The 133,459-nt window shown below is 39.3% G+C and overlaps 11 protein-coding genes across 22 annotated transcripts; 3 read left to right on the top strand and 8 right to left on the bottom strand.

Annotated features, from left to right (window-relative positions):
* Nucleotides 1–10,575: 10,575 nt before the first annotated feature.
* Nucleotides 10,576–23,021, top strand: LOC103698538 (serine/threonine-protein phosphatase 2A activator). Its single transcript, XM_039134236.1, has 2 exons — nt 10,576–12,185; nt 22,578–23,021. Exons 1-2 carry the CDS (start codon nt 10,993–10,995, stop codon nt 22,582–22,584), a joined length of 1,200 nt encoding a protein of 399 aa, XP_038990164.1. The 5' UTR covers nt 10,576–10,992; the 3' UTR covers nt 22,585–23,021.
* A 6,072-nt stretch (nt 23,022–29,093) lies between these two features.
* Nucleotides 29,094–32,498, top strand: LOC103707947 (F-box protein FBW2-like). Of its 4 annotated transcripts, none has more exons than XM_008792676.4 (3): nt 29,094–29,228; nt 30,175–30,519; nt 31,503–32,498. In XM_008792676.4, the coding sequence occupies exons 2-3, from the start codon at nt 30,212–30,214 to the stop codon at nt 32,161–32,163; spliced, it is 969 nt and encodes a 322-aa protein (XP_008790898.2). In that variant the 5' UTR covers nt 29,094–29,228; nt 30,175–30,211; the 3' UTR covers nt 32,164–32,498. The 4 variants fall into 4 exon arrangements, with proteins under 4 accessions (XP_008790898.2, XP_008790900.2, XP_008790897.2 ...); XM_008792678.4 differs by having other exon boundaries at nt 29,105–29,223; nt 31,503–32,470; XM_008792675.4 differs by having other exon boundaries at nt 29,114–29,413; nt 31,503–32,470.
* Nucleotides 32,499–36,803: 4,305 nt separating this feature from the next.
* Nucleotides 36,804–50,208, bottom strand: LOC103707949. Of its 4 annotated transcripts, none has more exons than XM_039134232.1 (14): nt 50,020–50,208; nt 47,616–47,681; nt 47,473–47,524; nt 46,527–46,666; nt 44,677–44,778; nt 44,487–44,582; nt 44,262–44,365; nt 44,073–44,163; nt 42,252–42,344; nt 38,264–38,328; nt 37,717–37,729; nt 37,527–37,607; nt 37,198–37,306; nt 36,804–37,095 (listed from the first exon to the last, which is right to left on the bottom strand). In XM_039134232.1, exons 1-14 carry the CDS (start codon nt 50,137–50,139, stop codon nt 36,980–36,982), a joined length of 1,248 nt encoding a protein of 415 aa, XP_038990160.1. In that variant the 5' UTR covers nt 50,140–50,208; the 3' UTR covers nt 36,804–36,979. The 4 variants fall into 4 exon arrangements, with proteins under 4 accessions (XP_038990160.1, XP_038990162.1, XP_038990161.1 ...); XM_039134234.1 differs by having other exon boundaries at nt 44,082–44,163; nt 50,020–50,207; XM_039134233.1 differs by having other exon boundaries at nt 47,473–47,521; nt 50,020–50,207.
* Nucleotides 50,209–50,930: 722 nt separating this feature from the next.
* On the bottom strand, nt 50,931–56,645 carry LOC103707950. The gene is made up of 4 exons (XM_008792688.4): nt 55,956–56,645; nt 55,448–55,878; nt 52,903–53,013; nt 50,931–51,327 (listed from the first exon to the last, which is right to left on the bottom strand). Exons 1-4 carry the CDS (start codon nt 56,230–56,232, stop codon nt 51,139–51,141), a joined length of 1,008 nt encoding a protein of 335 aa, XP_008790910.1. The 5' UTR covers nt 56,233–56,645; the 3' UTR covers nt 50,931–51,138.
* A 3,779-nt stretch (nt 56,646–60,424) lies between these two features.
* Nucleotides 60,425–70,165, bottom strand: LOC103699939 (trihelix transcription factor ASIL1-like). 3 transcript variants are annotated; one of them, XM_039134231.1, is made up of 2 exons: nt 69,137–70,165; nt 60,425–60,616 (listed from the first exon to the last, which is right to left on the bottom strand). In XM_039134231.1, the coding sequence occupies exon 1, from the start codon at nt 70,001–70,003 to the stop codon at nt 69,146–69,148; it is 858 nt and encodes a 285-aa protein (XP_038990159.1). In that variant the 5' UTR covers nt 70,004–70,165; the 3' UTR covers nt 60,425–60,616; nt 69,137–69,145. The 3 variants fall into 3 exon arrangements, with proteins under 3 accessions (XP_038990159.1, XP_038990158.1, XP_038990157.1); XM_039134230.1 differs by lacking the exon at nt 60,425–60,616 and adding an exon at nt 60,895–61,273; XM_039134229.1 differs by lacking the exon at nt 60,425–60,616 and adding an exon at nt 63,887–68,570 and having other exon boundaries at nt 69,137–70,164.
* A 5,944-nt stretch (nt 70,166–76,109) lies between these two features.
* LOC103707951 (phospho-2-dehydro-3-deoxyheptonate aldolase 1, chloroplastic-like) lies at nt 76,110–79,759 on the top strand. Its single transcript, XM_008792689.4, has 5 exons — nt 76,110–76,731; nt 76,814–77,091; nt 77,836–78,112; nt 78,215–78,460; nt 79,139–79,759. Exons 1-5 carry the CDS (start codon nt 76,201–76,203, stop codon nt 79,430–79,432), a joined length of 1,626 nt encoding a protein of 541 aa, XP_008790911.1. The 5' UTR covers nt 76,110–76,200; the 3' UTR covers nt 79,433–79,759.
* A 3,590-nt stretch (nt 79,760–83,349) lies between these two features.
* Nucleotides 83,350–85,970, bottom strand: LOC103707979 (polyadenylate-binding protein 2). Its single transcript, XM_008792717.1, is given in 5 exon segments — nt 83,350–83,398; nt 83,486–83,524; nt 84,131–84,219; nt 84,317–84,508; nt 85,854–85,970. Coding segments are annotated over 5 exon segments (486 nt in total).
* A 665-nt stretch (nt 85,971–86,635) lies between these two features.
* Nucleotides 86,636–91,208, bottom strand: LOC103707953 (ABC transporter G family member 1-like). Its single transcript, XM_008792690.4, has 8 exons — nt 90,680–91,208; nt 90,505–90,584; nt 89,952–90,416; nt 88,946–89,032; nt 88,718–88,846; nt 88,389–88,580; nt 88,212–88,298; nt 86,636–87,490 (listed from the first exon to the last, which is right to left on the bottom strand). Exons 1-8 carry the CDS (start codon nt 91,161–91,163, stop codon nt 86,801–86,803), a joined length of 2,214 nt encoding a protein of 737 aa, XP_008790912.3. The 5' UTR covers nt 91,164–91,208; the 3' UTR covers nt 86,636–86,800.
* A 7,962-nt stretch (nt 91,209–99,170) lies between these two features.
* LOC103707955 (RNA cytosine-C(5)-methyltransferase NSUN2-like) lies at nt 99,171–117,673 on the bottom strand. 4 transcript variants are annotated; one of them, XM_039134225.1, is made up of 16 exons: nt 117,336–117,673; nt 114,584–114,672; nt 114,144–114,210; nt 113,928–114,043; nt 113,669–113,735; nt 113,491–113,539; nt 108,974–109,059; nt 108,580–108,842; nt 108,438–108,493; nt 105,427–105,512; nt 103,921–104,013; nt 102,945–103,410; nt 102,279–102,811; nt 100,036–100,267; nt 99,596–99,943; nt 99,171–99,506 (listed from the first exon to the last, which is right to left on the bottom strand). In XM_039134225.1, the coding sequence occupies exons 1-15, from the start codon at nt 117,510–117,512 to the stop codon at nt 99,666–99,668; spliced, it is 2,658 nt and encodes an 885-aa protein (XP_038990153.1). In that variant the 5' UTR covers nt 117,513–117,673; the 3' UTR covers nt 99,171–99,506; nt 99,596–99,665. The 4 variants fall into 4 exon arrangements, with proteins under 4 accessions (XP_038990153.1, XP_038990155.1, XP_038990154.1 ...); XM_039134227.1 differs by having other exon boundaries at nt 99,596–99,925; XM_039134226.1 differs by having other exon boundaries at nt 102,954–103,410.
* A 3,650-nt stretch (nt 117,674–121,323) lies between these two features.
* On the bottom strand, nt 121,324–126,236 carry LOC103707954 (40S ribosomal protein S6). Its single transcript, XM_008792691.1, has 6 exons — nt 126,054–126,236; nt 125,836–125,900; nt 123,758–123,815; nt 123,533–123,641; nt 123,062–123,334; nt 121,324–121,758 (listed from the first exon to the last, which is right to left on the bottom strand). The coding sequence occupies exons 1-6, from the start codon at nt 126,057–126,059 to the stop codon at nt 121,520–121,522; spliced, it is 750 nt and encodes a 249-aa protein (XP_008790913.1). The 5' UTR covers nt 126,060–126,236; the 3' UTR covers nt 121,324–121,519.
* A 2,947-nt stretch (nt 126,237–129,183) lies between these two features.
* Nucleotides 129,184–132,870, bottom strand: LOC103707956 (plant cysteine oxidase 4-like). The gene is made up of 5 exons (XM_008792694.4): nt 132,645–132,870; nt 132,382–132,536; nt 131,777–131,921; nt 129,589–129,795; nt 129,184–129,494 (listed from the first exon to the last, which is right to left on the bottom strand). The coding sequence occupies exons 1-5, from the start codon at nt 132,853–132,855 to the stop codon at nt 129,397–129,399; spliced, it is 816 nt and encodes a 271-aa protein (XP_008790916.2). The 5' UTR covers nt 132,856–132,870; the 3' UTR covers nt 129,184–129,396.
* Between the last annotated feature and the right edge of the window lie 589 nt (nt 132,871–133,459).

Raw genomic sequence — 133,459 nt, 5'->3', positions numbered from 1 at the left:
AGAGGCTCGCCGAATCAAGCGCCTCGTCACCCGGTACATACTACACGAGGAAAAACTCTATCAGAGATCCTTCACCTCTCCCCTCCTCAGATGCCTTCGCCCAACGGAAGCTAATTATGCCCTGCGCGAAGTCCATGAAGGGATTTGTGGAAACCATCTGGGAGGGCGAGCATTGGCCCATAAAATTTTGCGCCAAGGATATTATTGGCCGATACTCCAGAAGGATGCTATGGATTTCGTTCAAAGATGCGACCGGTGCCAAAGGAACGCCAATGTTCAGCGCCGGCCCTCGGCTCCTTTGACTTCTATCAGCTCCCCTTGGCCTTTTGCCCAGTGGGGAATTGACATTCTCGGGCCATTTCCACTGGCCACCGGGCAAAGAAAGTTCCTGATCGTCTCCATCAACTATTTCACAAAGTGGGTAGAAGCTGAGCCCCTCGCCCGGATCACCGAGCAGAAGATGCAGGATTTCGTCTGGAAGTCCATTATCTACAGATTCGGGCTTCCCCGCATCCTTATCTCTGACAACGGTCGCCAGTTCGACAACATCCACTTCAGGGAGTTCTGCTCCGAGCTTGGCATTGACCATCGCTTTACCTCGGTCGCGCACTCTCAGACGAACGGAGAAACCGAGGTAACAAACCGTACTATTTTGCAGGGTCTCAAAGCCAGGCTCGACAAATCCAAAGGACAATGGGTCGAAGACCTATACAATGTCCTGTGGGCTTACCGGACCACGTTCCGCGTCCCCACCGGCGAGACTCCCTTCAACCTGACATACAGGACGGAGGCTGTCATCCCACTGGAGATTGGGATTCCCTCTCCAAGAGTCGAGCACCATGATGCCAGCTCCAACTCTTCGCAGCTCAGAGGCAACCTCGACCTGATCGAGGAAACAAGGGAGGCCGCCCGAGTGCGTATGGCAAGGTACCAGCAAAAGACAGCTCAGTACTACAACGCCAGGGTCAAAGTCAAATCTTTCAGACTAGGGGACCTTGTCCTCAGAAGAGCTGAAGCCTCCCGACCAACTGAGCAAGGAAAGCTGGCCCCGAATTGGGAAGGACCATACCGAGTCACGCGCATCCGCCGACCCGGGACTTATAAGCTAGAGTCCCTAGACGGAACTCCCATCCCGCGGAGTTGGAGCTCTGAAAATCTCCGTGTGTACCACCAGTAGAACCCTAAGGGGTTCCCCATTATTCAACTATTGAATTTCATTCTATGAATTTCATTTCACAATAAACTGATGGTTTGCGAACTTATTCCGAGCTCATCAATTCTCCTGATTATCTTATGGCATCAGGTTTATTCTTCTTCCCTGACCACGGTTGGGATGCCCCGGTGCCTTGGGATGATGAAGTACCTACGCGGGCTCCCTGAAGATGTTCGTGAGTTCGCGGCGCGCTCTCCACCGGCAACGAGCTCGACTCGTTCTCCTACCCTGACCACGGTCTGGATGCCCCGCCACAACGGGATGCCCCGATTCGTCGGGATGGCCCGAGACGTCGGGGTGCGGTCTTAAGTGACCGGACGAGCTCGGCTCGTGCTCCATCGACTATTGAGTAGCGGTCCTCTCTGACCGGACGAGCTCGGCTCGTGCTCCATCGACTACTGAGTAGCGGTCCTCTCTGACCGGACGAGCTCGGCTCGTGCTCCATCGACTACTGAGGAGCGGTCCTCTGACCGGACGAGCTCGGCTCGTGCTCCATCGACTATGAGTAGCGGTCCTCTGACCGGACGAGCTCGGCTCGTGCTCCTACCCCGACCTCGGCCGGGATGCCTCGAGACGTCGAGATGCCCCGGTTTATCGGGATTTCCCGATGCGTTGGGATGCGGTCTTCATTGACCAAGACGAGCTCGGCTCGCTGTCCGCCGGCTTCAGCCGACGAGCTCGGCTCGTTCTCCATCGCCGGATTTCTCTGCCGACGTCCCCAAAGAACGGAGTCCGAGCAGAGAAGCGTCTTCAGTCGCCTCGGCGCAAGGACGCATACGGTACAAGGTACCCATTTATTTAATATTTTTTCATTATCTTATCCATTCTTGGATCTCTGCCGACGTCCCCAAAGAACGGAGTCCGAGCAGAGAAGCGTCTTCAGTCGCCTCGGCGCAAGGACGCATACGGTACAAGAACGGAGTCCGAGCAGAGGAGCGTCTTTAGTCGCCTCGGCGCAAGGATGCATACGGTACCAGAACGGAGTCCGAGCAGAGAAGCGTCTTCAGTTGCCTCGGCGCAAGGACGCACACGGTACAAGGTACCCATTTATTTAATATTTTTACATTATCTATTCTGCTTTTGGATTTCTCTGCCGACGTCCCCAAAGAACGGAGTCCAAGCAGAGAAGCGTCTTCAGTCGCCTCGGCGCAAGGACGCATACGGTACAAGGTACCCGTTTATTTAATGTCTTTACGTTATTCTATTCTTGGACTTTTCTCTGCCGATGTCCTCGAAGAACGGACCCCGAGCAGAGGAGCGTCTTTTGTCGCCTCGGCACAGGGACGCTCACGGTACAAGGTACCCATTTATGCTTCTACATTAACGTTTCTACATTATCTATTGTCCTCGGATCTCTGCCAACGTCCTTAAAGAATGGACTCCGAGCAGAAGAGCATTTTCAATCGCCTCGGCGAAAGAATGCTCACGACACCAAACTATTATACTATGGTGAATCTCCGTCACGAGCTGACGAGTATTCAACCCATTTGTTGGAAAAGAATCTGGTCCGCCCCGATAACTCAAGGCTCGGACCCAGAGTTCACTAACTTCGCTAAAATTTAAGTCCTAGAGACCGCCTTAAGGCTCGGTCGAATTCTGGACTAAGCTCGGAAAGACTCTCCGAGCCCAAATCCCTTTGGCATAAGCGTTGTTATGCCGCTGATCAAAAAACTGAGCAATGAAGCTCGGCGAGTTGAACCTAAACCCAAACCCTGTGGCGGGCGAAATTAGATGCCATAGAGCCCATGTCCTTGGAGCCTAAAATAGATCCGAGCAGAAAAACTTGGGACTATAACAGAATAGTTTCCAAAAATATGTATTCATTTCAAAAAGCCCGTAGGCTGAGTACAAAAATTCGGGTTCGGCCCTTACAAGTATGGGGGGCCATCCCGACTTTACAAAATAACAAAAATTACATTAAGGCTCGAGCTCGACTACTTCGGCTCCAGCAGCACCAGGAGTAGCTGGCTCACCAGTCGGGGCCTCTTCGGCGGCCTCGGCAGCAGCAGGAGCGACCTCGGAGGCGACCTTGGTGACCTCGGGGATCGCCTCGGCCGCATCACCCCTCTCGACCCCTGCTCCCGGTTGAAGCAGGTTCACGTTAAAATCCGGGAGGAGCCGCCGCAATTGGTTGCGGAAATCCCGGAAGCCTTGGATTAGCCCATTCACGCCCTCCTCTGCTAGGAGGTCGCGGAACTCCTCCGACTCGCGAAAGAGCGCCACCGCGCTCTGGGCTTGCTCCCGAGCCTCGAGCTCCCGAGCCTCATGATAGGTGGCCTTCCGCTCGAGGTCCTTTAGCTCCCGCTCGAGCTCTAAGTGGCGAACGCAGGCATTCCCCACCTCCTGCTCACGGGAGGCCAGCGCTTCCTCGGCTTGGGCCAACCGAGCCTCTGCGGCGCGCAGCTCGGACCTCGCCAGTGCATGCGCGCCCTTCTTCTCGTCGAGCTCTGCGGTAAGAGCTCGAACCCCCTCCTCGGATGCTCCAACTTTTTCCTGGAGCACCTGACGTTCGGCCTCGGCGGCTTGGTACTTCGCCTCGGCGGCTAGGTACCTCGCCTGGGCCTCGTCATAACCGCGCTGGCACCTCCGGGCCTTCTCCCGGTATTCTTGGACTAGGTGCATCAGCATCCCCGTCTCGTGCAAATGCTGTAAAAGAGACGAAAAGAAAAACATAAGGCGCCACTAGTAGAAAACTTATACAGATTACACAGGTGGAGAATTTTACTTACCCGGACGGCGTTGCAGCGGGTAATGTCCATGAAAGCATTGTAGCTCATGGACTGCATCGCGGCCCGGTCGGCTGGGAGCAGCGCGACCCGGAATATCTCACGCGCTACTCGAGGGTTTTCGAGGGCTGAATCACCCTCGAATACCGACCAGGTGGGTGCGAGGGGCACCCGTTCCCCCGAGCCTGATGGGCCCGGAAGGTCAACATCAGCTGACCTGGATGGAGCCGACCCCGAGGCTCCCTGACTGCTCTCCAGCTCGGAGCTAGGGGGTTGGGGTCGAACGAGCGGCTGATTTGACCGCCGCACAACTATAGCGGGGCGTGCAAGCACGGGACCCGCGGAACTCCTCCCCTGGTCGGCAACTGAAGCGTCCTGCCGACCAGGAATCTGCGCTAAAGGCGCTGGGCATGGGGGCGCCACCGAGGCTCCTCTGGAGCCCGAGCCCCCGGAATCTGCGCCTTCCCTCCGACCAGCTTCGGGGCGCGCGGGCTGAGAAGGGCCCGCCTCGGAGTGAGCGGGGCGAGAAGGACCCGCCTCGGCCACCGCTGCCGCCGGGGGCGCCGGGGGCGCTGGGGTCGCCGAGACCTTCTGTTTCTTCCTCGGCTCGGTGGGCTCGCCCGAGAGCTCGGCTGCCCTCTTCTGGAAGCGGGCGTAGAGGACTTCGCTTTTCGTCACCATCTTTGCGATATCTGCAAGGCAAAAAGAATTAGAACATTAGAACAGCAAGGAAATAAAAAGACATCTTGTAATTACTTACCGTGGGGACGCGCCGAGCTCAAGCCCACGTTCAGCAAAGCGTCCTCACATATGAGGCCGTTCAGTAAGATGCCGTCCCCGAGACTGCGGATGGCGTCGAGGATCCCCTGCTCACGTGGAGAAAGTCTGGGGGGTTTGTTGATGGACTTGAGCTGAGCCGGTCCCCACCTGGGGTCAAACCCCCAGGACTGTGCAGAACCAAGGAAGAAAAATTTCTCCTTCCAACCATGAATGGATGAGGGGGCACCATGAAAAAGTGGCCGACTCGCCCGAAGGGCGATATACAGCCACTCTCCGTCTCCCGGATTCGACTTAAAGATAAAAAGTCGCCGGAAAACGTTGACAGAGGTCGGAATCCCCTGCAGTAAGCACAGCGATAGGAAACCGACCACTGTCCTCCAGGCATTCGGAGTGAGTTGCGTCGGAACCAACTGGCACACCGTCAGCAACTCATTCACGAAGCCGTGAAGAGGAAATCGGAGGCCGGCCCAGAGTGATTCCAGATGTACTCCAATCCGGCCTACCGGAGGATCGGTTATCCGATCCCTTCGCCTGGCGGGCTCCAAACGGAACCCCTGAAGAGGGAAAAACCACTCTTCGGTCATTTCGACCTCCAGGATGCTCATGGTGGACTCAACCTCACTGGGAAGAGAACCCATTGCAAAAAGAAATTAAAAAAGAAGGACGACCTGGGGAAAACGCCGGAGAATAGAACTTCGGACTGAGAGAGGCTGAGAGGAAGAAAGCTAGAAGCCGAAGGCAATAGAAAGAGGACAGAGGGCCAGGGGAGAGTTTAAATAGACCTCCCCAACGGCCCGGATCAGTGAGAAAAATGCTGTATCCTGTTTAGATGGCGACGCGTGTCGGTCCAAAAGACAGAACGACGCATTTAATTAGGGCTAGCGCTTCGGACGCCGAAGCGCCCCATCGGATCGTGCGGCCCCATCATGAGCCCACGACGCGAGGACGCTTCGCAAAAAGTGTCCCAATAATGAGACTTTTCGGAAAAGAAGAGACGCCGCCTATTAAAGGCACCTCAAAGCGCTCGATAATTCAAAATACGCAATAAATTAGGATTTTCGGAATCCGTAATGACCCAACTGAAGCTACTTCCCACGCTCCAGCTGTTAGCCAACTGGAACTCGGAAGTCGGGGGTAGTGTTGGGGGAAAAACCCCAAGTCATACCGCCACGGGGGCGCTCGGCTAGAGAACGCCGACCGGAAAGGCGCTCGACTAAAGGACGCCGACCAGAGAGAGCGCCAAGAGGCGCCCAACCAAAATAACCAAGTAGGGATGCTCGGCTAGAAAGAGCCGACCAGAAGACGCCGACCAGAGAAGCGCTCGAACTAGGAAGCGCCAACCAGAGACAAAGCGCTAAATAGAGGCGCTCGGCTAGAAGGTGCTCGCCCAAAGGGCGTCGACCAGAAGTACTAGAAGCAACCCCGCCACAGGACGCCCCTCTGGGCGACCAGCTCGGCTCGGCACCCTTGCCGAGCCGATGCCTTAACTAATACTCCTCCCCGCCAAGCTTTCTCGAAAGGTCCGGCGGCTATACACGCGACTCTACTACAACCTGCCACTATCTCCAAGCCATCAAGGTATAAGATCTCCGCAGGTATTCGGCACGACCTGCCATTAATGCATGAGACTCCCTCAAGTCTCCAATGCACTCAGTCATTTAATGAACACGGCTCAAGACGATCTCCGGATCGCTGAACCATCAAAGCGTATGGCTCTCCCTGACCGTCGGTTCATTCGGTAATAAATGCACTTACCATCCACAGACCCCGGGCCCACCACAGCCGGCGGTTCAACCACTCCAACAGGTCCGATCGACCATGACAACTCTCTGGTTCCGGTCTGATTCGGTCCCGTTCTCCACTACGCCATTAATTGGCCAAATCATGCCCAATTATGACGAAAAGAGACAAATTCCCCTGCCACCTCCCAGATAACGTAATCCCCTTCTATAAAAGAAAACCTGGGAGAAGGAAAGGGGGGGCCCCCGGACAGAACCCTCCTGGACCGGGTGAAAAGAAGCAAACAACACAGACACAATGGAGGATATCATCCTCTTCATCTTCTTCATCTTATCCAAATATTCCTGCTGTCTTCTCCATATACTCTCCTGCCTGCTCTCTCCACATATTCTCCCTCTGACTTAAGCATCGGAGGGCCGGCGCCGGGGAGCTCGGCCACCGACTTTTTTGCAGGACGGGACAGGACTGGACGCACCACCCCTCTTTGCTCTCTTCCACTCCCCAGCGGAGGACGCGGCCGGCCGGCGCCCCGCCGTCCGCCCTCTCAGGCGGCGGAGCTCCTCCTTCCCCGGCTTCGCGGCGGCCCCCGGGTCCAATTTCCAGCAACAGATCCTACCGATCAGAATGGATGAGCCATCAAGATCTCCAGCTTTGCAGCTTGCTGGGCGTCGGGATCAGGAGGCCGGATTTCAGCGGTGACGGATTACATTCTCTCCTTCCCGTTCTTTAGCTTTGAACTCACATCACTGAATTTTAGCTCTAATTCCCAAGTTTCTCCTGCCCATGTGGGTGAACGAAAGCCTCGTAATGCACGTGAAACGACATCTGGTGGCTGGGACGTGAAACGTTTCACCTAACCATGGGGAAACGGGCCCCAGCCTAGTCGGCGAGCATTGGCCTTGGGCTCAGAAGACAACGGCCGGCCGACACGGAAGCTAGAGCGGTATAGGCGCCTAGCCACGCATTTGGGAAGTATACGGCCTCTTGGACGGGATGCAGAAAGAGGGCAAATAGCAACAAGGTGTCCATTTGATGCAGGGTTTCGACACACATTTTACGCTGTGGACCATAATAGATTCAATCATTGATCCCACTCGTACGCTTGCTGGTACACGTGTTCTTGGTGAGGACCAGAATAGTTTGGCTTTGCCAGTTGATGGTCTAGCCTAGAGTAAATTTGTTCGCCTTATTTTTCATCAATGACTTAACATCAAATGATAACGTACATCATTCATAATATTTTTTTTTATCAGCGTGATTTTGTGTCAATCTATATTAGTTTTCTATTGTTAGTGAGATCCTATATCAGATTATATTATTTTTTACGTATGAAGTTTGTGCGCAAGTATAAATAACTCTTCAGATGTGCCGAATATGAGATGAAACAGAGAAATAAAATCATTTTTTTTTTGTTTTTCTCTTTTTCTCCAAATATTTTATCACCACCAACAGCTTAACATTGAATGATGCTTTTTGATGTCCTGGACCAATATGATACTTTTCAACACCAAGAAACAAGTATTTCTGGAGTACTTCAAAGTGATTGAACATATTTCTCCCTTAATGTCATCTAATTTAGCCAGCACTGTCATCACAGTATACAATCTTGCTTGGTGCCATGATGTGTGAAGAATGAGAAGGGGGAGCAGGGTAAGAATCTGTTTCAGAAATGATGTTGTAGGTATATCATCTTTGAAAGACATTATATAATATTTTAGCCGATCAAGGAAGGATGCAATAGCTGCAATTCAAGTTATCGCTTGGCCTGGGAACACGCATCCTTCTTTGATTTGCAGCTGCGGATGAAGAAACTATATACATTTGTTTGATTCACAGAAAGACACATGCTTGTTGGATGGCTAAGGGAGGATGAAAGAAGGAGCATGTAGGGCTAAAAAAGAGCTTACGTTATTGAGGTGGGGTTTGGCCTATTTGTCTTTAATTGACTAGGCTCCTACCCCAGCTCACAGAGGCTGCATGACTGAGACCCAATTGTGTACGAATAAGAGACATTGGTGCAAGCTATTGCTGCCCGAAATCTGGCCTGATCGAGTTGTTTTGGAGTTGGCGCATACGGTGGTTGGTCGGCTTGGATGGAGTTAGCCTGCAGAGCATCGGATCCGACCTACGAGCAAAGAAAGCCATCAAGAGTTGCCGAAATATGTCCGGCGAGAATCTTTCGATGCTTAAATCAGGCAAAATTTTGTTGGAACAAATAAAATATAAGAGTATGAGCTACGAGCTAAGAGCAAGATCAAAGTTCTCTCCCACCCGAAGGTCCCCTGACTTGGTTTATATAGAGAGGAGGGCGAAAGTCCATGACGATATGGTCGTGAGATATTCGGACGAGCGGTTACACCATTTCTCATCTGCCCTACTAAAATTGCATCGGGCGTAGAATCTGAACCATATCATAGGTCAGAACTGTTGAGCAAAATAAGGAATTCATATGAGCCCACAAAATATGATATTTATTAGCAGTAGATCATTATGACTATCATTTTAATGAGAAGCCGGCCAGCCGATACATTTGAAAACAAAAAATAGTAGCGGAAAGGTGGTTTGATAACATGGCATCCTGGATGTATCAATACCTAGGGTAACTATGAATCAACAAGGAAACCTAAATAAGGCTAATCCTAATGCTTCATAATTTCTTCACCTTGTGTTCATTAATTTTCTCTCCGGAGAAGAAGCATCTAGTCTCCTAGACTCCCTCCTGCCAACCACCGTATTCTAAAAGCTGTAGTACCGTGGGAATCCACTATGTAGACAGCTTGAAGAGTTTCAAATGGATGTCCCCACCACAGTAAGTTTATGTCACGAGAATAGAGGGCAATTCTTGGGATCCATTTAGAAAGCTTTAAATAATATACTATATGAGGAAGAGGTTGGATTAGGCTAGACTTGTTTAGAATTAAATCAAGCTTGCATCTTTCGCATGAAAGAGGGATTTGTATTCTTACGTGTGAATATACTGTTGGATCACCCACAATGCAGATCTCAAAACATTTTGAATTTTGTCATTCATCCACCTACATATATCTTAAACCAACTAGTGAATGATCTAAAGGTGGATTTGCATGAAGGAACTTTCGTGCAAGATACATTTAATGGTCTCAATTTGGCTTGGAGTTGCCCAAAATCAAACTTGGGCTAGCAAAGAGTGGAGATTAGTCTAGGCAAGAGCCATGAGTCTAATCAAAACATTCCAGCAATAAATAAATTTTAAAAGGTACGAGAGAAGAACTTAGGAGTAGAAATGATATTGTATTGTAGCCTTTAAATGAGTAAGGATGCAACTTTGGTGGATCAAGTTTTTTGAGAGAAGGGAGGAGTTATGGACACTCCACTTGCTTTATTAAGTTAAATGGCTAGAAGCTAGCAGGATATAAGAGGTGGGTTAATGTCCAATCTAGGCCTAACCTGACAAACAAAAGATGCAATTTGAGCCAGTCCGCATTGACTCCATAGATTTTATTCCAAACAAAATTTAGGTTGGGTCAGTTTGTGTACCTCTAAAGAATAGAGAAAATCCGCAAGGATCTTTAAGAGTGCAACTAAACCTAGAATTAGTCTGTCAAAAAAGTGCCTGTCTCACTGGTAATCCCAAGTTCAAGCTGGAAGCTTTGCTTGTACGGTGCAGTCTAGTTCAATATATCGAAGGATTGGCCAATTTGCATTCCATATACTTAATTTGGTACATAATTTTTGAGAATAATCTACTTTGTTATATATTAAGGTTTTCATAATTGAAACACTGAGGCAAGAAGGGAGGAAAAAAAAAGTTATGAGATGGTATATAGGAAGAATATGGGCATGGAATGCATGTATAATAAAATCCTATGCAGAGAATTCCTCAGAACATGTCTATGTCAATTACGACTATTTGTTTGACCTATGTTACATATGAAATGCTAATTTAGAGAGAAAAGTATTTAGAAAGATGTTAAATATGTTATGCACAAGATGATTACTTACAGCTAAACATTATGCATTAAATAAAAAAAATTGGGATACATAATAAGATCACCAAATCAAGACATTCTTTTTTGCCTTTTTGAGATGTTTGAGTGCAACTTACATGCCAATTCGTAAATTTGACTGAATTGCAAAAACAAGACTAGACTTTAAGATGTCAAAGTGCAAAACGATACTTTGAGACAAGTAAAAAGCAAAATATGGGCCAGCCCAGCAACTATGATAACAAATTACAAGCATCTCTTAGTATTTGGGGATGAGGTGTTTTGTAAAGTGCGAAGGCCCATTCGTACTTGACTTGGGAGCCCACGTAAAATCCTGGGTTGGCCACCGCCTACATTGGGCTCATGGTCAACGATCAACGGTCCTGATCAGTGTTGCAAGAAACCGGTTCTTCCTCTCCCTCCGCCCGCACCCATCCCGCCTCCTCTCTCTCTCTCTCTCGCCCTCTCTCGTTTCTTCTTCGCCCCGATTCTTCTCCCTTCCCCCCTCCCGCCGCCTCGATTCCTCTTCATCCTCTCCCTCCGAACCCCGCATCGCCTCCCATAAAAAATGACCGACGCCGAGCCCTCCTCCCCCTCCTCCGCCGCCTCCGCCGACTCTTCATGCGCCGCCGTCTGCTCCACCTCCGCCACCGCGGCCGAGGCGAGCCCGCCGCCGTCGTCGGTGTGCTCCGCCTGTGGCGGCCCCACCGCCTCCATCTCCTCTCCGCCGCCCTGGACCGACGCCTATAACCTGCCGGCATACCGCCCTATCCGCGCGCCGGCGATCAACGCCCCCACCCAGACCAACGCCATCATCCTCGCCCCCGTCCCCCAGCCCCTCCCCGTCCCCCCCACTACCCCTCCCTATCACTTCGAAACCCCCACCAAGCGCATCTCCTCTCCCGACGACATCCGCCGCTTCCACTCCTCTGCCGCCGGCCGCCACTTCCTTGGCTTCGTCGCCGCCCTCTCCCACTCTGTCCGCGGCCGCAAGATCTCCGACCCCGTTCCCCCCCTCCCCCAAACCGTCACCTCCCTCCTCTCCCTCCTCCAAGCCCTAACCTCTTGGATCGATGAGATTCCCCCACTCCCCCACTCCGCCCGCTACGGCAACCCCGCCTACCGCTCCTGGCACGCCCGCCTCTCCGCCGAGGCCCCCGCCCTCGTTCTCCCCCTTATTACCTCCGAGGAGCTCCTCCCCGCCGCTGACGAGCTTCTCCCCTACCTCCTCGACTCCTTCGGCAACGCCTCCCGCATCGACTACGGCACCGGCCACGAGACCAACTTCGCCGCCTTCCTCTATTGCCTCGCCCGCCTCGGCCTCATCAGGGAGGAGGACTACCCGGCCCTCGTCACCCGGGTCTTCGTCGCCTACCTCGAACTCATGCGCAGGCTCCAGATCACCTACTGTCTCGAGCCCGCTGGGTCTCACGGTGTCTGGGGCCTCGACGACTACCACTTTCTCCCCTTTATCTTTGGCTCAGCTCAGCTTATTGATCACAAGTATATGAAGCCCAAGTCGATTCACAACCAGGACATTCTTGATAACTTCTCCCACGAGTATATGTACTTGGCCTGTGTGGCTTTTGTCAAGAAGGTGAAGAAGGGGGTGTTTGCTGAGCACTCCCCAATGCTTGATGATATCAGTGCGGTCCCGACATGGAGCAAGGTGAACAGTGGAATGCTGAAGATGTATAAGGCTGAGGTGCTTGAGAAGGTGCCCATCATGCAGCATTTTCTCTTTGGTTCGCTCATCAAATGGTACCATTTCCATCTTTCCGTTGGCATTTGATTGAGTGGAAACTTTATCTTCTTTCACATGTGAAATTGCTTCTACGCGCATGATAAAATTAGTTATTCTTTGCGATTATGATATAATGTAGATTTGGGCTCATTAATATTCATTATGGCATTTATTTTGATTGTTTTTGTGTTCCTACCATTTCCATCTTTCCCTTGGCATTTGATTAAGTGGAAACTTTATGTTCTTTCACATGTGAAATTGCTTCTACCCGCATGATAAAATTGGTTATTCTTTGTGATTATGATATAACGTAGATTTGGGCTCATTAATATTCATTATGGCATTTGTTTTGATTGTTTTTGTGTTCCTACCGTTTCGATCTTTCCTTTGGCATTTGATTTTGTGGAAACTTTATGCTCTTTCACATGTGAAATTGCTTCTACCCGCATGATAAAATTAGTTATTCTTTGTGATTATGATATAACGTAGATTTGGGCTCATTAATATTCATTATGGCATTTGTTTTGATTGTTTTTGTGTTCCCCTACATCAGTCTATGAGCTCAGAATCATGTTAAGATCTCATAATGAGTAAAGATTTGTTTTGGATGATCTTGCATAAGTTGCCAGCAATGATGAGTTCTTGAGCTTGCAAAAAGAACTAAGTTGTTAAAATAGGATGTGGGCTAGATAATCTTTGTTCTGGTTTGTAAAAAATAATAACATAATATTCAGAGCAGAAGGAGATGTAGAAGGCAAGAAAGTGCTCCTTAGATGTGTCAAATGAACGTTGGACCTTACTAAGAATGGCTGATGTACCAAATGCTAGACACTTTTTTGGAAATCCTTAGTCAACTTAAGGTTGTCATAGAAATATTCTGCCACGATAACATAATTATCATAAAAAGGATCATTCGGAAATGTAGAAACAAAGCATGAGGGCGGCTTTCAGAAAAGGTGGTTATGATGCTTTGTTTGAAGAAGACTTGAGATGATGCTTAAGAGTGCATGACCATAGATGAGTTCAAAAGTGCTTTTGATGCCCGAAGGCAATTAGTCAGATGAAGCTATGCTTACATGATGCCACTGACAGGATGTTTGTTGATTAGCAAATATTCCATATGGATAAATTACTCAACAAAAGATTGTAATCATACGAGTGCTAAAGAAAACTAGCAAGCAATAACATTGGAATATAGATCATGGGGCTTTGAATTAGTTAATCATGAAATAATGACATTGATAACGCAAAATCACAAGTTGGGAAAAGGTTGGAACTAGTATACTTTTGCAGACAAAATTAATGTGCATCATGAGGTTGACTTGCAAAGTCCTTCATCTATGTTAAAAAGAGGTAGAAGGAGGTTACAATTAGACAATCCTAGAATTTTTATACGATCATTGTTGATGAGAGATGTTTGATTATAAAAGCCACTCATATAGGAAATGCTAGCCGAATATTGTGATAAGGGTCTTGAGAAAATAAAACAAATGGAAAGAAAAAAGAGGAATGTGAGGTTGATTCTCATGTAAAAGAAATGATTTGTTGTAAAGTTGTTTGAATATTCGGGCAAAGAAGATTAAATTCATCAAAGTAGGGTCTAATATATGGTGTAGGATAAATTAATAAATGCTTGTGCAAGTATCTTGGTGTTTGCTTGGTGTGCAAGGAAAGCTACTTAAACATAGGTAACCAACTATGGAGATTGGGAGAACTTGTAACATGATTAGAAGCAATCAACTTGCAAAACTGGAACAAGAATGAGACTGTGATAATGAATTGTTTGTTAAGAGGAAGACTGCTCCTATCAAGGATGCTAGATAGTTTAAGATATTAAACACATAATGAAGTTATAGTTGTGCATCAGCTTGGCCAAGTTGTACCAAAACTCAATTTTGGGTCCCAACCCTTTGGCATGAGGCTTGACAACCTTTCTTATCTAAGCCCAGGTTTAGCCAAGGCAAACCTAGATCAACCCTAGAAAACCCATCTAGAGAAAAAGAAGGAGGGGGAGGTAGGGAGGGAGAAGGGTGAGAAGGGGGAGTTTTGCTGGTCGTATATGGGAGAGATGTAAAGAGGGTTGTAGTGGATAATGTTTGTAGATGATGGTGGTGAGGGTGGTGTGACGTAGGGGTTGTACCAATCTTGGTGTGGCAAGGCAGGGACTAGGTATTTACAGGTATGGGGGACTAGAAAGGAGATCGGATGCAAAGAAAAAGGGGGCTGGGAGGGGGATCAGATGGAGACAGGCAATGGGTGGATGGTGGTTGGGGAAGAGAGAGGAGGGGGGGGGGGGGAGGCAATCTCTTCTATTTTCTCAAAACTTCCAAAAAAGTGCTTAAAATTATCAAATATTATTGTGTAATTAAGCAAGGGTGGTGTAAAGTTGGGTTGTGTGTATTTCAGGAAGCAAGGGCTGTTGGGCAAACCAGGCTAGGTGGGTGGGGCCCAAAATGCAAATGTTTAAGTAAAATCCATCATTTGAGTATGGTGACCTATAACTCAGGTATTGAAGGTAAGCCAATGCAAGTTAAGAGGTAACTCAGCAACTTGATAAATGATAGGAGGGCACGTAGACTAAGTTGGGGAAATTGCAAGTAGTGGTTTTTTTAAAATTTGGGACAGATAATAAATGTACAGAATGTATTGTAGATGCAAACCAGAGGTACAAGATTTATACGTCAACTTTGAGATGGCATAAAGCAGTGCAATCCTGAAAATTTAGATATTTTATGATTTTATAATGTGGACATTTTGGACATGTTGATGCAGCCCAACATAGATCGTGGCTGATCTGAATGGGTCTAGGATTGACTTGTTGTCAGATCTGATTTAGTATTTTTGAGATTGAACATCTTTTGTAAATATTTTCTTTCTCCATATGTTGCCAAAGATGTCTTAAAATAACAAAAAATAATGGAAAGAAAATCTACTGAGCCCTCTCTACAAGTGGCTGAACTTAGGTTTTAGAAGAGAGAGAGAGGGAAATAGAGGTGGCTGTAAGGATGCCTTGTAGGATGTGGTGCCTGTTTGTCTCTTGCCTAGGAGGGTGGAATAGTTTGCCAGTTCCTCTCTCTTTTAATTAGGGGCCAGCTCAACCTAAAACGAAGTTAATGTGGCATTAGAACTTAAATTACCATATTTTACTTTAATCTAAAACTAGTTCTAAAAAATAAAATAAAAGCCAAAAAACTTTAACTAGAACAAATTTAGTGAGCAAAATTCATCTTACTTAAGTTTAGTTATGGCGTTTAAACAATATTTTGAAAACTGGACTTGAAGACAACTCAGTCCTCTAGCTGGTTCACCGGCCGGGCTACCGGTGATGTCATCATGATATATTTTTATTTTAAAAATAGTGCAAATACAAAAAGAAAAAAATCAGAAAAATAAAGAAAAAAATCGGAAAAATAGAGAAAAATAATCCAAAAAATATGTAATTTTTTTACCTCATTTTTTAATAAACTTACACCAAATAAAGCTCAAGCCATATAAATCAAGTTGGTAACAACTACAAATATGTACTATATATATACCTTAAAGCTTCATAATAATAATAGATATGCAGCATTTGTTCCAAGTAATCAACTATAAAATCCTAACAAAATAGGCAGTCGTCTAAGGATCAAATGATCTATAAAAGTTAGACCATTCCAAGTACAATCATAAGGCATCACTTTAAAATCCAAATTATAAAGTCACTCCAAAATATAAACTTCAAACACATCCAAACTCTAAAGTACATTACTATTAAGTCCATAACATGTCTAATAGATTCCAAACACAACATAAACCATCCAAACTTCAAAAGTACAATCAGAAACTATCCAAGGTTTCAAAGTACAACAATAAAACATCATTTTACAAACCAAAATTACAAAGTCATGTAAGTATAAAATATCCAAATATCAAGCCAACATCTTCTGACGGAACCAAATCACTTCTCAAATTCGGGGGATGGGGCTAGCCAATCATTGTCGTCATCATCATCATCGTTGCCATCACCACCATTTCCACTTCCACCGCCACCAAAAAATAACAAATCAACTCCTTGAATCGGAATTGCATCATCATAATCATGCTCATTTACGCATTCCACATTTCAACAAGCAACCAAAAATGAATATAATGCTTGCACGAAAATTTTATTTATTTAATCCCAAAATATCAAATAAAATACTCAATGCACTAACCTCTCGGTGTATTGGAACTCTCTCCCTCATTTGTTTTTTCTTGTTCTTTATCAAGCATATCTTCTAGTTCTTCATAATCAAGCTCCGGCTTGGGCTTTTCTTCAACTACTCAAAAGTCCACCTTATCTATGCATTCATAGTGAATGGGTCATGTTCTCTCTTCCTTCAATCCTACAAAATACAAGTAACATTTAACAGTATTGTTACATAAAATATGTAACAATAAACATGAAGCAACAAGTAAGAAAAGTGTGAACAAATCATGTATATCTTCAGCCACATTTGCCATTTAACCTTACAAGGTAGGGAATTTCAAAAGCGTGACATCATTAAAAGATGGTGCAAGTAATCACTTTTCTGGTAAAAAGCATATAGCTGAAATTTTCCCACAAACTAATGAACACATCTAACATTTTCAGATCATCAAAACTATCACTTTTCAAGTAAAGGCATATAGCTCAAATTTTCAGGTGATCCTATTCCTTCTGAATTGGCCTTGCTGTTGGAAGCTGATGCCTTGGGTGTTGGATTTCCCAGGGAATAATACTCTTTCAGATGGGATGCAGTCATTGATGATCACCAAGGCTCATTATGTCTAGTATACATGATGCTTGGTTCAACAGTGTGATGTAATCTAACTTTCATGTGCAGGGACTTACCGGGTTGTCTTGTAGAAGTTCTGTAAATGTCTCTTTTTTTTTGGCATTTGCTCTTCCTTATGCCCCCCCCCCCCCAAAAAAAAAAAGAAAAAAAAAACTCAGATGTAATTATCCAATATGAGTTGCACTATTCAAATCTCTTCGTACAATTTGTTTGGTGATTCAAGTTGAATCACAAAACTACATTAAGGCATATATAAAATGGTTGTTTGCTCAAACAAAGATTAAATACATGGATTCAGTTTAACTAAACTAGAACTAAATGAAGGTTCTGGCCAATCCTACCAAAAGCCATGAAACTGCCATTTTTCTATTTAACATGCTGGAAACTTGGAAAGTGGAAACCTCAAATCATGCAAGAGAAGATCTATACAAATCTAAGGAATGGTGCCCGATCTGGATTCTAGAAAGTGGAAATCCGTATTTTCTTCACCTTCGTTGCCGGCCGCCTCTTCATCATCGGGAGCTTAGCATGCATAGAGAAGAACTAAAGAATTGAAAGAGAGAGAGAGAGAGAGAGAGAGAGAGAGAGAGAGAGGAGCTGAAGAGGGGGAATCCAAGAGTGCGAGGGGGGAGACTGGAAGAGCCGAAGAAATTTTCTTTTCTTCCTCGGCTCTGCCTGGCTCGAGTAGTCGAGTCGAGTGTTGGGGCCATCCGTAACTACCCTAAATCTCTAATTGACCACTTTAAAAAAGAGAGACCAACTTGAACTGGACTAGCCTGTTCTTACCGGATTTTTCCTAATTCCGAGCCACTAAAAAATCGAACCAGAGACTTGTCCGGTTCCCGGTCGAACCAGTCGAACCAGCCTGTCCTGTCCAAGTTTTAGAACATTGTATTTAAATGGATGGAATGTGGAGTTTATACAAAATTTGTAGAGAGAACATTTTCTTAAAGTTGGTTTTAGTTTCTGTGGAGTTGGTGATGCATTGCATGTTTTAATAGCTTATGATTATTGTGTAGATCTTGCATCCTTTTCATTTCTTTTAGGTTAGGTGGTTGTCTGGAGGATTCTTATTGCACAGGATATTGGGGAATTGATTCTTATCCCTGGTGTTGAATTGTCAAGCTTGGTGCAAGGAAAGCAAATAAAAAGGGGCAAAGGGGATGGGACACAAAAGAAGCAAAATTTTCAATAATTTTATGAACAATTTTTTGTCTTGGAAATAGCTGTACCACTACGTATATAAGCCATGATGACTTCAATCCAATTAATGAAAAAGTTAAATTTTAAATATATTTTTAATATAACTAATCCTAGACCTTGACCAAATGGTAAAGAAAACAATAATATGATGATGATGCCTCTAACTGATGAATAAGGCCCTGTTTGGGGGAGCTGTTGGCAGTAGAGCTGTTGGAAGTAGAGCTGTCTGAAGTAGAGCTGTTATAAAAAGCTGTTTGCTGTTTGGTAACTACATTCGTAAAGTGCTGTGGTACTTTGTTTTGTGTTTGGTAAACAAACTGAGAAAGTACTTTTGTATGACAAAATTACTATAAAGGACATTGCATAGTATTATACAACAAAACGTAATAAAACATAACATATATTAATACATAAATATACAATATAATATAATATTTTTGTAATATAAAATAATATTATTATAATATAGCATAATAGTAATATAATTATTAGAGTAAATTAATATTTGGTAATATAACATAATATTAAATTATTTAACATAACATATTAATGTATTATGATATAATGTAATATATATTATATTTATAGTATAATACAATAATAAAGGTATAAAATATTATAATTATTAGTATAAATTAATTTCTCATAATATAACATAATATTAAATTATTTAAAATAACATAATAATGTATTATAATGTAATGTAATATAATATAATATTTATAGTATAATACAATAATAAAGGTATAAAATATTATAATTATTAGTGTAAATAATTAATAATATTGAAATATATTTATTTATTATCTTATTTATTCATTCATTCATTCATTTATATAAATATTTATTTATTTATTTATTCATTTTTTATTTTTAAAATTATCTTTTCTTCTCTTTTTTCCTTTCCCTTTCTTCTTTTTTTTCTTTTTCCTTTTCTTTTCTTTTTTTCTTCTCTTCTTCTCCTTCCTTCCTCTCCCCCGTTCTCCTTTCTTCTCCTCCTGCGCAGCCGGCGGCGCTGGAAGAGGGCCAGGCTGCCGCGGCCGCGGGAGGGGGCCGGGCCGGGGCCGCCGGCGGCCATGGGACGGGGCCGGGCCGTGGCTGGCAGTGCCCGCGGCAGTCTCGGCGGCCGCGGCTGGCCACCTGGGAAATGCTCTCCTCCCGCGAGGCCGACAGCGCCGGGCCGTGGCGGACGCGGGAGGGGGGCGGGTTGTGACCGCCGGCGGCCGCAGGAAGGGGGAGGGCGCCCCCTTCTTCTTCCTGTTCTTCGGCCCCTCCCCATCGTGGGAAGGAGGAGGGCGCCGGGCCTTTCCGTGACAGGGGCATCATCGCCGGCGGCGGCCGCGGGAAGGGGAAGACCACTCGTCTTCCTCTTCTTCGGCACCTCCCCACCATGGGGGCGGGGGAGAGGGAGGGGGTGCGACGCGGGGCAGTGGAAGAGGGTACGGCGGCGGGGGAGAGGGAGTGGGGTTGGTTGGGAGAGGAAGAGACGGTGAGAGAGGTTTTTGGGAGAAATTTTTTTTTTTAAATGGGGGTATTTTGGTCAAAAATACAGCTTTGCGAAAAAGCTGAAAACAGCGTTTTCGCAAAGCTCCAAGGAGCTTCCCTCCAAAAGCTGTTTTCAGCTTCCCGCAAAAGCTGAAACAGCTTTTTGGAAAATTTATCAAACACCATTTTTTAGCTAAAAGTACTTTTGGAGGGCCAGAAAGTGCTTTTTGGCCCTCCAAAAGCTCCCCCCAACAGGGCCTAAGTCACTACAGGTTCGTGGTAGGTTTTTTTTTTTTGATTTTGTGCTCATTGATAATTAATCAATGCCTAAAGCTTCAATTGCTATATCTTTCTCTTAGAATCATAAATATCTTATGATGCATTTTTTGATGTGATCAATTGAGCATCATTACGGTGTGCTGGCTACTTATGACATTGATGCCACTTGTCGTACTGTTTTTGCCATGCCTTGTTGGACATGCATTGCCACATCGAAGAAATGATATGGATGATCACATTGCAATTTTATATGATATGACATCAGATGCAGAATTTATATTTGGATTTTGCATAAAGAAATTGTGGTGTGATGGGTTTGTAATGGGTATAATAAATCCTTATTTAAGGTGAATTTTTGAGCTTTGCCAAGGGAAAGAGGACAAAAGAACAGGATTTTTTTACTGAACTTGAAGAAGTTACAACACCATTGATTTTTACTGAACTAATCCTAGCTCTTGAACCGATCATATGACATAGAATATAAATATTATGACCTTTATACCCCCATGCCCCTCGCTACACCATTAGTTTGATATAATTTGTTTTAAATGAGTCTCCTTGTCGCAACCAATATATTCTAACGATGCATCTTGTAGAGCTTCTCAAAATCATATATAATGTCGTGAAAATGGGATCCTTAATCCCAGGTCATGGCTCTATAATGTTTTGGTTTAAACCTAAAAAGGGAAACTCCAAAATTAAACTCTAAACAACTATGGAGTTTTACGTATCATCAGTATTTCTAAGTGTTCATATCGTCATTTGTAAGAATTTTGATAGTGTAGTCTATGAGTTGAAAACTTGAGTATCCTTTAACACCAGAGCCAATCAGGATCGTTGTCATCAATTTTTTGTAGACCGTGGAGCAATTACTTCTACTCTCCTTGAATCTCCTTTTCTTTTGCATTCCAATTCCCTCAAGAATGGTTAAATTATTGAGAGTGTTAGCTGAAAAATTAAAATCATAGGGTTCTTCAATATAGGTCTTCAAAATGTTTTCAAAAGAAAGAATATCAATTAATCAGGATTCTTAAAGATGTGCAAGTTATGTCATAGCATGAACAATTTCAAACAATTACATGAAACAATAATGATTTCTTTTATTCAATCAAAATTGAATTGTTAATTGAAACAAAGTAAATGAATAATATCTAAAAACTAATGCCTACCATTGAGTGCAAAGCTAAAAAGAATGAGAAAAAGCAAGTTACTTCTAAGAGGAATGTTAGATCTACATGCATGTTGGTGGAAAAAAATAATGTGTAAGGTGGGTATACTGCATGGCCTCTAAATTCAATGGTCGCTGATTCAAAAGGTTTCTCTCCGCTTTTTTCTTCTCTCTGCATTAACTTTATCCTACTTTCCCTTACCTCCCACCCTGCTAATGCTGCCATCTGCATGACAATGACCTATGTCACTGATTGGTATCGAAAAACATGGGAGAAGAGATGAGGGAGGAGAGTAGCAAAAGAAGGCAGTGATGATGGTGGTCACTTGAGGAGTGATGGAAGCTGTCGTAAAGATGCATCTAGGTGAATCTAGAATTGTTAGATTCACATGATGTCCCCTGTCAAATGCAGGAGGAGAAATAGACAGGATAGATTTCCGTTGGAAGAATCCAGAGGTGTTTGTGTTCTAATTTCTTGAAGTGGGAATCTTGTAAGCGCTCTTTTGTTTGTGTGGCCCCTTTGGTCTTTATAGATTTTGACCTAAATCAGAACTAGGATAACCTCTCCATTGGAATATGGTGATACCTTTCCTTTTCTTTTTTTGTTCTTGGATAATTGTATAACTTGGTGAGCATAAAGGGAAGTAGAGATTCGATGCCCTTCTCAGAACTAGATGGCGCTTCTCTTTCTTTTTTCTTTCTAGGGAAGAGAGATTGGAATGATTTGGGGGGTGATCATCAATTCCTTTGTAAGACACAAGAGAGGGAGAGAAAGATGATATGGCCCCTGAGGACCAATGCTTTCTCCATGAGGTATGCCGGTTTAATGCTAGATTGAGAAGGTGCTCTGTATAAAGTTTGCATGCATGTTGATGGTTGTCTGTCACTTGATGTCAATCCTCCAATAAATTATGCCAACATCTCTTCTAGTGCTTTAAATAACAGCCTTTTATGCAATTTTTTTGTAAAGCATGATCACAGAAAGCTTAATTTCATAACCAGTGTGTATTTTGAGAATTTTCTTAGTTTGACATCCACATGATAATTTGGTTATGGACCATCAAAATATTTAAAATTTGTTTTGTTGGTATGCTTGTACTATGACTAGTGTTCAACAGTTTAGATTTTGAATTGAATAATCCATCATTGATTTTGAATTGATAACTCCTTTTCAAGGACTTAACATTAAAATGTATAGCCAACTTTTATGTGCTGCGCGCGCGCACGTATCTATGGATGCGTGCATGCATGCTTGTAGAAGTCTTGGATTTTGTTTTTGGCGGTATGAGATATTGATTTATTGATGACGGAGGCCTTATGGATGCACGGGAACAGCCAAATGCTTTTTTTTTTGTGGTTTCTTTGGGACCTGTCTACCTGTGTTGTACCTCCTGTATTGCGTATAAATTTGATTTGTTGTGTAGCTTTATATTATTAACTTCCCCCTAATACATTATATTTCTGTGCCTGCATTACAGGGAGTGAGGTCATCTTCATTTGTGATGTTATGTGAAGGCAGGTTCTGAACGCTCTCCAGGTTTTCCAGGTGTTTCCTGGACGTACAACAAAATTGATTTGTATAGTAGTACCATGCTTTCATGTGACTGGGTGGCTGTGAAGCATCAGAATTGGGCATGAATACTATCCTTTTGAATTCGCGTCTCCCCCCCTCCCTCCCCTTTCCTCCTTTAAAATGGGTTACATGTGCAATGGATGCATGCATGCCTGCACCTCTCCTCTCATAACAGATGAAAGAATCTTGGTTACTGAAGCTTTGGTCTTTTCTTTATATCCTTTACTGCTTTATTTGGATACAAACTTATTCTCTGGTAATGTTCGATTGAGATGGGAACATTGATATACACTGCTGCATGTATGAGTACCAACTATTAGCAAACTAAATGCAGTTTTTTGGCCCTCTTCGTCCATGGTTCCGATGGTTTGTGCAAAAAGCACCGATGGCATTGCGCAAAGTATACGATGATGCGCGACAAACAAAATTAGGCTCTGCATGTGATGAACGACAACACAAAAACATGTCTTGTCTTTTTTCAGAAAGTGATGAATGGACTTAATCGGACATATATGTATATGTATTCCAAGAAATATGCCAGTACCTTGGTGGGCCTGGAATGATATAACCATCACGCATCTGAGACGTTTGTGAGTTGATTACTGAAGCCATTCAAATGAATCTGAACTTGGAATGTTTTGGTGATCTTTGTCTCTATTGAAGCTTTTGAAATTAGATCTTTATTGTGTTTCATATAGGTAGGGATGGCAGATGTTCGGATATGGGTCCGAGGGTTCATTATCTTCTGTACTTGCTTTGGGATGGGTTGGGTAGGAGGGGGTAGAGCTGTTAACGGGTTTCGTTTTTAATAGGATTTCGAGTTGGTTCTATTTAAAATTTGATATTTTTTGCATTCAAGTTTAGCTTATGATCAACTTGGATGAGATAAAATTATAAAAATTAATTATTATTATATATATATATATGTGTATATATATATATATATTAACATTGAGAAGGGGATATGCAGGGGTTTGTTTGGTTTGCAGGAAGTATTTTTTCTTATAGAAACATGATTCCTGAAAAGAAGATTTCTAGTAAGAGAATGACTGGAAATGTACTTTTGGCATGTTTGGTTAAACATGAAAAAGTGACATATTTTTATCGTACTTATATTTGGTTGACCATCCACTTTCTTGAAAAGTTATGTGTAATTCCTATTTTATCTTTAATAAGAATTAGGTATTTAATGTTTCTTTAATACTGAAAGACCTTTTTGGAAAAAAGTAAAGGAGTGATTTCCATCTCATGGGAAAGTAATTTTCCTATGTTTTTAATGAGAAAGACTTTCTCATGAAATGTGGAAATCATATTTCTATGGGAATACTACTTTCTCATCTCTCTCTTTAGAAAACTCTAACCAAAGAAGAGGCATGTTGATCATACTTTTTTTTTTTTTTTTTTTTGGACCAAACGAGCCCTAAATAGTTATATGAGGAGGAGAATTGTGAATAATTATATATATATATTTGGAACGGATTGCGGATGAGTTTTACCGTAACTTATTTCTAATCCGTTAAAAGAGTTACATATAAATTGGCACTCCTGTGTACGGGGATTGTAAGCGAAGCGGCAGCACTCCTGACGAGATGACCTTACAATGTGGCGTGTTGCTTGGCAGGCAGGGCAGCACATTTATTCTCCCTTCGGGTATCGCAAGCATCCCATTCATCTCACCTGCCAACGCTGGGAAGGTGAAAAGATGATAAATAAGAGCAGCGGGGCCCCATTCAATGAGTAACGTGTACTGGGTGACACTTTCACATTCATCTCAACGGCGACGCAAGGCAGCACCATCAGCCTGAGGGGATCACTACTCTGCTTTTGGCTCCTTGATTGCTGTGTTTCAGTCACTTTTTTTTTTTCTTCTTTTTTCTTTTTCCGTGGCAGTGTTTCAGTAGCTTAAATGCTTGGGTTTTTGCGAATGATGCCCTCAGCGGCAGCCTGAAGCCATCTTTTTCTTCAAGCTGTTAGCTAGACTTCAATCAGCGTTGGATGCTATTATCCCTCTGATTTTACTTTTTAGGAACTAAAGGTGTGCACTAGAATTTATGCACGTAGGGACGCAGGCACCTAACATGAATCATATCTCGCAGTTGGCCGAAGAAAAGGTCCTTCCGTATTCATCTCCGACATTGACAAAGCTGAACTTACTTGGATGACTGTTCTCCATTGTTTGGGAATGGTTCCAACGTTTCGTGGTTTTCATCGGGTTGGTCCAGCGCAAACTGCTATCGTCTTCTAATATGACCATAATGTATTCTTTATTATTGCCAACTGCTAACTGCCCATCTTAATAATGAGATCTCCAAAGGCTAAACTTCGTTGAGGTTTATTATTCCATGTCTGTGTAACAGTTTCAGAGGTTATAGATTTTATGCATCTCCTCAAGAAATGAAGATGAGCCACTGCATGCTGCAGCTTAAAAGGGTAATCCTTCTCCATCTGAATCATTGATGTGCATTTGAATCACTCTTTTTTTTTTCTTTCTTTCTTTAACGAGTTCTTCATACAATACGTGTACGAATACACTTAAGAAAATCACTTGAATCATTCTTTGGTGGCCAGCTATTTGGCATGCAGCTCTACCGATGACAAAATTCATAACAACCACTCATTTGGTGAAGATGAAATGTTTTACACTTTCCTAGACCTGTTTGGGGGAGGTAATCTAGTATGAAAAAATAGATTTTATATCAAATTATTATATTTGAAAAGATAAAAAAATAATCGAGATAGTAAAATAAATGGTGGATTCCAGCTAATTTTCTGAGAGATGAAGTAAAATAAATCCCATCATGAGGGTGGTATCTATTTTTCCATACTGGCTTTCTGAGCAATGATAATTTGAAAATATTATTTTTTGATGAACATATCCTCATTTATTATACCAATATTTAATTATATTATATAATTAATATTAATTATATTAAAAAATTTATTAATGAATATTAATTATCAATAAATAATTAGTAAAAATATATTAATTATAAATAAATCTCACATAGGATTTATTCATAATTAATATATTTATTTATATACTTAAACATACTAAATTTTATTTACAATAAGAAATATATTTTCTAATATATGTATAATTAATTTAAAAATATTTAAATTAAATATTATTTATGTAACTATGTGCATAACTCATGTAAATGTATTCCAATATTCGAAATAGTCAATATTGACCGCGTGTATGTAAGTGGGCCATAAATCTGAAAATATTTCTGTATAAGATTACCGCTAACAAAACATATTAATCTTTTTTTGATGCTATTTTTCAAAGTAATTTTTTTACCAACCAAATATGGTAAAAAAAATTTTCTGCGATTATTTTTTTAGATAAATGATTTTTAAGAATCATTAGATTATCTTGTAATCCAATATACCCCAACCAAACGAACCCTAAAAGGAAAATATTAAATGTTATCTAATAAAATCTTCTCGATGGACAAATTAATATAATTGAAAATGTTGAACAACTGAAAAAAAGAACAATTTGGCTAAAGAGAAAACTTTTTTTTTTGGGTAAAAATGACAATTCATATAGCTCTAACGTGAGTACATCCTGCCAAGTCAGAAGAAAGTAAAAAGTATAATGGGGGCGATGTGTGTCTCCCGAAATACATGTACTGCCTGGTACTCTTCCAGCTCCATAACCAGCCTGCGAGTCTCACGAATAAGTGGATGATCATCTCCATACCTGTCCACACCCCATATCTAGTCAATCACTATAGAGGAGTCCCCCTCGATGTACATCTGCTCGGCATCGAGCACCCGTCTCGCTTATGATATACCTTTCCAGGCCGCCCGAAGCTCAGCTCCGACCACCGTGAGTTCTAGCGTGCGGCGATCCCCTGCCACAACTAGTCTACCGCAGTGGTCTCTTATCACAAATCCGACACCTCTGGACCTTTCGACCACCGCCACGCTGCCGTCAAAGTTCACCTTGAGATGACCAGGGGGTGGAGGTACCCAAGAAACAAGGGCGAATCTGGGCCTTGTAACAGCGGAATGAGTACCCCAAGTATCTTTAGCCATCTCAAGAGAGAACATAGCAGCACATGAGGTGACCTCCCCGGCCTGAAGCACTGCTTTGTCCACCACCATCCTCAGAGAAGATCTCCTGCCCTCCAACAAGCCTACATTCTTAAAAAATGAACTTATACATTTGAAAATACTAACTACCTTAAAATTAGAAAAACAAAAAAAAAGATTGTTATAATATTTTTATATTCTGCTTAAAATGAAAATTGGAATCACAAAAACAGATTGCAACAAATACCATCATCAGGAAATACAAAGTCAACCAATCAAAGAAAGAGAGAAATGAGAAAAAAATGAGAAGATAGGATCAATAATTCGGAATCCATGAAAGTATCTCAACAAGTCATAAGTAATTTGTGCATGAGATGGGAAATCCATGCAATACTAAAAAGGTTCTCGATTTATTTTATTATGTGAGGACATTTCAATTAATCACCTGGCTAGGGAAAAGGCATTCACAATAATTTAAGAATTTCAGCTCATTTAAAGAACATTGTTATTACGGTCAGTATATCATACTGAAGATTTTTACAGATATCTATTTAAAGATACATGGTATGCCCATTATTGAAAGGGCTCAACCCCACACCCTTTAAGTGGCCTGGGTAGGGCTGCAAGTGGGATTAATGCGCCTGTAATTTATCTAGTCCAATGTAAACCGACATCATTTGAGTTAGATTTTGATTAAAGAAAAAACTTTTCAGATATGGATTAGGTTTTGAATTGCTAAGTGATGTGATCCGAACTTGAACCGACCGGAAACTAATACATTGCTTCATGGTTGTTATTAAAATTTTAAAAATAATTTGTTTTTGTTAATAACCTTTTATATAGTTCATCAATTTATGTTGTCGATAATAATTTATATGTGCTTCTTAATCAAGCTCGTGCAAAATGCGTTTTGACATTTTTATTTTTTGTTTATTTATTTTTTAGTATATTTTTTATTACTGATTGTTAAGTAGAGGAATGTGATGATTGAAACAAGCCTCTATTTACATGTTTAAGATATGATTAGATAATTAATTTATATTTTTTAATGGGTCATTTCTTGGTTATTCTTTGGACCTTAAAATCTCGATGGGTTAATAAAATAATTTGTAAGTCAGACTTGATCCAATTTAAATCATAATGGATTGGATTAGCTTTAGTCCAAACATCTTATTATGAATTAAATTTGGGATCTTCCACTCTGAAATCCAAGTTCACCTCCTTGCTTAAAAATATATATAAAGGTTTTACAAATTAACATATTTTCTTGAGTACTTGATCAAACTAGATATGCCATCCAATATAGAGCATTCAATTGAATGAATTGAATTGAATGTGAAGGTGGTCTATACTCATCCCTCCCTATAAAACTTACAGCCATATATATATATCTTCTCTCTTAACCAACCAAAGCTTCCAGATGACTTATTTAAGGTTAAATACCTCCTCTTAAGAATGAACAATTTGATTTTTTTTTCTTCAATATTTTTTAACTAAATTCTCGAAGGCAGATAGCATACCAACCAAATTAAGGCTCGTTTGATTCGTGAAAAGAATTTTTGTTCACTGAAATATTTTTTTTTAAGAAGCTGATTTCCGAGAATATATGCCTGAGAAAATAGTTGTGGCATGTTTGGTTGATCACGAAAAAATGATGTATTTTAGAATGGCTTATATTTGGTTGGGCATCTATTTTTTTGGAAAACTTGTGTGAAATATCTATTAAAAACTTTATCTATAGATTTTGATGATTTAAGGATAGTTTTGGAAAAAAAAATTTAATTCCTAATTAGTAACAAAGTAGTTCTTTCATGTCTTTCATAGATTTTTTTTTCTAATAAAACATGAAATCTTATTTCCCAAAAAATACTACTTTTTCAATTTTTTTAAAAATATCAACTAAATATTTTTTTTTTATTAACCACATTTTTTTCATTCTATTTTCGCAAACTAGAATCCTTAGCATGGCCATGAACTATGTCAAATTCTGGTAACTAAGCTTAGGAGGGGCAAAAATTGACCTGATTCGAAAACCCCACCGGATCTTATGGATATAACAGCCAATGGACAGTATACCAAATAATCAGATGGTCCAACAAGAAAGCTTCATTTCTCATTTTTTAAACTAATATCTATATTTATTTTTTTCTGATGTGAGAAATGCTTCAATATTTCAGCAATTTTACTTTGGAAAAAAAAAAGGAACAGCAACAGCAGCATAATATTAACAATTTGTTTGCATGCAAGTAGTTTTTTCCCCTCCCGTCTTTATTATTATATTATTTAGTAAAGCCGCTACAAGATTCGCGCCCACGAGCAACTGCTCCCACACAATCTCATCAAAATAAAAGAGAAAAAAACAAGCATTTTCTCTCGTTTTCTTATATAAGTCTGGTTTCTCCTCCTCCTCCTCCTTCCTCTCTCTTTCTCTCTCCCCCTCGCCTCCCCTCCCTTTACTGTTTGTTGCAGATCAAACGAAGGGGCCGAGTTGGAGCTCTTGTATTTCTCTTGTTGGGTATCTCTTCATATATGGTTTCTTTTGTCCGTTAAATAGAACAAAAAAAAGGGGCTAAAGAGCACTTCTTTTTCTCATTTGCCCTTTTTTTTCCGATTTCTTTGTCGTTTGGGTCATGGGCAGTGGCCCAAAGAGGATTTGACAGTGTTTTCCGCACTTTCTCTGGACAGAATTGATGCTTTTTGGTGAGTAGGATTTAAGGGAGGCTTCTTCTCTTGTGCTGGAAGTAATGCTCCCCTGTGGGTCTTTGATTTCTTGATATTTCGCTTTTTGTCTCCTTTTTTTACTTTTCTTCCGCTGAATCGGTGGCAGTTTGACGGAAAAAAATGCATTTTTTTTTTTTTTGGCCCTTCTTCCGTAATTCGAGCACCACTTTTTCTTTGCCCGTTTCGGCGTCTGGGTTTCGATCTCTTCGCCCCTTTCTCTTATGAGTAGCCTACTATCGAGCACTCAAAGATTTCTTTTTTTCCTCCCATCCATTTTATCCTATTTATGCTTGATTTCTTGCTTCTTTTTTTTCTGCATGATAATTCTTTTCTTTTCAATCTTTTTTATTTGCCAAAACGATGGGAGCTTAAAAGAGCCAGTTTTGGGAGATTGTTCATGACTTTCTCACCGAAGATGAATTCTTTTCTTATTTCTAATTCAAATGGAACCAATTTGCCTCCTAGATCTTGCCTGTCATCAATTCTTGCTTCTTGGTTTCGATTTCTTCGGCTCTTCTTGTTGATCTGGGTGGCGATCCATTGAACGAAGAGAGGTTACCATTTCCCCCGTTTTTCTCCGTCTTCTTGAAATCTCTTTGACTCATTTCTCTTCTTTGGCTCTCTGGATTCTAATATCGTCTTAGTCCGGTAGATTGGAATCGGAATTAGCTGCATTTTGAATCATTTCTTTATTCTAGATCTTGACTCTATTTCTCTTATCGATCTCGGTCGTTGGGCAGGTCTGCAGGGTGGTGCTTCTCGTCCTCTGTGAAAAACATGGGGGAGTGCAGTGAATTCAGGGGATGGGACGAGCTGATTCCTGATGCTCTGGGCTTGATCTTTCGAAACCTTTCGCTTCAGGAGATCCTCACCGTGGTCCCCAGGGTCTGCAAGGCTTGGCACCGGGCGGCCTCCGGGCCTTACTGCTGGCAAGAGATCGACATCTTGGAATGGAGCCAGCGCTGCAAGCCGGAGCATTTGGAACGAATGCTTCAGATGCTCATTGCCCGGAGCTGTGACTCCTTCCGCCGGCTCAGTGTCTCTGGACTCCCCAGTGATTCCCTCTTTTCCTTCATTGCAGACCAGTAAGTAGAACTCCTCTGAGTAAAAATTATCCTGTTCTCTTGTTTCTACAACTTGACGTTAGTGGCTGAACAAATCATCTGAATTACTTAACCTCAAGGATCACATTATGGCAAGTCAAGCAACCCCATCTTATCAAAATTTTATCTTTTCTTGTTGCTCTAGATTGCTGGCTCTCTAATGATGTATCAGTGCTAATCTTAACTTTGGCAGAATTTTTCTTTTTGTTTGTAGGCTCTCATATTTTTCTGATTTGGCTAGCAACTCAGAAAAGTTAGTAGGAGATAGTTCCAGGTTCACATTGTGGAGATGTTAGACAAATCTGTCCCTAGGTTCACAGCAGTTGAGTATAAATTTTTTTTTTTTTTTTGGTGCTTTTGGATTTCACATTTCATGGTAAGGTTAATGAAATAAACATTTACAGGAATATGAGATACAGCTGTGGTTCTTAATAAAAAGATCTGCATGGACAGGTTCCCTAAATAGTTCAAAATTGAGAATGTGGATGACTTTTTAAGATGTAAATAGGCTATATCCCTTTCATCAAATGTATTTGTTGTTTTAGCATCGCTTTTTTGTCCGATCTATCTATTTCAGTTGTCCAAGTGTCTTCTATTCTGATCGCTTGGAGCACTAGGCTGTCATCAGATCCCCCTTTCATAGTTATAGGAAGCTCAATTCATGATCATGGGAACAACCTCTATGGGAAGAGCAAATATTTGGGATCATCTCTTGGCGCTTTTCAGTCAAAGTTGTAGCTTTCAACGATGCATATAGGTTTTGCATCTAATTCCTCTGATATGCTCTGCAATTCATGGTTTGCATCATAGCTTAATGCTGAAGAGAGCCACACTTTAAACCAGCTTTAAAATTTAAATAAGGGATTAGGTCAACATCTTGCGAAGGCCTGATACTGAGAATTGTTTTGATGGTCATTTGTTATGAATATCTTTCATCACTTTCTATTTCTTTTTGGTTTTGCAAGTGCTGGTTCCCTTCAGACCTTAGAGCTGCCAAGGAGTGAAATAAGTGACTCCATTGTTGAACATGTTGCACCAAGACTGTCGAACGTCACTTTCTTGGATGTGAGCTACTGTAAAAAGATTGGTGCTTGTACCCTTGAGGCATTTGGCAAGCACTGCAAGGCCCTTGTGGGCCTCCGCAGGAGGATGCACCCACTGGAGGCGGCGGACAAGGCCTGCCAAGATGATGAGGCCCATGCCATAGCTTGTACCATGCCTAAGCTTCGCCATCTCGAGATGGCCTACCACCTCCTTACAACCCGCGGGGTCCTCGAGATCCTCTCGCAGTGCAGGGATCTCGAGTACCTCGATGTGAGGGGCTGTTGGGATGTGAAGCTTGATGACAAGTTCCTGAAGGAGAGGCATTCTAGTTTGAAGGTGTTGGGACCTCATATTGTGGACTGCTACGAGAGGACCTTCTGGGATGATGAGTGCTCAGATTACTCGGATTCCTCCGTGTACTCGTGGGATTTCATGGAGGACGGGGTTGATGTCTACGAAGGGGAGAGCGATCACGATAACTTTTGGGATGATGAGCAAGATCTGGCAGGGTTGGTAGTTAGGTTCTATGGTGGTGGACTAAATTTTGCCTTTGCTGGATTTGATTGGCCTCCATCTCCATGAGTATCCTTTGCTTGCTTTTAAAGGACTGCCTCCTCCTCCTTTTCCTCCTCCTGCTGCTGCTGCTGCTATCCAGCTGGTGCTTTTTAGAACCGCTAAGATCTACTATAAATCCTATTGTATCTTTGCTTTGAAATGTTTAATGGGATGCCTTTGAGTGTAAACTTGAGTGCTTACATGAAGCAAATTGAAGCAAATTAATGTGCTTGGACCTCTTTGTTCCTTGCTAAGGATACCTCTAGTGGATAATTATTTGTATTTGTTCAGTGAGTAATGTGAAATCACTTGTATATGAGAAGTTATTCCTGACATACTAGGGTGAGGCAGGCTGGGAGTCATTTGTTGAAACAGTTTGCTTGTCATCCAGAGATGAATCAATACAACCAAGTTATCAGTACTCGCCATGTGCTTCATATTCTTGCTCAGAATGCACTGACTTGCGCACTATAGCTTGATCTTTTGGGGATGGAGGTGTGTCAAAACCGGATAAACACCAATTTCAGTGATGAAAAAGTGCTTTCTGAGGTATCTGAATCTTTAATTTTTTTAATCTCTACAGGGGAGAGGACTGAATCAAAGCAATTTGAATAGAGTTCTATAGCCACTTTCTTTCACTCCACTGTTCCAGTGGATCCCGTTGAGAGGGTGCTGTTTGTATGAATTGTTATTTTCTGTGGCAGGGTTTGGGTCATTGTATGTGGGGTCATGGCCACGAGGAGATCTACCGAAATGGCAGGGAAGAGTGCCAGTTGTGGTACCCTTGGGGCCTTGTCCTTTGGGTCTCAGGACTGAGAGGGCTAAGCTGTTTTTCTGAGAGAGACAAAAATGCTAGCTGGTTCTGAGTATGTCTCTCTCACAACTCCAAATGAGAGCAGTATCTTCCACTGGTAGGTAATGGAATTGGTGCCGTGCAAGAAAAGAGAGAGAACTATGCAACTATATGTCAAGAACTTTACTTACGCCCCATAATTGCTTAATTTAAAGATATGGATTTGGTTGGCTCCATTATTGTTCAGGAACTGGGTATATTTTCTCTCTCTTTTTTTTTGGGTAATGCATGGACTTAATTTTAGAATGAAATTTTGGAAGCTTATTTAACTTTTCAGGTTATGCATGGGAAAGTTTTATAATTAGCCTATGTTTGTACGCTCTGTATCATCTTAGACCTGTGAAATTGGAATATATATATATATATATATATATATATATATATATATATATATATATAGGCTAATTATAATGTAATGTATGAATTAAAGATCTATATTCAATAAATCTGTTTTTGATTGGATGACATCTGTGTCCATTTTCATTATCAGGTATATATATATATATATATATATATATATATATATATATATAGGCTAATTATAATGTAATGTATGAATTAAAGATCTATATTCAATAAATCTGTTTTTGATTGGATGACATCTGTGTCCATTCTCATTACCATAATCCTGAGTGGTTTTCCCCTACTTCTCTTGGATAAGTGGTCGAGGAATAACTACTAATAAGATACCCACTGCACTAAACTTTATTTTCTACATCTAGCATGTAATAAATCTTTGTTTGTAATTGAGTATACTATTTGTCTTTTATGGTCGCTTTGATATTTATTGTTTTTCCTTTTTTTTTTGCTAGATCTCATTTTTTTCTCTATTATTGCTTTCTTTTAAAAGTGATGCCCTTGTGATGCCATTTAGACGCATAAAAAGCCAGCATTGAAATGACTGGTGGGCTTACATGAATTGGTGCGTTTCAAGGCTTGTCAATTGAATCATAGCAGTTTCCTTCTTTGTAATCATTCTCTTACATTTTTTTTCCTGCCATATTAGTAATTTCGTGGCTTATGACACATTACTTGTGGCATTCAAACCAAAGTAACACCAAAATCCTCGACGTATGTTGGATCTCAATAAAAAAAAATTTACGCAAAAAAGATAATTGTCTTAGCATAACCAAACAAGTGGTTCAGTGCAGAATCCAAATCAAATACATATTTTATACCTCGTTTGCTGAGAGGTTGTAACTATGTTTCTAATCCAAAATCTTGAGATGATATTAAAGCAATCTTATTGTAGGCTTATCCTCTTGCTCAAGCAGAGCAACTAAGAAAAATCCTTCAACTTTATTTTCTTTGAGGCTTTGAGCATGAGGTGAACTGGTAAAATACTATAAGATTGTGGTTGCAAAGGGTTTGAAGGGTCAATCTCCAAGTTGCTCTGGCTAGAAATTCAGTGCCAGTTTATATAAGATTGAAGTAAATACATGAATGAATCGTTGCACGTGGATCTGGGCGTGGGTCAGGTCAAGACTAAGGGTGACGACGTGCCGCCACGGGATGTCAATAAAGAAGAAAAAAGAGAGATATAATTAAGGCACTAGATAGATCCACTTCTAACATCGATACGGACGACTCTCTCTCTCTCTCTCTCTCAAAAAAAAAAAAAAGAAAAAAAAAAAGGGGAGGGAAAGAGAACAGAGGCTAGATGAGGTGGAGCCCTGTTTCAGTGAAAGGGTGGGAGGGGATTTTGAGGCAGTGAACGTAACCAAGGGCCATGCCAATCAACAAGTTTAGACAAGCTTTAGGAAGTCACATTCATTTATCCTGAAATTTTTACCTCTACTAGGGCTCACCATCGAGGCACATGGTTGTTCATCCCTTATGCAATTACCTTAGAATTATACTATTTTAGAGAATACATGCATTTTATTTTAATTCAGTACTGTTTGTAAGGGAAGATCTGATGGAAGATTTTCAGAAGATATATACATATTTATAAGTTCTTTTTAATTCAGTGCTTGATGACGAGTGTTCAAGATTATCATATTTTTCTGCTGTATGACTTAAGCTGAGCTTGAACTTCCACTTTATTTTCGTTTTATGCTCCAGTAATCTGAGAGGTTGAATTTTAAATGAAGTTTGAGATTGACTCCGGAGCCGTTCATGAACAGCTTGATTCGTTCATGAGACAAATCTATCTTCCCGAAGGCATCACGGATAAACGAGGACGAGTCTGGGCTGCAGCTCTGTGTGGGCCCCGCAAGGGTGCGGGAGAATCTTAGCTGCAAGAACGAGAGGGTAACCTTGTCGGAGACCCACGTGGTCCTACCAATTCTCTCTCCCCTCCGGGACCGTGCGTGGGTGCGACGGCATTACCCACCTAATGTGGGCCCATCCATTGGCGGTGCACCCAGCAATGCCACGTCGCATTCAGCAAGCCATTTTGGCTCAAAATAAATGGTGCTGGCAATGGGAAGATCAGATCCCAATCTGGTCATTGGATCAAAAATTTGTAAGGACCGTGACCTCATTCAAAATAATTATACGGAAGATATTTTTTTAAATTTTTTAGTTTTATATAAGTATTCAAAATCTTTTCGACGAATAATCGATGTGGAACTAAAGACATACTCACATGAATTTTTACATGCTTTCTTTATTCAAGTGTTGGCGTCCTCATCAGGTTAAGAATTCAAATCCATTCAAATCTAATCACAAGTACTACGATCGGTCCGTAGTCAGTCTCTATGAACTCATGCTATAGTATTTTCTAGTCCACATAAACTATAAACCGAGTTCGCTCTGATACTATTTGTAACACCCTAGGACTCCACTCAAAATGGCTTGCTGGAAGGTATTTTTTGGGGTCTCTTAGTTCTGTATAAGTACTCAAGATTATTTCGGCGAAACCGATATGAGACTAAATACACGTTCGCACGGATTCTCACAAAATCTACCAACCTATATTTGATTTATTTATTAAATAGATCAAAAATTCAAAGCCGAATCTATCAGTTTTATCGGACGTGCAATGTGACCCGATTTCTAATGGAGGATTGAATCCACTTAAATGGATCAAACGGTTAAGTATTGCTATGCCTAAAGATAATTCAGCTTTACATGCAACTATATGGCAATGCAGTATACCAATGAGTAGTCATTTTGGCTATTAGTCCATCACAGCAGCAACGATGCTACCGAGTAAATACCAAGGACATGGAGTGTATTGGTTGAATTGGTAAAATCACTTGATATTAATTAAATTGATATGGATTTAAACCCAGCTCTAATCTGATTTTGGAGGGAGTTTCCGTGGATAAGAGCGGGATTTAAAATCCTAGTCTCTTACCTAATTGAAATCGACGTACGGTCGGTCCTGCAAACCAGCCAACCCAAGCAGAGCTTTGAAATGCTCGGCAACTTGGCTTGTTAAATGAAATAGGTGTTCCACCTAGAGCCAAACATAACTACAATTTTCACGTTTGGTAAAAGTTTTTTTCCTGCAAACAACAGGGTTGAACGAGCCTGTCGTGCAGGGACCGTGGTGCTTCTTTTGCGTTCAAGAGTGTCAGGCCTGGCTTATTTATGAGTTGAGCCTCGAATGGGCCCTGAACTTGGCTTGTTTCTCAATTGAAAAAGTTCGAACAAGCGTGTTAATCGAGGCAAGCTTCAGCTGTTTGCACTTGGCAACTCCAGATGTGGCCGCGACTGCTTTACAAATTAATAAGAGTTTGATGCATGAACTCAGAATGCTGCATCCTTTCGAACCAACTGCACAATGCCTTTAAACAAGTACAGACCCATGCGAACCAGATCCACTTGGTTATGTAAATGAAACAGGCATTGGTCAAATCCGAAATCAGTTTTGAGTCTGGATCATGGTATACCTTGGAAACTGAATTGATTTGCTTGCAGTTCTATAGTATATTATTTGCAATATTGCCTAATGCCAGTGACACTATTTCCTGCTAAAGATAAATTGCTTCTAATAATAGCAAACATTTCATGCTTCTGGTTTGCCTATTTCCTTTCAAGTCAACTAGTATGTATGGTTGGTTTCTTATTTACAGTTTGCAATCGAAAGGATTCCTCATCCACAATTATAGGAGGTATACTCCATGCTCCGAAGGCATGCCCTGAAGTTGCCCCTCCTAGAGAACAAAAAGATGATGAAGATTAATTGGCAATGGAGAAGGTATGAAATAACGATTATCCATAGCATGATTTCAAACAGGATGGGAATTAGTATTCACCTTCCATTGTAGCTTCTTCACATCTTCTCCAGTATTTCAATGATAGTTCAGGATGCAAACACTTTGATAATTGCTCCATCTTCTCTTCAGCCTCGGCAATGCATTTTGCCTGGAAAAACAGGGGAAGAATGGTCAAGGGTTAAAGATGTATAAACTCACTTGGTGATGCCACCAAACATATGCAATGGATAAACCAACATTAGTTGCCATTGGTAAAGTCTAAACCAAACTTCAAAATTTTGCTCTCTAAGAGGTGGTGTTTATTTGTCTGGAGGAAGTAACACATTTTATAGAAGCTCTAACATCTTATACACCTAAAGAAAACTCACCAACATTCTCGGTGCTGCTGAAGCTCCATATAGCCCAACAAACATTCGCAACATGTTGAAGCTATTGTCTATAACATCATCCTGCGATATACAGGTGAAATGACATCCAAACATAGACAAAATCCAAGTTATAAAGACACTTCTCAATGTTGTTGTGACTCAGAAGGAAATCTTATGAAGAGAAGCACACCTCATAATCATACCTACAGCAAAATGAAACCATGTCACCAACTCAGAATAACAAAATCTTATCAGAAAAATAATACACAAATTGCAGTTGAAAAAGTAAGCAGTCAAGTGACGGTTTGTATCATCCAGCTTTGGTAATAGGTGGTCAAAATGCCAATTGGCAGCATTCACCTCGGGTATGAAAACTCAACCACTCGTTTTCTTCTACAGGGCCATATTTAGTTTTAGCCAAATCATAATAACAATGCCAAACATGCACACAGGCACCATCTCATTTCCAGCCATAAGCATGCATTCCAACATTCTAGACATATGAGTACAGTAACAAATAAAATAAAACTGCATTAGTACATGCACTGAACACTTCCACCAGGTGCATTCAAATGATTCTAGACTAATTCCGGTCACTCAACAGCTGGGGTATCAAATAGTGTCAAACAAGGGATGAATATTTAGAAGTAGATTTATGTCACATGGTCGATATGTTCAGATACATCAAAGAAAGGAATCGCTTGCATGTACCCAAAAAAAGAAAGGAATTTACTTACAAGTCATCTGATACCTCAACCAGGAATTCTGATACTGATAGGAATTCCATATGCAACTCATTGACCTTCAAAACAAATATAGGACATTATTAAAGTGTGTATAGGTATGAATTAACATAAAAGACTAATTTCCCGTTATACAAATGAATAGCTAATCTGTTTAAGAAAATCATCATTTCAACAGTCTGAAGGGGGGAAGTTCTTAACTGCTGATGCAAAATAACTTGGTCCATTATGCTAATGTATACTGCGAACCATATAGCAAGCAGATAAAGAAAATAAATATAAGAAGTTAAGAACAAATACTTCGTGCAGATATGAAAAATGTCATCATCCAAAACAACCATGTCTAAAATTAAAGAGAACTGTTGAGAAATGCACCCATTTACAATTTCTGCAAAAGGCAAAAACTACATACATACACACACACACACACACACACACACACACACACACACACATATATATATATATGAAAATGGAGTGGAAACATCATGATGAGTTGGCTTTTCCGGTTTTTTTGAGAATGAGCACTGTGAACTATCCGCTTCAAAAAGGATAGTGGATCGAACCGAAACCAACGTTAAGTAAAGTCAACGAGCTGTCTAAATAGCGGAGTAAATGAGCTTCTGTTCTAAATGCGGTATTTCCTTAGTTATTCTTTCAGGGTCTTTTGGCTCGCAATAAAGCTAGGGTCCTGATCGAGCAAGACGTAGTCCTATCTATCTACCTCTCCAGACACAATATCTTGAGTACCCGGAACCATGTTCGGTGCTGCAAAAGCGTAGCTGTAGCCCCTAACATCTTCGGCTCCTCGTTTTTATTCAATTATGAAATGACTCATTTTGATGGAGATTTGTAGCATCATTCAAGTAAATACAGATTGAGATCGTAGAAACATGAGCTTGTGATATAGCTACACCTAATTCCGGACCGGTTAATGCTAGAACTATAAATAAAGGAGTATATATATATATATATATATATATATATAACTGGGTGATGAACCTGGTGGAATTTGTCAGTGGAAGGTCTGACTTGCATGCTTCCATGCATAATCGAACTTATATTGCATGTGGGGGACTATAGAAGCATTGAACTGGTGCTATTATTAGTTTTTATATTAAAACTTTCTACCTTAACAAGAGGATGCCAATGCTTTAAAATGAAACCCACTTTCCACTACAGGGGAAAATATTATCACACACAAACATTAGACGGTGAAAATACACTGCATTTCTTTATGGGTAAATTATAAAAAGTTCATACACACAATGACAGTTTTTATGCATGCATGAATGGACCAATACATCTTATATGGACGAGTAGAAATTATCTGCATTTAATCAAATTAAAAGCCATTCATGATATGCATCTCATTCCAACTCCTGTTGTCATGTCTATTTACCAGTCTGACAACAAAGCAGTTTGACATATCAAACCATTATTGCTGGTATTGTTTATGTTGGGAGTGATAAAATAGCTGCAAGCAAGAACAGCAGAAAAGTGAAATGCCTGGCAAAACCATAAAAAAATTGCTACCAAAAATAAAAGGCTTGAACGAATAACCTGATTCTGATTTGGTCCCGAGAGGATCTATGCACCAGCCAAAATTGTCAAGAGATAGCTAGAAATACAGAGAACTTAGACTACTTAGGCCTTTTTGATTCATCCCTTTCACTCAAAGTTCTATGCAAAAGGAAAAAATCATTCTTGTGTCACATTACATATGGTATATCCCTCATCATGCCCTACTTGAAATTGTATAACATGAATATATGGTCTTTCATACAGAATATGGGCAAGTCATGATATTCCATCAAGTGGATTGTGTTTCCCTAGTAGATATCAAAGTACAAAAATAAACTTATTATAAAGAGGTGATTCTAGCCCATATTGACACTTTCATTCATTATCTGCTCATAAATATCTCCTAGGTTTAGAGAGTTCTCCTAGAAAGTCATGGTAACAATTTTGGCATGTGGGATGAAAAACTGCACTTATCAGCTTGTTCTTTTTGGTGAACTCTTGCTCCATTCTAGCTAGAGATTGATAACTAGCAAAAGTGAAGAACACATGCAAAAATATTTAGTTGTCTGACTAGGTTGTGGCAAAAGAATAGTGATTTTCTTCCATCCATTTCGCCAAGCATTCCATATACCAATAAGTCCTCCAATCCTACTGCCAATGCTTCTATCACTGCACTGTTGCCTTGGCAGGATTACTATCTTCTTTCTCAAAAAGGATTACTATCTTCGCAACCTTTTATATCATGGCTTTCATCTTATGCAGATCAAGTGATGGCGCATTAGCTTAATTACCATGACATTGTTATGTTGAGAGATACAGCTATTAATTGGTCCAAGGCATCAAGGGATCTCGTAGGGTTGGGTGTCAGCATACAAATTTATACCTTGTCAACATACTTTCCAATAAACATACATCACAGGAATATTCTGATGACTTTTAGGGATACAAAATAGATCACCAGTTCACATTAATTCATATAAAACAATATGTTGACAATCACAAGCTGATTATCAGAGTGACCATGATGGATAAATCTAAAGAAGGTGGGTTTATTGCACCATCAAATTTTTGGCGAGCTCAACAACTTTTGTCAAATCCAAATATCAGTATTGGATATTTCTAATGAATCCCACACATGGCATGGTGGCATCACCTATGAATTCACCTTCTGAGTTGAAATAGACCAATAAAATCCAACAAGAGGCTCAAATAAAGATAATGATGGTTTAGGAAATTAAGATGCTCTTCATCTCATGATGTTCCATGCTTATTCATGCGGTAATGTGAGGCTACAAAGAAGACAAGTGTTTCCTATCAATTGCACATAATCATGGCCTCCATAAGAATCATCCACAAATTGGAGACATGGGCATGCTTTGTTTTGTGAACAAGCTAATGGGCTAAAAGATGCACCTAATAGACCATGTGACAGTCAATATCCTACAAAATGTTGGTGAGCAAGGCCTGAACCAATTGAAACAATTAACATGCATCTGCAGCGAAACAGCATGTGACTTTTAAGAATAGCAACGCGCAATGGCTATTTTTTGCATAAAAAATATTGCTCAAAAGAAGGAACAAGGGTCCATTGTTTCAAACCTACAAAATTTCCCAACATCATCCATGCCTGCTCTCCATTGGCAAAACAATGGATTGTGGGAGATAGTGAACCAATCCACCCACTTAATAATGATGAAAAATAGTTCCATTTCTTTCATAGACTGAATGCTCATATGATGAAAAATGGAAGCACACTATCCATATCTAGTTATGCCCAAGAAATGAACAAATAAATGCTTTTAGATCACCCTACTAGAATGTTGGTGGAATTATCCACCCCATACTAGGGCTTACATGTTCTTTCTGCAACTATTGTCAACTACCTGTTGATGAAAAGATGGCATTCAAAAAAGCATAGGGAAAATGTGTGCCTTAAATTAGGTGCTTCACCGTTCTTAAACTTTCCGCCAGCCTCACACCAAATAGGCAGTTCCAGCACTTTTTTAACTCATTTATCCTAAATATCAGTTTCCCATGGAGCCGTTGGAACACTATGCATTCCAACAGTGACAGACCTTTAACTTGGGCAGCTCAAGCAAAGTTTCTGGAGGTGCTAACCACAGAAACAAGTATCACTAAATATCCACACTTCCAACCCCACTTGCATTCCCTATGCCACTTTAATCTAAGAACAACAAAATTTAATAGTTCCTTCAAGATGCCTCACATTTTGATTGCAGAGTAAAAGGTCTTCAATTGCTGACTGGAAAAAGAAAAATATAAGAAACAAACTGCTAGGTTCTAAAATACTAGTGACATTGTTGTGCAAGATGTGTTAACCTTCAGGTATGTATAGAAATTAATCACATAACACCAAAACACAAAACCTTGATTCATGGAATAAAATCTAGTCACATACAGTAATGCGGCAAACTTGAGCTGACTGAGAAGCATTTACCTCTTGACCTCGTAATTGATACAACAAAAGATTCAATACTCGATAATCAAAAGATTTGAGATGAATTGCTCTCATCACATCTTCAATTAATATCTGAACCAAAGTTAAATGTCAGGCTGAATCTTTACAAGAGAAGAATACAAGCACAAAGGGGAAAACCAATTTCAAATATAGAGGGCTATGTATCATTTCATTCCTATAATTCTTGGAATGGGAAACGAAAATATAGAGAGTGCTATAGATGATAAAATCAATACCAGAACAAAGTGGACTTCAAATATATGCGATACAAGTATCTTGATTCGTGATATTCGGCCATTCCATAATCTCGTTTATAATGAACTACCCTAAAGTAGTTGATACTTGGAATCAGAATGAAGCCTGACCAGAGGCCCATTCTAAATCCATTGTGTCATTATAGCTGCCACTAAATCCTAACCCATGCTGTACTCAAAATCTCCATACTTGCCCCTTTCTCCATTCCCATCCTTCCCGCATCTCCCTCCTTAACTCACCAAGCCTTACGAAATCCGCTAGCCTCAATTTTGGATCATCCAAACCTTAATACCACCAATAATCAAACTAATCAATACCCAAAGGGAAAAAAAGAGAGCTAGGGAGTTCTTTATGTAAGCAACAAAAGATGATAAATGACAACTACTATGCACATCAGAGATCTGTAAATCAAGATGAAAAAGATGCAGCAAAAAAGAGCAAGAAGCGAGGGTACCTATGGATGTAGGACTTTTATTGGGAAGAATGTTACTAATTTATTGCCACGAGAAAGAATAGGAATAGAATGATTGGATAAAACATCAATCTGCCAAATGTTGCCCGCATTTGCAGAGAGAGGAGACTAGGTGATGTAAGATCACGCGAGGATGGGCTGCATATGCATTGGTTGACCTAACAGGTTAGAGAATTTAATGTTTTGCTCAATTTTTAATGCTTGTCCAGTTTCCAGAAAACATGACAAAACAAAGAGAGCATTTTTACAGATTAAAGAAAATAAGGAAGCTTTTAGGTCTACCCACAGATTTAGATGATGGGTAAGGCTACTAGAATAAGAAGGTTAGATCTAGAGGTTTTAAAGCTTTTAGAAAAAGCTCGATGCTGACCCAAACTTAAAATTTCAGGCAACTGTATAAATTTATGCAATTTCAAGGATTACAAGAGCTGATTTTGACAAATTAAATATGTGATATCTCAAATCAGATTGCAAATTAAATTACAAGAAAATAATTTCATGTATTCAACAGTTAAAAGTAAATGTTCAATCAAAAAGGAAAGGGAAAGGAAATAGAGAGAAGAAAAGAAAACACCAGAGAAAGGGATAGGAGGCCAAATCTGGCCAAAGATACCACTTTATTTTTGCTCAAAATATTCAGCATACATCACCTGCTCGGAAGGCCCGTCAGGCTTTTCATAGACTCAACCAAACCTTATTAACAAGCCAATTTGAACTCTCAAAAGATAGGTTTTACAGCTTAGAATCAACAAAATTTCTATCTCTAAAACTCAGCAATATATGTTTGATCCGCCAATAGCAACACATCAAAAAAATATTAATATCAATGCTCAAAACCTGAAAACAGTCATAGGCCAAACCCAAATTTATTTTTGGGCCCAACACTTTAGGCCCAAGCCCAACTGCTAGTCTAGAACTGAAGCCCAAGACTAGAACTTTTTGGGCCAAGCCTTCAAGCCAGTCGCCAGACCAAAGAGTTTCCAAAGCAGGTATGTTACCTTGGTTAGAAGTTTCTAGCTACTAAGCAGAACAGAGCCAACTGTGGGAACAAGAACAGAAGTCAAGGGGGATATCAGAGGCACCTTCTTTTTTCCCATCAACAAGCGACAAAGCTTCCTCTCAAGAGCCCAATATTCAGCACCTGATCTGAGTTCAGTTCTTATTCTGGATAAAAATAAGACCAAAGCAAGAGTTAGAATGATATTTCCCTCTCACGATATAATCAAATGTTGAATGAACACTGAGAAGGCAAGGTGTCAGACCGCTCCGTCAGTAGCCCTTGGCATTGAAGAAGATGGACAAGAAGATTGAATGGATCAAGTCTGGAAGCTTCATTAAGATCATTGGTCACACTTTGATCAGCAACCTGCACCAGGTGATATTGAACACCAGTTACATGTCAAATCAAGAGTTATAATGGGTAGAGGGGATATCTGCCATAAATTTCTCATTCAAAAATATAGTCCATAGAATATGTACAAGCTTACTCCCTTCAATATACAACCCAAATTATCATATCTGCTTTTTGGAGAAATTAAATCCTGGGATGGCAAATGCAAATCCTTTTCATTTAGTGTGTCTAGCTGTAGCAAGAAAAATAAAGGTCATCAGTTAGCACATGTATTTGTTCTAGAAATAGAGAGGGAAAAAATCATGAAAAATTTTATCCAAATGTACCTGATATATGTAGCTCTCTGTAAAAGAAAGAACAGGGAGGAACTTAAAAATAGACTGTGGTTTGTTTACATCCATTTCATGAAACATGAAATAAGACCTGCACTGTTATTTGACCAAACATCCAGTAGATTGAAATAATTATAAAATGTTTCAAGGATCAGTAACAGAAAATTTAAAGCAAATATCAAGTTCTTGTGACCACCAACAAATTTAACTATGTAAAATTTCTAAAAATAATACAAATATTCAAAAGATAAATGAATGAATTGCTTGTTAGAATGATAGTCTATCAAAAAGATTGGACATTATCAATGTATTCACATAAGGGAAAAGCAGAAAACGAAGAAAATAGAAATGATATTGAAAGTTGAAAACAATTTCAGTAAACAGGCCAAGCGAGCCATTAGATTTTAAAATTCTACATCATACATTCAACATAATAGACTAAAATGTGAAGCAACAGTATGCAACCAATCTCCTTTTTCCCAATTAGTCAATACCTTTTGAGCAAAGTAAGAACAGCAATGTACAACATCTGTCAGAATTTATAATAATGTCATACCAATACCGTAGAAGAATGCTATCCATTGCTATCTTTCAATATTGCAATGAAAATTTTTGATTGGAGGGTCTGCTGCCTAGGAATGTTGTCCTGAGTGCAGATTACTTTAGGGCTCACATGCCATGTTGAGTTGCATCGTGATATGCTGTCATATTATTATTTATTCAGCACCATATAAATGGCAAAGTAGCACCAAGTTAATAGTGCATTGCCACACCCAACATCATACATATTATTTAAGACTACCAAAATTTTTCATGAAACAAGTGCGCCGACACTCAAACTAGCACCAAAATCATTACCTTGTTTCTACTCTGTGCAGTTATACTTTCAGTTACAGCAGCTGTAGCTATGACATTGAAATGAGATTGGATGGCTTAGGTTTTAGATTAGGGTTTTAAACCAGAAAATGGTAACAGATATTCAAACTTTCAATACCATATTTCATGCTATGAGTATTATTATATTTTTTCTTTCCTTATTTTTCTTGACCTAGAGATATTTAGTTCTAGAATGAAGACCTACAATGTTAATTTATGATCTACTACTTTCTCTTTGTTGGATCTCCTAATTTCTCACGTTAGTTCCCACAAAAACCAAACATTATATGAACAATGACCAATAATAAGGGACAAAAAGAAAATCATACTACTTGATGGAGCTTTAGAAGACATGTTATGCATGAGAGTGATTTGAGGGAAAAAACAACAAGAGTATGTTATGAAACATCTAGAGTAGAGTTACATTTGTTTTGATTTTCTGTAGGCAACACATGCACAATCATGAAGATTCTAGACTACTTTGTTTCTTTTCCTTACCTGTGCTAAAGAACTATTTATCATCACATAAGATATTCCAAGCACAATCTAAGCTATGAGCCATTTATATTCAGTTGTTGCAGACGAGAATTTTCATTGTTTATTTGGCTATTGCTGTGCCAACAACTGATGGCACCAGCGACATGAGAAAGAAAAGTATCAAGTTAAAAAGAACTAAACTTTGCAGGGAGTGAGACAGTTGTCTCGGTCAAGACTAAGGAATTTTGATATGCATTTTTCAACTACATACATGAGAAAGAAAAGTATCAAGTTAAAAAGAACTAAACTTTGCGGGGAACGAGACAGTTGTCTCGGTCAAGACTAAGGAATTTTGATAAGCAATTTTCAACTACAAAAAATCTTCATAATATCTGAGAATATGCAAACCAAAGAGGTTGCATAGAAAGATTACTATTATTATTTTCAATTGTATTTGAGCATGCAAAATTCAAGGATAATGAACTACTTACAAAATCTTCCAGGGTAGAATTTGCTCGTTCCATTGCATCAAGTCCAATCATAGGTATATCTTCAGCTTCTGATTGATGAAATTTTATTTTGTTTTCAAAGTAAAACTGGGATGGGAGCTCAATATAAATCTGCTGGCTATCTGCATTTCAACCAGACTTCCCTTAAGAAGCTTATGGAATGAATCAAGTACCAGTTCAATAGAGGAGGTGAAATATAGTTTTGAATTTTAACAAAAAAAGGGTTCACTCAGAAACACACCAACAAATGGAAATCTTAGACAGTCATAAAATAATAAATAATGAAGTTTTTAATTCATAGAGTTATAATTCACTATTTTGTTTGCTAACTTCTACTAAAACCAGTAGGAAGCAGCAAGCAAAAACAAAGAAATGACACCAAACTCTTAAAAATTTTGTCATTGTATCTGTCGATATATCTAGAACGAGAATAGGTGAATTCCCAATTAGAAAACAAGACTGCTGCCAATGTAAAATAAACCATCAGATGTAGCTACGTTGTAGTAATTAAAATAAACAACTCAAATAGAAGCAACAACTGACTAACAACCTTCCAAAAAGCAACTGACTTCTTTTATTGGTCATCTGCACACTATTAGAGGGAACAACCCCACAAAATCTAGATAGTGTAAGGTCAACAATCATGCTCTTCCTTTGTAGAAAATCATCAACATTTGTAAAAACTCACATCCTTTCTATTAGTCAACTGAACATTAGTAGGGATGACAATTCAATAGCAAGGGTTGGAGAATCAAGGCTTCTTTAGTTATTGACAAAGAATGTCAGTCAGCCACTGCCGTTTCAAGAGCAGGCAACTTTATCTTACTCATATGAACCATCAACACTTGGTACCAGCAGTGATAATAGTACAAAACAACCAAGTTTAGGTGAACCCCATGGTTCAGTTTGTTCTCTAACATATAATTACCTTCTCCAGTGACAAAGAACAGTGCTTCTTCCAGAATTTTAGCTGAGATCTGCTAAACAAAGGCATCATACTTATCAGCTGAAAAAAATCTCATTAACATATATAGCAACAAAACAGGAAAGTCAATCTGCAAACTGTTTTACCTTCTGAAGAAGCTCAGATATCAGATTGCACCTCTTCTCCATGCTAACTGTACCGCATGGTTGCACCTTTATGGAATCAACTTCTAATTAGGCAAAAATATATTTATATATGATTGATGGATTAAAAAATCAAAAAAAGCATGGTTAAAGTTTCAGCCTAGACCAACTGTAGAGCAAGCATGCAAACATATCATGTTAACTTCTTCAAGAAGCATGAAGCGATCCTATAACTTCCAGGTCTGCCTATAAATTGCTTTTTAATAATAAAAGGTATCCTTCTTGAGGGAAATATTTTAATGATATTTTCATCTCAAAAACATGCTGAATAACACTGCTTATGAGGTACAGTTTAACCCTTAACATATCTTAACTTGTTCTTCCCTGGGTTGCCATGCCTTCTATTAAGGAAGTTATGCTTTTTTATTAAGGTAATTCCAGAATTGACAGTACAATTAATGTGAAATTAGTGAAAATCAGAAAAAAGAAAAAGAAAGATAATCCTAATGTTGATTGTCTCTATGTAGAACGATAATTGGTAAGTGAATTGTAAATAAATAACTTCTTCAGATTTCCATTATTCACTAGTTAGAAGTTTATGAAGGCCAACTATGATTTATTAAGGGTGCAATCAATAGACTAAAATGCACTTGTTGAGTCCCAAGAATGCAAGGAAGTAAGAACAATAAGATGGATTCAGAGCAACTAACATTATAGACTTCAATCAGACTGCTCCAAGTCTGTTGCTTACATAGGTGAGTTTATGTCCAACCCAAGCCCAAATCAAATAATATGTTCCAGGTGCAAGGTCACCCATATTGGTTTTTTCCAAGATCCAAGCCTAAGCCCGAGTCATTTCTGGAATGCACCTGCAGCCTTATGGGGTGCTTGAAGATTGGCTACGGTACATGGAGGAAAAAATCATAACATGAAGGCCTTTATCCAAGTTAGAGAATGAAATGAAGGAAACAGGAAGTATAAAGTGTTGGAGAGGTTTAATCCCTCAATCCTTCAATTGTTGGCAAGTTGAAAATCACCCTTTATGTGCATTGTAGCAAGCAGTTGGAGACTCCAATTATAATTCAAATACTGTACATGTATTTCCCCCAGCACACCATTCCTGACATTTTTACCTTCTGAAATGAGGTGCCTCTCATAAATCATAGCCTAGAATTGGAGCAGCCCAGCACTTTTAATCTGACTTGCGAGAGCCTTGGTCCAAGTCCAACTTATTAACATCCATGCATCAATTAAATCTCTCTGATTTCTGTTTCAGGAAGGAGGTTAAGTTTTTAAATTCATTAACAAGAAAGCACGGAGCTAAATCAGTATGCCAAAGCCTGACATAGAATTTTGCAACAATCACTGAACTGCCTCATATTATAAGATATTTAACTGAACCACTCTGTCCTCACAAGATTAAGCACAATCTTGCAACATCCTGAATTTAACCAATGCTTAACAATTTTTTACCAAATTTTTGCTCATATGGTTAATGGCTGGCTTCACAAATGTCATTCCTCGGGACCAAGCTCTCATGAAACACTCTGAGGCTTATGGCTGAGCCCATCTAAGTCAGCCACACAATCACATAAAGAGGCATACACAAGAAGCACGGCTTGTGCCTCATTTGCATCTTCCATAAGAGCAATACACGGTAGTGTTACATTGTTTGCATTACCAAGTGAAGAAATGGATCCATTATTTCATTTTACAAAATTTGATTGGGTATGGAGTCAAACACAAACACTTCTCTATGACAGATTATGCAACCAAAGACTTCAAGCCTAGCAAACCATCATAGAACAAGAAGTGCAAATTAGAAAGAGGGCACCTTTTGTTTGAACTCAAGAAATGTGCACATTGCAAGAAAACTGCATCAAGACTTGCCTGCCAGAGTTTGATATGGTGATAAAGTCCAAGCAAAACATTCATATCCTTTACCTTGTCCTTCCCCACATAATTTTTTTTTTGTTAATGGTCAGTTAATGGTAGAACTTATTCAGTACTTCTTGTATAGAAAAGAAAATCCATGAAGAATCATATATTAATCTACAATAATTCAGCCTCCTGTTTTTTGATATGCAATTAACTGTCCAATACCTTCCTTTCTCTTATATTTTCTGCACGAAACCGGAATGGCCGAACGTAATTGACGAATTAGGTTTAGAAAATCTCATCTTTAATGCTCCAAACTCGGTATTCACCCTCTTCCGTCATTCCTCGCAAATGAACGCATAAACCGAATCAAACCCTAATCATTTCGCACGTTCAACGATCACGGGATCGATTCAAGTAGAGGTTTTGGTTTCTGGTTTTTGGGTTCACAACCGATGGTTGGAGTAAAAAAGCACGAGTGGAGCAGAGAAACAAAAAAGAAAGGAACGAGAGGAGAGATTTAGAGTACCAAGAAGAGAAGAAAATGAGCGAGGAAGCGGTCGGAGCCCTGATCGTTGAAAGAGAGCCCTCGAGCCTCCATGAACGACAGCATCCTCTGAACCCTCTCAAGCTTCCGCAGAGCTTCCATTGGCGTCCGAGAGAGTAAAAGACCGAAGAAGACCACGATATTGAAGTTCTCTTTTCTTTTCTGTTTATACGAGCCTCGCGATATATCGCTTTGCGGCGGCTGGTTTGCATTAAAAAAAAAAAAAACTTCATTATCAGTTTTACACGAAAGGATTAGTTTTTTCCCTTTTTTTTGAAAAACTACATATATTTGGAGATTTCTGGACAATTTTAATCATTATCCTCGTCACGCAAGAAACTTGATTACGAGTTGTTAAGAGTACTTGCCAAAACTTGAAAAAAAAATTACCAATAAAAGCTGGAAGTATTTTTAGACACAATCATGTCTTCTGAGCCACATTGAAAACATCACGACTGAATTATGCGAGAAGATTGTCAATAGAATGTCCAAAAATTGCTCGAATTGAGTATCAGTTTTGCAACATGCAATAGCCAATCCAAAAGCTTTAATCAAGAGGAAAAATGTCAGCTCACCATATTAACAATTCGGAAATGGAGCTGGCTAAAATCAAAGTCAAGAACATTGCATTTTAGGACAAAAACTTGATCTTATCCTCCGAAAAGCCGCCACCAGATCATGTCTTGCACTCTCGATCTCTCACCAAGCGAGATTTATCGAAAATACATTGGTCAAATAGTTTTGAGGCTAGTAACTTTGCTCGCCATGGATGCATCGACATCGGTAATCAGGATACTTGTTCCATGGATGCTCATTCCAGCTCAGAGGTGGTAAAAGTAAGAGTGAATATTGTATGTTGTTTGAATAGCTTATTCCAGCTTGGAGCCTTCAAGTGTTCTTAGCATCAACTCTTTTTTTTCTTTTACGAAACAATCATACTATCTTCAGTCATGGTTCTTGCAATTTAGATCAAATTGGAACCGTGTTTACATCCTTATTTCTTTATAACACTTCCCTCAATACACTGCTTTCAATGTTACATCAAACATAAATGGCTTCTTGAGGTCTTTGGAGAAGAAAAGGTGCAAGTGAGTAGTTAAACTAGGGTTTGTCGTTGTTTCCTCCATGTCTTCCTGACTGTAGTTCCAGCTCTTTCGCTTCTTCCTTCCCTGGAACTGAACTACTTGTTCCAATGCCATCTTGTTCCGATACAGAGTCTCGCTTGCTATCTAATAGTCTCCCGGCTTTCCCAATTGCAAGGATCAACTCAAGTTGCTTTTCCTGTTGTTCCTACAGAATTGCTCAACATGGAAAAATGTTAAGTGGAAGAATGTAAAAATAACGCAGCTCATCAGCATGTAGAAGAATTAACTCAAAGCAGAGAAGATGAAAGGTATTCAAGCTGAAGTTCCAAGTTAATATTCTACAGTGCATTTTGATACTAGCCAACTTTGGTATTATAGTAACTTTACATACTATAGGTTGAAATTAAAAAAAAAAGAATTAAGCCACAGAAACAAGTTCATAGGCTGCATCCTTGAAGATAGCGATGTGATATAACCCACAAAAGGTCATTTTACTGGATATTTGCAAAAATAATGTGCCATGTGATGTATATAGTAATCTCTACTGACATAAAAGATAGTGACAAGTAGCATAAGTCAGATCTAGTAGAGGAGATATGGTCCAAGATATTTTTTAGTGATATATTCCAAATGGACTAAATACTACAGATAAAGAATCAGACTCTTGAAAACCTTTATTATGTGATAATTGTTTCGGCAATCTGCCATTAACTACAAAGATTTTATTGCCAACTATAACCCCAACCATCAAGGCTTGTTTAAATTATCTAGAGACAGCATAAATAATTCTTCTTCGCCATTCTGTCTTATTAAAGCTACATCTTCATTGCAAACTTTTTCATATGTTTCCACAAATTACATGCTATCTTAGTCTCTAATTTCCTGGCCTTTAAACCCAAACATGAGCTCCATACATTCCTTGCATGTACATTCATGAAGCTCCATAAATTCACTACAGGATGCGCCAGTCCAGAAAATACAGCCTTCGTATACTATGGTTTATATTGATAATATTGTCCTTCTTATAGAATAATATTGTCCATCCCATAGGTTTAGTTGAGTTATTCCTAAAATCAAAAGGCACAAAATCACACAGAAACTGAACTATGCCATTGCGATCATGTGGCAGCACTACCAATGATTTCCTAAATGATATTAAGAGCAGGCAGCTATTGTTAACAGGATATCACACAAACGAAGAATTTACAAATGGAAGGACCGAGGCCTGCCTTACCAACTTCTACCATCCTATACTAACCGTAGTGTAATATGCCAGTAAAGCACTGGTACAATACCAATGTTTGGTCCAGTATATGAGCCAAACCAGTCAAACCAGTCCAACCGAGCAGAACTTCCTAGCACCGACCTGTACAGCCTGGTTTCAAGCAATACCATGGTTGAGAGCAAGAAAAATATAGGATGTATATTGTATTGTGCCGATCATACGATTTGAATCAGTTATGTACTGGTACAATTCAGTATTGATGTCCGGACCTTGGGAAGAACATTACCCATTCATTGAAAATTTAATATAGATCCACTAACACTAGGTTTCCTTCTCATGGAATTATTTGATAAATTTTCAAACTGAAGGAGCGATATCTGAAAAATCTTCTATAAAACCACCAAAATGTAAGAATAATTGAATGATAAATGTCATAACATTTAAAATACATAAAGATACAGGAAGGACATAAGTTGGCAGGATACAATCATACCACTAGAGAATGCATAAAACACTTGGGAGATACAGAAGAAAGCATGCTTAGGGAAGACGTACCTGCATTGCCAACAAGACCTTCTGGATTTCACCAAGCTCCCTTTCAAGAATGTCTTCTTGCAGTGCTAGTGCTCGAGTAGCCTCAGAGTTCTTCTGTGCCAAAGCAGCAGTCTGCATGCATCAATTATACTTCAACTGTAAGAATAAAAAAGGCATCTCACATTTAATCTCAGAGAGGTCTAATATCTACAGCAAGAATGCAGGGTCCATGGCATTCCTTCAATGATCACTTGCCACTTTGTTTATGCTTCTGAAAATATTTTGTGATTAAAAAAATAAATGATGCCAAATGATATTAGAATTTGCAGAACATAGCCTGGTAGAGTAAATGCAGATCATAGAGGCTTTAATTTACTGAAGTTCAGGTTTTATCTGTGCCCTAGAGATGATTGTAGCTCCCAAAATCAAAATGTTTTACCCTCCCCTTGCATCCAGATTCTTTCCAAGTGCAGTGCAATGTTGAAGGTTTGCCCCTTGGTTGCATAAGCTTAAACTATGATCATTAAGGTATAGGTTTCATGGAAGGCCCCTCTATTGCCTAAAGTTGCTTTTGCTACGAAATCAGCATCAATTTCTAGAATGTCAGGTCCACCGCCAATAGAAATTTTGTCTCATCATTCCATGAAGCCTTATTCATGTGGAGTTTTGCTCCATAACAAATTCCATAGTAAATGGGAAAAGGCCTACATGACAACATGGTGATGAAGCTCAAGTTTTATGGGTCCTTTGTGCATGAGGTAAAACCAAAAGAAGTATCCGTGATTTCATCATTTTATTTTTCGTTATTGGTTGACAAAAGCATCTACATATCAGATTTTGGACATTTTCGGAAGCAAAACACCTCTAACCTAGGTTTTGTATCCTCTATAGAAGCTCACTCCCACTCTATTAGCTTTCATATGCTTCCACCTTTATATTGCTGATCCCACTAGGTATTGCTACCACGACACCATCATGATCATTTTTAACTCAACAATTTGTAACTACAATTATTGACTTTTGCCCTCTTAAATATAAACAGTAAATAAAATTTGAAGAAATTAAACTTCAATGATTTAGGGGAGTGAGCTCTATCCCCAGTCCACCCCTCCAAGACCTCAGATTGCTAGGACCATAACTGCATAATAGCCCTCTAAACTTGAATGAAGTTCTCATCTAATTATAGTAGTAACCTAGTTCTGAGATTTTTTCCCCTAAAGCAGCACCATTACAGCCTAAAGTAAAAAACCATTTTGCCATACCATTTAACTATTATAAGGACAAATGCTATCAAGGTATGCAGTGGAATAGGCATAACTCTTATGCACCACATATATTCCCATCTAAATAGATAGATTATACATAAAGCCCTACAGAGGCCATGACCTCCATAAATCTACATGTATCGCGAATAAAACAAATAGTGTTCCCAACAAAGGCAAAATCATAAAATGAAAGTCATAGAACGAGGAGCACATGTAGATTAGAAAACATGTATAATTTAATTCCTGAAAAGATTGATATAGGGAAACCAACAGTTAATGCATTCAGTGGTCATCCACATATGTTGATGTTCTAATTAGGTGAAAACAAAAACAGTGATCAAAGGATCACAAGCATAATGTATAACAAAGTGTTAAAGATACAATTGGCTTGTATGCAAGGAGCTGCAAGGACAATAGACATTTACAGACACCTACAGAATTATGATTTGGCAGTATTAGCTAGCAGAGATGATTCTTTCAAACGAAAAGAAGCAGGAAATGAAATTATTGATACTATAAATCATAGAATGCCATAATCTCAAATCAATTTTGCAATGCACTTTATTCAAATACTATATCACCATTGAGAAAATCATCTTTATCATTTTTACAGGATTCTAAATTTTCAATTAGGAACGACAATAATGTTTTATTACCTCGATTGAGATTTATTAATTTTACAGACCAGGAAAGATGGTACAGTTACTGTCTCACCTCCAGTAGTGTATCATGTGTTGATACAATGGTATATTATACCAAACGATCTGTACCAATAAGCTACAGGTAGAGGGTCTATAAAGACAGAAAACACCGGTTCAAATAACTGGGAACATGCAAAAAGGAGTTATGAGGAGTTATAAGTGACAGTGGCGAAAAGTGATTTTCCAATCACCACAGGCCTACACCAAGGGTCAGCTTTGGGCCTGCATGTCTTCACCTGTCACAAATAAACTCACCAGTGATACACAGTAGGTACTATGGTATATGCAGTTTGTAGATGATATCTTGTTAGATGATGAGAAAAGGATAAGGCTAAATGCTAAACTAGAGTTAGGAAGAATTTCTTTGCAGGATAATCATCTATATAATCAGCAAAGCTATAATAAGAGTATAAAGAATTTATCAACCCAACAACTGTCAGGTGAGGAGCTCTATTTAGATCAGAAGGAAGAAGTGGTAGGATGCTTGGCACTAAACAGTGTGACAGATTTATCCCACAAAAAGCATGAGCAATGAAACATCTGCATTTGAAGAGCAAATATATCTACATACAATTTAGTAGTCAGGAAAACAAGTATTACTTCATTAATTGGCTCCTTCAAGGCCTTCCTTGTGACTCTGAACCTAATCCCAAGCTTCTCAAGCTGCCTTGAGAGCACCCGAACTACCGTGACCGAGCTCTGTAGCTCCTGCTCCACCTTCTCGACTCTTCGTACCAAATCAACATTCAACCCATTCTCATTCACCCTATACAGCCTCCGCCACTGCCTCCAGCGTATCACACTTCCAATCACCAAGGCGCCGACCAAGAGAAAATACTGACAGACAAAAAACTTGTTCCCCAATGACACTTGAAATGGCTTGGCCGCTCCTGGGAGCACCGAACCAACGAGACAACCGATCGAATAGATGGCAGGCGGGACAATGCAGAGCACTTCAGCGACTGAAAGGAGTTCATTCAAGCTCAGCTGGCCCGGCACATCTCTCTGTGGACTCTCATCAACACTCCCACCTAAAAAGATAAATTTTTCAGCCTTTTTCTCTACCGCTTCTTCATGAAGAAAAATTAAGTTAGGGTATCCCTATGACCTGATAACAAGACACCAGTTTGCCACCGAGACGCCTTCCGGCAGGGGGCGGCTCTCTTCTGGACGAACACGAACCACCTCGCCTGCGAGAAAAGAGCTGGAGAAGGGGTTAATTTGGAGAAAGGAAGGATTTTTACGGGATTCCTCCGAATGGGCAGCGGGTAAAGCCGATCAGGACGAGGAACTGTTGATGAATTTTGAGCAGATGTAGCGACAGTGGCGAATGACATCGCTTCTACTCCGAAGCGCCGGTGGTGGATTCGTGTTCTATCTACCATGAAAATTGGCAGAACAGGGTAGGCATCGGATTGAGGTCGGGATTTCGATGGAAGCTGGGGCTAGGGTTTTGGAAGATGGGAATGGGAGGGAAGTCGGAGATGGAGTGCCCGAAGACGGTAGAGAGACTAGGGGGATGGTGGGATTTTGGGCGAAAGCGGGCAGGGGCATCCGACCAAGTAGGTGGAGATGACAGCAAACTCATCGATTGTGATCACATATTTTTAAATATAAAGTAATAATATTTATATATTTCAAAGTATACCTGTGAGGATCAAATTAGATTTTGGAATGAAATATAAGGCATCAGATTGCTTGTTTTAAGTTTTTTTCCCCTAAAGAAAAAAAAGATTTTGTCCATCCATGAGCAACCATTACAAACCACAAAACCAACAATTTTGGAACCGTTCGAGAGATCCCTCCCTTCATAGTCCTGATTACACTCTGGACTTGTTTGCTCGGCCGGAAGAGGAAGAAGGAAAATTTGGTTAACAAAAAATGAAAAATATTTTATATTTAATTAAAATTTCTCAAAAAAATAAAAAAATATTTTTTATAAAAATAAAATTTTTATATTTTATGAAAAATCAAATGAGACATAAAAAAAAGTGACTTTTCTACGGAGTAAAAATCAGAATTTTTTTTTCTTTCAAAATGCTTTTAAGCTTTTAGATAGAGTGGAGTGAGGTCTGTCCCATAATAAGTAGGGGTGGCAAAATATGACCCGCCCCGCCAACCCAACTCATGTTCGACCCACCATAAACAGGTTTGGGTCGTAAACAGGTCAACCCGTTTAACCTGTTTATTAATTGGGTCGGATATGGGTTTTAGATGTCTGACCTGTTTAAACTGTTTAACCCGTTTAACTGTTGGGCATGTTAAAGAGGTCTAAACAGGTTAAACGGGTTAAACAGGTCTAAAGAGGTTAAACAGGTCTAAACAGGTTAAAGGGGTCTAAACAGATCTAAACAAGTCGGGTTGGGCAGGTTAAACAGGTTGGGTTGGACAGGTTAAACAGGTCTAAACAGGTTAAACGGGTCAGGTTGGACAACAGGTTAAACAGGTCGGGTCGAGTTGGGTAAATAGGTTACCTGTTTATTAAACAGGTTAAACGGGTTGGGTCGGATTATCTGTTTAATAAACAGGTCAGGTTCAGGTTGTAATTTCTGACCTGATTAATAAACAGGTCGGGTTCAAGTTTATGATTTTCTGACCCGACCTGCATGTGACCTGACCCGTTTATGACCCAACCCGACCCGATTGCCACTCCTAATAATAAGAACATAACATATAAAATTATTTTACCAGAAAATATATATCTAGGCTTTAGCTTTTTAGAAAAAATATTCAATGAAGAAGAATTTTTTCGGTGACCCAAATAAGATCTTTATGAATTTGTGGATCGGGGTTGTATTTTTCACACAAAAGAAGGATCGATCTTCGCACGAAGTTACCATCGAATCACCTATTGCATAGTTATCAAAGTATTCTGAATTCTATTATTCATCGATTCGTATAGATCTCGAAGTAACTAATGCATAATTTAATGATAGATTCATGCGAAGGAAAGTGAATCTTTCTTTCATGCGACAAATACACCTTCAATCCTGAATCTGCAGGTTTATTCCCTTACAAAATATATGAGTGGCTATTAAGAAACAAAAGGAGGTGATGGAAGGGACTTGAAATTCACAAATTAGAGATCCGGAAAATGACAGTCAGGTAGTCTCCTTCTAACCAAATGTCTTTTAGCATTGTTGCTGTAAAAGTTAGCCCTTCCCATAGCTCTGTAGAATATTTTTGTAAATATATTAGAAATATAGTCTGAGGGGGGCAGAATCCTATCATTAAGGGCTTATTAATTTAGTGGTTCCTTCATAGGTGTTAGGGATGTCAACGAAATAGCTCGAGCATGGGCCCGAGTTTAGCCTTGAGCCTTAACCCACTCTATAAGTACTTTAATTCCAGGCTGGCTTAATTTGAAGCCCATTCAGCTTTTCCAAATCCCACCTTCATTGGATTTAGGGGAGCAGGAGTATCCGGGAGAAGGCTGCCTTGCATTACATAATACTCATTGCCTGCGCCGCTCTACCAACAAAAGGAAAAGCAGAAGAAAAAAATAACAACAACAAAGAGATAAAAAAAAAAAAAAAGAACTTCCGAGTTTTAGGCTTCTGAGGTATAGGGCCTGCCTGAAATTTAGGCCCAGGTCCATTTTCTGAGGCTGGGACTTTAAACCGCTTGGAGACTGGCTAGACTTGGGCATCGGGCCGTGCCGGGCCGGCCCGGCCCAGGCCCACCGGGCCAGGGGTCTAAACGGGCCGTGCCTGGCCCGGCCCGCTTCGTTAGCGGGCCGTGCCAGGCACGGCCCGCTCAGCAGAAAACCGAAGCCCGGCCCGGCCCCAGGCCCGTCGATTGGCGGGTCGGGCCCGGCACGGCACGAGATGGGCCGTGCCTGGCACGGCCCGTCTCGGGCGCAAACGGGCCGTGCCTGGCACGGCCCGTCTGGAGAGGGGGGGAGAAAATAGCCGTTTCCAATAGCTATTTTGGGATTTTTCCAAAAATGCCCCTCCCAACAGTCCAAAAACGGCTAAATTGAAGGGTATTTTGGGCTAAATTGAGGGGTATTTTGGGTATTTTAATGGAGACGGGCCGTGCCTGGCTCGCGGGCCGTGCCCGGCCCAGGCCCTTATGGGCCGTGCCGGGCTGGCCCGCGGGCCGTGCCGTGCTTGGCCCGCGGGCCAAGAAGCGGGCCGTGCCAGCCCAGGCCCTAATGGGCCGTGCCGGGCTCGGCCCGCGGGCCAGAAAACCGTGACCCAGCACGGCCCTCTTGAATGGGCCGTGCCAGGCACGGTGGCACGGCCCGCTTCGTGCCGGGCCGTGCCGGGCCATGGGTGGCCCTCCTCCCTGGGCAATTGATAGCCCTCCTCCTCCCTGCGCAACTCATTTCTTTAAAAGCTACTGCATAAGTTAATGGGTACAAGGTTCATGAAACAATCTATGTTGTTCGTTGCTTAACATAATCTTAGTCTATTAGATATCAAATTCAAAGGTTGATGAAATAAATAGCTGCAGAATTCAGAACGGAATGGGTCATATTACTAGTTAATTCATACCCAACCCAATCAACTAAGCCAACAGGGACCTGTTTGTCTGCTTCCCTAACGATCTTTTATTGCCTCTTTTTAGTTACTGCATTAGGGCAAGGCCGACATTAGGGTTATAAGTTATCTTGGATTCAGCTTAGTTTAGTTAGGGGGCAAGTAAGTTACTTGAGCTTTCAATACAAATCTTACTAAATACTAAATTACTAACTAGGTTGGTGCTTTCTAACTTGAAATACTGATGCTTAGGTTAGCTTGCAATAACAGGATCTTATCTGATAAGGCTAGCCGAAAAGTATTGTTTGAATTCTTTGGTCTTGTATAGATATCCAAGATCTACCAAATATATTAACAATATGAAACTAAGCATACACCTGTAGGGGCTCTTACAAAGCTTGACCAAAGTGATTCCCTTGATTAGTAATTCCATCTCCCATGGTCATGATATTAGAGAGCATCAAACGGTCGTCTATCTCATAGAAAGCATGCAGATCTACCCATTTATTAAATTATATGAGCTGGTAAACCGTAGTATGACGCTGGTCAACAATATTATTTGGCCACCGTTGATATCGATGACCATTTGCTTAGCTATACTCGTACAAAAATCAATCCATCAGATATTTTTACTTGGAAACTACCTTCTTCGGACCAAGCGGTATAATTTTGAGATCTGCGAATCCGACGTCGTTTTTAAATTTCTATGCGTGACACTGACGTCATAGCTTTAGCCTATATCAAACTCATCATGACAGGATCAACTCAATTGCCATTCCCCTCCGTCTACAAATTGGAGTGCAGGGAGCTTTTGAGTGCCTAAATCGAATTCTTGTTCCTCAACAGGGGTAATTGGCGGACCAGGAAAAACAGAAAGAGTTTCAGATATCAAAATCCAAGAATTTATGTGCATATGTAAATAAAGCATATTCAAAGTGCTGTCAAAAGTGTGACGTCCAATAGTCCCACATCAGAAAGACTCGATCCAGAGTCTGAGCATATGAGACGGGTGTCTCCAAATCCTGCATGAGAGCCCCGTGTTCCTCCTTCTTGTGGCTCCCACATGGGCATTGGGTGCCTCACGTGCCCTGCGCAGGCGGGGGCATGACAAAAAGTTTCAGGTCTACGCCTTCTTGATTAGGATTGCAGCACTCTCTCACAGACCTGATTCAGCTCACTGGGAATTGTAATGCTGCAATCTGGAGCAAAGATGATTCAGTTCGTACCTTTGTAAACTGGCTAACCTCATGATAGGAATTCTCCATAGAGAAATTGTACAAACTGCCTGCGGAATCAGTGGTGAACAATTAATAACTGATTGGTAGTGCTTGCTATAATTCCGCATAAGCCCCAGCAGCAGGTACTGTTTTATAAAATACGAGCACTTTAACCTGCATCTATTCCCTCAAATATGAACTCCGGAGCTTGAAATTTGTTCATGCATGCAGCTCCAAGATTATCTCCTCAGCATGCAACATACAAGGAGTAATAGCAACGTGGTGACATCGGTTCGCATTTTTATAGAGCCAGCCCCACAGATAAATCAGGTTGCCAATAAACAAATAGATAACACAAGCCTTGCTAAAACCTTACGAGGTGCAGAAATGTGTTTGCCCCTTCTGTATTTAGGATTCTGTAAACTTAGTGCACACCCCAAACAAGAACCCACCCACCCAACAAAAACACTGCCCATGAATTAATAATAATAATAAGAAGAATAAGAATAAGAATAATAAGAATAAAACTCTGCTACAGTTTTCTGCCCTTTCTGACAGGGAAAATGATCTCATTTTAGCTCTTTCTTCCAGTAGGCCAACTAGCAAGCTTTCTAAGATGCAACACTCTCTAGCTTCATCATTCTGAGTTTTGCTCCACAGCCACCTCAACATCCTTGTATTTACCAGTTACATTGTTTGTATGCACCCCTTCTGATTTTCTACCACTACAGCCAAATTCAAGTAACATAAGCAATCAAATTAATAGCTAGTGTTATCGAGGTTTTAGTTATGTTAGTGAACAATGGCAGCATATTTTCTGTAGTTTCACTAACAAGCAACTACTACATAACCCAGAATTACAAACATCCACATGTAATTCATACAACCTCCTTGGCAATCAAAACTACTATGATTCTCTATTACAGATGAAAAGCAGCCAAATGCATGTATAGACATGATAAAATAACCATGGAATGTATGTTTCCCACAAATGAGAATTCTTTCATTCTCTACATGAGTCTAGAGAGAATTATATGTTCCTTGCACCCCTACTCCAATGTCATGCAGATCTAATAAAACGTAAAGATTGGTTTCATGCCCTACTGATATACTTGCCTTCATTCCAAGACTTGACTCATATAGTTTGATACATTATATCTATAATACTCTCAGGATGCTTCAGAGACCAATAACAAAATTCCACGAACCATTTGGCAGATATGGTTTTTGAATTGAATCAGCAGAATGCCATCACCAGACCTCCTAATTTTAGGTGTGTCTCGCTATAATCTGCCAACTGGGCCACAAGTTAATGTGAATAAGTCATCACCATCGAGCAAAAAAAGCTGGGCTGTATGCTTGGTTATATGAAGACATTCAAGATTTGCCTCCAACTATTGCAGGGATGCCTTCAAAGATTGTTGGTCATTGGTGAATGATGCACCAGACTTTGCCTTCATTATTTCTCCAACCTACCATATCTGAATCCAACAACCACAAAAAAGGCCCCGCTAGACCTACTAAGCTTTGATGAAACTACGTTTGACTAAATTACATATTCAGGGATTATAAATTGTATAATAGAAATCACTTCTAATATGCATGATCCTCGACCAAACTCAAAATATAGCACATGGATACAAGAATCATGACATTTTGCAGAATTTTCTCTGCACATCCCTATCCTAGCACCTAAAACGGTAGAGACCTATTCCAATGTCACTGTTGGATCAAACTTGTTGTAGAAAGGTCAATTCTCCATTTATCTCTAAAAGTTGCAGCAAAGAATTTAATGATTATTTAAGAGTTTTGAACAACTCACAAATCCATGCCAGACACAGATTCTTCAAGGCGAACACAGATTCTCACTTATAATCTTCCAATCCCTTCATGTTGACCCTCATTAAGTCCCTACTAGCCATTAATAAGCCTAATCCTCATTTATTTGATGCAACATTGCAGTTTTCTGGTATTTTTTTATGGTAGCTAGAGCCTTTTCCCTACAATTCATGTGTGGAACCCAAAATATGGGCCACCTGGATAATTCAAGAAAAACATTATCACCGTTCACACAAAGTGGTTTGCCTAGTCCTCATACATGATCGGATTGTTCTACATAAAGTGGTTTATCTTGTTTTTCATGTAAGGATCCACCAATGGGTTTTACTAGCCTGCCAATTCATGACAGACAAATAGCCGGCCCCACCAACAGCATGTAATGAAACTGATTTTTCTCTTGCATAATTGTATTCATCCACATGTTGCTGGTTCTAAAAGTTCCCATACTCCAAACTTATTTCATGCGGCCCATTTCTATTGTGAGTGCTCAAGCCTATGACAGATGAGTGGAACAAGCAATGAAAAGCGCCCGATTTGAGAGCTTAAAACCTATGACAGGTGTGTGGAACAAACAACAAAGAGAGCCCTGGATGAGTTTGTTAAGGCCATTTTGTTACATCATATGAATCATACCATTGGCACAAAGTGGTTTGCCTAGTCCTCACACATGATCAAATTGTTTTACATAGAGTGGTTTATCCTGTTTTTCATGCAAGGATCAACCAATGGGTTTTACAAGCCTGCTGATTCATGACAGAAATAGCTGGTCCCACCAATAGCATATCATGAAACCAATTTTTCTCTTGCATAATTGTATTCATACACATGTTGCCGGTTCTAAAAGTTCCCCTAGTCGAAATTTATTTCACATGGCCCATTTCTATTGTGAGTCCTCAGATCCTATGACAGGTGACTGGAACAAACAATAAAAAGCGCCCTAGTTGAGAGCTTAAAACCTATTACAGGTGTGTGGAACAAACAACAGAGTGCGCCCTAGTTGAGTTTGTTAAAGGTCATTTTGTTTTATTTTGGGTTTAATGGTAGTCAAATAGTGATCGTAGTTCGTTAGCCCCAAACTAGAAATTTTAATTGCATGTCTCCTGAAACTAAACCGACTATGAATGCCTTGTCTGATATTTACTCATCGTTATCTGGGAGTTTAGTGTGAATAAAGACATCTTTTAAGTACGCTTGAGAGATGGATATAAAGGCACAAAGGTGCCGGAATCCTTTCCTGAGAGATGTGATGATTTCACTAGTGGGCAAGCAACCACTAGCAAACCTCCAGCTATTGGCAAAATCATTGTAGTTGTTGCAACCCCAGATCCTGTGCACCTAGCAAGTCCTCCAGTGGCAGCCATCCCACATGGGAAGGAGGTTGACAGAACAATGCCTATTTATGTATTGATGTAGGAAGAAATATACTGTACATGTTGACTTCGAAATGCAGACAGGGAAATAGAACATGTGAAGTCAAAATGCTTTCCTTTTTCCTCAGACTATTTAGAAACAATCATTGGATCCAACCAGAGTAGGAGGTGGTCTATTTGGCTTTACACCTAGGTTAGGAGACCTTACCCAATGACTCTAGAAGAAGATATATTCCGAAGTTAAAGTCGCATGAGCAAAACCACCTTTAGAAAACAAAAGTCAAAAATGATACAAGCAAGATTCATCGTCTCAGTACTGGACCTCGTACCGGTATCATCCTATTACAATATCGGTATGCTCAGTACGGTACCCGGTTCGGCGTACCGAATGTCAATACGCCTTCCATACCACATATCACTTCGAATACCGATACGATACGGTTGGTATGCATATGGCAAACCTTGAATACATATAATCAAGATTTTTTGTACCGACTTCTAGCAGCTGATACTCGGCATTCCATACCAACCCGACAAGGTGCCAATATAGTAAGGGGCTCGATAAAAGTACCTTACAGACAATGGTGTAGTTATTTTTTCACCTATAATAGTGTACTATGTCGATATAGGGGTGCATTATACCGACCCCGACCCATATTAGTAAGCTATCGGTATAGGTACTAGTGCCAAGATTGAAAACTTTGCAAGCAATAATCAATACATCCCAAGCAAGACCAAGAAAAGGTGTGACGAAGCATCTAAAAGGACTATGTCCTTTTGACTCTGGATACAATTATAAATAGTTTTCTGATAACAAAAGCAATGACTTAAAACTTCTTTTCCGGGCTATGAAAAAAGGTTTATTTTTAACTATGGTGCTATAAAAAGTTTTACAATATATATATATATTTATAAACACATAATAAAAACCATTAATGAACATTTTTTTGTGGGAGCAAATTCCTAGATGCTATCCAACCATTATGATCTTTTTCCACATCACTTGCAACGCATAATTCCATTAATGAAATCTTTAAAAAAATTCTTTTTAAACAACACAAAAGTACACGATAACTTCACCAATAAAGTAGGATTTACAATAGTCAAGATTCATTTACCACCCAAATTTCATAATACATTTGCCACCTATTTAACTATTGAAGCATCCTGATTTTTAAAATATCTAAAAAGGGCAGGAAAAGTAGGGAAATGTAGAGAAGTTATTACCACTAAGATGATAGTTTAAAGGGCTAATAATGTGTCATTGAAAGAGCACTAAACAAAATAAAGTAGGGAGTGTCCCCACACCAACTTAGATGGTCCAATTTTAAGTTCAAATTGTCGTTGTTTCCTCCAGTCGAACAAGAATCTACCAAGAAAAGATGCCTACAAAACTTTGCCAGCTAGCTTAAAGCATGTAAAGTATGCAGAAGTGTTTCTTCAAGTTTTAAAAAATTAAAGAATAAAAGGTATTCAAATAAATAAAGACCAAAAATAATACCCTCAAAATACTCACTTAAAACTTGTCTAAATTGGTAAAGAACTTTAAGTAGCCACTGGTTGACACTTCAACAATAATACTAGACGTGGTTCTTTACAAGCCAGTTGTGTCATACCTTCCATGTTCTAAGGGAAGTTACCAATTTTGCCTCTAATAACAATGTTCTTTGATGTAGTTGGATAAGATGGTAGAAGAAGAAACAAGCAAAAAAAAATCTTATATTAGTTCAGAAGAACAGTGTCTCAAATAAAATAACAGCAGGTTATGTATACCTATTACCCCATTCAAATTGAACAATCCATAGAGCTGTTGGCCCCACCTAATGCGTCCATTAAGGACTCCCAGTGGTTGACTAAAAAGACTCAGTCAGCCCTTCAATCATTTGGCCATATTTTTCACAGTTTTTTCCAGACAAATCTTAGTTCAACTATGATTTATCCCCTAAGCAGCCAGCCAACATAATCCCAAAAGATTATTACAAAAGTTCCTTAAAAGGTAGATACAGGGCTGATCAGCCAAACATATCTATTATCAAATTTTAAAAAAGGAAAAACAAAGACAAAAAAATCTAGTTTGTATAACTCTAATTTGATCCTAGAAGGAATTTAACTCAACACTAATCAAAATAATGCTAGAGTAACCTTAATTCATCGAATAGACCTGAACTGTTAACCAACTGTTGTTAGTCCTCCATTGGTACCTTTTCATGATATAATCTGGATTAGTCCCTCAGAAATAAAAGAAAAAGATTTCACAAACAGTCCTCACTGAACTACTCCAACATGTCTATACTTGAATCCTGTACCTTGACAATAAATGCTTGATAACTTGGATGCTGTTGCACTTATTTTCTTGGTTATGGAGATCATCTTCTCTTATTTTTTTCACACGACGTACAGATGATGCTAAATTGTCTATATCACCTGCAAGTTTAAATCTTAATTGTATCTGCTTAACATTCAAATACTTCAAAGATCAAACTTCAAAGTTATCATGCATCAGCATGCTTATAATGAGATTACTTCTCCCTGAGGCTCAGCATTCCAAACTCTTTCTGCATTTAATAATTACAAGCATTCAAATATTCACCATACTCTGCCAAGAACCCTTAAGATTAATTCAACAGAAACATGATTCATGGCTTTATCATCCACAATTTCTCCTCTATCAAAAATAATTTCCTTTTTTTTTGTAGAATATCAAAGATAATTAGTGGAAAACAAGAAAATATGAAATTTAATAGGTTCCACATCATGGTTCAATTCATCAAACATTTCATATTACATTTCAAATATTATCACAACTTTTAACTAATTTGATACTAAAGAAAGTCAGAAAAACTGAATAAGCAAATTAGATCTCAGTTCTAAATTGATATACAAGTGATAGAAAGGACTGTAACATACTCACCAAATAGCAATTACCTTTACTAATATTTCAACATCTTTAAACTTGTTGCAGATGCAGAAAGCAGAGCCCTTAGTTTTACAGCAATAGTTTGACTTCCCTTTATTTTGGAACCTCCATGTGTTCCAACAACCTATGAACCCAAAAAGTTCTTTAACTTAAAGCTGTCCGTTGAAATCTAAAATATTCCACCTTCTACTTATATTCCTATTATAAGTTCATTGCTCTCTAGGAAAAAATCTCATGGGTTTGGATGGGATAAGAATTTGCTAGATTCATCACAAAAAGATCCTAGATGTGAAGGCAGAGCTAGATTTTTTTAGACAAACTAAGTTTTTCAATTCACCCTAATAGTAATTCTAAAATATTTCAGATTTCTCTCTTCTAATAGCTGACATATTTTCCCCTACACCATCCATGGGGCAAAAGTGATTATTTTGCATTCGTTTCTCGTTAAATGTTGACATAATAGTGGTCATATCCACTCTAATATCACCCTGATGAAATATGAAGAACATAGAAAAATAACAAAAGATTGTAGAAGTAAATCAGAAACCATCTAATTGTGTCTCTTTCTGTCGAACAACAGTTAGGGCTACTAGCACCACCTAATTGGGCTGTTTTAGAACTTACAATAATTATTTCTCTATTCCGTTGCTACTTGGCCATAATTCTTCCATCTTTTAGACAATATCTAACAACAAGTTTCTCACGTGACAACTGACACAAATTGTCTGCGTCTTAAGCTTGTTGTAGTTAACTACAACAACAGCACCACCCAAAGCAGTCATTTCCCATCATAAAGAACAACTCTAGTTAGCGAGGCTCCCCAAAAGGATGGAGAAGAATTTCCTATGAATTTGGCCTACATACTCGGCTTAAGCAGGGTCAATTCTGTGGATAGGAAAATGGTAGGTATTCTGATTTCAAACTATGACAAAACACACTGAGTGAAAAATGACGAATCACAGGAAGGACCACAAACTCCATCGGATGTAGCCTCCTTATGAGCACCCCAGTCATCTGTTGAATGATTTGTATCTAAGTCTAGCTTGCAGTTCCTAAAGACTCAGTAGCTATTTCAAAGAATCAACCAAGACAAAGTAAATATCCTCCATCAATATGCTACTCTGGTAAATCTAACAAAAACTGATCTCTCCAAAAACTACAAGGAGATATATCGGAATCACACGAAATAGATCGAAATATATGATACACAATAAAGTTAGTATACTTCTAAGTTAAGTAGTTTTATGTTCTATCAAAATGCATTTGCTTTAAATTTGCCAATAATTTACAATTTAATTGCAAAAGAATACTCAACTAAGATGTGTGAGTTGGAAAATTTTAAAAGATTGATATATTACAATTTTAATTCATCCATCAATTAACAAATATAATGTTGTAAACTGAGAAAACTATGTCATGCTATGTACACCTGCTTTCGTAATGAAAAACTAGAGTATACTCTTTTTGGAAATCTTTATACCTGCATGGAAATGTTAGATTGTTTTGGTTACAGAGGCAAGACTTAGTGTATCAAGGAATTTCAGGCTTTGCTATGATTGGAACATCCAACATCTGATTACTGGCCATGAGCAGAAGAACTTCTCCTTGATATAAATCATGTTTATCAAATATCCAGATCCGAACAGCTAATTTGCAAGGTCGATTATATGTTTAATAAGTCACTATAAAAGACATTGTTGAACCAACCAATGGAAGGACAAAACATATCTAACCATAGAGTACCCAAAAAGTAAGGCATCTATCCTTTATTCCTTTTGACTACCTCAAATTCTTCTTATGTTTTCTTTTCTTTCCCCCCTTTATCTTCAAGCTAGCATCCCTGTATCTCAAAACAAGTTATGGATCTTTTGGATGGAAGTTGACTGGTTTGGATGCCTGGACCATGAAAAGTATATTATAAGTTGACACATGATATCCAATATTTTATAATTTGTTTTACTGTCCACTTGATCATTAGACATTTTATATGTAAACTGAGACTAAGCGTTTTCTTCTATAAAAAAAAAAAAGAAGAAATGCTCATCAACAAAATAATTGATAACCAATGATGATCTATAACATCCTATGAAGTCCATCATAGAGTTTTGCCCAGCTAAAATACATTTGTTTAGACCCTTCCTCATTAACACACACACACTCTCTCTCTCTCTCTCTCTCTCTCTCTCTCGCCCTTTCATGAAGAAATAACGTGTTTATTAAGAAAGGCCCGACACTGTCTTCAGCAACAGATCAAAACCGATTGCCAACAATAAAACCATAAAATTATTCAATTTCCACAGTCCCCATCGCTGCATGGGTGTCAAAAAACAAAAAAAAAGGCAAAATAACAAAACAACAGGAAAAAAAGGGGGGGAAAGGCTAGATAAGCTATGTCCACCCAAAATCTGTTTATTAGGGAAAAAAATCATCAAAAGGACAAAAGGGTCGGGGGAGTGCAGGACCTGGGATTTTCATAAATCCTGGGAATTCTTGGCCTTCTTTAGGGAAGAGAAAGCGTCAGCAATGGCGTCCACGAGGCATCGCTGCGACTCCATCACCATCTCGGCCCTCTTCGCCTCCATCTCCATCCAATCCCTCTCCACCTCCCTCAGCATCCCCATCCTCCTCTTCTCCATCCTCACCAGCCCTTCCCCAAACCTCCTCACGACCGCCGCCAGCTGCGACAGCGCCTCTCCTCGCCCTCCCACCCCCTCCTCTTCCTCCTCCTTGTCGTCGTCGTCGTCGTCCTCCTCCTCCTCCTCAAAAGTTCGCCTTTTTCTGGACCTTGGGTTCCTCGAAACCCTAGAAAACCCCCAGAAGCCCTCCCGGAGGATGCCGTGGATGCTCCTGGTGTTGCTCGCAGTCTGCTCCTCCTCCTCTTCCTCCTCCTCCTCCTCCTCCTCCTCCTCCTCTTCGCTAGAGGGGTCGCCAGCAGCGGTGGCTGCGGCGGTCGAGGGCGGGGGGCGGACGGAGATGGGGAGGGGCCCGCGCTCCATACGGTCCATGCGTTCGAAGTAGGGCCAGGCGGAGGCGTTGGGGCGGAGGCGCTCGGTGCGGTAGCGCTTGCGGAGCTTCTCGATCTTGTGGCGACACTGGGTTCCGTTCTTGGAGAGCCCGTCGAAGCCACAGCGGGCGGCGACAGCGGCGGCGACCTCCTCCCACTGCTGAGCCTTGAGCTGCCCGCGCTTCAGGGAGTACCACTTCTCCTCGTAGGCCTCGATGAGGTGGACCGTCTCCAGGTGGGACCAAGGCTGGCCGGGGGCGGGCTTCCTCACTGCCGGTGCCAGCGGCGGGCCGGTGTGGCGCTCCGTTGCACCGCCGGCGGTCATGGTTTAAGGTCGAGGGATCGAGATGGGAGTTTCTCTAGGGTCAGGGCCAAAGTTTCTTTATTTTTTTTAGGGGAGGGTGGGGGGCCATGGGGAGTGGTGGTGGATGTGGTGGTGGCGGTGGTGGGATAAGGATGGGGTGGAGTGCAGTTGGGGCGGGGCCGGCTCGGTCTTTTTTCTTTTTTTCATCTACATTTTCGGACCGGGCGGACGGGGTGGCGTGGGGACCAGGAGAGGGGTTGGAGACACCGCAGTCACGTGGGTTTGGACCAGGGTCAACAAGAGGGTTGGTGGGGGGATGTTTTGTTTGCCGGAATCAATGGTGTCCAGCGGACACGTGGTGAATCCTGAGGGCTGATTTGGTTATAGGTGGATCGTCAGATTCTACCGGATTAACGGTCATGATGATTGATGATCATAAGCAGCACTTCAGATCTGGAGCTGAATCTTGGAGTGGAGATACCCGTAAGTCGTGAACAGCTTGGCTCCACCAGCTACGTTGCTCAATGGACGAGATGAGCCTGGGGTTTGCACGTGAAACGCACGTGAGAGAAAAAGATCTTTTTCACCTGTGAAAAAAAAATCTGCAACACAAATATCATAGACATTACATGCTGAATATTCCTAACCAGCCATATATAAAAAATATATATTTTTATATATTATGTATAAAAATATTTTTTATAATATTATAAAATTATTTGAATTTTCTTTTTGATATATGAAGTGATCCAACCTGCGGCTCCCATAAGCATACATCAACAAAGAAAGCTAGCCCAAGTAAACAGAATCCCATGAGCATCAGCAACGAGGAGGCGACCCAAATCAGATTGCAGCAGGTCAGCAGCAAAGATGAAACAATCTCCTCCAAATGCCCATATAGCCCTCTTCCACTGCGTAATATCCTTTAACAAGAGGATATTCCTAGACATAGAAGTACTAAAAATCCATGAAATAATAGTATAAGAATCCCCTTCTAGCCAAACTTAGTGCGCACCCAAACCTAGTACTGTCACTAGTACTGAGATCAGAGTTGCCTGAAAGAGAGTTTTCTATACAAGACGGGTGCTGAGGGCAAGCTGTATCATCCTTAAGGAAGACTCCATGACAGCGATCGAGGAAATGCAAAGTCTCGAGAGTGCTGTCAAAGGGATGGGAATGCTCCATGACATTCGTCATCTCTTAGGCGAATGCGGCGCCTCTCAGGCTATCCATATGTTCAGAGAGGCCAAATACTGACACTTCTATCAAGGAGACGGTCACGACAATCTCTAAAAATGAAGCCCGAGCCTGCAATATTATCCCGAACAGAATCATCAAAATTAACTTTCAGCACTCCATTTGGTCCAAAAAACAGAACAGTCATGTGGCTGAGTGTAAGAATACCAGGACCCTTCGAATTTATGTGCATAATGACTTGAGCAGCCAGCTTGCACATTAATGCATGCCGTCTAGTTTGCATGGATTGAAGGCCAGGATCTCTTTTTGCTTGAGCCATGCGCCGTGTCCCTCAATAAAAAGATGAAGTCCCCAATGGTCCAGATGATGTGATGCCCCCACAAGAATGCCCGAGAACTCTTCTCTAACTGCTTCAAGATTAGGGTGGAACATGGATGTAAGATGGACAATACAGAGAAATGGATGACAGCATAGGAAAGAGCCTTCCATTGCCATGTCTCAATGTCAAGAAGATAAAATCAGAGGCAGCAAGTTTGTACATGATAATGGCACAGACAAATATTTCCAAACCCCCTCTTTGATGTGCATACGAAATATTGATATATTTGAGTATGAATGGCTCTTTGTGTGGTTGGGGTGAAAGCGATATGAGATTTGGATATATTAATTATTTGACCTAAAAATGAATAATAAGCTTCAAGGATTAGTTTCAAATATATACTATACCGTTTGGTTGCTTTGACTTTCAGTAGACAATCATCAGCAAAAAGGATATGAGATATGCTAGGAGTCATCATGTCCGGTCCATAAGCCTCGATCCTATTGCATTCCACTATAAGTTGCAAAGCATGAGATAACATTTTAAAAGGAAGAATAAATAAATAAGGGGACAACCCCGTGTATTTTGTAGCCAAGTTCATCTTGGTTCAGCTAAAATCTAGCACCCAACTTGTTAAAATCATATGATTGATTGGAAACTTGATTGATTTGTGATTGATTGTACCAAACTTAGTTGATTTTACTAAATTTTATCTTACTTAATTTGTGATTGGTTGTACCAAACTTAATCGGTCTTATCAAATTTTATTAATTTTTTAATTTTATATAAAAGCTGCTTTTGTACTTGTTGTGGTAGGTAGGCGCTTTTTTTTTTTTTTTTTTTTTTTTTTTTTTTCTCTCTCTTCTGTCTCAGCCAACTAAACCGTATTGAACACGTGATCCATGGTTTGAGACGGAATCTGATATATAAATAATGATACGAATCTACCCACCCAGGGACAATGTCATCCCTGTCATAAATTATAGATGTAACGTGTACAGAATATCTTATTGCATTATGTGTCACATGATTCTGGTTAAATTACGAACACCTCGAAGCCCATTATTTAAGTGTCTATTGGATTATGATATTGTCAATGGTAGTTGCCATGATGCATCTGACAGCGCAACATAACAAAATTTTCAGCACCAGTCCTTGAAGACAAATGGAATCAACATTGTATGTATGTACGTATGGTGCATGTCAGAGTGACAAGAAGGATAATGACAACTCCATCAATTTAATAGTGAAAGGTGACTCACAAGCACCAATCATGCTGCTCATCTCACGTGCTTCATATGTCTCAAGTTGTGTCGGTCTATCGTAAGGTCTCTTACAGGCCATTGAGGATCCCTGGTTTATTTTTATTGCTTCTGTAGCTCCACACTAATAAAGCCAGAATGTAGGAAGACAAGTTTGTTTAAAAAAAATGGAGCTACAAAGAGTTTTCCAGTGGAACGTTTTCTCCTCGATCTGGAGTGGATTTAAAAAAAATAAATAAAAATCAAAGAAGAATGACTGTATCTGATCCCTTATATTTCTTATAGTCACTTATCAATTAATCAATAAATATTTCTCTCTCCATATTTCTCCCTTTGCACAGCAGAGCCATGTTATAAACAAACTGATGGGGAAAAAAATGGATCACCCAACGCATATGGTTAAAGCACCCGAATCCGACAGTAAACCTAAATCCGGCAAGCCTAGTCTTGGCGGGCATAGTCTCGGCAAACGTGATCTCGGTAAGCATGGTCTCGGTGGGTATGGTCTCGGCGAGCGTGATCTCGGTGAGCATGATCTCGGCTAAGCAAAGCTTGATTGATCTCGAGGCCAAGGAAGACCTAGTCGGAAGCGGAGACCGACCCCAACTCCATCGAGAGTCAAATTGATCTCTAAATCTGAGCGTCTGTATAAAGAAAGGGTCACCAAATTCTTCATATTCGGGATCAAATCTCGTAGTCTCCGCTACAACAGCTATCAAACCTAAATCCTTGCAATCTCAACCAATTGTCAGCTATCCTGAATTTCCATGTCATCTAAGGTAATCTATTTAACCCAAGATTTGCGCAATCACATCCGATTGCGAATAACCGCCATACCTCCTCCTATAAAGAGGGAGGAACTCCGAAGAGAGAGGGGACTTTCTTCCCTTCTACAAAAAGATTTCTCCATTAGAATATCTACGAATTCTCTCTGACTTAAGCATCGGAGGGCCTTCCTCAGGTCCCCCGATCTGGGCTTCTTACAGGTCTGCTGGAGACTGCCGTCCGCCACCGCTTGTGGCAAACGCTCCTTCTCCTAATTTGCGATCACCCTTGGATCCGATTTCCAGCAGCAACACAAACAATGCTCGTTGGAGACAGAATTTTCAATGGCTTCTGGCTTAGGCTTACATGCTAAGGATAGGTTATTTGCGGTGGGCAAGTCCTTAAAAAATTGTGTACTATTTCTCTCATCATAGCTTGTAATCTACTTTCTACATTCATACTTCCACCGATTTCAAGCCAATTCATCTTTTTTCGAAACAGCGAAGTAGGTTAAATGTTAGGGCATTAATCGCCATAACAACATTCAATTTCAAATACCAATAAGACATATTGGACATGTGGTCGACAATTATATGAAAACTAAATCTTGCACGAAACAAACATCGTAGCTAGTTGCTACTAGTGCTCCATGCCATCAAATTGATTGGAGACGTGAACTTGACCATTTTGCATTTAGTTAGATGAAACATGTGATCGGATGCGAATAGGTGGAGGCATCTATACATTTTCCACATGCTAAGTGGTTTGGTTCGACTTGCCAATGCATTTACCATTCTAGCACTTGTCCCTTTCTCACTAGTCAAACTCCAAGCCAAGATAATTTTTGTTCATCACGGGATGCCTCACAAGGAGTTAAATTCTTGCCAACTTATCATAATTTTAGCTTCTTAAAGGACTTGCAAATGCCATATGGCAAGCTGGACGGTTACATATTAGCACTTATTTGTTGACCTAGGTTTTGATATGGTATAGAACTTTTCAAGAAGTAAATGTCTAGGTCACCAAATGTAACAGCATATGGAAGATCTATTCTACCAATAAATCCCACCTAGAATTATTGAGATGGGATTGAGGTAGGTGAACTGTCGTTGATATCCAACGGCTTAGTGTTTGTGGTTCCAATAGTCTTGAGAAAGAACTTTCATCTTGGAATGGCTTGGATCAATGGATTCTAAAGCAATTGCAAGGTATTTTTGAAAGCAACGGAACCTCGGCTACTTGTTTAGGCAAGTGACTATGAGAAATGAGTTTTGTTTAGTTCAGAGGTAGCACCGTGGATGTAAGAGGTAGAAGAAAATCTAGACATGAGATTTTAACGTGAATAGGATTTGGCCAAAGATTTTAGCTTTATTAGGTAAAGATTTTAGGTTAGTAGGTATAGAATATAGCTATGATCTTCTAGCGTGAATAGGATTATAAACTGGATTTGGCCAATCTATGGCTCTGAATTACTGAGTCCACTTAAATCAGATCACATTCTAAAGACCTGGTCAATCCATGGTGATGAGTTGGTAAGTCCACTCAATCAGGAGGGATTATAAAAAGGGTTGGTCAAATTGGGATTTAGTTGAGCAAAGATTAGGTCTCAAAAGTACCGTTCATCGAAAAGAGGGAGGTTGCTCAAATAGGGCACTGCAGAATAAATAAAAAAATTTGCAGAAATCTTCTCTTGCCAAGGAAATTAACAAATGTTCAAGTATGTATAACAAAATAACATTTAGTCGGGGATTTCACTCTGATTGGAGTCAATTTTTAAAATTAATCATAATGTTCTCTCAATACTAAAGTAGGTTGTGCCGGTGTCTCCATCGAAATTCAGTTTTTCTTCACAAAATATTAGATTGCAGCAAGAAATAGCAGGTGAAATCTTATGCCCAATCTTTATTAAGCAAAATAATTAAAAATAATATGAATATGTGAAAATGAGAATATCTCGATCTAGAACTCGCATAACCTAACTGAACCTTTTTCCGTCACTCCACGCAACCATCATTCATATTAAAGAAATTTTTTGGTTCAATATCCCTTCAATTAGAGAAATAGATGCTAGTAAGTACTATCAAAAACTAACTTTTTTCCTTTCCTCATGACATGAACAGCAGCCCAATTATGTGCTAAAATAGAGTCATTTGAATGATCCTGCACTAATCAAGCAGAGGATAAACCGAAGAATATTCCCTCATGAAAAGTTTTTGGTTTATCCGGGATTGTGTCAAATGTAATCTAAGGCGGAATAAGTACTGAGATAGAATTAAAGTCTATTTTTATTTCACCCTTGCAGAAATGCTTCTCGCCTTATCAAAGATACGCTATTTGTACGCACGAAAACTCTAGAAAATAATTCGACAAAAAAAAACTAATATAGGAAACAAAATTTTTGTGTTTTTACTCCCAGAATGCCCTTTCTCAACTACCCCGCCACTCTCACCAACCCCAAAATTTTTGAGTTTTTATCCCAGAATGCCCTTCCGCAACTACCCCGCTGCTCACCAACCCCGCGGCTACCGCGCGCGACTCGTCCCTCTCCGCGCTATAAATTCCCCCCAAATTCCCTCTCTGTCTCTTCCCAGGGCTATTCTCTTTCTAGGAAAAATAGCTCTCCATTTTCTTGTTCCCGAAAAGGTCAGAAAGAGAAAAGTTTCCTCGATCCCAAAATGGCCCTCGCCAACGGCTCCTCCTCTATCTCCACCAAATCCCTCCTCCCGCGTTCCTCTGCCGGCGGCGTGCACCAACTTCAGTGTCCGTCCCTCCTCCGGGCGGCCGGGCCGCGGCACTGCCCCCGGCCCATCTCCGCCGTCCACGCGGCGGAGCCCGCCAAGAACCCCGTCGTCGCCGACAAGCCGAAGGTAGCGGCTCCGGCGCAGGCAGCGCGGCCGGCAAAATGGGCGGTGGACAGCTGGCGAACAAAGAAGGCACTGCAGCTGCCGGAATACCCGAACAAGGAGGAACTGGAGTCGGTGCTCCAGACGATCGAGAACTTCCCGCCGATCGTCTTCGCCGGCGAGGCCCGGCACCTTGAGGAGCGCCTGGCCGAAGCCGCCGTTGGAAAGGCCTTCCTCCTCCAAGGGGGCGACTGCGCCGAGAGCTTCAAGGAGTTCAACGCCAACAACATCAGAGACACCTTCCGCATTCTCCTTCAGATGGGCGTGGTCCTCATGTTCGGCGGCCAGATGCCCGTCGTCAAGGTAAACCAAATCCTAGATCCGAACCCTAGACTTCCGATCTCTTCAAATTTAGCGCTAATCGCGTGGATTTGGACCGATTTAGGTGGGGAGGATGGCGGGACAGTTCGCGAAGCCGAGGTCGGAGCCGTTGGAGGAGAAGGACGGGGTGAAGCTGCCGAGCTACAGGGGTGACAACATCAATGGCGACGCGTTCAACGAGAAGTCGAGGATGCCGGACCCGCAGAGGATGATCAGGGCCTACTGCCAGGCGGCGGCGACGCTCAACCTCCTCCGGGCCTTCGCCACCGGTGGATACGCCGCCATGCAGCGCGTCACCCAGTGGAACCTCGACTTTACCGAGCACAGCGAGCAGGGCGACAGGTACCAACTATCCCGTTGTCCGTTGTCCATTGATTTCTTTTATCGTGCTTGCTGGTTTTCCCCTCTTTTTATTGAGAAAGACTGAATTTTTCCATGTATTTCTGATGTTTGTATTGAAAAGTTTGAATTCTCCTTATTTTTGCTGTTTTTATTGAAGTTTGGAATTTTCCATGTTTCCTCTTTTTTAATTGAAGAAGTTTATATTCTACACGTCCTTTTCGATCAAATTCCGCCACCGCCGTGGCATCCAATCTCTTTTGGCCTGTTTATCGTGTAAATATGACTGGTTTTCTGCTCTCTTTTTTCCCCAAAAAAAGAATCAAAACTTGTACTTTTCTGATATTCATGGGCAAAATAGAAATTTGTAATTGATATCGTGCTTAACTTCTTTAAATTTTCGTTCAATCAATCGAGAATTTATTAGAGATTGCAGATATTTTTTGCACAAATTTTCTATTTCAGAACCAGCATTTTTTTGGCTTTAGATCTTATTGTCTTTGATATTTCTCCCATTTTTTAATAAAACATCCCAGTTAAAAGCAACTTTAGGAATGTTCTTTAATAATTTTTTTTTCTGTGATTCATACCCCATATTTATGGGGAAAAGAAAAATATTCAGAAAAGTTCTCAATCTGACGCATTTGGCGCAGCAGCTCGGTTCTCACACGGCCGAGCTGGAATTACGCCGGGTTGAAGCTCACATAGTGATGGTGTTTGTTGTTATGCCCATTTGGGAAACAACAGGTATAGGGAATTGGCCCACCGGGTGGATGAAGCTCTGGGGTTCATGGCTGCCGCCGGTCTCACAGTGGACCACCCTATCATGACCACGACTGAGTTTTGGACCTCCCACGAGTGCCTCCTCCTTCCCTATGAGCAGTCCCTCACCCGCGAGGACTCCACCTCCGGCCTCTACTATGATTGCTCTGCCCACTTCCTCTGGGTTGGCGAGCGCACCCGCCAGCTTGATGGTGCTCATGTTGAGTTCCTCCGAGGCGTGGCCAATCCCCTTGGCATCAAGGTGAGATATTTTTTTACCAATGAGACCTAATTAGTATGTAATTCAATTCTATCATGCCCATATGGAGACTGAATTGTTGTTTTGATGGATCGGCTGACTCAGGTGAGCGACAAGATGGACCCAAAGGAACTTGTGAAGCTGATTGAGATTTTGAACCCTCAGAACAAGCCAGGAAGGATCACCGTGATCACGAGGATGGGGGCTGAGAACATGAGAGTGAAGCTACCCCATTTGATCCGGGCTGTCCGTAGAGCTGGTCAGATAGTCACTTGGGTCAGCGACCCAATGCACGGGAACACCATCAAGGCTCCCTGTGGCCTCAAGACTCGTCCCTTCGATTCAATTCTGGTATATAGCTATGATTTTCTACTATAGCTCTTTCTCTTCCCTGCCCTCCTCAATCCGGTTAGCCATGTGCTTGTGGTTGTATGGACCACAGATGGAACTAGTTGATGTCTAGTACAATCGGACATGGTAGTGGAACATCACCAGTTCTGGCCTACCACATCAATAATGCCAATGGGTGTTGCCCCTGGTTTAATCACTTGTGAAAAAGGCTTGTAGAGGCTGGACTAAGTGGTGCGGTTGTTAGGCAATGCCTTTCATATTTGGTGAGAATAGAGGTGCCTTTTGTTTTTGTTTTAGAGGTAAACTTCAGCTCCTTAGAGTGGTTGAGGGTAGGGAGGAGCTGTGGAAGGTGGCCAGTCAAAAGCACAGGGTATAGCTTTCAGGGGTGTGATTGGTGGTTTGGTTTATTCCATGAGATATTCTAGACTGGTCTAATTGGGGTTTGGTGGGTCTGTTGACTGATTATTTGCTCAGTGCTATATTCTAGGCTGACCCCAAGTATTGAAAGCTGAGAAACTTCCCACAAGCATCTTCTAACATTAACCTAGTCAATGTATATCTTGTTGTAGCTTGTTAATTCATTCACTTGAAAGGGTACCAGATGTAAGATATGCAATTCTATTTGCTCGAGAATTTTATTGTGAATTAACAATACTCGCATGGTATGCTTGATCATAGGCCGAGGTGCGGGCATTCTTCGATGTCCATGAACAAGAAGGGAGCCACCCCGGAGGAGTGCACCTGGAGATGACCGGGCAAAATGTGACGGAGTGCATCGGAGGATCCCGGACCGTCACCTTCGACGACCTGAGCTCGCGCTACCACACCCACTGTGACCCAAGGCTCAATGCCTCCCAGTCTCTTGAACTGGCATTCATAATTGCCGAGCGGCTCAGAAAGCGAAGGATCATCGCAGCACGGTCCCTCAACCAGCGCAATCAGGTCGATTCCTTGCCCTCCATGGGGCTCTGAATGGAGGAGATTGGTGTAGAGGATCCCCATTCTTTTCCTCTATCTGAGCTCGTATTATTTAAATATGAACTTACAAATTATATGTGCTCTTTTTTATTATTTTTTTCAAAAGTACTGTGTTCATGTAAACCTAAAACAATTGGGTTTGGTATTTGAGATAAGGAAGGGGGAAGAAGGCTCAGTCGATGACAATAATAGATTGTATGTTTGGTGGGAAGTGAGAGATTGTCAAACCCTTCCGTTTGTAAAATGCTTCTCCGCACTTGCACTGGTTTTGTGGTTTTGGTAACTGTCTGTTTCCTTTATAAATTATTATTATTGGAATTACTGATTGCCTCTTCCTTAGTCTTCTTCATGAAGATAATTGATTATTATCTTCCTTCCAAACAAGCAAAATTGAGTTCTTACAACTCAGGTTACATTGCAACTTATATGGTAATCTCGACGCATATAGTTCTTTATCCATTCGTCTCGATGCCTATACATGCTGTTAAAACTAGGGAAGAATATAAATTGGCTATATTGTTAGATTATATATTGATGTATATATTATTGTAACAGGGAACATAATAGTTGGAGATTTCATCTTCTTTTTTGTTTTAAACATACGCAAATAGAAATAGCTTGATCCTTGGGCTCAGGCCTCAGGGACTTTTCTCTCTTAAACCACAATATACTTAATAAATTTTTGAGGCATCCAATTGGCAACTTGCTTTTCACAAAAAGATGCTAGACAAATGATGTCACAATCTTTTTTTTTTTTTTGAGTAAAATCATGACATCCTGCCTCTGCATCTCACCATTGTAAAGAAATATAGCCATCCATTAATTACTCATTTCTGTTATATATTGCCACATGTGTCATATTATCATATATATCCTGTTCTACCGCAAGAAACTCAAAGCATCCTCCTGGTTGGCATGTGAGAGATGGTTCTCCGTCTACACTTGCCACGATAAATAAAATTTTGTAGATTAAGCTTTTCAGGGCTGCATTAAACTTGGTTCCGTGTTAGGAAGCCTATGCTATCATTCATTTGAGATAACTTTCTTATTTCCTTCACCAAGAATTAAACATTTGGTATCTGGTTTGAACCATGCTATTTAGTACTGTACTACTTCCCCTTCTGGTGCATATTATTTATTATTTTGCATTTGGAGCATCGAGAAGAGCAGATGTGTGATCGATTCACTAAAAGCAGAGAGGCTTTGATAGTGATGTAGTTGGCTGTGCTTATGCGAGAGCAGTGCGAGCACTTGTTGCACCACCAAAAAAAAAAAAAAAAAGAAAAAAAAAAGAAAAGAAGAAGAAGAAGAAGAAGAAGAAGGAGGAGGAGGCTGGGAGGAGACTCTTGAGCCAGCTCATTTGGCAATGTTGGTCCCAGAGTAGCTTACAAATGACGAACTAGCTTGGAGGGTAGGTAAACATCCATTCATAAATTAGGAGAAAAGGACTAAGAAATCATTAGTTGGTGTGACACAAGTTGGGGGTTGGTGTTTGGTAGACAACTGGGTGTCAGGGAGAAGCCAAAGCTACATAAATAGTCAATGCAGGCCACCTAAAAGCTGATTAAAAAAGATCTAAATTATCTTTCAAAAGAAGAAATTCAGAGGTTTTGCATAGATATCCATTTTTGTTTCCCCCCCCCCCCTCCCCCAAAAAAAAAAAAAATCGCTATCTTCTTTGAATGAGAAACTTTTTTTTCTTCAAAAAAATTACATAAGGAAATTCCTTGGTCTTGGAATTGCTGGATCTTACAGCATCTTCACCACAAGTCCACACTCATTTTCTAGGGGATACTGCAAGGACAAGAAACCCAGGCATCCAAACGGCCTGATTTTGCTAGGATGTTGCTATAAATGGGATAATGCAGTGGCATAGATTACAATATTGTTACAGTATTATATATAGTTTCGTGATGCTAAGTTTGTTGAGCTATCTGTCTATAAAGCCATTGTGTTCTTCAACATTTCTCTGTTGGAGAATTCAACGCCTGGTCTTTTGTTTGGCTGCCATCTTTCTGAGTCCTTTAAACTGTTAATTAACATTTTGCATGTAGTTCTTGCATAGCGTGGACTTTAAACAAATCCAACATGAAAGTGTTCAAGGACAATTGGCAATCCCTTCAATTGAGGATTATCAAATAATCGAATTGAGTGCTTCCGTTCGAACCATGGTCAGTTTGTACCTGAATCGACCAGTTCAGGACTGGTACTTGAGACCCCTATGAAGCTTTACTGTTCCCTGGGATTGGCTTTGGGCCTTTCCTGCGCAGCTTAGGTGGAAGGCAAAGAAGGCCTCCTTTCGGGGGGGGCCGAGCCATTGATCGTTTTTCTCCCTATGGTTTTGCAGACAGAAATGTAAGAAGAGGAAGGGAAAGAAGTTGCAAGCTTGGGATCTCAAGTAGTTCCTTGAGTTGGACAGACTTAACTTCAAAAACCATTCTAATAAGTTAAGAACCTTGCTCCCACTTTTTTTCCTTTTGTTTATTTTTTTTTTAATTTCTCAAATCCAGGCATAAATCTCTCAAAAAATCCCTAAATTCAAGCGACATGTTGTCAAAAATTTATTAAATTATGATGTAATTCTTCGATTGATGCTTTAGAGCATGGATCCAAAGCAAATACTTGAATTTTAGGTGCTTTGGATCTAAACCCAAAACCTATGCTTCAAAAATTAACCTAATCAAATAATTTTTTTGGGGGGATGGTTTTTGGATGCAATGTCTGGTTCATTCAACCTACTTTCTTAATTTCTTTTTTTTTTTTTCAGATTTTGCTTGTTTTTAAAAATTATTTCTCTGAAAAATAATTATATATAAATATAATTCTTGAATAAAATTTTCTATCATGTTTGCAATAAAGACATGCGCATGCTACCAAATTTTCAAAAATAATGAGCAGGCATGCTCAGGTTCCACTCGAGTCTAGTCCCAAAATTAAATAAATTTCAAATTAACCCAGAGAACCGGGTTTATTTTTTATATGCGCATACAAAGCCATCTAAAAACACGTTCACCTAAACTTAATTTTCGTTATCATTTATATTTTTAAATTTAATCAGCTAAACAATTATTTATGAAAATACTGAAGAGGTTATAAATCTTCTGAAATTTATATATGATGCAATGACTAATTACAGATTACATTTCAAGTTAAAAGTTTAGTTTGCTTGTAAAACAAAATTTCATTAATTGTCTGAATTTTCAGCAGTAATTTTTGAAATGATCATATTTAAGAGGATTGTTGAGTCGATTGATGGACCTTTCTCTGAAAATATAATATTTCAACAAAAAAATTTTGAAAAAAAATCCAAAATAAAAATTTAAGAGGCTTAAAGAAAAAAAAGATCAAACGAAGATTGTTGAAAGCATCGTTCAGAATGTATAGTATCTTACTGGTTCAAGCCTCGCTTTTTCAAACGAAGATAATTCATTCACAAGGGAAAGAAGATGGCAAGACAAGTCCATCATATACATTTAAAGACAGAATGTGTAGTCCATCATAAGCAAATCCACAGAGGCAAAAGAGATATAAAAGAACCCAAGGAGCTGCAACTTGGTTTTAAAAAGGAGACGAATTAAACATTCGGGGCCAAAAATACTGCAACAGTGCAATCATCAGAGCTGAAATTGCTGGTCGACCAACCAACACAAGTGCATAACTATAACATACTTCAGAACACTATATCTTCAGAGAAGACACAAGTGAAGTCATAGCATCTAATTAGAATCTATCATAGCATGAAACAAACAGGAGACAGAGTAAGCTCCTCATCATTCACCTATACTCATAAAAGGCAGAAACGGAATGATATCCAGTGGAGCGATGCCACTTGCATAGGCCACTTCTGGGGACAAACGTCCAACTTCATGATAGAATAATAATCACATAACCTTAATGGGCCTATTCATCATTTAGTAGTAAGGTCTATAGCGCACTGGCCTTCTGAATCTGGGAACTTTCCTGCAACAAAGGCAACAGAGTTTTGTCAATGATGGTCTTGAACATGGATCAACTTACCCACTTAAAAACTAGGATCATGTAACTAACCCATATCCATACGGCGAGTAAAAATATGGCTGCATATATTGTTGGAATTTGAATGTGTTTTAAAGTTTTGAAGAGGGGTTACTAAAAAAGATTTGTAACCACCAAAATTTTAAAAGAATTGTTGCAATCTCTAGGAGTTTTAAATTTCATTTGGAAGTTTCAAAACTTTCTATTACCTCTCATTATGGCCTTAATGAGGCCATAAGTATTCAACCATTATGGTTGGGTTACAAAAAGCCTATACATAGGAGCCATTTCTTGCACCAAAAAAGAAAAACAAAAGAAAAACACACTAAGTCTTCTTCTTGCTCTCATAGTCTCTCCCTATTACCATTCTCTCTTATACAATTACGTATATTATTTTATGTTTTGGGCAACCCGATATAGACTAGGTAATCTGTCTACTACAGACGTGCACTGTATATTAGGTCCACTATGAGCTGTTTGGGTTGTATCTTAGAGCCGTCGTTGACCGCCAATACCTGCACGTGGGGAGGCAACAACAGCTTTAGGACAGTGCGTCTCTTAGCGTGCCTCTCACACCTCATATGTCAGATATTTCCTTGCTACTATTTTATTACAATTATTATATTTTTTTATATAATTTAAATATTTTATTAAGCATCTTGCTAGATCAACATAGATGGCCTCCTACATCGGTAGGCGAAGTATGGATCGAATCACGGTGGCCGGTACTGCTTCATTCCAGGGATATTTGCACGTTTGGCACATACCTGCAAAGCAGCATCTCCATTTAAAGGCCAGAGAGATGTAAGGCAAATGATCACAATAATCATTTCAACTAGGGGAAAGCTGCTGCCACTATAGCACCTTCAGTTGGCGGCCATGTAATTCAGATTCGTTCAACAGGAGAGCCTCTTGCACAGCTTCAGTTTCCAAAAATTCCACATAAGCAAAGCCTATGGGCTGGCCAAACTTGTCAGTTAGAATTTTTACCCTGTTTACTGTTCCACAAGATTGGAAATGCTGCTGTACTTCTTCTGGGGTGCATGCATGATCCACCTGCAGTAATATGGGCAGAGAAAATGTTAAAAGGATCAAGATGACAGCTAACAATTTTAGCAGTGCGTGTATCACGTTAAATCAACATAAAATTTTGGCTATTAATCCAGGTAGTAACAGGAAATGGATAACATGATATCAAGGTTTCATGGTTGAGCTACAAGTTTAAACCTGAAACTGCAGCATTTTTTCATTTCACCTAGCATCAAAATCTGAAACTGATGTTCGTCTGAATTAAGTTTGTTTGAAACTGACTCATAACACCATAGATCCTATTATAACAAAAAAGATAGTACAGTTTTTATGCTTCAGTGTCTTCCTATACTATTCATGTTCTAACCTAATAAATTTTTCTTGAGACCTGTTTGGAAGAAGCTTTAATTAAGGACAGTACTTTGTTTGAAACCAACATAGATTTTTTGAGGATAAAAAAAGGTTATACCAGGTGGTTTAGTTTATACGAGGTTTGGTGGGAATCTAGACCAGTGATTGCACTTTTCTGATTTTTTATATTCGGATGGCGAGCAAGGATAATTAATATTATTTGTATATTATTTAAGGATAAATGGAGGAAAAGATTAGATTTTATGAAGTTAAATAAGTTGGCCCTTCCAATCCCTATTTTTTATTATATAATATTATGTCATATAGACTACAATATATTGATAAGAATATCATAAATATACTATATTATTATATAATAATAATAATAAGATACTTTACTACGATATGACTGATAATATGATATAATACTTAGTATCGTGTTATTATGTATTAATATTATTATAGGAGGGATAAATGGGTCATTTAACTTCATAATGCAGGGATGAAAACCAAGTTAAACTTGATTTAAGCTTGCACCATGGTACCTTTTGGTACAAGTTAAACATGGTTCAATTGGAATACTAGGTATTTACGAAATTGTTGGGTATAACTTATCTTGACACGAAAATTCAGTGTTTGACAATTTTTATTTTCCTTGTTTTTGGAGAAAAAGGATTGAACAAAGTCCAATAATGGTGTTTGGTAAGTTTATACAGGATATAAAGTGTGGCTAAACGCCTTTTATCCCGATTCCAAACGTAGCCAAACTCCTTAGGGAGTGATATCAGTGGCTAAAGTTTGAAGCAACTGTCCAAGAAGGCATCAGCGCAATAGATAGAGAATTATTGGAACTTGCAAGAACAAGGAAGGGAACTAGAGATAGGATGTCAAGATTCTTGGAGAGGAGCTGAACCCTGTTTCCCATCATTCCTCCTCTAGTTTCCCTGTTTGCTCCGGATGTCTTATTGGAGATTTCTGTCTTCTTTCATTCTTTTATAACCATTCATAATCATTTCATTACCTCCAGTGAAGTGAATTGATGGCTTCCCCTGGCAATTTCCTGCACAGCTTTGTGGAGTTTAGAGTTGCTTTGTTTCAGAGAGGTTTTGAAGTTCTGAGCTTGGTTGGCCCCCAACATGGTGACTTTTGCTGGATGGCTGAACACACGGTATCCCACGTAGGTACTTGTAAACAATAAAGAAGGCTTGACAGATTTGGTCAAAATTTCACCAACTAAACTAGTTCAAATTCAAACACTGGTTGGTATCCTGTGATTTTCTTATGTTTAGATCGTTGAAACTGATGACCGGTTGTTATATGAGTCGATCAGAGGAGCTTGTTATGACCACTAAAAGGCCTGTTTCAGGTCTGCCTTTGTAATTTCAATCTAAGCTCATGTCCCTGGGGAGTAAGATCTAAAATTTTTCGACCAATTACCTAATCAATTTCTACCCCACAAGAAAAAAAAAAAAATCTAGCCAATTGTTGGACTGAAACATTTATGAGAAGCATCAGCAAATGGTGCAACTCTATGTCTTAAAAAAAGGATAAAGAAAAAAAGAATGGGGCATTCTATAAATCAAAGTATGAAATGAGAGACACTAGAACTGACAACTCATGCGCATGAGGTTTTGATTGTTCGAAAAATTGTTAAGAGTGCTGCTCAGAACTATAAATTTTGAGATTTTGATTATTCCTTCCATGATTAATGCCTGCTACGAGTTATCCTTGAATGAAGCAAGCTGTGTTCTTGTATATGCATAATTCATAAGAGCTGCCGGTTCTTGTATGTGAATCCATCCATTCATAAAAACTTCCTTAATTTACTACAGCGTAAATTTTCGATACAAGAGTTTAATGCAAACCATAATTGTACTAGAATTTGTTGCACACTGCCTGATACATACTTTCCCTCTCATGAGGTATGAAGACATTCAACGTAATTATATAAGAAAACAACCAACTATTTCAGCCTTTGGTACTCATGGTGCGCGGACCAGCGGGCGGTAGCTCCATAACATGGGTGGATTTCTCTGGAGGCTTAACCAGTAGGGCTTTAATCATGGGCTTAACCTTCTCAGTGATCTTTACAATCACCAAGAACAAGACCCGATATAGAATAACCATACCGAATAAGATAGCGAGATTAACCCACTTGGAGTAGCTCATTTCAACTTGCCAAATATCTCTCAGAATCTCTTCGCCACTAATGGTGGGAGGCCCTCCTGCTTGGTCGTTGGGGAAGGTCAGACCCAAGAACTCGTTCTTGTAGAAGCCTTGGTTAGCATACGTATGGAAGGCAACATAGTACATCGGATAGCGCCACACCGGCTTCGGGAGATCGTCGGGCAACCGGAAGAAGCCGCCATTCAGCATCATCACTCCCTGAATTCCAGCCCCGGTTATAATGCCCATCAGGAAATCTGGGACGATGCTTGCAACAATCATCATCAAGCCCTCGACTAGCATCATGCACATGAATAGCACCAGAGCAAAGTAGGCAAAGTGATCTATTCCCTTCTGAAGGCCAACTAGGTAGTAGGCCATGGCCCCTGGTGCTACAGAGATGAGAGCCAAGTATGGAGTAGCAGAAAGAGTATTGGCGATCACGAATGAAGTGACACCATAGTGCCCATTCAGTCTTTCTCGTCCAAAGATCTGGAGAATAAAAATGGCCAATACGGAGAAAAGTTGGTATCTTGTTCTTGTAGCAATGAAGAACCAAATCATAAAAAAGTAACACCATCAATCCATAATTATAGCATCTTTTGTAGCATCGAAGTGATCTAAATATCGGACCCAAAGATCCACATGATGTGATAATATTTTGAAAATTAATAATAATAAAATTAGCAGTGATAATCTATGATTATTGCTGAGGTTATAAGACAGAGGAAGCACAAGAAGAGTTTGAATACAGCACTAGAGTTATCTTAAAAACTCTTATTTTCATGTTGAGCATGCACTTGGATGTAAATGAGATTGGAACAACAAAGAAGCAGACCATAATACAATTTACACCAACGATTTGTATTTATGGCTTAAGATCATACTGTGCATATTAAGTATGACTGCAAAAAGACATTAGAATCGAAAAAACTCATTAAGCATGCGGGACCCGAACATATTTTTTCATGCATAGTTAAATGAAAAAACAATGACAAATGAGTAATTAGAATAGTTCTTATATCATTACAATATATGATTAAGAGCCAAATCATTTGTCGCAGGTGTGAGTAAAAGGTTGATTAGTCAGCACTGTTAGTACATAATATGTGCTTGCCTACATATATATATATAGCTTATTTATTTGCACAATAAACTATGGAATCATCATTCATTCAGATGCATACGTTTATCTAGATAGACAGCAACTAACCTTCATGTCCTCCACAAAAGATGGAAATCCCCCTATTGCCATAAAAGTCAGGAATGCAGCTGTGAACATGAGCATAGAACCTCTGGCCTGGAAATTTGAAAACCAGAATTTCATGATATTACATGCAAAAATGCACTGAAATGGCCTTTTAGTTTGCAAAGGAAGTCGCTAACATACCTGAATTGAACCATAAGAATGCCCAACATCATGATATATGGTGCCTACACAGAGGCAAAGTGCGATATAAATAGCAAATCGCAGCCAGTAGTAGCCCAAGTCTCTATACATGTTCACAAAGGACCTTCTGGTAAGGACAATGGACTGAGTTAAGAAGCTAGCTTGATTTCCCTTCTTCACCAGAGCTCCACCCTTCTCATAAAAGGTAATAAAAGCAAAATTAGAACATGAGCTCGAGATATTTTCTGAAGAAATCACAGAGGCTTGTGCTATGAGATACTTTTGAATGACACAGCAACATGAAATTACTAATTCAACAGTGTAATTACCATCAGACGTATCTCTGCAATTTGTTGAACTACTTGCTGTGAAATAGTGGAGGACTTGTAGGATTTCACCAGAGTCTCAATTGCTTCAGCAGTGGTCATTGGCTTAACCTCAGGGCCTTCTTCAATATCCTATTGGAAGGCATCATAAAAACGTTGTTGAAATTTTACCAGGGCTTCAACTAGAGATTATTTTAAAAATCGAAGGCTGTAGGAAGGGATGCTGCCCACCTTGTCGAAGTCTTTGTTGATTGTCCTGAGGTAATGGTCTGAAGGATTTCGAAGAGGCGGACAGGGGAAGCCATTCAACGCAAAGAACTGGAGAAAAAAGAGAGTGCAAAAACACTGAACAACTACTCAAATCTAAATCTATGTAAAAATACAAAATTTCCTCTTCTTATCATCGTCTAAATTACTTCCATATACTTAGTTTTTTAAGTGATTCCATAAATTGGGATCATACGCAAGCATGTCAAACAGATAACAAGTTTATCCTTGACAAAGAGATACCTACGTACGTGCATACGTATATATGTATATAGTTTTTTATGTTACTAGTACATATTTACTTGTATATATCCATCTGACCACAAAAATTTTACAAACAATTATGGGGAAGTTACACGATTTGTTTTATGCTATGCACAACCGTATGCTGCCATAGACTATTACAGAAAATAAAGGGATAACTACTTTGTCCTTTCTAGTTCTGACCTTATTATGATTTATTGAATCATGGATTACTTTCATTATTTTATTTATAGTTTACTAATATATGAATACACTCGCGTGAATATCAATATACTAAATATCATAGGCAGGGTTATCTTAATTTTTTAATGAAACAGGATGTCCTATTCGGTTGTCCTATTCTATCTTAGTCCATTTGGCGACTCATTCCGTCTCGATACTTGGGACGGTTCCTAACATCGGGACACCTACCGCCATTTAAAATCATGATAGACACAATCTAGTTTTTTTTTTTTAATTATTTTGGTTGTTGATACTTGTTACTCATAAGCTCCGAAACGTCATGAAGTTGAAGATCACGAGAAAAGATTAGACAGAACCATATCAAATCTTATAAAATGACGCATTATTCAACTGGCCATGGGAAAAAAAGCATGCAAGAAGCTCCTTGCTTTGAAAAAGGTGGTGGTCTTTCTCTCACTTAACCTCATTTTTCTTTGCTAAGCCGGTGGAGGCTCAAGATTCTTAGCATGACCTGGATACCTACCTCGCTGGTCGCTGAAGCTGGTCCAAAATACACTGTCCTGCCGTAAGCCAGGAGGCAAAGGCCATGGAAGAGCTCAAACACTTCACTGCTCGGCTGGTGGATGGCCGCGACGACCGTCATCCCCTCCCGGCGGGCAAGCCAAGCTATCCTATCCATGACATGGTACGACGCAGCGCTGTCGAGCCCGCTTGTCGGCTCGTCGAGGAAGAGGAGCTCAGGCCGGGTCAGAATCTCCATGCAGATGCTCACCCTCCTCTTCTGACCACCACTGATGCCCTTGGAAGCCCATCCCCCTATCCTTGTATTCATGGCACCTCCCAAGCCCATCTCCCAGATCGTCGCCTCCGCCCTCTCTCTCTTCTCGGCCCTTGACATGGAGTCCGGCAGCTGGAGCTGTGCCGAGTAGCACACAGCTTCTCCGACGGTGAGCGTTGTCATCAGTACGTCGTCTTGAGTCACATAAGCCTGAGGGAAGATTTACATATATATCAACAAGATCTAGCAAACAAAAGAAAGAAAGGATTAATTTGATGAAAGAATAAGCTTTCATTACTGATGTCCCAAATGCGAGTTTCTGTTTCCGGCCATTAACTAAAATTTCTCCACTTTGACTCACGTTCGATCCTAATCTCTCTATGTATCAACAAGATTTAACAACAACGACGTCAGGACAAGAGTGAAAACAATTCATGGTGTAGATAACAACATGGCATTATCTGTATGATCACCTGCAAGGGTGTCTAGGAGGGTAGACTTGCCGCAACCAGAAGGTCCCATGATGGCCAAGATCTCACCGGGCTTTGCATAACCATTAAGCCCGCAGAGGATCGGTACGCGCCCGCCTTTGCCATCCGATGCCGAGACCCAGAGATCTTCCCAGGTGAGGAAGACACCACGATCTTTCCGGTTGCTCCCGAGGCCCTCATGGCCTACCATGCACCGAACCGGCACCTTCTCTTCGAACGACACCTTCACCTCCTCCACTTCCGGCAAGCCGTCGAACTCTTCTTGGCTGCTGCGGTGGAAGCGAGGGTGCTCAGGTGATGGAGGGCCAAATTTACCGCTGAAAGGGAATGACCTGTCGATGCTTCCCGGCGCATCGACGCCGGTCCTGAAGCCATGCATCTCTATGTCATCCTCCTCCGCTGCCGGAAGGCGGAGATGCCTTGTTGGGCTTGGAGTCCATCTTGGCACACTGGGGGGAGAAGCCATGAGAGTTTCAGCTGTGCAAGACCTGCAGGGGTATAGCCCAATAAATAGCCGTGGCGGTCCTCAAAGTCTGCCTAAAGTCCGCAAAGGAAGTCAGGTAGGTTGATCTCGGATGATACCCGTGGTTCAGTGTAAAAGATTCACCATGCCATTGGATTAATTGTATCTCCAACGGAGATCCGGAACTATGTTATGTTGTATGAAGTTTGTCGAATTTCTACGTTCCACGTATTTTCAACTTAATGAACGTTGACACGTAACGCTGACTAATTATTATTTCTGACACCTCTTAATAACGAGTTGGCCAACCTTCAAACGAGAACGGGTCTCTATCTATTGTAGTGCTTTCAGACGTAACGTGATGATTGAGACACTGAGACCAGGTTTGAAATGATAAGTTTCAAATTTCTTACGTTGAGATGTGAAGGCCTTCTCCACTGTTTGTTTTATACAAAATGGTCCAAGTTTGGTGAAAATATTTCGAGGTTTGAAATACTTGTTGTCTTGATGTTACAAACAGCTAATTTAGATGGTTTCTAAGCTCACCATAATGATGTAGACGTAATAGGATTTTAAAAGAAGTTGCTCTATTTAACCATAAATCCATCATGACGGCCATTATGTGAACAAACAATAATTTATCATTTTAGTTGTTTCAACTGAAACACTTTCCTTTTATTAAAATTCAAGTACTAATGTCGGTAGGTTGAACAGTGTTACTATGATTTTGTGCGCCAACCGCTAATAATGCTGCCATATTATTTCAAGAAGACCTAGCGTAGAATTGAACTGGACAAGGACTGCTATATAATTTTGTTATCACGAGGAATAACTATTTCAAGAGGGATCCATGGTACATGTATATTCGCTTCACTAAAATGTGGGCACGATATAGTCCATTAAGGTGCTTCGAAATCACAAAAGATCGATTATTCGATAAAAAAATATATCAACTCAATATGTGATTTTTTATATTTGAGCATCCTGAAGAAATTAAAACATTGAATTCTATAAAGGAAGGTACCCACGTACACTTGGGCTTAGCTTGGTGTCTCAGGCATTGTCAACAATGACAAAAGATAGGCGAATCGTAAATGAGTTTTAAGAGCATAAACATTTACTTTAACTAGGGCTGCATATTCTTTATAGATTTACCAAACTTTATAAACAAATGGGATAAGCAAATCTAGGATAGCAATACTAGATTTCTCCATTGGGCTTGCAAGTTGGTTTTTCCAACACAATTGTCCTACTATTTTATTATATGCTAATTGAGCTAGTAAAACTATACTATGGTCGCTCTAAACACCTTAAGTTTGTAAGCCAAAAAAATAAAACAAAAGAAAAAAGTGAGGCTTCCCCAAGTAAACATGTACTTAGATATTCAAGGCCCTAGACTTCGATCAAACTACTCTCCCTCACGGTGTTGTTTTTCAAAATCCAATGAAGATAAATGGTGGTAGAGCCAAATCTATGAAATATCTTGTAGCACACTCATAAACCCATTTTTGAGTTATATATGCCAGTGTTTTTTTTATTAGCCTGGACATGAATAACTAGCTATCGCACGGAAACTAAAATTAAGACTCCCCTACTTGGCATAGCTTAAAAAAATTCTTTTTTTGAGTAAAATAGCTTAAAAACATCTTGTTCTTTGGCACCACTGAGTAGGAGCATCGTAACAATATCTCATGAATTATTGAAAAATTCTAAAATTATATTAATCAAGAGTAATTCAATGATTCATGAATTTTGTGATTTGTGAATGGAGATATTTATGAGATTTTTCTTTTGAGGAAAGATATGACTTACTCAAAAGCTCATAAATTATAGACTAATGGTCCTATCTTTTGTTTGGAGTTAACATTCCTATTGATTAATAATGTTGCCTCTCCAATGGATATTTAAGGATGCATTTGGAGTTTGGATGTATGCCACAATCATAATACTCAGTGAGTATTTCTTTTTTTTTGTAATTATAGGTTATGCTTTGATCACTACTGATCAGTGTCTAGTTTTACAATAAAAATTTGTAACATCACTCCTCATACCATGGGACTATAAATTTTTAATTCAAGTATACTTTAGCCAACCCCAACTCATTAGGGACTAAAGCTTAGTTTAGTTGAGTAGATTTTTCAAGATTTCCCCTTCTTATTATTTTTATTTTTTTTAGTTTTCACATTTTATAAACCAAAATAACTTCTAAAAAATCTGAAATTCCCAAAAGATAATAGACAAGCCAATGATTTCGAAAATTAAAACAACCAAATATAACAATAGTTTGCATTATTTCTTATTTTCTTTAAATGACTTTTTAAAATTTTTGGTTATATCTATATTATTTTCTTTGATTTCTGATTCGTTTTCTCTAACTAAATTTTCTTTGAACACCAACAACTATGATTTGGAGAATGAGTCACTTGTAGTCTCGCATAAACTTGACATCAAGTGTTTCAAACAATCTTGCAAATTTTCTCAATATTCTACATATCTCGTTACCCTAAATTTCCTTTTAAACATGGATAGGGAATTTGTCTTCTGCCAGAGGATTTAGATCCTTTAGATGGGAGTGGGCACCCTCTCCTCCCTATTTCCCTATTTTCTTTTAGTATTAAGTCTCTTCAATATTTGTAAAAGGTATAGAGTATAGCTTTCACGGACTAGTTAAACTAGACGAGACCTTAGGGCAGTGGGATGTTGGAAAGGTATTGTTCTTATACTTGGTCATTCTTTACACTTCTATCTTATCCATAATACCATGATGATTTTTATTCCATGTTACATGAAGCCTAAACGAGTCAATGCTTTCGTATTTTTAGGAGACAGAAAAAATCGTTGCCAAGGTCGATACTAAGATGATTTCCTAGTGGAATGAAGATTCAAAAAATGTGAACTGTTACCATTCAATGGAGCTAACATGGTGCTTATGGCAAGGATTATGGAGGGATTACCAGTCTAGAATAATCTAGCATGACCCTTCTTTTGATGTTGGCTTTGGAGAGGCTCCCAAAGGTGCTTTCCTGAGGTTTTGTAGTGAACAAAAGACTGAAAAAGCATGTTTCAAAAAATATCATTGTGTTTCAAATAGAGATGTACATGAATAAGGTGCAAATAAAAGATATCTTAAATTTTCATTAGAGCTAAATTGATAGTTGTGACAATACATAACCTTGTCTAAATAGGTTAGCTAAAAGCTATTATTTGGATTCTTTGACTTTGTATAAGTAATCAAGATTTTTCCAACATATAACTATGTGAACTAAACCCATGCGGGCATGGGTTCTCGTAATGACATAGTCTGGATGATATAAAATTTGATCCATAGACCCGTCCGTTAACCTCTCATCTCAAATGTGTTTAAAAAAGGTTTAAGATGGCAGTAGGCAATGAAAAAGCATTGAGTGGATATTTCGTGTAGGATTACGTGTGGATAGGATTTGAACCTTTTCCATCTAGAAGGAACATTTAAATGCCAAGACTATTGAAACTCAAGTTAACAAATCCTCTTGGAAGTTGGAAATTTTAGAATTATGTGGCCTCATAGTAATATTTCTAAGTGTGTATATATATATATATATATATATATATATAAATGTTTTTGTACAATTCATTTATCAGATGGTTATGCCAATGAGAGCGGACTAATTTAAAATATATGGCCAATGATTTTAGACAGCAGTGAGAAATAGCATATATAAATCTCTTGATTTAATTTGTGCTCATAGGGGGTTTTCAATTATATTTCATCATAGGTAGAAGATATATCAAGAATGACTCTTTTTCCTTTTTTGGCTTTGAAGGTACATGAGGGCGTCTCTAAGCTTTCATTTTAAATAGAAAAGTATGCTTCTACCATTTAGAAAAATGTTTTTGTATTGAGTAGGGATGAAAATGGGCAGGTCTAAATTAAAGATATCTAAAATTTTCATTAATGCTGGCTTGATGACTTAGACTACACAATATAAAATTTGATCCATATAGACCATAAATATATAAAATTGAAGATATTACTTTTCTAGACACAAGATGCATTCAAAGAGGGATGATGATGATGATAGAGAATGGATAATCATTAATGAAAGGATGTTTCATTTTGCATCCCAACTTGGTCAGATTTGGACCATTTTCATCTAAAGGGAACATTCAATTGTTAGATGGTTGTGCTGGTGAGAGTGGGCTTCATTTGAATTGACTCCCACTAATTTCAAAAACTAGTGAGTAATGACATACATGGAGCTCTTGATTTAGGTTCAGCTTAATTGATGTTTTTTATTATATTTCCTGATGGATAGATAGCACACATTATTATATAATGACTTAGCACTTAGCATAAGGCCTTATCCTATGTATCATCTGGTTAATTAGTGTAAAAAGAGAGAAGAACTGCCATTTGACTGGATTTTTGATAGACTGATCATGCATCAATGGTGGACCATTTTTTTGGTTGACTTGGTTTAAAATAAGAATGGAGGGACTATGTGGGTTTTGGCTTTCCTTTTGTCCATTCTTACCACTGCCCTTCCTCACTCATGCTCTCTCCTTTTATTTTCTCCCTCCCTCCCATTGCATCAAATATTGAAAAATGCAGAAAATCCAGATATGAATCTCTCCTGTATAGAATTCAATTTTAACATATTTTTAATGTTTACCTGCAGCTCTAAGGTTACTTGATTTGATTCTTTTCGATTCCTCCAAACTTTAGAGCTGAGTTAATGGTCGGTCCTCTATGGCTTCTTTGTCAAAGAACGCTGAGGCCTTCATATAAACTTAATTCAAGCCGCCTTGTGTCTTTCCTGGTAATTTTCATTCTCCTAACTTCAGGTTCCTTAGACTTGCAAGATATCGATCGCTTTCTCTCATTTAAACATCAGATAAAGTACTAGAGCCATTTTTGGAACCAAACTTTGATTGTCTAAGCCTCCATTTGGACTTTCCCGTAGGTTCATTACAAAGATAAGTTATAATGGTGAAAGTATTTTTCACTCGTTGGTTAGAAACTCTCAGATGAATGATTGGGTAGTCATTAATAAGGCATTATGAATCATTGAAAAAAGTTCCTGCTGGTTTGTGGGAATCGAGGATTGGTGCGACTTGAAGAGGTTAGTTCGGAGTTTATGGGGTTGGTTGATTAATTCATTGCGAGTTATGCCAACAAGATGTCAGGCTAAGCAACATGCTGTGTGAATGAGAGGTGGCCCACAGAATCTATGAGGCTATCTATGGAGTTCATGTTAAGAGGTTTGTTTCACTGTTGCCTAATCACGACCACTATTACATAAACTGATTGACATCACCTCATTAACTACATATCAAGTTATGAAGATACGAATGAAAAAGTATGAAAACAAGAGATAAGACTCGGCCTACTCTAATACGGATCCCCAGTCCTTTTTTTTCTTCCAATATTTGGATTGGAACATAGACTACGTGCATCACGCATGGTAGATTTTGAGACAAGCAAGAAGAAAAAGCTTGATCAATTATACGACTATTTACTGGTAAGCGGGACTGACCGGTTCTTGCTATTGACCCTATCAGATCTGAACAAATGAATTCCATCATGGCATCCTCATAACTGGAAGCTACCGCAGCTGCAAGAGAGAGTCCTAATTAAGTAAACCTTCAATGGTTGGAATGTCTCAGTCATTATGAGGCATGTATTTAGGTGAGTAGCATTTATTATTGAAGCTTTAATGGAATAGGCCAGCATTGTTTTCTATATTCCAACAACGTCATGGCAACATAATGGGAAGGCCCTTAAAAGTCCATGCCAGTGCTGGACTCTGGAGACTTACGCCTATAAATTTTGAAAAGAAGGCCTAAGCCGCCTAAATCCTATTGAAAAAATAAGAAAGAAATGCAGACGAATGGGAGAGGAAAAAGGAAAGAACAAGATATAGAAGTTTGAAAGAACACATCAACTACTAGTTAGTTCTGCAATATGATTAACTTTAACGAAAAAAAACATAAGAAGTTGTTCTTCATTACATAAGCTGAACCAATCTGTCAATAGAATGAAGACAGGCCCTTGAGACTTGATTAGCTGAGGCCTTCTTGTTTAGAAAAATATCGGATTTCCCTCTCTTTTCGGCAAGTCCAAGCTAGGGCAGCACGTAACCGATCGAAGGCTCCGCACGGCTTTCCCTAAGAGATCTTGACCTCTGACTCTCAGAATTTTGCAGCATGCGTCAAGACAAATCACCTGAGTTGAGAAAGTCAAAGAAAGACACAGCAGAGGACTGTTTAGAAGGCCAGAGGTGACATAAAAGTTCCTTTAGCGAGTTGAATTCAAGCTGTTTATAACGTTGAAATGAGGACTTTGATGTTCCAAGTAGAGCTTCTCCGAATTTATTGCGATGCCACTGCAACCCTTCTATTCCTGAAAACAATCAAAGACGACTTGGGTAGCAAGTTAATGGCGTGAAGTTTTCCAATTCAGCTGAAATCTCAATGTGTCCCACATAGTGGGGTAGGGTGGATAATTACTTGTTCCACACGAGGGTGGAAATTCTTTCCAATGCACAGATAATTTGACTAAAGAATTTTATTCCTCCAATCGGGTCTAGACTTGAAAAAGTCTTGTTCCAAAGAAAAGAAATGAAAGTTAATGGAACTATATTTGCCACCTCTTGATCAATGAAATTACAACCATTCATCAATTACAAAAAAATATTAATGAAAGTTAATGAAGTTAGAAGATATTGATACTTATAATATCGCAATGTGGTAGATTGGAAAAGCCCGCTGATAGTGTCATCACTTCTTGGATTCATACAACACCACTGCAAACAAAAATGAAGGGATCAAATCCAAGGCCAACATGGATTGTAGAGGCGAGCTAGATATGGCTCAGAAATTATTAAAAAAAAAAGAGCATGTTGCTCATCATGAATGCAGCGACATCGTGATGCCCATTTAGTCTCTCTCTCTTCCAAAGATTGGAACCAAAAAAAAAAAAAATTGACATGCTAGTAACAAATTCATAAGAAATTTGTGAAATAATCGAAGAAACAATTAAGAAATTCATTGATTGTAGTGTTTGGTTGGCTGTAACTCTCAAAAACACCTTTATGATTAAACCAAAGGTGGTTTTTGTAGCCTCAAACCTGCAAAACTCGTCCACTGTAATTAACTGGCTTCTGGTAAATCCAATGGCACGACATTTATCAAGCTGCATCAAACCAGACACATGAAGTTGGTAGAGATACTTGTAGAGAGACTTGGTTTGAACATGCTGAGTGGCTCGAGCAGAAGTGAAACGAAAGCTTATTACATACATCATAAACATATCAAACAAAATTTAATTTTAACAACATGGCAAAGGAGCCGAGCTTATTGAAAATTCGGAATTTCAGCAAATTCAGGAAACTCTCGTTATCTTCTCAAAAGATGAATCGAGCTGGTATCTCATTAAACTTTCCATATCGAAGACCACGAACTCATGGTTTTGGAGAACCTTTTGCACGGATTTGCTCCAAAAGGAGCCATATTCTAAGAAATCTAAAATAAAGCATGAAATGGATAAAGGGAACAGAAGCATTAATTACGAAGGAAGAAAATGCTTGGATGTCAATAAAGGACCTAAGAAGCCAATAGTTTTTCATTAGTACAAGGATTCTTCATTAATCAATGTTGATGCTAAGGATGAACTCAAAAACTTGCTGTAAATCCAAAGAATAAACACAGAATAAAAGCTATAATTCTAATAAATCCTTCTCCATTCCCACATAGGCCTTTTTAGAACAGAACCAATCCCCAGGCTCCAGCGGGTTGAGATGAGGAAGGGAAGGGCTCCTGCAATCTTGGAACAGCTCCAGCGGCCAGCAAAGGGAAGGGCATTCCAAACCAATGCCCGCACTGGAGCTTAACCTGGTTTCATGATGGGGCTCATCGGGAATAAGAGGTTAGGGTTTTAAAATTTGAGAGGAAGAGGAAGGAGGTTTTTCAATTCCATGAAAAATTGACAGAGAGACTAAAAATGTCTGTCTGTCATATAGCCCTCACAAGTTACAAATGCTAATTTTTCATACAATACTTTCAATTGTCATGTAACAACTAAAAATGTAAAAACCCCCTGCATGAGAAACAAGTTGCTAAAATTAGTAGCTAAGTTACATTGTATGAAGAACCCAGATCATTATTGAATTATTGAATAACAAGTTTACACAGGCCAAAATCTTCTTCGCTGCCACACTGTGGAATCAAGACCAAGATTGAAAGCTCTACAAACCAACAAAGACTGGAGAATCTAAAATTATGGTTACAGCAGCTCATATATATACTCTCAAATAGTAATAGGTCTTCCTCTTTGCTTTCCATTGTCCGAAAGAAATAAAATTTCACCTAAAAACATCACAGACCAGGATTTAAGGAAAAATATTGTTAAATATGCTGAATCTTCAAATATGTAGCTGGATTGTTATCGTACATACCTATAGTAGTGGCTCCCTCAAACCAAAATCTTCTTATTGCCTCGTTATTATTTGTTTAATCACTTCTTGCTCACAAACCTTCCTGATCAGCCATCTCAAAGTCGTCAGTAGATTCAGCATCCTCAGAGTTTTTTATTGTATCAATCTCGGAATTGGTCTCATTTTCTTCCAACAATGTGCCTCTTTCACTTCCAAAACGCACAGCTAGCCTTTCCAGTAGTTCTTTAGCATCCAATGGCGAGACTAGGATGCTCACATTCGTCTTGCCTTTCCAGCAAACAATGGCAATTGTCGAGGCATCTGCCACAATATTATCTGTTATTTGGTTTCCTGCAACCAGAGCACAATCTTTTCCACATGAATAGAGCGTGCTAAACCAATGACTCAAATATTTCCAAGATTAACAATAAATGAGCATATATGAGGCATATAATAGTCACCTTCATTAAGCACCACCACGCAGCAACCTGACATCAAATTCGAAGCCTTCTCACCAAAGCTGGCATCGACAAAATCTGCGAATTTGACGGTCCTGTACTGTAGAAGGTGCTGAAAGTCCACAAAGGATGCATACAAGATCTGTTTGCTGATGTATGGAAGCAGCAATGGTAATCCTTCGGATGATAATCGGAACAAACATGGTGATGAGTCATCCTTTGGTTTTTGTCTCTCCTGATTTGATCATAGAGAATATGTAATCACATGAAATCAGCTGCCGTAATGGCTCAAACATCATAGTGAGATCAAGATTTTAGTGACATAAAATTACTTGAAAAATTTTCTTTATAAATATCAAAGCATTCTTAATTCCTTCACGGATTAAATAATAAGCAAAGGAAATTTATTTGAACCTAGGACATAAAAAGTATGCCCATTGTTGTTCGAGTACATCTTTTTAAATTTTAGCCATGGTCTGGCACTCAAGTATAAAAGCTATATAGTGGAGATCTTTTACAACTAATATACATCTCTCTCTCTCTCTCTATCTCTCTCTCTCTCTCTCTCTCTCTGTGTGTGTGTGTGTAGCTCTATGTAGTATTTGCTTCCTATGATGTCTATATGATGCTAGGTTTATTTATTATGAATTACCTTCTGCTGTCCATATGCGTGATTTTATGATATACTAGCAAACATGCATGTGTGATGCATGTTTGCTAATGACATTCCCTACAATAAGAGAATTAATGATGATTTAAATATTTGGAGATTGTTATTTGGGGATATATATATATATGAAATATAATTTAGATTTTCCATAAATTAGAATATAATAAATCGCAAAGCTTCTGTGGAGCATTTTGTCGAACAAAATTGTTACATGCAAAAAATTCTTGAGACTTAAAAGACAAAAATGCAGCAGAATTATTCCATCAAAGCACGTGATGTGGTAAGTCTGGGAATGAAATTAAGAGAACTGAATATAGATGATCAAGTTATCAAGGTATAACTTTTTTCCTTTTTCTTTCTTTTTGGGTGAGAACAAGATGGATGAAACCCATCCAACTTCATTTCATTGAGATAGTGAAAGCGAAGAAAAAAAAAGATCTACTGATGGAGGTAAGTCAAAGGGCAGCTCCAAGAGACATTACATAACAGGCAAAATCCCAATATAATTCTAACAAGACACTTAGTTCCGTAAATATATGACATGTAGAATCCAAATGACACGACATACCCCACAGACACGTTCCCGAGAATAAACCCCAAAAAAGACAAACCTAACTACATAAGAAAAGATACAGGTCTCATCAACATCATTTAAAATACAAAAAATTACATACTAGAATAAACATTGTTTCTCCTTTCCAGTGGGAGATAGAGTACCTATATGTCTTTCTCTGTTAACAGTCCCATCTCTTGAATCAAGTTTCACCAGAGGGAGGGAGAGAGACCAAAATAATTGACAGAGATAATGGAATTCCTGGGTTGAAATTTTTCTAGACGCCACCAACACAAGCCCCTACCCAATCCATAAGGTCATTTTTGAAAAAAGAAAAACTAAAACAAAGGACAATGCCATATAAGGGTAATATGCAAAATGATAAGATGAAAAGCTTGGTACAACTAAGAAAAAGGACAATGTTTGTGGGTGAGAAGGTTTGCATACAAAAGAAGACCTGTCATCGCCTACCACCCACACAACAACGGTGGCACAAGTCAATAATAATGTAAGGCAGTCAAACCAGCATTTGCATGTCAACAAATCAATGCACTACTTCTGTCCTCTAAAGAAGTATTATGAAAGAAGCAGTCAAGTCAACCATATTATGGGATTTAATATAACATTATTATAAATCCTACAGGACGTAAACTATAGGTAGTTTTGTCAGATAATCAACTGCACAGGTTTACGATACAGGCAGATGTAAGGATATGCTTCCATGACAGACCCAACATCTATTTCCAAGCTTTATATTAAATATAACATCAGCGTCAATTACCTAACCTCTAAAACAATACATAAAAGTTCATAACAAAGTTATGGATAATTTCAGATGAACAGGCACAAGTGCCTTCGTGAACAAGTGCATCAGGTTGCAATATAAACACGGTAGGCTATTTGCTAGAATGGTAAAATTTAATTCAGAAGTTTGATAAACAGCTATCATTATATTAGGGTATTGTAATCTCATATGCCCTTCAGAAGGAAAGGAGAAAATGTGCAAGGGAAAGTAACACTTACAAAAATCTTAAGGCCAAGAGACGTTATCTTAAGTCGTTGCCCAACACTGAAGTTTAGCTGGAGGATATCATGAACTGATTTTGATACATAATAAATCCTCTTCATATGATTAGCATCATTATTTCGAGTCACAAGGTGACCATCAAGGGCAAAACATTCATTGATACCATAGAAGGATCTTATACTGTTAATAGTAGTTTCATCTGTGAAAAGTACAACAGGATCAACCCCTCTCCACTTGCCCTGTATCTGTAACTTTCCCTTGACGTTTTTCTTTCCCACTTGGCCAGTCTCCCCTTCACCACAAGCAACCACTTCCTTTGAGTCTCTAACTTTGGAACACATATTATTAGTGTTTGAATTTTCTTTTGACTGATCACCTATTAACTTGGCACTGGAAGCTGCTTCAGCAACAGTTTGATGGTGTAGATCTTCAGATGGCTTAATCTCTGCCTTAAGTTCATCCTTATGGTTTTCACCCACAGCTGCTGATACCTTATTCCTAATATTATTTGACTGCTTTGTATCACTAGCTGGAAGAAGTGCAAGAAGAAATAATAGTCAAGCAAACTCACTTTTGCCATGGCAATCATGCAACAAAGCAAAATGATATGCTAAAATATGCTATTCTGAGAAAACATTATAAGACAGAGCAAGTCAATAGACCTGAATTACCATGCAAATGGGATAGCTTCTGAAGAACAGAAATGAAAAATGCTCCACTGTTTTGATCATGAGGAAGGATCCTCATGCAGCGCTCAAGCGGAAAAGTTGAAAATTCAACTTTGGAATCGCCATCTAGTTCTTCAGCAGCTGGACTTTTGTTGCTGGAAACTTCCTCCAATTTCTTTGCAGTTTCACCGGTGTCTGTCTGCACTTTATTATTTCGCGAGTCCCCACAGTGAGTTTCATGTTCTTTGCTTTTATAATCCTGATCTCTCATTCTCAGATTGGTAATATTCTCCTTCCCAGTATTAGTACCAAGTACTTCTACTTCCTCTTGAGCACCATCACATGACACGGGACTCCCTCTGCAGCTTTGATTAGAAGGAAACATGCTTGGTGATATCACACTCCTCCTATGGATAGGGACATCTTTATAAGAAGTTAGCCATAGACCTTTATCTTTTACCTGTGAAGATAGAGTTGACAAAATGTAAGCAGAAACATCTTTATTGATGAATATAGGAAAACTCAATGGGACAGCATCCAAAAAATATTTATCCAGGCAAGAAACAATCAGGCCTTCAAGCTGCAAGTGGTATAATAAGGACAAAACATAACAGGCAATGCATGCATCAAGGCTTCGAAAGTGTGCGTGTGTGTGTGTGTTGTGTGTGTGTGTGTGTGTGTGTGTGTGTGTGTAAGAGAGAGAGAGAGAGAGAAGGGGGAGTTTGGACCACCCTAAACATTAAACTTTTGGTAAGAGATTTAATGAATCAAAAGTTCAAAACCAATGATAAACCATCAAATTGAAGATCCAAAATGTTGAATGTTATACACACACACACAAAACAAAAGTGCTAGATACCATAAATCATGTGTTTAGGTGGTCTTTAACCAAAACCATCAAATAGATGCAAAATGGATAATTTAACAGAATGATGCTATATTTTGCTATAAATCCAACTTTGAACCTGACCTTCCATGTCTTAAGACCAGGGCGGCGGATCAATTCAGGTAGCTCAGACGAGACATCAACAAGCTCAACTGACCCCCCACTTCTCCGAAGAATCTAGATAGATACGAGACACACGACCCAACATTACAAGGAGTAAAGTAGAAAAAAGTATATAAAACTGTGACAGGCAAAACAAACATATGTAAACAACATTTAAAAAAGCCCATATTGGTAAAAGACACGTGTAAAAAATAAACTGAACATGTATTGAAAACCACTGAAACCAATCAGATGATGCGAATGATAGCATAAGGCATGGCAACTGAAATCAGCTTCAAAATATTCAAGTTTGCCAAGGACTCACATGATTGACAATCATCAGAAATTTAAGCAACAGCATGAAAATTCAAAGAGTTCATCACTGGCTATTATAGAGAGTCAAATCAAACAATATCATGAAGGTATATAAGTTGAGTCTATCAATTTCATAGAAAATCAGCAAAAACAAATTTTTAAAAAACTTCTATGCATCTTCCTGCTAAATTAATTAGCAATACATGATGGAAATATATTTGGTGTCTGACTTTTGAGCATATGTAAGAGTTATGTTATTCAAGAATGTCCTATTTAACTAGACCAATCAAGTTGATTTAATGAGCATGCAAATTGTAGCAAAGGGTATACCCATTATCAAGTCCTAGTAGCATTACAAATCTCCAACTAATTTGGAGCCTGAGTAATTTTTCAAATTTTAGTAACTATATAAGTTTTAGTCTTTTGCTATTCCAAATCGTTGATCCCTCAATCTTTTAAGATTAATCACGAAAAAGTCAACAAAAAAAAAAAGTCGAACATAATGTAGTGTTTAGAATAAAAGGGAAGCATGTAGAATAAGAGGTATCTTCATCTGATATATGGTAGTTATGCACCAAGAAAGCTACTATAATGAAGTCACACTGAAGTGGTTGGAAACTTAGGTTTTCTTCTAAATCTTGCAAAATGAGATATAATTACTAGTAATCGGAATTAAAAGATAAAAGTAAATAGCAAGACAGCACATCAAATGCTGAAAAAGTAAAAATTTAAAAAGTGAATGTGCTCAAAAGTATACTAGCATCTAACCAAGGCATAATAAGATCGACTAGGAATATAGTAACATTGCTCGGGCATATGACGTATAGCCCGTAATAAATAATGATATCATCGTAGCATGGTAGGCCTTTTCACAAGTACTTAAGCCCTTCGATTTATTTGAGTGGAATGTGGAAACTATATGAAATTTTCTTACTAACTTCTGTGTTTTACTTTCATATGTTTAAAATAACCTGGTGATTAAACAAAGATAAGCAAATAAAAAATGTTGGAGAGTAAGATGTAAACAAATTTCATATAATCAAATAGTAGGAAGGAAATACCCAAAAAGTTCAAAATGAGAGAACTAACACAATATTAACAAATGAGACTTGTTTGATGGTTAATTTTATAACACCTAGTAACATAATATCTTTCTAGTAAACATTAAATAACCTCAGCTACAACAGCCTCATCTTCCACTGGATTCATTGAGCAAGTAGAGTAAACCATTCTTCCACCCACTTTAAGCAAAGCTATACCTGCAAACAGCAATATAATACTGGCATAAGCCTAAACCTTGATGATCATGGCCTTGAAAAATCTTGCCAGCAAAAATACTAATAAGTATTATATAAAAGAGTTTTTTTCTTCATGGTCATCATCGTGCTTCTGTTTACTCAATGTATGTATATTGACAACTTCAGAAAAAAAGAAGCTTCAGATGTAGATCCAATGATACAATTAAGTAAATGAACTTGGACATGCAATAAGCAAACAACTGCAATTGATGTGGTAGAGCACAATATAAAAAAGAGCACAGAGAAGCAGTTGCTGATCTATGTCAAAAGCAGTGAAGCATTATTGTGGTGTCATGCTAGATCTTGTCTTTAATAATATAAGGCACACTTAATGCTGAGGTTCCTGTCCAAATCCAGCAACAATTCATTTTTTTTTTTTACAAAAAAGACTTAGCAATTTGTTCTTGCCAAGCAGAATGAAGCAAAAGAAGTTATGATCCATCAAAGTGATTTGAGAATGAAGCCACGGCAGTTAACTTCAGGGGAAAAAATGCAAGTTCAAATCAGCGTTAGTCAGTAAGTTCATTATGTAATACTTTTGAGGGACTGCTGGAGTGGTTAAATTAGCGAGAATTGAGGGGAGAGAATACAAAATAATATTATCTTGCTACACCGGATTCATTTTATCAAAAAGAGTGGAAAAATGTGGAAATGTGGAAGGAGTCAAGGCTGTAATTAAAATGTAGGGACAAGAAAACCCCTATAATAAAATATAGGGGGTAAAGAGGATACATAGTAGATCAGGATGCCTCTAGCTGGACCAAAGCATGACAAATATATATGCACCTCAACAGTGATGTGCAATTACTGAATATGAACCCTAAGCTGAAAAAGGACAAGCTGTGTCCCAGGGATCGCAACGGTATGGATTGGGTAGGCCATTACTTGTAATCGCCCCGTACTTGCCTCGAGGCGGCGCAGGACAAGTAGAATTAGATGGGGCGGGCTGGATTGATTGGGTCCAATAAAGCTACATTTTTTTATTATTATTATTTATTTTTTTGTGCATACGAGTCAATTTTTTTTGCCTCGGGGAGAAAATTTGGGAAGAGTTATATATATCCAGGTCAGGTTTGGGGCAGATTTTACCATTACTCATACCCATCCTGGATCCGCTGTAGGTCAGGTAAAACACACCCCAAGGTCGGGTTGGGTGAGGTACCTGACGGTACGGAGTAAATTGCCACCCCTTGCATGTCAACTGATGATGCAAAGATGATTGTTTCAGTTAGAAAAAATGAAAATTATACATCTTAGGATGGGTACCTATGTATAGCAATTCAACTAAAACACAAAAATAAGCACTAAGATTAAAATAAGGATTCCTACTATAACTAAACAAGGACTAATTAAAATTTTGAAATAAAAATTTATCATACACAGATCCTTCGGTGGGAGGAGAAGAACAACAATATCATTATCATTATTAACATAAGCAATCACTTTTTGGCTCTAGTCCTAATCCTTTGGGAGAAAATTTGCTAGTTCGTAGTTAGAACAGTATTATTGCCCGTCCAGCTTCCAGTTCTCAACAAATGGATAGTCATAATTTTATCAATCTCATCTTCTTTGGAAAAAAAACTTTGTTTCATGTGAAAAAGCTTCAAAAAGGCAACAGATCAGGCATTTAATACACTTGTCTAAAGCAAGCATGGGTGTTCGCTAACCATAATTTCAAACAGCAATAAATAATTGAAATTCTGTATAAATTCCAATGTAAATTCAGAAACTAATAACTTGTAATTATCTCAAGTTTGCAACACCAAAACTTTTCAATATGCTTTCACAATGAAATAAAGAGTAGCTTCCTGGTCCAAAGCAAATAAGTAACGGCTTTACATAACTCACATCAAATATACATGATAATCTCATTATCAAGGTCACTTTACTTCTTAGGCCCAAATCTGGTCAGCACCATTACTACATAAGGCAGATGATGGTCTTACAACAAATATAGCAAGTTTCAACTAAACAAAAAAAATGATTTGACGCGCACATGCATCCACACACAGATGCACGAATACACAGGCGCATGCACACAGAATTACTTTTCTCAAATATCAAAATAGAAGCAGTTTTTGCCTCTATGTTCCATGTTATCAAGTCGTACAGAAAGTCACATCCGTCCACTTGAACACGTTACATGCATACAATATGCAAAAGATACAGCTTTATATTTCCGTCTATCAACTAGTTGATGGAAGACACCTTCACTCATTATTCATTTATAGTTTCACAGGCTTAATTAAGAAACAATTCTAAGTAAATATCCCGCATGCTCATGTATCCATGTTGGCATTTACAAGTATCTTTCCACCAACAAATCAATTATTCCTATCCATATAGGGGGGTAGTCAAATCTCCATCCCCTTTTCCATTGTCCTTTTCTAGAAATTTTCATATTATCATATTAAGAAAATTAATTGAAGATGAGTTAATATCTTGCTACTTTCAAGACAAGTAGTGATCAAGCCTGTATTTTAATTACTAAACTTTCCACCACTGTCCTCCATACCTTCCCTTTATATGTGAAAGGGTGATATTAATACATAAATTATATTTTTTTGACTATTTAAACAGACAATAATAAAATACGAGAAATTATTTAATAATTATACATTTATCATTTATGATTTACAATATTTGATTAATATTATTTTCAGCCATGAATTACATGTGGCCTGTTGCTGACAATGATTGATTTAACACCTTGCACATCCAAGAGGCATGCTAATACGCAAAAGAGATGTCTGTACGTCATTAAAAACACATGATTCCACTAATGACAGCAAATTTATCAGAAGCTAATGATACTAGATGTGGAAGTCCTAGTTTAAGGAAGCGGAATATTTAAAAAGAAACTGATAAAGCTTCTATATTTGTTACCACGCATAGCGATCTCCACTTGGAGACGATGAATACCATTCCCCATTCCTGCATTCCTGAAGGTAGTTCATGTGTCTCGAGAAATTAATTCAAAGAATAACAGGATTACATATCAAGAAGAAGTGGACATGTAAGGCATTACCATTTTCTCCAAATATCAGGAGCCTTACGCAGAGTGCCATCACCACTGCAAGGAACGTCACATAAAACACGATCAAATTGCAAAATGTTTGCTTTCAGTTCTTCTTGTCCTCCTTTGAAAGTCTCCATATGATCCATTGTTAAAGCACAACTAGGAAAGTGCTGAGCCTCATGATTTGTTACTATCAAGTTGGCACTGCACATCCTTTTTGTCTGGTGGATGAGGAGATTGCATCTTTGAACATCAACATCATTAGCTATTATCTGGATTATGAAACACAGGGAAATCAGTGATCGCAACAGTAAAAACCAACACTCAGATTTAATTCAATCAGGATGTTAAATAAATAATGAATAAGAAATAGCTTGGAGATAAAGGGGGAAAAGTAAAGCACCAGCCCATTGGGCAGTAATCCAGGTTTAGTTGATTGGTGTATAATTTCAAGCAACTGGAAAGTTTTAGATCCGGGAGCTGCACACACTGCATATATCAAGATGGTTAAAATAAACCTGAGTTGACAAAAATGAGTAAGCAGTATTTTAAAATCAAAATTAAAATTAACAAGATTCAGCATGAAATATATGACTCCAAATCTGAAAGAAAAATTGCAATAAAACAAGCAGATGTAAATAGTAAGACCTCATATGCACTTGCATCGTAAAAAAGTAAGAACTAAAGCTTGTAAACTGTAAATGTCTATATTAACTTGAAACATATTAAGCTACATCAAAGCAAGTAAATTGAAACCATACCCCATCAATCCGAATGAAAACCAATTAATAAGTCTTAATTTCAATTTCTGAAAAGGTGGAAACAAAAAGCAAGATAGTAAAATTAGATTAAGTGCATTGGATAGCAAAGAGGAGGTAGCTAAAAATATCAAATGCATGAAAGAAGAAAGGGTTTGAACCAAGGTCTACTATGCCGGTACCGGACACCGTACCGGTTGCCCGGCGGTACGAGTCGATACGGGCCGTGCCGGGCCCGTACTGAGAGAGAAAACCAGCCGGAGCCAGAGAAGAAGAGAAAGAGAGAGTGAGCGGGAGAAGGAGGGAGAAGGAGAGGCTGCGGACACCTGCGGAGGGATGCGGCCTCCGCCACGCCCCGCCCCCCCCCCCCCCCCGGCCCTCCGCAGGCATCCGCGGCCTCTCCTTTTCCCTCCCTCCCCTAGTCGCTCTCTCTTTCTCTTCTTCTTCTCCGACTCTGATTCGATTCGGAACGGTTCTGCATCTTTGGTTTGAACTTTGAAGAGACTTTTTTTATGATGCTTAATATGCCACTCTCCATCAAAAGAATAGCAATGCAGGATATTTCCAACAACTGTCAAACTAGTTACAGAATACTTTAGATCAAGGCTTGAAATATCAAGATACAATATGTATCCATTGATACATAGCATACCAAGCCCTTGGTGGTATAAAGGTGCATCACTTCAAGCAAATACGAAACAGCCCCAAAGTGATCAATATTGCTCAAAATGACTAAAACAACATGTTTTGCAACCAATCTCCACCATTGTACGGTAGGACCAAAATGAGGGAGAAAGGAAGATTACCTAGTGAGATTGACTTGTGGAATTAAAGTTTGATTTTTTATTTTTGGGTCTCAAAAATTATTCTAGCTAGGTAAATTTTCTCCCTCCACCCTTTTGCCTTATTCCTTCTAAAATCCGGTTGGAATGTTGTGTTTAATTGTCAAATCATGGGAATTTGGCAAACAACAATTAAATATTGTTTGATCATCGAATTCATGAATTAGAGCATGAATCGGAATCAAAATCAATAATCTCGGGGGATTTGGCGTAGAATCACAAAACCTACACCCAAAAATTGAGTAAATCCGAAAGATAACCAAAAAACCATGCTAACGCGCACCAGCCAAGGCTATGCATCCATCAATACCCTTTGTCAGCACAATCCTTGATATAATGCACACAATAGCCACCCCCAGTTGCTATGATGCATCTGTCTAGGAAGGAGGGCTATCACTGTGTTAGTAGAAGACTCAGATCAGGCTGAAGACACTCAGGAACAAAAAGATGAAATCCCACATGTGACCGTGAAGGGTGACTCAGGAAATGAGCCTTTGGATCTAATGGCACAATGTTCCAATAAGCGGACGAGGGATAGCAACTTCCATACAAAGGGCAGGTGCAGAGGACATTCAAATATTGTCACAATTGATGGCAGAAGCACAGATAATTTGGTTTCTATAAAGCTAGTCAAGAAGTTGGGCCTCAAAATTGAACCATATCGAGAAACCTGTAGCTTGAATTGGCTCACAAAAGAAAATCAAACCATGGTTACAACTTACAAGGGTCAATAATTTGCGTATTCACCTTGCCGATCGGTAAAAGATTATGTTAGATGCTGTTTGGTCCTGATGGACGCCTGTGATATTTTACCTCGCAGCCTTTGGTTGTACAATCAAGATGCTGTTCTAGTAATGAGGACCAATAGCTACACAATTACAACCAATGGGTGATGTTATTGTTTGCATCCTATGAAACAAGAGCTGAAAATTGAACAACATGGAGTTGATTGTCTTTCACATTGGATGCCTTGAGCAACAGCTGCTTCCATTTACCAAAGGATTCTCGACCCATATCTATGATATACTTCCACATCAACCTTCATGGCTAGCCAAGCATAGCAGAAGCTATTGATGCATCGAAGGTTGTAAGTCATCGACCTCAACCCTAGGATGCATCGGACTCTATGTTTAGAGCAACCTTGGAGGGTTGCTCTATGGTTAAATGACCTTAAAAACAATTCCACTGGGATACCATGCCAACCAACTAGACATCTAGAATTCATGGAAGGACCCTCTCTTGCCCATAGTTCCACCGCCCAAGAATCCAGCAGATGAAAATAGAGGGTCGATGTCAACTTGAGGACCACTTCTAAATCATAATCAAAAATTCATGGATCATAACTAGGTCCATAAAGCCAAACCCATTTTGATGAAATATGCATGTTCGATAAGGTTTTTCCTTTTTTCCTAGGTTTTTTTGTTCTTTTCTTCTCAGTTTGATTTTTTTGTGATGTATGTCAAAAACAAATAATGCATTCCCAGGAGGAATTCTTTCCATTTGATGTCTTTATACACGTGTATATTAAAAATAAGTATTATAAGAAAACCACCTAAAATGATATGTTAGCACAAAGTTGAAAGACTAGGTGCTTCCTAGTAGTCCTTGATCAAACCCTCTAACAGACCGGGTCTTGGGGCGAGTCCAAGACCCCGGTAATTATAAAAGTAGTTTGTCTTGATTGATACTAGTCTTACTAGCCAATGCAAACCAGTTTGACGATCAAGACTAGTAAATACCCACCAATAACAACCAAGATGCATTTAAGGAGAGGCCTCTGTTCTTGGCTATGTTAGTTTTGCCTATATATACATCTTTAAAAATAATCTGAGAGCACAAGGAGAGGCCTTGTACCAGCACATCCTCTAGACACAAATAATCTATACTATAACATTAACGGGGGGTCCAACGGCTTTCGGAGGGTGATGCGTCACCGTCTCTATGGTTGTGCCGCATGTCAGTTTGTTTAGCCATTGGATGTCACGCATGGTAGCTTCCAAAGATATCCACGTGTTCGTGCGAACATCCGCATGTAGCCACCATCCACAAGAGTCCACCATCCATGCGTTTGGGTACAGCATGCAAAGATTGCCACATGTCGCCATCTTGCCCATCCACGTGTCGAAGGAGAGTCCGGCACGGCCAGATCGTCTCTGGTTGGTGGCCCGCAACCATTGGATGTGATATGTGGTGACATATGGAGATGCCCTCACATCCGTGCCGGATATGCCCACACATCCGTGCCAGACATGCCCCACCACCCGTGAGTTCAGGCACACCGCACAGCAACTGCCACATGTCGTGATCTCCCTTGTGTAACAAGAGAAGGGAGAGAGGAAGAAAAGGAGAGAGAGAGAGAGAGCTTAGATCATGCGCATCATAAATCCAAACATCGGTTCAAAAAACCTGCCCCAACCATAAAATAAGACCAAGATCCGCCAAACTGGTATCGGGACTCATGCCAGTCGGCTACCAGTTCAATATGGGATAAACTGGCGTTCGACAAACCATAATTCAAGCCTGTTAAAGAGGTAGGAAGGCCCGAACCGGTTTCACTCCAAACCGCCCAGTTTGGGGCGGTTTGGGGAGGATTTCGAAATTTAAGACCGAACCAACCCGATTCCCTACCAGTTCGGTTTGATACGGGGTGAACCGGATGGTTCATCTTGGTTTGGCATACCTTGAATAAGACAAAACCCTAAACCCTCTAGACATTCCATTAGAAACAACAAACAACAAAAAAAAATAAAATAAAATAAAATAAAAATTAGCATCCCAATGTATAGTGCTACATCATCCTATACCTGACTGACACCAATTCCAAGGCCCATATTCAAAAACTTATTTAACTAGAAAAATGGAAAAAAATAATCTTAGCATGGTGATCTATCTTTTTAAAGCAAAGTTTTAAATACTAAATTCGAAACCCATACCGACACCCAATTGTTAAAATCCGTTCCGAGTGTCAATATAGTACATCCTTTGGTATCAAGATGACATGAGGGCATACAAGGTACTACTTTCTTATTAGTCCATTATGATGCAACCAGCATGATCTGTTACTCAAGACCTTGTTTTATAGTATATATTAATAGGATTGCCTATTGTTTATGCAGATGCATGTCAACAATCAGCATTATATGCAAAAACCTTAATGGATACAACCACAAGATGTGATACTTAAAACCCTTACTCCAGATATGAGCCAAAAAGAGGCACCTCTTGGGGAACACATGTTGACCTCCAAAAGGAGTTGCATAGTAACAACTAAAAATGTACAAGTAGCAATGAATCAACTGATAAATGAATTAGCGGCTTACTATCAAGAATACAGTGATTCGGAAGTACATCCAAGAACAACGGAGGTACCTGCAGCAATTATTTAATATTAAATATATTTTCTTGTAAATTGCCAAGAGTAAGAAACTGTTCTATGTGAAAGTAACAAGTCAAATTTCAAATTGAAATCCTAATGCAAAACTAGAAGGAAATTCCCACCATGCTAACAGCTTCCTGCCTTGTTATGTTGCCAACCTCATTTTCCTGCTTTAGAAACTCATGGAACCTGAAATTTAACAAGGAAAATGCATGATCCAAACGGAATTGTCAATTTGTCAGCAGTACTAGTTGACTATTTTCATGAATAATTACAAATTAGAAAAATCACAAACAAATTTTTAACGAGCAATCATGCTGTTAACTCCCAATAAAAAATATAATTTAGTAGTAAGAAATAAAGTAGATTCCCGAGCATTACCTCTCAAGTGCTTGGTTTTTCCTAAGTTGCATCCTGGAAAAATTTAAATGCCAGGCAAGATTCCCGGGATACCAAGGCAAAGGCCTGATAGCTTCTATTTCATGTTCATCATTAACCTGCCAACAGTAAAGAATGACCGAAAAATAAATCAGGGAGGTCAAAAATAAATGACTTCTCCAGCATGGATATCAAGCAATGTAATACAGGGATCGACACCTCAGCCTCCAGGGATTTCATGAAGTCATTCCCCAGCTGTGATAAAATGTCCGGAAAAAACTGGCTACTGCAACAAATTAAAGAAAATTTTATTTTACCCAACGACAACAGCACCAAACACCATAAAGATAACAAACTTGGTGGGCATTAAGATCTCAAAGTTCTACAAAGAGAATCTGCAAATATCGGAGAAATATGAAAAATGCCAGCAAGCTGTGCAAAAGCAAGAAACTTGCACTAATGTTTACATTTTAATGTTTATTAGTTAGCTTCCTGATTGACAATGGATAGAAGAAAATTAAGATATAACAGAACTTACTCGTGCTTATTCTACACATGAATCATACTTTGCTAGAAAGCATTTAGCAGAACATACCACAAAGTCAGCATCAACTAAATTACAGCACAAGCCCTAAATAGAAAGCATAATGAAAAATTACCTGGCATTGATTCTAAATGCAGCTGGCAGCGGCTTCCGGAGTAAAGAAAGGAATTCTTCCCACTCATCTTCAGGCACAATGCCTTGCTCCTATTAGCAAATTTAGACATTTTTAAAAATTAAATTTGAACAAAACTAGCAGTACCTAGAAAATCTAGGGAACAATTTGTGGTATTATGCATCTGTACCATTCAAACTATGATTGTGGATGGCCAGTATCAAACGCTTCTAAGATCAACCCAAAAGTAAGAGTGTAAGACTATATTAAATCTTAGACTACTCAATCAACCATGCAAATAAATATCAAGAAAATCATTAAGCATTAAAATTTTCAATTTTTTCCTTAGACATTGTCTCAAAAATCTCATACAGCACTGGCCCACGATGTTCCCTTCAAAATTAAATAAAAATAAAAATTAGATATGGAAGACTTGATTTATATGTCATCAAGCAATTTGGTAATTTTTAATAACATTTTCAAGCTACAACCATTCAACTCTCGAAGAACTGCAATGGATTTAGCAAATAATATCATTAGAGCTAAAGTCATGTGCAAGAACAAAATACATATAAACAAGAGCTTTTAATATGACAAATTGTCAGAAGAACAACTGATGGGACATTGACAGCAATTTGGAACATTCAAATCCAGCAGTTTTGTATTTATCAATACATCCTTGGATGCTCCAAGTTGTAATACTATCCTTGTAGATAGATTAGGATAACATGATGCATTTAGATTATTATGATTGTCTAAAACAATGGTTACTCATATAGCATAAACTTTGTTTCCCTCAAAAACAAGCATATACTTTGTGCATGGTATATAGAATAATATTAAGCAAGGACCGTTGAACCATCCCAAATCGGGCAGCTTAGGCATACCGAACTGGACCGATTGGTTATTGCGTGGGTCTGGCCCAATCCGACCCCTGAACTAAACCCTTCTGTCATAAAAACCCTCCCGATCCTTTCCCTCTCTCTCAATTCTCCTCTCCTGATCTTCCTCTCCCCTCTCCCTTCTCTCTCGATGCTCCGTGACAACGATGACTCTACAATGACAATGCTGGCTAGGGTTAGGCTTCCGCAATGACAACTCCATGGCTAGGGTTAGGGTTTCATCGTTGTTGTCAATGAACTTTCCTCTCTCTCCTCCCTTTCCCTCTTTCTCGATGCTCCTCTCCCGATCTCTCGATTCTCCTCTCCCTCTCTCTCAATTCTTCTCTCCCTCTCTCAATTCTCCTCTCATGATCTTTCTCCCCCCCTCTCTCGATGCAATGCTGGCTAGTGTTGGGTTTTGCAACGATGGCAACTCTATGGCTAGGGTTAAGGTCACATCGATGCTGCCAACGAGGTATGTGCCTCTCTCCCCCTCTCTCTTTCTCGATTTTCCTCTCCCAATCTCTCAATTCTCCTCTCCCTCTCTTTCTCTCTCTCAATTCTCCTCTCCCAATCTTCCTCTGTCCTATCCCCTCTCTCTCCATGCTCCATCACGACGACGTCGTTGCGACAACAATGGCTCCATGATGACGATGATGGCTAGGGTAGGCTTCTACAACAACAATGATTCCGTGGCTAGGATTAAGGTATCATTGCCACTGCCAATAAGGTATGCTTCTCTCTCCCCTCTCTCCCTCCTTCTCCACCCTCTCCTCCCCCTGGTTCTAGTATGCCTCAGCTAGGTACCGTATATACCAATATCATACCAAACCAGTCACCAACTAGTACAACTCCTCTTATCGGCTCAGGGAACCTTGATATTAATGGACAAAAATAGTAAAATAAAAAGAAGAATAAAATTTCAATGCCCTTTTACAACTTTGAAGAATACAAAATAGTTATAAAGATGATTGCTCATAACAAGTTGATCACTAAAAAGTCATGGGAAACTCCATCACTAATCCAAAATTATGATTTATCACTTTAGGACTTCATGCATAAATCCTTAATTCTTTGTGTTTAAAAAGAACCTAGGTTAGAAGGCATAGAATCAATTAATAGAAATGGCACCAAGGTGCAAAAATTATCTCCTAACCACAAGACCTGGCAAACATTCAACTTCTCTTCTAGTTTCATCTTCATCATATCTTCAAATATTGACTTGTCAGTCAGATCGTATCTTCAAAATCATTATGACAGTCAGATGAAAAATGTACTTCTACAATTTGTAAAATATAATCTCATAGATCTGTTGTATTATTTGTTGTTGACTTGACAACCATTGCCCTGGTTAATATGTGTCACTACCTGCCCACAAGTTTGCATTGTTTAAACCCCAAACTCCTATTCCTACCAGCTACCAGCTAACAGCACTAGACCTTTGTTTGAAATTAAACTAAATTTGACACTTGCATTTCCATGATGTTTCAGACCATCATAGACAATCCTATGTTAGAATGCTTCCAAATTTATTTGCGAAATGCCAAGATTGACTAGAAACCATTAACTAAATCTCAGAAATACTTCCCGTGCCACATTTCTATTACTCACAATATATACAATAAAAAAATAAAAAATGACTTTGGACATCATAACTACATACATATTAGCTTTACTATCAAAACTTTAAACAAGATGGCAACTTTAGAAAATCACCAAAACATTTTTAATGCTGAAAGCAGCAATGAGAATCGATATCACGCCCATGGAGCTTAAAATCTTTACAGATAACCCGAAAAAAAGTATCTGGAAGGAACCTAAGCCCGGTGCACCAAGAATGGATCTTGGCAAGAGGGGAAGAGAGATGGGATTACCTTGTAGTACTCCTCAAATCCGGGGTTTTGGTTGGCGAAGGTCTCCCACGAGCGGTTGGGGTCGTCGGTGGTGGGGCCATCGGTGTGCGTCTTCTTGGGGTTGTGTTTCCAGACGTTGTCCCGGTTCTGCTTGAAGTGCCGCCGCTGCGTGCGGCCACGCTTCTGCCCGCCGCCCATCACCGCCGCGCTCGCGCTTCCCTGGATCCGGTCTCGACGCCGGCGAAAGGCTCCGTGGACGGTGGGGGCGGAAGGATTGTGGGGCTCAGACTCGCCGAGAGAAGGAAGAGAGGAGGGTTTGGGGTCTGGGTTTTAGCCCTTCGATCGCGAACATGCGGCAGGTGTTTAGGGGTGGTTTTTAATTCCGCCACAAACGCAACTATTCTTTTTTTTTGGCTTTTCAGACTTAGGATTTCTTTTTAATTTTTTTTTTTGTGGGGGGCAAAAACTGTTTCTAACTCTCAATTAAAAATGTTTTTTTAGTATTACAGATATATGCAATTTTTTTTTCTTTTCTTTTTTTTTGAGAAGCTTTCATTGTAAAATGTATGTGCGCATTTGACACTAAATGATTATTATAAATTGTCACTTGTCTAGTATCTATTAAGGTTATAAGCAAATCAATCTAAACAAATTTTAACATCAATCGTGTACTAAAATAATTATAGGAAAAAAAACTCAAATATGTGTAAGGGAAAATAAAATGGGTAATTTTGATAAAACGCCCTTACAAGTTACAAGTTTCTATGCTGTTATATTATAATATAGAATTACCAACAACCACTTTTTTGTGTAGCTTTTCGTCTAAAATATTATGATTTGTGGATTCAGTATTAGATCTCATTTTTGCCTCTTAAAATTTTCTTAAAATAGAAAATTAGGCACAATAATGCCTAGTCAAATTGATTAAGATAAATTTGATGCTACTTTAATCAAGAAATAAATAAAAGTTATAAAAACCTTTCTAGAAGAATATTAGCACGGCGAACTCCGGTAATCTTAAAAACAGTCCTAAGAAAATAGGGCTAGCATCTAGGAAATAACCCTTTCTATTCGCTAAAATAACCCTAATAAATTGGCTAATAAGGAATTAAGCATTGATTGAGCTAGAAACTGCCCACAAAAGCAGCCTCAAGAAGTTTGGTCCGGAGCACCAAAAAAAGAGGCGAGAGTCCAAATGGATGAGACACGAAGGACTGCAAGGATCTTTTTCTTCTCTTATTATCATGTTGCATCGCCCAAGAAGATGAAGTAACTTAACACGCTCGTTAGTATAGATAGATGGATGATATACAGAATAGTACCAACCAAACATTTTGGGGTTCTAAGTCCTAGATGGTGCATCTCCAAGTATTGAATCCAGGCAATTACAATATGGGTGAGACAAAAACAGAAACATTTTCCCAATCGTATAATGTAATGAATCTGGTATTATATTGTAATGTACATATATATGCATCAATACATATGCACACACATACATATGTATCAATTATCTTCGAGTTGGACTGGGCTGAATTGGGTTTAAGCTCATCCCCAACCAACCCAATTTGGGTTCAGCTTAAAACTTTTGATCTTAAAGCCGAACACAACTTGACATAGAGTAGGTCGGGCTGGTTTGTGCAGTGAATTAGAATATAGAAAGGATGCACTAGTACGGGCAGTCTGTCCCTACTTATGAGAGAATGCATGGTGGAGAGAGTGTGATGCTGGTCTGCCGTGGAAATTGTAATAGTCTGTTACTTGCGCTGGAGGATGGAAGGGATTTTTAGGCCAAACATATATTCCGTGAAGTTAATAGAGCTGCGGACTAGATGGCTGCTTAAGTAACCAGTCACTCTAGTAGTACCTTTTGGGCAGGTAATGGAAAGTTGCCCCTGGCACTCCGAGGTATTTTGTTTTTTGATTTTATTGGATGCATTCATACTCGTCAAAATCCACCCGCCCTAGCAAAAAAAAAAAAAGAGAAGACTCCCGACCAGGGCGCGACAGAAACTATAACATAGAGCACAAAAAATGCCTCGAAGTTCATATTTTAAGCAAAAACTTTCGTGGTCAAATCTTGCAAGCGCTAGCAAGAAGTTAGATTGAAGCTCACTCTACCCTTCACTGTCGAGGCAAACAAGTTGTGTTCTCATACCATCGGCTTAGAAATGAATAATGATTAATAGAGCATTTGTGGGAACTATTTTGTTGGAGCTAGTGAGTGGTGGACATGGTCACTACGAATATATGGTCTTTGTTCATATACTATAAGAGAACCATTTATATATTATAAGGATGATTATGCTTTGATTTGATGATATGTTTGGATGTGTTTCTTACCTTGTCCCTGGGAAGCTTTACTACGCTGAAACATGGGATAGATTCTTGGAAGGAACCAAGCTATTTCTTCCCATTGAGACAAGGCTAGGCTGAGCAATTCATAAAAAATAAAAAATAAAAAAAAGAAGACAAGGGCAAAGAGGAACAAGTTGTTTGACATGGAGAGCAGACGAGCAGTGACAAATCAAGGAATCATTAAGCTTGGGAAAGTGGAGCCTTAAGAAACGAAGACTGTCCAAAGTCTAAAAGAGTTCATAAAACAAAATTTTAAATCCAAACGGATGAATATTCCAGCCTGCCAAGCTGGTAAGCTCCCTTGCTCGTTAGACTGAAGACTTGGTTGCATAAACCAACTAATATCAAACTATTTCGAGAAAAAAAAATTCATATTTCCTACAAGAGCATCAATATACAGTTCTAAACATGTGTGTATATTAGTTGAGCTCCTGCCACCTCATTTGACCTGGAACCATCCGGATTTACAAAACCTTTAAGCAGTCACATACTTGGCATTTGGGAATTATTCACCGAGGTTGAAAATTTCAGAATTCGGAAAAAGAAAATCCGATAAATTTAGATAAAATATTAGATAATCAAATATAAATATTTGTAAATAAAAAAGCATCACCTCTATCATGTTTCAGTAACAGAATCAATTTCTTAATGTTCATATTACATTATCTTTAAGTTAGAGTATTTTTAGGTTATTATGTTCTATTTCAATTCCATCATGGAAAGAAGAATAAGAAGCATTAAGAAAAGAAATCAGAAACTCCCTTAGAGACTTAAGAGTTGAGACCTGAGGAAAGGAGAGTCGCTGTTTACTGCATAACCACCTTTTTCTGAAAACTCTTTTCTAGAAATATTTTGACATCCTCTTTATATATGTAAGGATTCATTTCAAATCTTCCCTTTTACCCTGTACAGGGGTAAGTTAACTATGAAAATTCCAGAATTAAGAAATTGAGGGGAGTCCATGTTATTCTTCAGCTTCAGTTTTCTTCTGCGCATTCCCAAACAAACGAATAATTCGCACAACAATCCAGCTGAAAGTCGCCAAATCTTATTATCATCTAGAAGAGCGATTTGAAATAAATTCCGAAGCATCTGATATCAGCCCCCCGCAGGGTGCTCGAAACGGGAAACATTAGTGAAGCTTGGGAAGTAAATTCCGAAGTATGTGCAGATGAGATCTTACCAAACCAGGCCTTTATTTTTTTTAATCACCTCTCATGGCAAACAGCAATATTGCATGATGATATCTGTCAATCTAACTTTCGATAGACCAAAGTATTTAACCTTGGAGATGAGTGCATTAATCTTCTCCGAGGTTAAATACTTTGGATATTACATGATGCTCCGAGGTATTTACCAAGCGCCACCTTTTTCAGAAACTACTCTCATTTCAGAAACTCTCTCTCCCAACTTCGTTTCAGATTGAATTTGTACACTGGAAGTACAAACAGCCACAACACCATCACCGACCAGTTCAAAGCATTTTACCTTGAATCACAGCCAGCCTAAATCTCATCTCGGAACACAGCCGTCAGCTGGCCTCGGATTCTACCAGCAACATTACAGTCAAACAGGGGCAACAATCCAACCACCAACTCTTCTGATTTTAACTCTTCAGATGATGATCTCAGAGTGTTGAAGACAGGTATCATAGCACAAACTGGAATAACCCAATATACCTGAAAATAGTTTTTCGAGTCCATAACTCAATATTAAAGGCACATATTTCAATCCAATGCAAAATCCAAAAGTCTAAGATAACCGGCGGAAAGACAAAATTCATCTCAAATAGATGGAAACACTCAATCATTTAAATACTGTTTTCCTTCAATCAAAATAAATCTTTTTTAGGCTGCAACCGATGGCTTGGAGGCAGCAGAGAGCTTAGATCTTCTCTTCGCCAAGCTCTCACTCCTGCGCTCGCGTTGCTCCTTGAGCCTGGTGGCAAGGAGCTTCTGGTATTCGGCAGCTTCAGCCTTGGCCTTCGCAATCCTCTTCTTCTTCTCGGCGATCCTGGCTCGCTTCCTTTGCAGGGTCAAGGGAGTTACCAGCCTCTGAATCTTGGGCGCCTTGCTGCACTTCTTTCCTGCAATATTTATACGAACACGGTTAGGAAACTTTTCTTTTGTTTTTTATACATTTCAAAAAAGGAAGCTTAACAATGACAAAAGATCGGCTAGGGCCCATGATAAGTCCCATGATGGAAATACAATTGTCGAGATAAAAGCTAATTCTGTGATGAAAACAACTTCAAAGTAGTCCAGGGGCTTCTCTTTCTTCCCATAAATGCTGAAAAAGGAAATAGTATTTGCAACAAATTTGAAGATAAATCAACCTAAACATATAGAATCCTATATGGCAGGCCATTCACCTACCACATACATGCAGTAACTTAAGCATACAAACATGAAAATTCCAATTGACATTTGCAATAAACATGAATCTAAATCGACCTAAATGAACAGGATCCTAAGATGGCAGTTAAAGCTACTACATAAAGGCAATAAGTTGAGACATGAGAGTCCAACGCACGAGCAATCCAAAGCAGCATAGTTTAGGTCAAATTGCCATGATTGATGCATTATATTGTTTCTGATCATCCTCCTTTAAGTAGGAAGATGATGAGTTGATCTAGACAATTGTTGCATATACTGCTCACACCCAAAAACATAAAACATTGACACTTCTCCAGGGCCAGTTATTTTGGAGCAGGCTTTTAGACAATTTCCCAACAAAATAAATCAGTATAGCTGCAACACCTATCATATGGTCAAAAACAAAAAAACACATGCTGTACTCTACCATCAGGATTTCATAGGACTGTGTTCATTTATTATAATAATAATGACAACATTGAATTGTTAGATTAATGTTAATGAGAACAAAATCTTAAATGATTCATTCTTTGGTGGAAATCTGCTATGGGTACCAAAGTGACCTCTTGTCAAAACGTAATGAGTATCTCTGGAAGTCCCAATACGACACCAACTAAAATGCAACAGTTACCTCATAAGTAGAAATTTATTAATGATAACAAAAAACCAATCATACAATTTCACAAAAAACTCAAAATAAGTAATGATCATTCTCCATTGAACTCTGAATTGTTTATCTGCATCTGACTGATAAATATCTCTACAGTCTTCACCCAAGTGTTAAATTACTGACTTTCACTCAAGTGTTGCCCATATTACTTAATCTATGATAACTTCTTTTCTAGAAATATCCACCAATAAAACAACAAAAGCCCTTGCAAAGTTAGCTGCAATCTTTAGACCATTACGAGCACACATAAAATCAATTTACAAGTCGGCATAAAAATATTCACCTACAAAAAGCTACTACATTCTATGGAAACATAACAATAATGAGAGAAAAAGTTCACCCACCTGATTTCGTGGTAAAGGTTCGGCGGTATGTGTTGACATACTTGCGGACATCATCCTCCTTGGAAAGGTTGAATAACTTCCGTATCTTCGAGGCCCTCTTTGGCCCTCTCATTCTTGGTTTCTCAATATCCGTCAAACCAGGAAGATCATTCTCACCTTTCTTAACAATCACCAAATTCAAAACTGAGAGATCAGGACTGACAATACAACCACGAACAGATTTCCTCCTGCGTTCACCATTACGCCTGCCATATCCACGGAAGCATGGTGTACCTGCACTTGAAAAAAATATAGGAAAAATAAAGGGGAAGTTTACATGGCTCCAAAGATACATATGAACCACCTAATAGTCACTTATTAGTGAATGCAGGATGAAGCAACTTTTCGGATGTTTTATAAGGGATTCATGGTTATTTATTTATTCTGCATGGCGATGTCGGTACTTGACCCAAGAAACTGAAATGAACTTGCCTCTATGCAGCAACAGGCGGACACGACCAGGAGTTAGTACTCCCTGCTTCATGGGAAACCCTTGTTTGTCACATCCTCCCATGATTTTAAAAACATAGCCCTTGAACTCCTGTACAAAATAGCAGGTATCTATGACTAGAGTGATCTTGGGCAGACAATGTGAATCAAGTGGAAGTTAATAAGTATGAAAATCCATTGTTAAGGTGACATCTAATTGGATCATACCTCTCCGAGAGCATCTCCACTAACTTCCTGAGAAATCCTCTTGTCGAAAAAGGCCCGACTGTACAATTACGCAAGAATATAAATAAATCATCATTGATCAGAAAAATTTTAAAAAACATAATAAACAGGTAACTTTCTTGCAAGATATGTGGAGCACTGGAACTGCAGGAAAAACAATCAGAAGATAATAATTATCTGAGTTATTCAATCACTCAACAATGTTATTGATAACTCGCATCTTTTTCATCAGCAAGTTATAATCTTGCAAGCGAACTTCCTAATTGCATTTTTCCTGCACTCTAGTTCTGACTCATTAACTACTATGAGAATCACTTGATTTCACGAATTTTTAAAATGTTTGCCCACTTAGGGCTGCAAAATTAGTTAGCCCAAAATAAAATGAAAGCATAGCGATAATATTTTTCTCCATTTGATTACTAGTCTAATAGCAAACAGATAAGACCATTTTTGCAAAAAACTTCAATAAAATATCTTGCAGCTTAAGTAGAAGACAAATTAGGCTACCAACCCTTCTCTTACCAGAGCATGAGTTCTAATATGAATCTTTTACTTCAAATTAAGGTTTATTGCTCCAAATGGAAAAAATTGTGACTTCCTCATTTTATTTTGGGAGAAAATACACAAGGTAGAAGGGCCATCACATAACAAATCCAGAGAATTAGCATGTTTATGACATTCCAATAGTGGATCCTTTGATGGTTTCCAATGAACCCTCCCCAAAATTCTAGGCTTCAATATTTCACTTTGCCAAAATGCATTCAATAGCATGACTGAACCATTTCCCTCATAATGAGGGTGCTACACTCTAACACCACTCCCAAATGACATCAGTATTTCTTTTAAAATAAAAATCTAATTAATAACAGACTCTTGAAATTTCCAATTCAAGATAATGGTGCGAGATCTGAAGCATATAGGTTTTCCTAAGGCCTTGTTTGGGGCATGTACCTGACAGTTATAGAGATATTAAACTGGATTACTGATGCTCAACTTTAAAATTGAGACCATGAAAGCAAAAAGTTGTAAATCCAAACAACCTCAGTAAGAATGAACTCATGACCTATGAAATTCAAAACAACATAAATTATGCACATAAACACTATAGTGCCACTATAATGCCACTATGATGCCAAACTTATCGCCATAAGACGCCTTAGTTCGGAACTATTTTACAGGAAGAAGATGAAGGAGAGAAAAGGGGGGAAGGAGGTTACCCTTAAAAGGTTAAGCAATGTAAGGTCAGCTATATATTGCAGATTGCTTTATGCAAGGATAATGGCCAGTCATTATTTTGTGTTCAATCCTTTCTTGTAAGGTCTGGATTTTGCAGTGCTCCAAACAACCATTAGTGTTGATTGGTTTTCTCACCTTATTCATTTCCTTAAGATATCTTAAAAAGGTAGAGAGGTAAGATTTATGTAGACCACCCTAACATCTTAATATCAGATTCACGCAGAGCCATGAACCCAACAGCTCACTCTTTCGCAAGTTCCAGAGTTGCATGATACACAAGTTAAAGAGGAAAAGTGATATGGAAAATTCTCGAGTGTTCTCACTCAAATAGCAATATTAACAAATTTTTTAAAACTCGGGCTTATCTATGGCACGTTATCCTGTACTCAAAGCCACACAATCTGACCACTTGGACAGAAGCTTATAGTTAGCTTCTAAAGGCGTTTCTCTAATGCCCATACAATTAACATCATTAGTCTGACACCCGTTCGATCTGAAAGAAATTAACAATGCACCACGCTTAGCTTTCCAAAAAAAAAAAAAAAAACGAAACCCAGTAACTGTTCACCAACTATTTCATTCTAATATCCTACCCTTCCAGTCTTACGAGTTCATGCCCAACTTTACATCAAATCCTTAGCACAAATTACTAGCAATCAGCCACTAAAATCGAGAAATTTTAATTACAACAACATAGAATAACGGGGAATATAAACAGAGGAGATGATAGGGGAAAAAATCATAAACAACCATGTTAATGTATATGGATCTACTAAAAGCACAGATAGACAAATCGAGCATTATTATTTGAAACGGATGCTCACAGTTTCTGGTCATCATCGATCTCAAGTTTCTTCTGGCACCCAGTAGTAGGATTCGCGATATTAAACTGCATTTTAGCGGAAAAATTAACAATAAATAGATCAGAGAACACCAAATGGCGTAGAAATTCTCCGAGTAGTATGGAAAAAACACCAAGAAAACGATAAAAAAAATCTTAGCTGCAGGAATAAAGTTTGATGGTTAGGGTTAGAGGAACCACCTTCATCTTGGATCACACCTCCCTCGTCCGAATGCGATCAGAAGAGAGCGCGGGGCCGAGAGAGAAGACGAGAGGGAAGAAGGCGCGGCTAGGGTTTTTCTCCGAGAGGCTGGGGTTTTCGATTTGGCCCTTACCAAACCAAAGACCAGCACGTGCGAGCACCTGATGTGAAGGAATGGTTGGATGTTCTGGAGTCTTGGATGTGACATTTACGGATGAACCGGAATTCGAGACGCGACATGAACTTGAATGGGATGAAGCTGCCAGCCTGCCACGGACTCCGGTTTCCTATTTTTTTAAAAAACAACTTTTAAATTTATCATTCAAGTATAAGTCCATGAAAATTGTACAATTCGAATGATCTTCTGGAAAATATGTTTGAGAGGAAAATCACTTAGTCATAACTGATAGTAAATTTTCCAAACATATTAGTACATTCATTTGCACGTTGTGATAATTAGATTGGGTAGGATTAGATTTAGATCAGATTGAATGAATAGGTCAAAAATTTATCAACTCAAGCCCGATTTTTTTATTAAGCACGTCAAAAATATAATCCCGAGTCTAATTATTTTATTGTTCAGCTAAGCTAATATCATCTATAATGGATTGAATCAAGTTAAATGGATTAAACGAGTTAAGCTTTGCCACCCTTATTCAGTTGTAGCACAAGTGAAAGAAATAAAATCCGAACTCCATGTAATTCTTGGACAAAAGATTTTTACAATCTAATTACTGTCAGACTTTTGGACAACAATGGGTAAGGATATTTGAAATTTCTTCTTTTTTTTTCCAAATCTCCAATCCATTTATCTTCCATAAGAGAGTTCCTTCTTCTCTTTTACCTCTCTCTTTGCTGCTTCACTTGTTGAACTAGGGATGCATAAGTGTTGGTTGGTTTAAAGTTGGAGAATTTAGAACTGGAACTGAATCAATCGATCTTTGAAGCAACATTGGGTATCGGCATCATTGCCCCACCCTTCTACCCCAAATAAGATCGACCCTTAATACGACCACCATGGCGCACTCAATATTATCACCAATGCCCCACTCCATGAACATCAACATAGCAGCTCCACCACCTGAACACCACCACCATTGTCCCGCCTCTTCAATACAAGAAATTAGGTGGATCATGTACATCGTGGACCTTGCGTGAATTCATTCTAGTACATATTGCTATTACACATAAAAAAAAAAGAGAGGAGAGAAAATGGATATTCATCTTAAGTCCACAATGGACTAGGTTCAAATAATAATTTCTCTTTTTTTTTTGGGTACAACGGTAGCTTACACCGAATGGGTGTAAATACGACCAACAAAGTCAAAAAACAGTAGCTCACTAAAAGACTCCGGCAGGGGCCCTTGGTTCCCTCATACAAATCCTCAAGAGTGGTGGGCAGCAAAAGACGCAACCCAGTCAGCCGCGCCATTTGCCTTCCTATAGACTAGCGTGGCTGAGTAGGAGTCACACTCCCTTAGGAGTCTACAAATGTCCTTGAGCAACGGCCAATTCTCTGCTCCGCCTCTCCGACCCTATATTTACTCGACCACCGAAGCCGAGTCGCCCTCGAGAAAGAGAGGATCAGCACCCAGAACGTGTCTCGCGAAGGTAATGCCCTCCCAAGCAATAATTTCCCCTTCAATGCTGATGCCAACGCCGCCCTATAATGCCACATAATTATTCGTCCCCCTTAGGTCCACCGTCTGGGTCTCGGACTAGTCAAGTGAGGCCCAAAATGTGGCCCACCCAATCTTGGGCCAGCACATTAGGGCTTTGTTGTCAAGTTATGTCTCGGCCCAAAGGTGGTCATTGCTCGTCATACATGGAAGTTGGTGATAAGCACATCACGTAAAGATTAGGTTGTGTCCGTTGAGATCCTGATACTATTTCATCAATTGTTGATTATCACATAAAACCAGTGATCCAAGCAACGATTTCGAAAGAACCTTTCACATTTTTCTTAGTTGGATGGCAGTGAATGGTCATGATCCAGTTAGGCATGATGCACTCGATATTTTAATGTTCACAATGATAAAAAAAAATTGCATGAAAAAGATAATTTAATCGATGTGAGAGGAGCAGGAGAGTTACATATTGGACATGATTTTCTTGTAGTCTGATATTTTTGGCTTACCCATATCATTACTCTAAGTGATTAAAATATTTGGAAGTAGATATTTTCCACCATCTTTTCAAGTAAAATGGATATCATTGAAATGATTATGTTCGCATCATGCAACCAACTGACCAAAAGATGTCTAATATCCAATCCATGAAATATATTTGATTAGGTGTTCTTGCCAATTGATAACCATTTTTTAATTTATATGATGCACATCATCAATCCTAAATGGAAGATGAGTCTAGATAATGGGTAAGATAATGGCATCTTTAGCTTTTTTGATCCATTTGAAGGGAAGAAGTACTTAATAAGTATCTGTGACATTGTTGCTTAATGAAATGTTTTGAATTGGAACCTTTGCAATAAGATTTTTTGTGTTCATCTAAATTAACAGACTTTCGCTTTTGATGTTCCTTTTTAGAATATGCAAAAACTCCTTTACTAAAAATGTCTTAGAGATGTTTTGAATTGCTATTTTTGATATTTATTCTAATAATGAGATTAGATAAATGTCATATGACACCCATTATTTCCAAGCTAGACCTTAAAGTTGCAAACAGAAACTCCTTCCTACTTCAAAATGGAGGGTGCTGCAACCATTAGGGTTATATACTAGTTTGTAGAAAAATAAATCAGATCTTTGTAAGGACAACTCCATTAGGCAATGAAACAGGAATGTGATTTATCTTCTGTTACCTGATGTTATCCTCCCAAGGACACTGTCACATACACAACAAATCTATTCCAAGTACTATGCTAGTTTATATGCACCAAATTACCAAACAACAATTTTCTCTCTTCTATTTGACATATTCTACAAGACATTCAATGTACATTACTCAACACAAGGTATAAATGCTATTAAATTCTATATATAAGTGTATGTTGTAGATATAGGCACTTGAGAACTGTGAAATTTAACTGAATCCTCTATTCTGAGGCTAAAAACATATTCTTTCTGCATAACCTTAACAACCATTTTCTAAAATGTAATGCCAGCCCGCTGAAAGAAGTTTATATGCATCTATCATTCTGCCGAACATGATAAAGTTTAACTCCAAACAGTGGAGGGAACTACACTCAGATATTGAAGTTCTGAACTTTTCTTCTTTTTTTTTTCGATGATAAGTTCTGAACTTTTCTGTATTTATACTCCTCAAAGAGAGAGAAAAAAAATACATGTACAAACTAGATGACACAGAGAGTTAGTCAAGACACTAAAAGTCTGCATCCACAATGAGTTCAGGACCGAGGTATGGAGCTCCAACGACGACCAAATCTTCAGGCAAATCTCTTTTTTCAAGTAGGGAATATCCTAAATTTCATGATAAGTATGTCAGTCTCCATAAGAGTATTCATCTTTTGTTGCAGATTCACTTGGTAGCAGTCCAAGAGATTGGAAGACTCACCAGGAAGAGAAGGGATGGGTGTCTCAGAGTAGTAGGTGGATGGCCTTCCCTGCTCATCAGCATAAGGTGGTGCTAAAACATCCAAGATAGCACAAGGAGTCAGGGCAGTAAAGGAGTGGATGTTTCCACCACTTCTTGGGAACAACACTGATGCCTTGCATGGTGCTTGTAGGACCTGGTCATTTGCTACAACTTTTGCTAGCCCACCTGCAACATTGACCCAATTAAACTATAACCAACTCTTTCTCTTGCTTAAGTTTATTAAGCTGACCGTCTTGGAAGTGTCTTTAATAATATGTAGATGAACTGGAATCTTATAAAAAGCAAACAACTTTGACATACTATATGAAACATATCAAAGAGGCTAGAAAATTCAAAACCAATAAGTGGCAAAGCCTTAGTTCTCTTTAGTTCAAGAATGACATCAGATACGTCTACAATCCGAGAAAGTGAGAACAAGTAGTGGGACAGGATATACACTCGTGGAAGCCTAGTGCGAGACTTCTTTTAAGATTGGATACTAGAATTTCTTGTGGTTCATCTTCTCATTCTCTTCCCTAACTAACAGCAAAAGAGATTTTTTCCCCCCCTCATATATAGGTTTAAATGGAAACACAGTGTTCTACAACTATAACACAAAGTATTAGATTCAGGTATAGCCTACAAGGAGCTCACACATCATAGGAAAAGTTGGTGTAGAATCTGTCGTGCTTACACTAGAAGACACGACACGAAAAGTTACAAAATATTTTTAAAATTTTTTGATCTTATATAAAAATATAATATTTTTCTGATCAACAACTAATGCAGGACTAAACATGCGTCTGAACCGATCATTATAAAATATATTGGGACAGATGGTCGTTGGTATCATGAAACTGTTTATCTCGGTCCATGCATTTAGACATGATGTATTAAACAAATGTTTATGGATAATTTCTTGCATCCTTTCATCTGATATTTTGAAAACTTAACATGGCATGATTGTCCTACCAATAAAAACCACAGCCACCTTCTTGCTGATGGGGCCCGCAGCCCAGAGTCGTGTCTTCATCACAAAAAGGAAATAAATTAAGAAATTCCCTGTCAACTTGCCACATTAGGTGGCATCCGACAAAACAATCTCTAAAGCTTCAACATATTAAGTATTTCTATTGATAAATATATAAAAAGGGTATCCGTCAAGGTGTGTTAAATCATGGACGAATGCCTTATACTTTAAATATTAACAAAATATCGATTTTTGCGGACACCAAAATTGTTGGGACTTAACCATAATAAACTTTTTGTAGGGGGGTTACAGAACCATCGTCGGCTTCCTTTATAAAGTCATATAATGTTTTCTTTTTTGTAAGAAAATAACAAGTAAAATATGAAAAATTTGTATCATTACTAAAGCAAGAATTATCAACCAATATCATGATGGTATAAAATTTAATTATAAAGGAATTCCGCAAACTATTCTCTAATTTACTTTGAGTTCATTGATAAATGCCTTGCTTTATTTTAAATTATGAGGACCCATATACTAAAAATATTATCCATACATTTAATTTGTTAAGCAGGCACGCATGACTAAAACAACGATGATATGATTGGTATTTCTCATAGTCTATCAACTAATGGCTATTTGAGTTCATGTGGTGACTCTGCGAGAAATAGATTACTACATGATAAAATCTAGAGGAAAATATCCTGACCTTGATGATTCACCTGATTATGGATGCGCCTCAAATTCTCAAACTTGTGCTTATCAAGCGAACAAACTTTGGCATGGTAGGTTGTTGTTCGATCTTTTATTCGATACATCAAAGGATTTATTTTAATTTAATTCAACTAATCATATATACATTATCATTTGTCTAATTCATGAACAAATCCTGGAATACTAAAGGGAAGACATACATACAAGTACTTGAATGGAGAAATATTCCCAAGAGATTAGGCATAGCTTTAATAGGATATCATTGTAACTATAATATCTTGGACCAAATCAAGATTGAATTTGATCAGTTCACCCAAACACAATATACCACAGGTGCGATTTTATGTGAAATCAGATATGGGTATTCCTTGATTTTTTCTTTGGTGAGCATGGATATTCCTTGACCAATGACCAGTGCTACTGCAAGAGAGTTCTAAAATAACTAGCATGCTAGATAAAGGGCTTAGCTCAAAGGTTGCTTACCCTTCTCTCGTCTTGAACTTGGGGTGACAAACCAGTCATAGGACTTCACCGAGGCTGAACCATACAATAGTTTGCTAAGGACCACCATCTCTGGGTGATCATGCAGAGGTAGTTTCGCTCCAGCTGGGAAGCAGAACACTCCCATCTGTGAATTGTGATGCCAAATCTATTGTTGTCAATGATTCAATTAATCCGACGTCAAACTAAAGAAAATATTTATGTGTCTTAACAAACCAATACATGGAATCCAATATCACAAACGTGATAGATCATAGATCTAGAAGATTTCATGAAGATCAACTTCCTAATTCAAACTATGACAAATCTATACATGTTGTGTTGGCAAGCAAACTAGGAGTCGGGATTCAGTGCATGTTTTGCATCACAGAGAGCCAGACATGGCCGTGCCTTGTTTGATAGCCATCCATGTCCGTGATCTGATGACGTAGCGGCCATGCAAAACTCTCTATGATACAAAATGTGCATCGTAGAGGATCCAATCCCCGATCCTTATATTCAAAACTTCATAAAAAGACTCAAGATCTTGCAACATTCAGCTTCAAACAAATACGAGCATTAGAAGATGGATCGAAGAGCTAACGTACCGAGAAATCATCGCATTCATGGATGTGCACATACGTAATCTGCGTCAAGGATTGTCCTAAGATAAGCCCATCTCGATTCACTGTGCTCGACTCATCCACCCCCGATCTTCCATCGCTGGATCCATCAATTCCGACATCGACCGGTTCGATGTTGTCTAGAATCCATGAATCAAAACAGCAGGAAAAAAAACCCAGAGATTTAAGAACATCAATGTAAGCACATAAAGGGAGTTTGACATGCTTGAGAGGAAAAATTTTGTCACCAAGGATTCCTTGCAGCCATCTGATCTGCTTGAGGTTGGGAGACCTTTTCTTCTCAGAGGAGAATATGGTGCTGCAGGCGTCGTAAAGCCGTTGAACTTTGCTCCTCTCCTTGGCGTGGATAGCCATGGTTGGAGCTTTGTCTTGGATAAACGCCACCATTAATTTATCAACTCTATCAGAATCCATAACAATATACGGATTTATAGACATTCTTGGTCTTGAACTGGAAAGTCTTCCAATGGAGAGGCTTTACCACCTTTGGCACCTAAGGAAAGTTCGAAACCGTGGGCTCGCCCCAACTTAACCAGGGGCTTCCTCAGTCCAAACCCCTCCCGTATTCATCATTCTCTTTTATAACGGTCGCCCAAGTAATGTCCCTCTTTTATTACGCAAATCCGAAATTTGCTACGGTCGTAGCCTTCTTCGCCTTATCATCCACTCCCTTTACTCCTTCCCAGGCCAAGGGAACAATGGATTAGCTCAATCCTTGAAACCGACCCCAACTTAGCCCAAAAACCATGACCTGATGTGCTGGTCTAAGTCGTGAAATCCCATCTATTTTGGACCTATTTTCGGCCTCGGTTACGTAAATTTAGACCTGTTAGAGAAAAAAATGGATTGCTCAAAGTACGTGGATAAATCATCGACACTTAATGGCGAGCGCGACGACAGCAACTCTCAAGGCGCCCGACCTCAGCGCATCTGGTTCCAGAGCTTGCAGCTTTGATCTCGGCTAAGTTGAGCCCGATCGACCTCAAGCTCAAAAAAGACCCCGTCAAAGGAAAAAGCAGACCCCTCCACTCCACCGAAAATC

This window comes from Phoenix dactylifera, chromosome 15, assembly GCF_009389715.1.
Source record: "Phoenix dactylifera cultivar Barhee BC4 chromosome 15, palm_55x_up_171113_PBpolish2nd_filt_p, whole genome shotgun sequence".
Taxonomy (NCBI): Eukaryota; Viridiplantae; Streptophyta; class Magnoliopsida; order Arecales; family Arecaceae; genus Phoenix; species Phoenix dactylifera.
The sequence above is the reverse complement of the archived record's forward strand: the minus strand, read 5'-3'. Positions and strand labels throughout refer to the sequence as shown.

Excerpts from the sequence above, each read along its gene's own strand:
- LOC103698538 (XM_039134236.1), top strand. The coding sequence starts at position 10,993 with ATGACCGACGCCGAGCCCTCCTCCCCCTCCTCCGCCGCCTCCGCCGAC.
- LOC103707947 (XM_008792676.4), top strand. The coding sequence starts at position 30,212 with ATGGGGGAGTGCAGTGAATTCAGGGGATGGGACGAGCTGATTCCTGAT. Across the intron at positions 30,520-31,502 it reads TTTTCCTTCATTGCAGACCA|TGCTGGTTCCCTTCAGACCT; the intron begins GTAAGTAGAACT and ends TGGTTTTGCAAG.
- LOC103707949 (XM_039134232.1), bottom strand. The coding sequence starts at position 50,139 with ATGGAAGCTCTGCGGAAGCTTGAGAGGGTTCAGAGGATGCTGTCGTTC. Across the intron at positions 47,525-47,615 it reads TATCTGAGCTTCTTCAGAAG|CAGATCTCAGCTAAAATTCT; the intron begins GTAAAACAGTTT and ends GCCTTTGTTTAG. Across the intron at positions 42,345-44,072 it reads GAAAAAAGAAGGTGCCTCTG|ATATTAATTGAAGATGTGAT; the intron begins ATATCCCCCTTG and ends ACTTTGGTTCAG.
- LOC103707950 (XM_008792688.4), bottom strand. The coding sequence starts at position 56,232 with ATGGTAGATAGAACACGAATCCACCACCGGCGCTTCGGAGTAGAAGCG. Across the intron at positions 55,879-55,955 it reads AACTGGTGTCTTGTTATCAG|GTGGGAGTGTTGATGAGAGT; the intron begins GTCATAGGGATA and ends TTATCTTTTTAG. Across the intron at positions 51,328-52,902 it reads AGGTCTTGTTGGCAATGCAG|GAACAACAGGAAAAGCAACT; the intron begins GTACGTCTTCCC and ends GCAATTCTGTAG.
- LOC103699939 (XM_039134231.1), bottom strand. The coding sequence starts at position 70,003 with ATGACCGCCGGCGGTGCAACGGAGCGCCACACCGGCCCGCCGCTGGCA.
- LOC103707951 (XM_008792689.4), top strand. The coding sequence starts at position 76,201 with ATGGCCCTCGCCAACGGCTCCTCCTCTATCTCCACCAAATCCCTCCTC. Across the intron at positions 77,092-77,835 it reads CACAGCGAGCAGGGCGACAG|GTATAGGGAATTGGCCCACC; the intron begins GTACCAACTATC and ends GGGAAACAACAG. Across the intron at positions 78,113-78,214 it reads CCAATCCCCTTGGCATCAAG|GTGAGCGACAAGATGGACCC; the intron begins GTGAGATATTTT and ends CGGCTGACTCAG.
- LOC103707953 (XM_008792690.4), bottom strand. The coding sequence starts at position 91,163 with ATGGCTTCTCCCCCCAGTGTGCCAAGATGGACTCCAAGCCCAACAAGG. Across the intron at positions 88,581-88,717 it reads TTGCAGAGATACGTCTGATG|GGTGGAGCTCTGGTGAAGAA; the intron begins GTAATTACACTG and ends TTTTATGAGAAG. Across the intron at positions 88,299-88,388 it reads ATTCTTATGGTTCAATTCAG|GCCAGAGGTTCTATGCTCAT; the intron begins GTATGTTAGCGA and ends TCAAATTTCCAG.
- LOC103707955 (XM_039134225.1), bottom strand. The coding sequence starts at position 117,512 with ATGGGCGGCGGGCAGAAGCGTGGCCGCACGCAGCGGCGGCACTTCAAG. Across the intron at positions 103,411-103,920 it reads CTGGTCTTAAGACATGGAAG|GTAAAAGATAAAGGTCTATG; the intron begins GTCAGGTTCAAA and ends CTATCTTCACAG. Across the intron at positions 102,812-102,944 it reads CCATTTGCATGGTAATTCAG|CTAGTGATACAAAGCAGTCA; the intron begins GTCTATTGACTT and ends CACTTCTTCCAG.
- LOC103707954 (XM_008792691.1), bottom strand. Across the intron at positions 123,642-123,757 it reads GTGGAGATGCTCTCGGAGAG|GAGTTCAAGGGCTATGTTTT; the intron begins GTATGATCCAAT and ends TATTTTGTACAG. Across the intron at positions 121,759-123,061 it reads AACCTTTACCACGAAATCAG|GAAAGAAGTGCAGCAAGGCG; the intron begins GTGGGTGAACTT and ends TAAATATTGCAG.
- LOC103707956 (XM_008792694.4), bottom strand. The coding sequence starts at position 132,855 with ATGTCTATAAATCCGTATATTGTTATGGATTCTGATAGAGTTGATAAA. Across the intron at positions 132,537-132,644 it reads ATGGCTGCAAGGAATCCTTG|ACAACATCGAACCGGTCGAT; the intron begins GTGACAAAATTT and ends CATGGATTCTAG. Across the intron at positions 131,922-132,381 it reads ATGAATGCGATGATTTCTCG|ATGGGAGTGTTCTGCTTCCC; the intron begins GTACGTTAGCTC and ends CACAATTCACAG.